Source organism: Balaenoptera acutorostrata, chromosome 12 (assembly GCF_949987535.1).
Source record: "Balaenoptera acutorostrata chromosome 12, mBalAcu1.1, whole genome shotgun sequence".
Lineage (NCBI taxonomy): Eukaryota > Metazoa > Chordata > Mammalia > Artiodactyla > Balaenopteridae > Balaenoptera > Balaenoptera acutorostrata.
The window spans coordinates 10,778,779-10,922,547 of record NC_080075.1 but is presented as its reverse complement, the minus strand read 5'-3'; the positions used below and the strand labels follow the sequence as shown (position 1 = coordinate 10,922,547).

Here is a 143,769-nt window from a genome sequence, read left to right as displayed (position 1 = left end):
GTTAATATATTTAGTGGCTGCCACTGGCAGGTGCCCAGTAAATGATGGTTTCCTCCCCGTCCTAGTAGAACCCCCTGGAGAGCTGGGTGTGGACCCAGAGACAAGACCCCCGGGGCAGATGCCTCCGGGGAGGGGGTTGCGAACCCTCCTCCCTTGCCCCAGTCCCAGCCTGGACAGGAACCTGGGGTTACAGAGCTGCTGAATTTTTGAAAGAAAGCAGAAATCTAGATTTTCATGAGGCTGTTCCTGATTTTTATTAATGTTAGTCATGAATTTTAAATAATGATAATAAATACTTGCAAGCCAAATCTTAGATGGGCTTTGGCCTGTAGGGCAAGTGGTCCTCAGCTCCTGTACCAATGAACTTCACTGACACCTCCCAGAGGACGAAGAGGCCAGGCAGGTAGGGGACTGGCCCTGGTCACCGAACAGGAGGCATGGTGTCCCTCTGGGTTCATTAGAACCCTGTGCTTTGTACCATTGCATGCCAAGGTCCAGGTCCAGTACTGTGGCAGGCAGAATTATCTCCCCTGCCCCCCGCCCATATTCCACATCCTAATCCCCGCGATTGTGAATCTGCTACTTTATTCCTCTACAGAGACTTTACAGTTGTAATTCGGGTTACTAATCAGTTGACCTTAAAAGAGTGATTATCCTGGATGATCTAAATTGACCCAGTGAAATCACATGAGCCCTTAAAAGCAGAAGAGGAAGGCAGAAGGGGTGGTGAGAGATGAAACTCCGGGAAGGACTCAGAATGCTACTGCCTTGAAGATGAGGGGAACTACAAGAAACTGAATCTGCCATCAATTTGAATGAGCCTGGAAGGGAATTCTTCCCAGAGCCTCCAGAAGAGAACACAGTGCCTTTATTTCAGTGGTTTGAGAATCAGAGCATAGAATCCAGCCATGCCTTGCTGGACTTCTGACCACAGACTGGGAGCTAAATGGATGTTTGTTTAAGCCCCTAAGTTTGTGGCACTTGGTTACACGGCAAGAGAAAATGAATACAGGACACTGGCCTTTCAATGCCAGATTCAAGTTCTTGCAGTGAGGCTGGCCTACAATGAGAAAGTCAGGTGGCCCCAGTTCCTTAGTAGGCATGCCAGGCATTGCATTTGCCACCATCCACCTCCTCTGGTTGTTCCCTCTCAATTCCAACATCACACCCTCTGGGAGGCCCTTCCTCAACTTCTCCCAGCCAGTGGATCACTTCCTCTCTGTGTTCCCATGCTCTTCATGAAAACAACCACACGGTACCTCAGTTCCTCTATTTATATATGTTGTCCTGCCCCACTAGGCCACAAGCACCTGGCAGAGGTGGGGCAGGAAACCTTCATCTTTGAATCCCCAGCTCCTAGCCCGGAGCAGGCACGTGGTAGGTAAGTGAAATACAAAAGCAGAATTCATACCAGCTTGTAGCTGATGACCCATGTCTACAGAGTGTCTGAAATAATTACTTCTTATAACTGTTTATTGTGTGGATTACTCTAAAGCTCTCTGCATGCTCTTGAGAAAAGACAATGATTCTATTTCTATCCAAAGTCGTGACTTATGGAATGGTTGTTTTACAGTGGGGTCTTTTAAAATGGCTTTTCTTTGATACAGTGTAAATGTGTGCATTGTAAGGAGTAGAAACAACTAATCAAAGATAACCGTGGTCAGTGAGTTTAGGCGAGCATCCTTCTCCACATCTCTCTACCTGCACACACTTTAACACGCATGTATGCAGCTCTGTGCAAATGAGATTACATCCCACCCTGCAGACGCTGCTGACCTTGACCTTCTATCTACATCCTTCCTACCCAGGAACCCAGAATCAGGCCAGGCCTCCACCCATCTCTCACTAGAGGATAATTCTGCCCGGTTTAGGCGAATCCAAACGGGGTGTTTTCCTGGCAACAGTTACCAAGGAGAGTATGCGACTTAAGGTAGCTCAACCTGACTAAAAAGAAGCGATGGGCTTAAGAAGAAAGGTTTCTTTTTCTCTCTCCCCTCCCCTTCTCCTATAAATGTAAATTTTTTAAAACCCAAAAAACACGGATTCCTAATGGCCACTGGCAACGATCTTGCAGCCAGCCTTGGGTAAGGATGATTCTGTGGACGTCAGAGCAGAGAGATGCAAGCATCCAGGTCTCTGAGGGCCTTGGCAAGAGGCTGCTTTTTGGTACTTCCATCCTTAGAACTGTCTAACCTTTGCACTGAGAATTATGTGAGCTATATCATAGGACTCAGGAGACAGAATGTGGTAGATCTGTATGGCTGACAGGAAAAAATCTGCAACATAGTACATGGTGGTGGTACCCTGCATGGAGTTTGATATCTTTTGTATACATTTTTTAAAGGATGCACATACCTATATTTTCTGATAAATGAATAAAATATTTTCCTGGAAGGATACATCAGGAAACTAATCAGTGTTTACCTTCGAGCACACAGCTGAAACAACAAGGGGTAGAAACATGAAGGGAGAGGGACTTTTTCCTCTTATTTTATACTTTTCTATAAGGTTTCATTTTTCACTGTATTTCTGTATTACTTTTATGTGTTCACACATGGTAAGAACAACAGGGAGGTGGGATGGAATTTAATCAGCAATTTTGTCTGTTTCATGAAAAAAATATTTTCTGTAATGGAAAAAATTACAACTCTGGTCCTTATGTCTGAAAATGCCTGTTCCTGGCAGCACCTCTGCTGGTGGGGACAGCACACCTCCGCAGGGTGAGAAGGAATCCAGTTTAGAAAGCACAACCTTTAGAGGCCAGTTAACACAAAGCACACCCTATTACAACCCTTTGAGGTACTGTATTGGTTTGCTAGGGTGGCCGTAACAAAGTGCCACAGACTGAGGGACTTAAACAACAGAAATCTGTTTTCTCACAGTCCTGGAAGCTAGAAGTTCAAGATCAAGGTGTTGGCGTGTTGGTTTCTTCGGAGGCCTCTCCCTTTGGCTTGTAGACAGATGTCTTCTCCTCCGTGTGTCTTCACATACGTTTCTCTCTGTGCATGTCCGTGTCCAAGCTTCCCTTTCTTATAAGGACACCAGTGCTTACTTGCAAGATATTGATGGAAACCTTTCCACACCACTTCCAGAAATTTCCATTCAACAAATACTTATTGAAAACCTTTTATTTTCCAGACACTGTATCAGATGCTTGGCAAATATCCACCCTAATGACCTCATTTTAACTTAATTACCTTTGTAAAAACCGTAACTCCACATAGGGCCACATTTTGAGGTGCTGGGGTGTTAGGACTTCAGCACATGAATTTGGGATGGGGTGGACACGATTAGGCCCATAACAGGTATCAGTTACCATCCCCACTTTAGAGTTAAGGAAACAGAAGCTCAGAGAGGAGAATCAACCTGTCCTAGGTCACACAGCTTGAAAGTGTGGCAGTGGGATCACAAATCCAGACCTATTGGCAGCATGGAATTTCCACTCCACTCTGCTCTGTCCAGAAATAGCTACTGGGGAGTTTCAATTGATAACATGAAGAAAGTTCATATTTCACCAAAGAAATCTGCCTAATTCTGCCTAACCAAAGAATCAGCCAGTTATCCCCTAGAATCCCATGAGCTTTTGTGGGAGTGTTTTGAACATTGCAAGGCAGCAAATCAGGACGTGTGGGTAAAGACAACAGTCATGGTTAACAGTAGGGGGCAAACCTTCTCAAATGTATTTCTCTGGCAGCCCAACTGCCATCCCTGCTCAGTCTTTGCCCCATCTCCTTCTCCTTCCCCTCACATGCTCTGCTCCAGCCTCACTGGCTTCCACACTTTTTCTCAAACATTCCTCAGGGTCTTTGCTCCAACCATTCCCTCAGCCCAGTTGGCTTATTCCCCAGCACCCACCTGCCCGGCTCCCCACCCCTTCAAGTGTTTGCTCAGATCCCACCTTCTCAGGGAGACGGACCCTGACCATCCCACTTAATTCTTCTATCCACTCCTGTCCTTCTGATGCCTCTTTCTGATCTTTTACTTTCCTGCATTGCCCTTATCACCTTCCACCATACTACGTAATTTTTAATCTCTCATGTTTATTATTTATTGTCTATCTATGCTGTATAGAATGTAATCTCCACAAGGGTAGACATCTTTATCTTGTCCACAGATATTTCCCAAGCATCTGATACAGTGTCTGGAAAATAAAAGGTTTCAATAAGTATTTGTTGAATGGAAATTTCTGGAAGTGGTGTGGAATGGTCCATCAATACCTTGTAATTAACCACAGAAAAGAGGATGTAGGAGGCTGTTCTGTGCTTTCGGTTCCCAGAGGACACAGTTTTCTCAGGGCTCCCTGGTCCCCTCCCCTGTGCCCTCATGGGGAGATGATCACTTGTCCCCACCCCACCCCACCCCACCCCCGCAGGCAGAAGGGCTATTGCCAGAATTCCAGTTTGACCTAGGTACGTATCCTTTGAAGCCATGTAAGATACCAAAAACAAAGTTTTCCACCTAAAATGCTGATCTGTTACAAGTTGAGAATTTTATAAACAAAATTGAGGCCCATTATTAAAACAATAGATAAAATTAAAAATTATCATGGATTATTCCACATAACAAGCTGTTTATAGTTCTATTTTGTTTGAGTCATTTCTTTCTTTTGTGAAGTCTGCGCTTTTGAAAAAAGCAGTTCTCTCAAAATACCTTAGTTTTTTGTTATGAGAAATTAACCAAATTGCAAAGTCTGAGTAAACAGTCCCCACGAGACTTCCCTCACTTCCAACACTGCTCACAAATTTGGGAAGTTCCCAAGACCACCGTCAGGTTCAATAATTTGTTATAAAGACTCATAGAACTCATTGAAAGCTGTTATGCTCATGGTTATAGTTTATTACAAAGAAGGATACAGATGAAAATCAGCCAAGGGCAGAAGTGCATAAGACAAGGTCCATAGAGTGCAAGAGGGGTCCAAACTCAGAGCTTCCAGTCATCTGATCGGGTGGAGTCCTGGACAGTGGTACCTCCTCCTGGCCATGATGTGTGGCAACGAGCACAGATGACCGCCAACCAAGGAAGCTTTGGCGTCCAGAGTTTTTATTGGGGCTCAGTTACCTACTGCCCACGTAGCTGGCCTTTCATCTCTAGCCTCTCCTAGATGTTTAGCTAATACCTTTGGTCTTCAATCCCTCCAGGAGTCAGAACTAACAATGTGCTCAGCATCCCCAGGCAAACAAAGACACTCCTATCAGGCAGGACATTCCAGGGACCTAGAAATCACCACCCAGGAGCTGAGGGCAAAGCCTAGACCTCTCTTTGGATAAGATAAACTCGTCATTACATACTTGTACATACATTTCTTTTCTTCTTGAAAATTCACTGCTTTTATTATTTGCACAGAAAAGAATGCAAATGACCCAAATGTCCACTAAGAGAGGACTGATGGAATAAACTGTGGTACCTTCACACCATGGAGTACTGTTGAATGGTTAAAAGGAAGAGGATATCTCTACATAACATGAAGTGATGGCCAGGATATGCTAAGTGAAAAAAGTAAGGTGGAGAAAAGTGGGTAGGAAATACTGCCATTTATCTAAGAGGGGATTATGAATATATAAACGCATTTGCTCATATTAAAAACCAAAGGAAGGGTATACTAGAACCCTTTTTAAAGACTATCTTTGGGGGAATGAGGGAATAGGGACACCTCAACACTCAGAGTGTGGTCTCTAGATAGCCTATTCCACTAAAAGTAATCAGAGCTCCTTGGAGAAGTGGCTGATTCCAGGACCAGGGAAGGGAATATACAAATGATCCTGGAACATCTTGTCACACCAGAAAGAAGGAGGCTATCTGGGTCTACTAAGAGCATGTCAAAAGGACTTTGGAAGCAACCTGCAGAGTTTCCACTGGCCAACGATGGAATGATTTCAACACCAATAAGGAATACAATGGGAATAAATGGAAACATACTATGTGTGTTAAAAAAACAAAAAACAAAAAACTGTGAGTTTCTAATGATACTTTAAAAATACAGCTAGAGAATGCTAGGAAACCAACTCGTTATTTAGAAAACTGGTAAACAGAGGGGAAGGTTCAAGAGCCTGTCCCACCTTTCTTAGTCAAATGATACTCAAGGTAACTAAGAGTGGATGATGGGAAGTTTCTCTTATTGAAGTATTCCAGCTGAGAATTGAAGAAGAACTGTAGAATTAAAATATGACCACTTGCAATCCCTGATGAGTTCATGGATATGGGCAATGATTATCCATGACTGCTAACAGAGAGAGAGAGAATGTCTTTTGCCTCCTTACAGGAGAACATACCACTGCCTACGGCATAGTCTTGCCCCAAACTAGAACCTGAATATGATCATCTCTAGATCAAACTATCAGTTTTGAGGAATACAGGCATAGCTCAGAGATATTGCACGTTTGGTTCCAGACCCCTCAATAAAGTGAATATCACAATAAAGTAGTCACATGAATTTTTTGGTTTCTCAGTTCATATAAAAGTTATGTTTATACTGTAATCTATTAAGTGTGCAGTAGCATTACTTCTTCAAAAAAACATACATACCTTAATTTTAAAATATGATATTGTTAAAAAATGCTAACCATCATCTGACAATGCAGGGTTGCCACAAACCTTCAACTTGTAAAAAAATGCAATTTCTGCAAAGCACAATAAAGTGAAGTGCAATAAAACAAGGTATGTCTGTACAAGGAACCAATGAATGTGTTAAATGATTCCAAAGGGATGCAATTAATAAAATTCTGATTGTGGAAATTTCTATAAGACAAATCACCTGATTTCTTCAACCAACAAATTGAAAAAGAAAATGATGAGACAATCAGAGAAATTTGAACTGACTGGATATTTAATAATATTAAAGCATTTTTAAATTTTTAGACGTAATAATGGTGTTGTGATTATGTTTTTGAGTCCTTATCTTTTAAAGATGAATATCAAAAATGTTGATGGGTAAAATAACAGGAGGTCTGAGATTTGCATTAAACTAATCCAGGATGAGGAGAGGTGAGTAGGCCTACAGCTAGAACAATGCTGTCCATGGGTTGATAAATGTGGAAGTCCCCATGTAATGTGGACATGGGAGTTCATTATATTATCCTTTCTACTTTTGTATACATTTGAAATTACAACTCTTTCTGATTTGACTGCTCAAACTTAGGAGCCTTAATGTTGAGAGTTATTTTACGATATCTCCTTAAAATGTCCTCTTTCTGTCACTTGGAATTTCCATGGGTGCACACCAGGTATCCAAGACAGATATGCTCCTGTTCCTAAAATATGGTGAAGAAAGTCTAACCTGCATCACTAATCACCCACCTATTTGGAGGCAAATCTGTATACAGTCGCGACCTCCTTGGTTCACCCTGAGTCATCAGGGTTTGTGGAGAAATATTCTAGGAACTGGAGACAGGGTAAAATAATAGGAAACATACAGTGAGCCAGTTACACAATGGAGCTGCCAGGTCAACACAGAAAAGAAGAGCAAAAGAAATCCACAGCATATGGATACGTAATATGTTTTCCACATCCAGCTACATCAGTGCTCCCCAAATCCTGCTGCTGAACAGAATCATTTGTGGCACTTGTTAAAAATATAGATGCCCAGGCTTCCCTGGTGGCGCAGTGGTTGAGAATCTGCCTGCTAATGCAGGGGACATGGGTTCGAGCCCTGGTCTGGAAAGATCCCACACGCCGCGGAGCAACTAAACCTGTGCGCCACAGCTGCTGAGCCTTCGTGTCTGGAGCCTGTGCTCCGCAGCAAGAGAGGCCGCGATAGTGAGAGGCCCGCGCACCGCGATGAAGAGTGGCCCCCGCTTGCCGCAACTAGAGAAAGCCCTGGCACAGAAACGAAGACCCAACACAGCCAAAAATAAAATTAATTAATTAAAAAAAAAATATATATATATATATAGATGCCCAAGGGCTGTCCCTAGCAATGCTGCCTTAGTAGGTCTGGCGTTGGGCCCTCTGCACTGTATTTTGTAACAAGTCCACAGGTGATTTCGATGCCTGATGGGGTTAGGGAACCACTGAGCTACACTGCCAATTACGAACAATTCACCAGTGTTTCTGGGAACTAATAGTTCAAGTTTTCAAACTCCTGGTATTAGAAAGAAAGAAAGGAATGAAGAAAGCAAGGAGGGAGGGAAGAAGGAAAGGAGGAAGGAAGAGGGGGAAAAAAGCCTCTTGGCATGGAATTTAGATTTTTAGAAGTGCTGAATCTCAAAAAGTTGATTCTCATTGTTCTCATCATAAAGTCACCATGAACACTGAATTAGTGAAAACTGAACCATTGCTTCTAAGGGAAACACAAGGTTAGGTTCCCGGGAGCCTGTGATCACAATGTTTCCTTAACCAGTCAACATAACCTTGTTTATGTGTGTTTCAGTCTAAATGACACCTTATTTGATACATACTGTTGATTCATTAACATTGAACCCATTGCCAATACACTGGGGCTCGTGCCTGATCAAATTGTATCTAACACACTTCTTTTCTCCATAAGGCACAGCACAGATTTCTTGAGCTCAGGATACTACACAGCACTTTGACAGTATATTTGGGAGCTATATTGAACTGCAAAATCACCAACAGAAAGCACAAAAACATATGGCACTAAACAAATGGGAAAGGACACGTTTACAGTACAAGAGCTGGAAAAAAAGGCAGAACCTTTTTCGACCTCAGCTGGGAATGTGCACATCAGACAACTCAAAACTGTCACTGCTTTGCACATGTCCATGAAAGACTGCAAACCATCACGAGTGTTGACTTGTATATTACAAATAGATTTTAAGGAGTAGGTGAATTTGTAAACATGGAATCCACAAATGAGAATGGATGGTGTTTTACAGACCCAGATTTGTTCCTATGGTAACTAGGTGGGTGGACTTGTCCCAAGCAGGCCACTTCTGAAAGAGCTGTGGTCATTTCAATGTGATGGCCAAAGACAAGGGCATCCCATTTTGGACTTTTATGCAACAGTGAGAATTTACATAAATTTCTCTGCTTACCCAGGAGTCTTTTTCACCACAGTGTGTTTTGTTTCCCACCCCAGTCAGTGCATGGGAGTTGGGGAACATCCATCCTGATTACTTTGTTGCCCTGTAGGGTTTACTGTTGTTTTATCTCTTACACACTTCATACGCAGCACCCAGCACAAGCCACACCTCTCAGTCTTACTCTTTGCCAACCATTTATTTTCAAGTCAGTCTCTTGGGTATGTCCGAGGTGCTCAGGAAAAGCATGTCAGATGAACAGACACATAGCTCTAAATTGTACAGCTGATTTGGTATGAAATACAGGAGAAAGAGCAGGCCTTTGGGGGCGGAGGTGGGAGATGTATCACTCTGAGTCCCAGCGGGAAAGAGATGAGACACTCAAATATGGAAAATTTGAGGAGGGTTTAATAAAAGGACTACTTACAAAGGTGTGGGTGGGATGTAAGGGATGTGCAGTCCCTAGGCTTAGTAAGGCAGAGCTGGCAACCAGCGCCCACCCAGGCCAAAGAGATGAGGGGAAAGGACTCTTTCTGGAGGGCAGAGGAGAGAGTACAGAGACAGGGCTGCCTTCAGAGGCGGCCAGTGCAAAATGAAAATGTGAGCACCTTTGCTCAAAAGGCGGAGAAAAATGACATTATAGGTACTGAAATATAAACTTTTTCTTTTCTTCCTCAGGTAGGTCTCCCCTCCCCTCCCACTTAAACAGGCAAATTAAATCAGGATGTTCCAGGACCCACATCCTACATCTTGTGAGTGATTGATGACAATACTAATCTTTGAATTCCTGAGAGAGAGATAGCACTGCTTTTTTTTTTTTTTTTTTTTTTTTTTAGCACTGCTTTGAGTTTACTAACTTAGCAGTGAGGAATGGAGGGGAAGTTCCAGGGGCTTCCACTTGGCCTTTGTTACCATAATAGTCAACATTAATTGTCATGGAGCCAATGTGCAGATTCTGCTAGTTTCCACCTAAATCTATTTCCAGTGTCTATTCTGGGAATGGGGTAAAAACCCCATGGGAAGGGTCTTTGATTCTTGGACTCAGACCATAACCTTCAACCATAACCTGACCTCCACAAGCTTGTACTCTGACTAGTGGACCATTGTGGCACTTGTGGCTGCAAAGGACTCCCTAAGTTCAGAGCTAGTCTCCTACAACCTTTGGGAGGTCTGGGTATTTCCCGTTCTCCAGTGCACAGTCATCTTGGCAGATGGCTGCAGGCCTCCCTGGGAAAGGCGTGGAGGAAGATTCAGTGTGCCTCTGTGGTCCCATAGCCAGGCCTTTACTCAAAGGGATGCAGCCTGTACCCCAATTAAGAGCCTCCGGACTGGGACCTCCCTGGTGGTCCAGTGGTTAAGACTCTGTGCTTCCAATGCAGGGGCATGGGTTCGATCCCTGGTCGGGGAACTAAGATCCTGCAAGATGCAGAGCAGAAAAAAAAAAAAAAAAATTTAAAAAGAGCCTCTGGATCTAAAACCTGGCTTAGTCTGGGGCTGGATCACAGGCTGTGAATCTCCACTGTGGCAAATGGAGTTAGATTTCTGCTTAACAGACTAGAATTTTTCTGCCTATATGTTAAGCAACTTAGAAGATTTCACAACTAGTTCACTTCTAGGGACTTCATGATTGATTGAACCATTGCCACAGATGCTTGCTAATCAAAACACTCTGATAACCCCCCCCCGTGTGTTATTGTGATTTCAGCTAAGCATCACCCCTTGGCCTCTATCATGCCAGGGTCCAATTATTCCCTTTGAGATCAGGAAATACAAATCCACTGAGCAGCCTAGAAACAGTGGAACTGTTACACTCCCAGGCCCAAAGGAATGGTGGGGACGGGGGAGCAATTACTAGAACCCAGAAGGAGACAGTCATGTAGAGAAGGTTGCCTTAAAAGAGTAGCAACTGTCAGTCAAAGGGCATAGCCAAGAGCAAGCACCCCTGAAGGGAATGACCTACACTGTGGGCGGGGAGGGATATCTTAAATTCACTATTCTTTCTCCTAATAGCCTTCAGGAGCTCCCCTCATATAAAACCAACCAGAAGAGGCTTCCCTGGTGGCGCAGTGGTTGAAAATCCGCCTGCCAGTGTAGGGGACATGGGTTCGAGCCCCAGTCCGGGAAGATCCCACATGCTGCAGAGCAACTAAGCCTGTGCGCCACAACTACTGAGCCTGTGCTCTAGAGCCCACGAGCCACAACTACTGAAGCCCACGCACCTAGAGCCCATGCTCCACAACAAGAGAAGCCACAGCAAGGAGAAACCCGTGCACCGCAACAAAGAGTAGCTCCGCTCACCGCAATCAAAGAAAGCCCACGTGCAGCAACAAAGATCCAACACAGCCAAAAATAAATAAGTAAATAAAATAAAAATTAAAAAAAAAAAAAACCAACCAGAAGCCAGAGGGCAAGGGAGCCCACTGATATGGTCAAGTACGTCAGCCTCCTGAGGCAGAAATGGAATGGATAGAGGTTGGAGAACATTAGGGGTAAGTTTTGGACATATTGAACTTGAAGTGCCTGTGGTATATTCACAAACAAATGTCTAGTAGTTGGTTGGAAATTTGGACATAGTACTTAAAAGAGAAGTTGGGGAAATATAGATTTGGATAAATAGAATAGAATATTCTAGATGGAATACGTAGAGTGAGAAGAAATAGGCACCTGGAAAAACACCAAAACATAGGGATGGGCAAAAGAGGAGTTGGTGAGAGGTAGAAGATTGGGTAAAGATATGTCTGGGAAACCAAATATGGAAACTGAAATGTTTGGGCCTTCTGTTCTTTAATTCAGCCCTGACAAAAAATCAAACTGCATCCAGAAATTAAAAGTTTAGCAGTTTGCAAAAAAAAAAAAAAAAAATTGGAGACAAAATAGGAGATTCTTGACACAGGAACTTTGAAAAATCAAGACCGTGAGCTGGCCATGTAGACGAAAGTAAAAGCTAGAAAATGATGGTAAAACATTCATCTTCGATGGTAAAAGGTGCTGTAAAAGGAGAAGCTTTTTTAGTTTGTGTGGTAGGCAAAAAATGGTCCCCCCCAAAAATAGCCACGTCAAAACTCTGAACGTGACCTTATTTGGGAAAAGGGTCTTCATAGATGTAATTAAATTAAGGATCTTGTGATTAGGTCATCCTGGATTATCTGGGTGGTCCCTAAATCCAATGACAAGTGTCTTATCAGAGACAGAAGAGGAGAAAACACACGCACACAGAGGAGAAGCCCATGTGAAGAAAAGGCAGCGACTAGAGTGATGTGACCACAAGCCCAGGAGCATCGGAAGAGGCAGGGAGGGTTCTCCCCTAGGACCTTCTGAGAGAGTGCGAGCCTGTAAGACCTTGACTTCAGACTTCTAGCCTCCAGAACTGGGAGAGAATAAATTTCTGTTGTTTTAGGTCACCAACTTTGTAGTAATTTATTACCACAGCCCTAGGAAACAAATACAGTTCGGTTAAAAAATAATAAACGAAGAAATGTGTTTCTCCTATAATTGTGTTTCTCTAGTATCATGGTGAAATTCAGCTCTGCAAATTTTAAGTCTATTTTTTTTCTCATAGCTCTTCATTACTAATCCAGTGCAATTAAAATTTTTCTAAAGCACTATGTACTTAATGATGACTGATCCTCGGCACTATTAAATCAAATACTATTATTTTGGTAGCTAAGCTAAAAAATATTTACCTTGAGGATACTAAAAATAGGAGCTTTAACCCAGATTGAGGTGAAATTTCCTTCCTGACAAATAAACACTTATTTTTAGTCTTGTTATCTTGTTTGTTAGCTAGAAGTTCCTCGAGACATCTTGACTTTAGCTTACTGAGCTTGCCTTTGGAAAATAATCTTTAACCTTGTTCATTATGGGGAGTTTTATTTACTCATTCTATATCTGTTTTAGAAATTATATTTGTTAGAATATGTTTCTTATAGGAAATTAAATTTATTCACCCATCATGTAGCAGAGTACTTCCTAAATGCTAATGTACCCATGAATCACTGGGGTCTTGTTAAAATGCACATGATAAGACAGTAGGTCTGGGATAGTGGGGAGAGGGAGCAAGATTCTGCATTTCCAGCAAGCTGGTGCTACTGGTCCTTGCCCAGTCTTTGAGTCAGAAGGAAGTAATGTACCTATTGATACTATGGCATCTGTCTCTCAATCCATTAATTCACCCTCTGTGTTCTGTGATGCCACAGGAATATAAGCAACTGAAATTCACTTCTTAAACAGAAAACATTAAGATTCATTGTCTGGCTTCCTCCCTTCAGTCTCCACTATAATAAATACCTGTGGCTGATTTCATTTCTTAATGTGAGAATATTTCCTTTGCTACAGAGGAGAGTTTCCAAGATGGAGGATCAAGTACCATCATGAGTTTGAGCAGAAAGAAGATCGAAAATGGTCACTCAAGTTCTTAACAAGAAAGTCACCCGTGACCTTAGCAAGAGTCGTTGCAGTGGAGTGAAGGGGACAACAGTGGGTTGAGAAAGGAACGAGAAGCAAGAACACGCAGAAAACCAATGTAAAATACTCTTTAAACATTTTTGGTAATGATGGAAAGACACTGGACAGTAGCTTGTAGAGTGGGGTTGAGCAGGATAAAATGAAGGGGTGTGTGTCTGTGTATGCACTACACCCATGCGGGTGTGTGTAACTGATGTACACTTTCCACGTGCCCAGGTGACACACATGTGGTCACTTTTCTTTCAATTTTTATTCAGTCTCTGATCCCACTGTCTTATTAGCAGGAAATCAATCAGCTTCTTCTTGAAGACTTTTTGTTTCCATAATTCTTCCAAGAGTAGCAATGCCTATGTGGTCCAAAGGGGTTCAGATGGCTTCCACAAGCCAAGCGGAGAGAGAGACAGAGCATCTCATTAGATTCTATTTTTATTGCCACCTGCTGCTGTGGGAGGGCTCTTCTCTCTCTAAAGTCTTCAGCCTGGGCTGCCAGTATCTGTACATCTGTACAGTAATGTATCTACATTAGGACTTTCATAGGGGAATCATTTGAAGAGAACTAATTTGCACTAATTCAAATAAACTTTCTCTAAAATCATTCTCATATAGAGTGACTTTACCAAAAAAAAATATTATAAGAAATGTACCTCTTCTAAATCCTACCATAATGTGCAATCTCTCCTTGTTCTAAACAAAAGAATAGCTTGGAATATTGGTATAGGTATTGAGAAAGTGAAATGAAACTTCAGTGATCGGGTAAAAAACCTTTTTGCAAGTCAAATGGTTTCCAATTCTTTGAATTCCACAAAATTAAAAGAAAACCAAAAGAGATGTCAGATGATGACTCACTAGAAATAATTTTTGATAACAGAATACCATGGAATTATTTAGGAAAATAAATCAGAAGGAGTTCGAAGAACTTAATGACATTTCTTTAACAAAACTTCTTTCATTTTATATATTTATTTATCCAAAAAACCTTGAGTGACTGCCTTATTTTATAAAAAGGAATAAAATTATTGCTGAATGCTAGCAATAAGTAATATTCATTCATGGATACACGAATAGGAAAAAAAAATCAGCCTGGTCCACGTCAATGGGTCATGCACTTCCAATAATAGTTTATTTTTTATGTTTAATATTTATCAAAGTTGTAATATTTATGTTTAGATTAATTGTATTCTAATACTTACAATAATAAATTAATCCAGAAGACAATTTGTCACAAGAAAAATTTTTAAATATAAACATACATATGTATACATATACATTCTTTCCCCCTACATATGGGGTACATAGGAACAAATTACTCACAAGCATAAAAATACATATTGAAATAGGATAAAATTTGGAAAGACACTCTTAACAAAGGTCTTGTTCATGTAGCTTTTAAATGGATGATAGAGGGTAGTATTTGAATTCCAATGAATCCCTCTTAAAGACTGGTATGACAATTTGATTTTTTTTATATTTCTTAAATTTTATTTATAAATAACAGTTGTTTCATATGTCATTATTCAAACTAATAATTACCCAGATTAAATCCAGATTAGTTGAGATTAAGTCTTTTGAAAAGGAACCTCTATAGGGAACAATAATATTAATGAATGAATTCTAACTGTTAGATTTCCAAAAAGTGTCATTGATTACTCAGGAAGGCTAGGTTTTTATTAAAATGTACAGATTTGGAGGCAATCATACTCTTTGTTTTAATGCATACTTAATAATAATAATAATAATAACAGAAAATAAAGTGGAAGATCCAATATATAACATGAATTATCCTAAATATGTTTCTGTAATGAGGAGATATCGTTAGTCCATTTTCCCTGAGGAAGACAATTTGATTTTAATATGTCAAATTTTAATGTCACTTTGCTTCTGGGTGTGGCTTGTTTCAGGCAAACTTGCCAATGAGAATAACTAGAAAATCCTGACAAAACATTTTTTAAAACAAATCTAAAGCAGCAAGGAGCTGCAGGGAGCCAACATCCTGGAAAGAGGGAACCCAGAGAGTGATCTCACGCTTGACTCGGCTTCTCTCTTCAAGGCATTTGCCAATAGGCAGGTGGGGACTGAGAGGCTGAGCCAAACGCAGCAGGTGAGATGCTCAGATGCTGGACGTAGAGCTGGTGATGTGTCAGTGCTGGGAGAACAAACACTCGAGTTCAGGACCTGCCAGAGATAGAGCCCCATTAAATACCTCGGGCTTTCAGGAGGGACCCTAAAGGGCTATAGTCTATAAGGAAGGATGAAGTAGAAATAGATCCACCTTTACAAGGACTGAAGCCTACCTTTTTCACTCAGTCCCTAACAGGACACATTTATGTTAGTCTTTAATAAGTCAAAGATGAATGTTGTAACCTCTAGGGAAAATATCAAAAGTAAAAGAATGTATAATTAATAAACTAATAGAGAGGGAAAAGAGAATAATAAGTTCCACCTCAGAAGCAAGATAAATCCTCTCTGGATTAAGATATTGTCCACAGATTCAAATTGTGAAGAATTTTTGGGGGGATTTCCCTGGCAGTCCAGTGGTTAGGACTCCATGCTTTCACTGCCGAGGGCCAGGGTTCAATCCCTGGTTGGGGAACTAAGATCCTGCAAGCCACATAGCCCAAAAAAAAAAAAAAAAAGAATTTTTCTTAGAAAGACAAAGACTGAAATAGATAATAAAAAGAGACCCATAGGAAATACAGACATTTGGAGTTATTAAACAGAAACCTTAAGATAATTATGGTTAATATGCATAATAAATTAAATGACAAGATGGAGACTCCTGACCGAGAACCAAAAATCATAGAAAAGAATCACATAGAAATTCTAGAAATTTAAAATAACTGAGTTTAAGAGGTCAGTGGATGGGGACTTCCCTGGTGGCACAGTGGTTAAGAATCCGCCTGCCAATTCAGGGGACACGGGTTCGAGCCCTGGTCCAGGAAGATCCCACATGCTGCGGAGCAACTAAGCCCATGCGCCACAACTACTGAGCCTGTGCTCTAGAGCCCGTGCTCCACGACAAGTGAAGCCACCGCAATGAGAAGCCCACCAAAATAAATAAACTATATAAAAAAAAAAGTCAATGGATGGATTTCACAACAGAGTGGACACAGCTACAGAGGGAATCAGTGAAAGAAGATAGATCAGAATAAAATATTGAGACTAAAACACAAAGAAACAAAAAGGTAGAAAAGTCTGAAATTAGCATAAAGTACATATAAAACAGAGTGAAAATGTTTAACACATAGGGATCTCAAAAGTAGAAGAAAAAAATAATGGGCAAAAGCAACATTTTAAAATGTAGTAGCCAAGAATTTTCCAAAACTGATAAAAACATATCAAGTCACAGATCCAAGAAACTCTATGAGTCCAAGATGGATCAATACAAATAAAAACTCACTTAAGAATAGCATATAAAATTACTAACAATTAAAGTAAAGGAGAAAATCCTAAAATTAGCCAGGAGAAAGGTAAAACTTTGTTACCATGAAAGACACAAAAATAGAACTGATGGCTGGCTTCTCAACAGAAGCAATAGAAGCCTGAAGAAAAGGTAATGATATCTTCAAAACACTAAAGGAAAATAACTGCCATCCTAGAATTCTATGCCCTGAAAATTATCCTTTCAAAATAAAAGTGAAATAAAGATAATGAGGCAAATCATTATCTTTATTTGAGATAATTCTTTAGTAGCCGATTTGCACCACAGAATATACTAACTGGAGTTTTTAGGCAGAAGGAAAATAATTCTAATGGAAGCACAGAGATACAAGGAGGTATGAAGAGCAATGAAAAGGTTAAATATGTGGGTGAATCCTAATGAATATTGGTTGTAAAACAATAATAATAATGGTCTGTGGTGTTAAAATATATATACAGAATTTAAATAACAACAAGGGCACAAAACAACCCAGTTTTTTAAAGTGGGGGAAAGACATTTCTCTAAAGAAGATACACAAATGGCCAATAATCACATGAAAAGATACTGAACATCACTTGTCATTAGAAAAATGCAAGTCAAAATCATAATGACATACCACTTCACATCCAGGAGAATGTTCATGATAAAATAAAAAATTGAAAAGAACAAAGTTGGAGGACTCACACTTCCTGATTACTAAACTTACTACAAAGCTACAGTAATCAAACAGTGTGGTGCTGGCATAAGGACAGACACATAGACCAATGAAATAGAATAGAGTCTGGAAATAAACCCTCACATACATGGTCAACCTATTTTCAGCAAGGATGCCAAGACCATTCAATGGGGAAAGGACAGTCTCTTCAACAGATGATGTTGGGACAATTGGATATGCACATGCAAAAGAATGAGGTTGGACCCTTACCTTATACTATATACAAAAATTAACTCAAAATAAATCAAAGACCTAAATTTAAGAGCTAAAACTATAAAATTCTTAGAGGAAAACACAGGAGAACATCTTCATGACATAGGATTTGCAATGATTTCTTGGGTATTACACCAAAAGCACAGGCAACAACAAAAAGTGGTTAACTGGACTTGATCAAAATGTAAAACTTCTGTGCTTCAAAGGACATTATCAAGATAGTAAAAAGACAACCCACAGAATGGGAGAACATATTTGCAAAGCATACATCTGAAAAGGGATTAATATACAAAATAAATAAAAAGCTACTAAAATCAACAACAAGAACAAAAACAATCTAAAACAAAAACGGGCAAAGAACTTAAACAGACATTTCTCCAAAGAAGATATACAGATAGTACATGAAAAGAACCTCAACATCACTAAACATTGGGGAAATGCAAATCAAAACCACAAAGAAATACCACCTCAACCATTAGGATGGTTGTTATTTTTTTTTAAAGGTAAGAATGTGAAGAAATCAGAACCCTGGTGCATTGCTAATGGGAATGTAAAATGGGGCAACCTCTATGGAAAACACAATGTGGGTTCGATAAAAAGTTAAACATAGAATTATCATATGATCCAGCAAATCCACTTCTAGGTATATACCTAAAAGAATGGAAAGCAGGGACTCAAACAGATACTTGGATAACAATGTTCATAGCAATATTATTCACAATAGCCAAAAGGTGGAAACAACTTGTGTCCATCAACAGATGAATGAGCAAACAAAATGTGGCCTTTTCATATAAATGGAATATTATTCAGTCATAAAAAGAAATAAAATTCTGATACATGCTACAACGAGGATGAACCTTGAAAACGTTATGTTAAATGAAATAAGGCAGACACAAAAGCACAAATATTGTATGATTTCACTTATATGAGGTACCTAAAAAAGGTAAATTCATAGAGACAGAAAGTAGAATAGAGATTACTAGGAGGCTGGAGAGAAGGAGGTAGGGTAAGTTATTATTTAGTGGGGACAGAGTTTCTGTTTGGGATGATGAAAAAGTTCTGGAAATGGATAGTTGTGATAGCTGCACTTAAAAATGGTGAAAATGGTATATATAACATTATGTATTTTTACTACAATAAAGAACTTCTCCCCAGATTGCATCCATTACAGTTTAATCTTTGTGTGGTAAAGTTATATGGGTTTTTGGCAAATACATAATGTCATGTATCCACCATTACCGTATCATACAGAGTAGTTTCATTACCCTAAAAAATGCACAGTGCATTTTTACACGGTGCAACCCTTCTCCCTCCCCCAAACCCATGGTAACCACTGATATTTTACTATGTCTATAGTCTTGCCTTTTCCAGAATGCTATGTAATTGGAATCATGCCATAAGTAGCCTTTCAGACTAGCTTCTTTCGTTTAGCAATATGCATTTAAGATTAATCCATGTCTTTTCATGGCTTGATGGCTCATTTCTTATTTGTAAATAATATTCCATTGTATGGATGTAGCACTGTTTGTTTACCCCTTTACCTATTGAAGAACACCTTGGTTGCTCCCAACTCTTGGCCATTATGAAGAAAGAGGCTATAAACATTCATGTGCAAGTTTTATGTGGACATAGTTCCAAATCAGTTGGGTTTACCTTTTATTATTTTTTAAATTAATATGTAAGGTTAACTTTTTAAAAATGTACAATTCTATAAATTTTAACACACATATATATTTGTGTAACCACCACCACAATTGGGATACAGAACAGTTCCATCACCCTAAAAAATTCCTTTGTGCTACCCCTTTGTAGTCAAATCCCTCCCCTGCCCTAACCCTTGACTACCACTGATCTGTTGTCTAACCTATAGTTTTGCCTTTTCCAGAATGTCATATAAATAGAATCATATAGTTTGAAGTCTAGTTTCTTTCATGTAGCAAAATGCTTTAGAGATTCTTCCCTGTTGCCATGTTCATCAAGAATAATCCCTTTTTAGTGCTGAGTGCTGTTGCACTGTATAGATATAACATAGTTTATTCATTCATTCACCCATGAAAGGACATGTAGGTCTTCTCCAATTTTTGGCTATTATGAATAAAGCTGCTAAAAAAATTCATGTACAAATTTGAAGGTAAACATAAAGTTTCATTTCTCTAGGACAAATACCTAGGAATGGAATTGCTGAATCAACTAGTCAGTGTGTGCTTAACTTCATAAGAGACTGATCAACTGTTTTCAGAGTGATTACACCGTTTTGCACCTGCAACTAGAGATGTATGAGAGTTCTAGTTTCTCAGAATCCTTGCCAACATACTTGGTATTGTTATTTGAAAAATGTTTTAGCTCTTCTAATAGGTGTGTAGTGGTATCATCATAGTGTTAATTTGCACGTTCTTAATAACTGATGATGTTGAACATTATTTCATGTGCCTACCTTCTGTATATTTTCTCTGGTAAAGTGTCTGATAAAATCTTTCCCCATTTTTATAAAGCCGTTTGTTTTCTCGCATTGAGTTTTTAGAGTTCTTTATGTATTCTGCACACTGTGTTTGTTGGATATGTGATTTTCAAATATTTTCCCCAGTCTTTGGCTTGTCTTTTTGTTTTCTTAACAGTGTCCTTAGCAGAGTAAACTTGTGTAATTTTGATAAAGTTCAATGTATGGATTGTACTTTTGGTATCATAATAAGAGTTCTTTGCCTAATCCAAGTTCATGAAGATTCTCTTTTCTTCTAAAAGTTTATAGCTTTTTGTTTTACGTTTAGATCTACAATCCATTTTGAATTAATTTTTATATATAGTATGAGTTGAGGGTCAAAGTTCTTATTTTACTTATGGGTGTCCAATTGTTCCAGCACCATTTGTTAAATACTATCCTATACCTACCAAACTGCCCTCATATCTTTGTCAAAAATCAATTGACCACATTTTTGTGGGTCTATTTCTGGAATTTATTCTGTTCTATGTTAATATCTTCTTAATGTTGAAGCAAAGGAAGATCTTAGACCAATTGTACCTGTGAGCAAAGGATTAACAACAATCATCCTCCACTGAAAAAAAGTGAGCTTGGATTATCTTTCCAGCCCCTTTTCCCTAGAAACCTGACAGAGCTGGAACGTCTATATTGCTTATGGTAAAAATGAGCCCTGATTGGTAAAATGCATCTAGATTACAAGGACCATGAGTGGAGTATAAACGCCCGTGAAAAGCCATAGCTCTGGGCTTCCCTTAGTGTGGTGACTTGTAACTGGGACTTGTGGCCTGGAAGCTCTGCCTATGGGATGATTACGCAGGATACTGATTCCTATTTGGGACTTGAGCTTGGCTCTCACACCCACCTCTGTGATCTCATTCTCTCACATGTAACTCTCCGCTTGGACTGCTCTGTGTGCTGCTATGAAACTATTGCTGAGAAACACACTTGACACTGCCAGGTCAGAATACTGTTTCCTAACCTCTGTCCTATCCAAGTGTGGCCGATTATAGTCATTGAGTTTGATTGTCTAGTTAGGCCTAAGACCAGCCAGTGGTGGGCATTACTGTAACTAACCAATTCTTCCTTGTACCAGTTGATGTAATACATCTGCTTTATTGTTAAAATATCTAATGGCTGAGAATACAGATTTGAGATCTGTGAGGAATGAGCAAAATAGTTATACCTCACTTCCTTGCAGTGCCTAACCTAAACACCATCTTCTCCTCACTGCAATAGTTTTATACTTGACTTTCTTTAGTGTCCCAGTTAAGAAAGATGGTCAATATTACTTGACCCAGGAATTCATTGAGACCTCGTCATAGTTCTCCCAAGTCTTAAACCAAAACTGTAAGGATATGCTATTCTCATAGGTGATCCCTTCGATCCCATATGGAAATGTCCTCTTCTTAGGTTCCTCTGATCTGGATGATTCTAAGACTTACTGTAAACATCTGCTCACTGACCTGGCCAAGACATATTGGCTGAAGGAAGGAGAGTATCTAAGGAGCGATTACAAACTAATCAAAATTATGCAAGATCAACCATGGAAAGACAGCCAGAAGGATTTCTGGGTTTAATTGGATATTGGGTACAATGGGTACCAAACTTTTCTGAAATAGCAAGGACTCTATACAATTTAACTTAGTCGAATATCTTAGAATGTCTTCCATGGAATGCAGAAAAGGAAAAAGCTTTCTGAGATCTCATAACATCTTTCTACAGTCAGCTAAACTAGATCTTCCAGATTAGCATAAACCTTTTTGTGTGTGTGTATGTACATGAAAGGATAGGTTTGGTTTCCTTTCTGTTAAATCACTAAAATCAGGTTAATTTTAATAATATGCAAACAGGATCATGCAGCTCCCCTGCTATTAAAAAAAAAAAAAAAAGCCTGCCTATTTCACTGTGAATAAAATCAGAGTGGCCTGGGGTTGGGGGAAGAGACAGATTGGGACTTTGGGAACTCTGCTCAATACTCTGTAATAACCTAAATGGGAAAAGAATTTGAAAAAGAATAGATACATGTATATGTATAACTGAATCACTTTGCTGTACACCTGAAACTAGCACATTGTTAATCAACTCTACTCCAATATAAAATTAAAAATATAAATTAAAAAAAAATCAGAGTGGCCTGAAAGTCCTGTCCACATTTCCTACCTCCCTTCCTCTCCTGCCACTCAAGTTCTCACTAAGTCAGCCTTTTGCAGCCTCACAATGTTCACAGATGTATTCCCTCAGCCAAGAGAAGGCCCTTCCCTGCTATTCCTACTCCTAAGTCTCCCTTCAGATTTTAAACATAAAGTCCATGCATAGGAGGCTTCCCTTGACCACTCCCACCCTCCCAACCTTGATTACCCCCCTTTGGGTTCCCTCAGACATGGTACATGGTACTTTTCCATCTACACACTGATTAGTGTTTGTAATGCTGTATTTATTTGTGTGAGGATTTGGTTGTTGTCATTTTTTTCTCCTAGCCCGTAGATCCTGGCTCAGCATGGATTACGTTGCACTGAATATCTGGCACAGAGTATGCGCTCAGGAAATACTGGTGATAATTAGTGAATTATAGGTGACCACTTAACTCAGAATTATGAGGAGACTGGTTTGGGGTCTTACTCAGAAGGATTTTTCTGTTCTCTCTGAAGGATTATAGGAGACCGCTCTACTGTGCATGTCTCCAGAATTATAGAACAGAGAGGCAGACGTGAAGAAGTGTTTTATGGTTTCTGCCAAAGACAAGAATCAGCTTTCCCCGTAGCACCCCTTGCATTTTTGATTCTGTACTGGGAGGAAATGATTCACACTTAGAAATCACACAACCAGGTATATTTAGTTGATATTGCTTGCCCACCTCCCCTCAGTCCCAGACTCTTAGAGTGTGTACTTACTGGTGGGGGCAGGTGAGTTTGTTCAGCACGACACCCAACCATGCAGGGATTTCTCTTCCCACATCCAACAGTTCAGGGGACAAGAATGGGAAACAAAGGCTCCGGCAGTTAAACTCGGAGACTCAGGGTGTGGGCTTGTGGCCTGGGGACAACTGGCCCAGCAAGAGTTCTTCAGGGCCAGAACTCAAGGACCTACTGAGTTGAATGTTCCATTTTAATCACGGCAAAGCTATACCTTTTAGGCTGTAAAATGCCTGCTGCGTTGCTTATGGCCCTGTAGTTGTAGAGGAAACCAATTTCATTTACATATACACTTTTTTTAATATTCTTTTTTTATGAATATTCTTTTCCATTATGGTTTATCCCAGGAGATTGGATATAGTTCCCTGTGCTACACAGTAGGACCTTGTTGTTTATCCGTTCTAAATGTAATGGTTTGCATCTACCAACCCCAAACTCCCAGTCCATCCCTCTCCCTCTCCCCCCCCACACCCCTCCCTCCCCCTTGGCAACCACGAGTCTGATCTCTATGTCTGTGAGCCTATTTCTGTTTTGTAGATAGGTTCGTTTGTGCCGTATTTTAGATTCCACATCTAAGTGATGTCATATGGTATTTGTCTTCCTCTTTCTGACTTACTTCACTTAGTATGATAACCTCTAGTTGCAATACATATATACTTTAAATGAACTTACAACGAATAAAAGTCTAACACTGTAAATGGTAGTATCTTTTCCCCTGGCAAGCACTTCAAACAGCAAACTCAATAGTGGCAGTTAATGTATTATTCAAAAGACACTCTTGTAATCAGTTAACTCATTACACTTGACTATTCAGCCTGTAAATCCACAGTAATCATCACCTCAAGGTTGGTTGACCATTATCAAGTCTACTAAAATGTCCCGTTGAAACAACGTAGCGAGGAGAAAAATACAGTCTCAAGCCAGGGACACACTGGCTTTTTAAGAGGGATTTAAATCTTACACAGCTGTCTCCTCTCCAGAAGTTCCATTCTTCCGTCTGGCCAGAGTTCCCTTCTGCTAAAACAAGGGCATTTCTACGGTCTCTGCCAGGTCTATGTGTCTAAGGTTTTCCCATATTTAAGGCTCCAATGTACATGATCTGGGTTTATTTTTGGCTGTGCCTCATGGCTTGTGGGATCTTAGTTCCCTGACCAGGAATCGAACCTGGGCCCTCGGCAGCAAAAGGGTGGAGTCCTAACCACTGGACCCCCAGGGAATTCCCATCTGGCTTATTTTTAACACAAAGGCCACTTAGGGGTGAGGCACAGATTCCAAGTGAAGTTCAAATCTGCAATAACACCAGTGGCCCAAGTACACAAGGTCAGGCTGCCAAAACTGGCTTTTAAAAATGCCTTAGAGCTATTGAACCATACCAAGCTCCTCATTTTACAACTGAGAAAACAAAGGTTCAGAGAAATTTAGTTTTTTCTTCTGATTATCCTACTTATCTTTCAAGATTCAGTTCAACCACCCACAAATAAGCCTCCTCTGACCACTCCCTGCCTGTCATCAACACCAAATATTTACTTAGGGCCTGTTATGTGCCAGCCCCTGTCGTAGGTACTTGGGATTCATCAGCATACAACTGAGACAAAAACCCCTGCCCTCAAGTAGTTTACATTATAGTGGGAGAGCTGAAGATAAACAATTAGTGTAATAAGTAAATCCTACAGCAAGTGGAAGGCAGTAAGTACTATGCAGTAGGAGAACAGAGCAGGAAAACAGAGATCCGGAGTGCCAGAGAGTGGGGATTGGTTGGGCTTATGACTTTTAAATAGTCAGGTAGGTCTCATTGAGAAGGTGACAGTTGACAAAAACCTAAAGGAGGTGAGGGAGTGGTTAAGATTCTGCACTTCCAGTGCAGGGGGCACAGGTTGATCCCTGGTCAAGGAACTAAGATCCCACATGCCAAGTAACATGGCCAAAAAAAAAAAAAAAAAAAAGGAGGTGAAGGAGTTAGTCATTCAGGTATCTGGGGGAAGAGTATGCCAGGCAGGGGAACTGCACATGCAAATGTTCTTAGGTAGCACTGAACCTTGTGAGCTCAAGAAACAATGAGCAGGGACTTCCCTGGCAGTCCAGTGGTTGAGACTTCACCTTCCAATGCAGGGGATGCCGGTTCAATCTCTGGTCGGGGAGCTAAGATCCCAAAAGCCTCGCGGCCAAAAAACCAACAACATAAAACAGAAGCAATATTGTAACAAATTCAATAAAGACTTTAAAAATGGTCCACATCGAAAAAAAAAATCTTAAAAAAAAAAAAAAACAATGAGCAGAAAAACAAATGAAACAGTGAGCAGGCCAGTGAGATGTAAGAGGCAGAGGAGAGCTGACCTTGCAGGGGCTTTGGGCACTGCAGAGTTGGAGCAGAGGCATTGCATGGTCCACCTTCTGATTTCAAAGGCTCACTCTGGCTGCTGTATTGAGAATAGAATGTCGTGGACAGATATGGAAGCACAGAAACCTGATAGGGGCTATTGCAGTATCTCAGGTAAGAGATGATGGTAGCTTGGGTGCAGTGGTAGCAGTAAGGTGAGAAGAAGTTTAATTCTGGTCATATTTTGAAAGTAGAAATGTTGATGCAAATAATCAATAAACAATCTATAATAAGAATAGAAGAGAGTTTTCTTTGAGCCAAACTGAGGACTATAGACTGGGAAACAGCCTCTCAGTAGCTCTGAGGGACTGCTCTGAAGGGGTAGGGGAGGAGTATATATACATGATTTTTTTTGGCTAGGAAATACACGTAGTCAAGCATACATCTTGATAAAAGATTACTGCCAATCACAAAGAACACATATCACAACTTAATGATTTTAGTGCCTTTCTATGTAAGAGAAGATGCAAAAATCTGGGGTCATTGAAATTCTTTCTGAGGTATGCATCTTAACTACCTAGGGACCATCTATTCAAATCACAGAATGACCCATCCATTTATTTTTCCCCTGAATTTCCCTCAGGAGGTACTCTAGGTGGGCAACTGCAGTGGGTTGCTACTTATCCCTTTGTAGTACTAGATGGTGGGCAATTTCTTTAATGGTTAATGCAGGTGTATAATGTATGTTTGACAGGCCATAAGACAGGCTGTTTTAGTTAGCATAAAGTTCAAGGAACATCACGTATAAGCCAGAATGACTTTCCTGTACCTCAGTATGTGAAGATTTCTTCCACTAGAACCTACAGGATTGACTAATAGATTGAACGGAATATGAAAGAAGGAGAAGGTTTCGGAGGGTTTTTTTCTTTTTTAAAGGCTAAGCTACATACTTAACTGTATATTCCAATTCATCAGAGTGTGTCATAATTATTTTTTTCCATCTCTTTCAGTCTGCACTAAGCTGTCTGAGGGCAGCTGTTGTGCTATATTCACCTCTACATTCCCAATACCTACTGCAACATTCAAGAGATATTTGCTAAGTAAATGATCATTAAGCATGGCAGACTTGAATTCACATTGGACCCAATACTGTCTTTATCATCACCCTAATAAGATAGGTTTCATCTCAAGTATGAAAGTCCATTTGCTGATATCTATAGAGAGGCTAGGTCAGGCCCGTGCTCTAAAAGAGTTCAGGCTCCACGTGCTGGTCTCCTTTTCGTGACTGTGTCTGTTTTCTATTGCTGTGTAACAAATTACCACAACACACTTTTATAATCTCAACTTTCCATGGGTTAGGGGTCCAGGCACATGGGTCCTCTGTTAGGGTCTCACAAGGCTACAATCAAAGCATCAGCCAAGCTGTAATCTCATCTGGAGGCTGCCCTGGGGAAGAATCTGCTTCCAAGCCTATTCATGTTACAGGCAAAGTTAATTTCCTTGTGGTTGTAGGACTGAGGGCTCTAGCTTCTTGCTGGCTGTTGGCTGGAGGCATGCTGCTGTTCCTAGAGGCTACCCCATAGTTCTTTGCTATATAAGCTTCTCCAACATGTTTGCTTACTTCATCAAGTGCACAACGGGAGTCTTCAGTCTGTTAAGAAGTTTTATATCACATAAGGTAAACACAGGAGTGACCTCCCAGCAAATCACAGATCAGCCCATACTCTAGGGGAAGGACTTAAGACATGAACTTCAGGAGTAGAAATTGTTGGAGGTTACCTTAGGGTCTGTCCACCAGAATAAATTTCATCATTAGAATTTGTTTTCCCTCTATCCCCACAACTCTGACCCAGTGTTAGTTGTGGAATAGAATGGCTCTCTAGACCTTGCTGTCCAATATGGTAGCCACTAGCCCCTTATGTGACTAGTGTGACTGAAGAACTGATTTCTGAAGTTTTAAAAACTTCATAAAATTTAGTTAAAAAACCAATACTCAGACTTCCCTGGTGACACAGTGGTTATGAATCCGCCTGCCAATGCAGAGGACACAGGTTTGATCTCTGGTCTGGGAAGATCCCACATGCTGTAGAGCAACTAAGCCCGTGCGCCACAACTACTGAACCTGCGCTCTAGAGCCCACGTGCCACAACTACTGAAGCCCGCGTGCCTAGAGCCCCTGCTCCCCAACAAGAGAAGCCACTGAAATGAGAAGCCCGCACACCGCAACAAAGAGTAGCCCCTGCTCACTTGAGAAAGCCCGCGCGCAACAACGAAGACTCAAAGCAGCCAAAAATAAATAAATAAATAAATAAATTTATTTTAAAAAAGATATTCAACTCAGATATTGGAGAAATTTTTACATGTGTTTGAAACAACGTGGGTATATGAATCTAATTTTTCAACTAACTTTTGTGAATTCTAGAAACTGATCAAGTATCTCCCCCGAAAATTTAGTGTTCAAATTGAGATGTGCTGTTAATTATAACATCTACACCAGATTTCAAAGTCTTAGTATAAAAAAAAATAAAAGATCTCATTAATAGCTTTTCTGATTACATGTTGAAAAGATAACATCCTTTATGTATATTAAGCTAAGTAAAATACGTTATTAACAATAATTTCAACTGTTTGCATTTTTAAAAATGGGTTCCCAGAAAATTTAAAGTCACATATTTGGCTTGCATTCTACTGCTGAGAGAAAATACAAAGAGGCTGAGCTGACCATGAGGTTGGAAGGACGCACCACCGTAGTTAGCTAATAATAATAAATCACGGCAACATCTGATGAATGCCAAACAATAAGTATGGCAGGGGTTCAGAGGAGGGAACTGTGGGACCATCCAAGGGCGGGGCAAGCCTTCAGCAGCAGGCGAGATCGACGAATCAGTAAATTGCAAGAGCTGCGCGGCAGGACGCACCGGGCACGCACGGCCTGCGCCCCGCCCCGAAACGCGCTGCGCATTTTGACCCGGCCGCCGCGCCGTAGGCCGCGCTGCAAGCCTGGGAGCCGCGATGGCGAACGTGTCCGAGAGGACGTTGCAGCTGTCCGTGCTGGTGGCCTTCGCCTCCGGAGTGCTCGTGGGCTGGCAGGCACACCGGCTGCGGCGGCGCTACCTGGACTGGAGAAAGAAGAGGCTGCAAGACAAGCTGGCGGCGACGCAGAAGAAGCTGGACCTGGCCTGAGATCCCCGCGCTGTCGGTCCCCGCCGGCCACCGCGCGGCCACCTTGAGGCCACCTCGCCTCTCCGGCGCGGGGCTCCAGCCGAAGCCAGGCTCGCCTCACTCTCTCCGCCCGCAGTGCCGGGCTCTTGCCGGAGTCGGTGAGCAGTACTTACAGCGGCGCTCTAAGGGGAGACTTCGGGGACGGACGGATATCTTGGGACAGGAGGGTCTTTGGAGAGCCCACAGGAGGTGACTTGTCCCCCCAGGCACCAGAAAGAGGAGGAAGTTCTGTTTTCCCTAATAACTCACATTTTGGTGTCGTAGTTCAGTTCACTGCGTGTGTTTAACGGGACTGTCTTAACCACGTGCAAAGTCGTTGCACCTTGGCAATATTCAACTTCAAAATGGAAAATACTGGAAAGAATAGAAAATGAAAAAAAGGAGCGTGGAGGTGTTCCTACCACACCCTTCCCCCCTCCCCACATCAATTTATTTTTAAAAATATCCTTGGTAGCACCATAGTACATCTTTGCATTCATGTTTTGTCATCTCCAGTCTAAATTCTTAGGTCCTTGGCAGGCTGGCAATGGCTTGAAAGTCAGGAGCCTTGAGTCTAGTCCTGGCTTTTTCATCAGAGCTCTGCAAATTTACAGGGTCTCAGTTTTCTTAGCTGTAACACCAGATCTTGTTCATGGTTTAACTAAACAATAGAATAATTTGAAGTTAACCATTATGCATTTCTAATTTTTGTTTCTCTTTTCTGTTTCCAACAGCTTGTTGAAGATGGATATAGAGAACTGGACAGAAATAGTTTTTCCTTGCACTTTATGAATCAATTTTATTTTTAAAATAAAAAAAATTAAACATATTTGAACCTTTTATTAAACGGAAAAGGAGTATCTTGCCTCCCATGCAGCTTACTGCCTTAAGAGATTTGGATCCTCAAAACTTATAATTACTGTTTTTGGTCAGATATCTTGTTTTCTTAAGAATCTATGCTAGTTCCTTTGTACAACTGCAAAGCAACGTTGGTCTAGGAACCATTATGATTCCCTTTGGTTAGCAGTTTTGCTGGACCTATTCTGGAAAGCAAAAGGCTATGTAAAAATAACTGAGGTAAGGGTAATGTACGTAAGACCTTTACACATCTGAGGCTGACAACATACTCCAAGCACAAAGTATAAGTTTTTATTGACAAAAACTTCCTTTGTGTCATTATGGAGTATACATATGAAGGAGAAACCTCACTGAATAGAGCTTAGTGATAAGTCCCAACTGCAGTTGACCCTTGAACAACATGGGTTTGAATTGCACAGGTTCACTTACATGTAGATTTTTTTCAATAAATCTATATGTAAGTGGACCACTGTCCACTTACTATCCATGGCTGGTTGAGTCTGCGCATGCGGAAACATGGATAAGAAGGGCCAACTATGGCACTTGAGCATCCTTGGATTTTGGTATCCGTGGCAGCCTCTGGGGTTTCAGGATGATATCCTCCGGTGATACCGAGGTATAACTGTGTCTGAAAATCAAGAGTGAGTGACCAAGTCCCAGGTTATTTTTGATTTTCCAGAGGTGCTTTCTAGAACACTGCCCTTGCTCATTCCTATATGGATTAATTTTGTTTCTCAGTAAATTTAGGATCAGCTCCATATTAACATAAGAAAATTCAGGAAAGTTGTTTCCACAGAAAGCTTTTTTTTTTTTTCCATTTTAGTAGGGCCATTATGCTTTATTACTTCCAACTTTATTTTCATTCTGTGAATGCAGTACTTAAGGACTGAAATGTTGGTTCTTAGAGCTGCATTCCATCTGGGCTGCAGGTGGCTGAAGTATCTGAGTCACGATTCATCACTGAGGGTCAAAGAGTTGAGGCTCTTTGAGACAAGATAGTTTTCTTACGGCACGTCCACGGTGCCTGCAGACTGTTGGTATGTGCCTGGTTAAGCGTCTAGGTGATGACCAGTTCTGCCTGTATATGCCTGTTCTTGTGCCACGTTCCTGGTGGACCTGGTCTTTCCAGTGTGACTCCTTTCCCATTACTTATGTGCAGCACCCCGACACACTCGTCTCCCTCTCCTGTCTCACCCCAGTGTTCTGTCATCCTGCCCCTCTGGGCCTGTGCTGTTCACCCCCGAGGCCTGTCTAGTCCTGATGCGGTTTTCAGCCACCCTACACCACTCAGTCTGCCTCTCATTTTCTGCCTACTGCCTCTTTACACTGTGCCCATGTGCCCCCAGCCCTGTGGTGGACAGTTCCCCCCAATGACATTGCCTTTCACTGTTTCTCCTCTAGCTGTCTACCCCTTGCCCTACTTAAATGTGTTTGGTTTTTTCCCTGAAACTGTTGCCTTACATGGAGATGTTACATTTTCCATGTTAACCACTAGTTCTACACTATGAGTCTCTCCGAAGCTGTTAAATTCTTTTTCAGTATCTCCTGTGAGACAGCGGTACAAAGTTGATATACATTGTAACACACTGATGGAAGAAAATCATAACGAGTTTTATGAAATAGCTTGTTCTCGGGAGAAACAATGGCCATGGTTTGCTTTGGTTTCGGCTACCTCACTTCAAAACGGTCTTGTAGGTTACTCTGATTTTCGTAATGGCATCAAAGGATGAGGACAGAAGCAGTGACTAGTGCTAAAGTGACTATACTGAGCATTACAAGTCAAAAGAAATGTAAGTTAACGAAAAAGAAGGCAGCTAGCTGAGTAATCTCGTTCCTTACAGCATCGTGAATACCTAAGTGGTATTTCTCAAACTTGAATGTGCACATGAAACACTGGGGTATTGTTAAAGTTTAGATTCTGATCCTGTAGGTCTATGGTGAGGCCTGAGAATGTGCATTTCTAACAGTCACCCAGGTGATATTGATGATACTGATGCGGGAATCATAAGGAATAAATGCTGCTCACACTGAATAGTGTACAGAAATGTATAAAATCAAAGCATCTTTCCACCCGAGATGAACAAGAGTAGTAAACCTTTTTTGCACCCTTCCTCATACATATATACACGTGTAGGGGGTTTATTTTGTTTATTTTTACCAACATAGAATTGTACCATCTTCATGACCCTGTAACTTTTCCATTTAAAATATGGAAATCCCTATAAAGCAGGTAGATTTTTTAAAAAAATTTTTATAGACATATGTAAAATAAATAAGGATTCCATAAATGATGGGTTGTCTTTAGTGCAGTTTTTTTCTTTTTGCTTACCTCTAACAAGATCACTTAGAAGTATCGATTTATTAATCCATCTAAAAATGCTTTATAGCACTTACTACTTACTCATTTGTTGTTAGATTTTCAATGGAAAAACTATGGCTGTTTAAGTGAACTTTTAAGTATCATGAGCCATGATGGAGAAATTAATTCAAAGTAAAGACATGAGATACAAAAAAGAGTAGAATGGATGAGTATATTAGAGTATGTCATACAATGAAGCGTCAGAGAGCAATGAGAATGAACAAACTACAACCCACACGATGATATAGATTCATTGCACCAACAGGTTGAATGAAAGAAGCCTGACAAGATGCCAGTACACGGCGTGATTCCATTATTCAGTTCAAAAAGAGGCAAGACAGATTTTTACAGTTAGAGATTGGGGTAGTGTTTACTTTTGGTGTAGGGGGTGGAGGTGGGCAGGGACTAGAGGAGGGGAAGACTACTAGGGTGCTGGTCACATTCTGTATCCAAATCTGGGTTATGTTACATGGGGGTGTGTTCAGCGTGAAAATTCAGTGCGATGGGCGCTTGTCACTTCTCTCTATTGAAGAAAAAAGTATCGCAAATAGCATGGCAGTTGGGCCTGTGGAATTACCTTGTGTGTTGTACTGAAGAACACATCAGTGTGGTTCATCTCTTGAAAAGTGAGCTCAGGTCGTCATTCTTATTCGGTGTAGTGGAAAGAGTTTGGGAATTGGATTTATAGGACTGAGTCCCACTTGGGGAAATGTTATTACAACCTCCCTGAGAGATGTAGAGTGGAGCTCATAATTAGGTGCTCACGAAATTGCTGTGGAACAGAGTCACCAACTTCCCAGAACTCAGGATGGACAATGTGCAAAAGTACAGTGAAGTGATACTTCAGCAGTATCCCAAGCGGCAAAGAATTAAGAACTGCCTTTTTGAAGTGAGAGTATGCGCCAGAACCACGTATCCCATTAAGGCCATATAGGAAAGCTATCCTTGCAGTAAATTTAAGACATTGAGATGCTTAAATTGTATCTTAAGATTAGTTTAGAAAAACTGGTGTCAGAAAACAAGTGCCAAAACACCAAGTGCCCCAGGAGGAACGTCGTGGTAGTACTGAGTATTATGGGACTTGTAGTTTCGGACGCCGCGGGGCATTCTCCCTCATCTCCACCCCAATCCTTTGGGACTGGCGAGAAAAGGGTGAGTAGCTGGGCAGTGAGCTCAGGACCTGCGGGCTGGCGGAGCGGCTTCCTTGAGGGAGAATCATCCCCACACTCTTCCCGCACCAGCCAGTCGGGCTGCGAGGCGGGCGCGCGGTGATGGCGTCACCTTCCGGTGTCGCCGTCTTGGTTTCCCTGGCGACCGGCGTGAGCTCCGCGCCGAGGCGAAGGAGATGCTGGCGAGGCGACACCGCGATCCCCTCCAGTCCCTGCAGCGTCGCAATCAGGAGCTGAAGCAGCAGGTATCATCTGGCTGTCCAGTGGGGGACCTGGGCTCTGGCGGCGGGCGAGCTCTGGGGCGCACCCTAACCCTGGGAGCCTACCCAACCCATTTCCCTTTCCAAGTTGTAACCTACCCCACCCCCAGCATCAAACTGATCCCAGCACCAAACTGATTCTAATCTTTCACACTCCCAACCCAAACCCGGGGAGGCTAGAAAATCGGGACCATCGACTAAGTGCTGCCCTCCCCCGCACCTCACCCTAACGTCTGCATCTCCAACCTAACAACTCCCTTAACCCATCTCACCTCCAAATCTAAACTTTTAACAATAATTATTCCAACCACCTCTGCGCCCAACATCACTCTCCTCCACTCTCCATGCCCCCTATCCTTTATCCCTCATCCAGTGGAGCTATTGAGTGTTTTTGCTTCACATGAATCCAAGCGAAATAGGTGTCAAGGAATAGTCCTAATATATAAGAAAAATAAGACCTGACAAATAAGCAAAGGACTTGAACTAAAGGAGAAATACTAGTAACACACAAATATGAGAAAAGTTAACTTAAAAGATAATCAAGTAATTGCAAAGGAAGTAAGAGATCACAAACACTTAAAATATCACAATACCCGGTGATGAAACAGGCACTTACACTGCTGCAGGGTATAAGGCACAGCATTTCTGGAAAGTGGTTTGACAAGATGTAGCAAGTATTCATGCTCCTAAGCTGGGAATTACATTTCCAGGAATTTACCGTACGTAATAATAAAAAATTGAGACACAGGTTGAGGTATGGAGGTATTCATCATAGTATTACTTACAATACAAAAGGCTGATGCAACTTAAATGATCAGTAGCAGGGGAATGGATAAATAACTTATGTTGGGATATAATACTGAGATTAAAATTTTAAGGACATTTTAACATGTTAGGGAAAATATTTGTGATAAAATGTCAAGTTAGAAAAAGAATATAAAATTGAATATACAGTATTTCAATTTAAAAATTTTCTATGTAATATACATAGAAAAAAAGATGGAAGGAAACATGCCAGCATGGTAACTCTATGTGGCAGAATGCTAATGACTATTATGTTTCGCTTCATACTTTTTGATATTTTCATAATTTTGGGTTGGGGCGGGGAGACTTCCCTGGCGGTCCAGTGGTTAAGACTTCGCCTTCCGGTGCAGGGGGTGTGGGTTCAACCCCTGGTCAGGGAGCTAAGATCGCACATGCTTGGGGGCCAAAAAAACAGAACATAAAACAGAAGCAATATTGTAACAAATTCAATAAAGACTTTAAAAATGGACCACATTAAAAAAAAATCTTTAAAAAAAAAAATTAAGAAAGGGAATTCCCTGGTGGTCCAGTGGTTGAGACTCCACGCTTTCACTGCTGAGGGCCCTGGTTCAATCCCTGGTCAGGGAACTAGGATCCCACAGGCCGCGTGGCATGGCCAAGAAAAAAAATTTTTTTAAGAAAAAAGTAAGTAGTAATTAATGGGTTGTTAATTTATTTTCTGAAATTCCTATTTCACTTTGCTAATTTTACTTTTTAATTTTCATTTGATCTATTACCAAATATTGTTTCCACTAAATAGAATTGTTTTATAACTTTAGCAGGTAAGAGATGTACTGAATGCTCATATTTTATCCACTTTTGGACTTTCACTTAAAAAGTACAAAAGACAGGATGGATGAATGTTTCTTAATGGACTCTATTGGAATTATAGTGGTACAACAAAACAGAATACTCTTCTGGTAGAAATAAAAATAAAACTTGGTGAGACATTGACTTAAGCTAAGCTTTGGCCAGATGCTTAATATGGTTTTGTATTTAATTTTAAATTTAGTGGGACATTGAGAGAACCAGGAAATGTTGTAGAAGTAAACTAAAAAAATTATTATTACAAAGATGTAACAAAGCAAACTATTGCCAGGATTATTCAAGTTGGAGACAAATTGGCTCCGGAGCCTTTTGATACCCTGCATGTCTGTGAAGGACTCTGTAAGTAGTGTGAGCTCATTCTTCCCTGGCCCCACGGAAGACACCTGAAGCAAAAAATGGAACAGATTTCCAACTAGGTATCCATGGGACAAGTGATCAATAGCCCATCTGGGTCATGCCTGTGATGACCGACTCTGTCACCATGTGTGTGAATTTTGTAAATAACAGACAGATGCAAAATGGCAAGAGTAGAGAATTTTTATTTCTCTTTTTTCATCCACTTTATCTTCTCCACATCTATAGAATGCAAAAGATGTATGTGCCTCTTTTGTGGGTGTGTTGGCAAAGTTACACGTAGTGTTTGGAAATTACTAAGTCACAATATAAGATATAAGAATGAGGATTAAAAAATTTGTGGTTTATTCATATAATGAATACTACTCAGCAATAAGAAGGAATAAACTAATGATACACACAACAGTATGGAAGTATCTCAAAAACATTCTTGTGAAATGACTACACAAACAAGTACATACTTTCTGGAGTAATGGTAATTTTCTGTACGTTGATAAGGGTTTGGATTACATGGGTGTATGCATTTGCCAAAACTCAGTAAATGTATACTTAAGATTTGTGCATTTCATTTGTATGTAAATTTTACACCAAATATTGAACTCTAGTTAGTGATACCCATGGTGTATTAAGGGGAAATATATTGATGATTGTAGCTTACTTTGAAATACATAAAAAATAAGATGAATTGATGAATAGATGGATCATAAAAGTATAGTAAAATGTTAATGGTAGAATCTAGGTGATGGGTATTTGGATGTTCACTATAAAGTTCTTTCAACTTTATTGTATATTTAAAAGTATTCATTATAAAATATTGGGAAAAAAGAATTAAAATTTTATTTCCTAAGGTTATATGGTATTTAACAATATGATATTTTAAACAGTCTCCATTTATTGTAGGTTGATGATTTGCTTTCTGAGAGTCGATTGAAAGGCGCTCTAGAAACCAGTAAAAGGCGAGACATTTACCAAAGGTAAAGCATACGAAATTATGTTAGCTTTGTAGGGACTGTACTTACATTTCAGTGAGCAGTATTTACAGCATAGAAATTGAGGCATTATTTCTTTTTTTAATTAATAACATTTCTAAAAAGACAAAATAATAATGGGAAATAATATTGAGGTAACAATGAATGAAGTTTTCCAAACTGTATTTTACAATATTTCTTACAATTATCTATGTCTACCTAGTCTAAATGTTGGAATGATAAGATTAAATAGAGAATTACAAATGTTAAAAAGGGGCAGCTTACATTTATTTTGTACTCTGTATGTACCAAGCAGTGTGGTCCACGCTCTAAAAACTTTTTCTTAATTAATTTCTAGGATAACATTGTGAGATACTCATTAATATGGATGAGAAAATTAAGGTTCGCAGTGGTTAGTTAATATGTCTAACATTACTTAGCTATAAGACATTAAAGTGGGAAGGCAATAAAAATGTTTTAAGATAAATGCAGAATTTATAGATATAATTAATTAATTAATTAAATTCAAGTATAGTTGACTTACAATGTTGTGTTAGTTTCTGGTGTACAGCAAAGTGGTTCAGTTATACATATATATGTGTATGTGTGCATATATATATATGTGTGTGTGTGTGTGTATATATATATATATATATATATATATATATATATATATATATATATATACTTTTTCATATTCTTTTCCACTATGGTTTATCACAGGATATTGAATATAGTTCCCTGTGCTATGCAGTAGGACCTTGTTGTTTATCCATCCTATATATAATAGTTTACATCTGCTAATCCTAAACTCCCAATCCTTCCCTCCCCCACACCCCCACCCCTCCCTTGGCAACCACCAGTCTGTTCTCTATGAGTCAGTTTCTGTTTCATTGATAAGTTCATTCGTGTCGTATTTTAGATTCCACATATAAGTGTTATCATATGGTATTTGTCTTTCTCTTTCTGACTTACTTAATATGATAATCTCTAGGTTCATCCATGTTGCTGCAAATGGCAGTATTTCATTCTTTTTTGTGGCTGAGTAGTGTTCCACTGTGTGTGTGTGTGCATGTGTGTGTGTATACATATATATATATATAACGTCTTCTGTATCCATTCATCTGTTGATGGACATTTAGGTTGCTTCCATGTCTTGGCTATTGTAAATAGTGCTGCTGTGAACAGAGGGATGCACGTATCTTTTCGAATTAGAGTTTTGTCTGGATATATGCCCAGGAGTAGGATTGCTGGATCATAGGGCAGCTTTATTTTTATTTTTTTGAGGAACGTCCATACTGTTTTCCATAGTGGCTGCACCAATTTACATTCCCACCAACAGTGTAAGAGGGTTCCCTTTTCTCCATACCCTCTCCAGCATTTGTTTTTTTGTAGACTTTTTAATAATGGCCATTCTGACCAGTGTGAGGTGGTACCTCATTGTAGTTTTGATTTGCATTTCTCTAATAATTAGTGATTTTGAACATCTGTTCATGTGCCTATTGGCCATCTGTATATCTTCTTTGGAAAAATGTCTATTTAGGTCTTCTGCCCATTTTTTGATTGGGTTGTTTTTTTTTTGTTACTGAGTTGTATGAGCTGTATGTGTATTTTGGAAATTAAGCCCTTGTTGGTTGCATCATTTGCAAATATTTTCTCCCAGTCCATAGGTTGTCTTTTCGTTTTGTTTATGGTTTCCTTTTCTGTGGAAAAGCTTGTAAGTTTGATTAGGTCCCATTTGTATATTTTTGCTTTTATTTCTATTGCCTTGGGAGACTGACCTAAGAAAACATTGCTACAATTTATGTCAGAGAATGTTTTGCCTATGTTCTCTTCCAGGAGTTTTGTGGTTCTATGTCTTATATTTAAGTCTCTAAGCCATTTTGAGTTTATTTTTGTGTACATTGTGAGTGTATGTTCTAACTTCATTGATTTACATGCAGCTGTCCAGCTTTCCCAATACCACTTGCTGAAGAGACTGTCTTTTCTCCATTGTATATTCTTGCCTCCTTCGTTGAAGATTAATTGACCGTAGGTGTGTGGGTTTATTTCTGGGCTCTCTATTCTGTTCCATTGACCCATATGTCTGTTTTTATGCCAGTACCATGCTGTTTTGATTACTGTAGCTTTGTAGTCTGAAGTCTGGGAGGGTTAAGCTTCCTGCTTTGTTCTTTTTCCTCAGGATTGCTTTGGCAATTCTGGGTCTTTTATGGTTCCATATACATTTTAGGATTACTTGTTCTAGTTCTGTGAACAACGTCATGGGTAATTTCATAGGAACTGCATTAAATCTGTAGATTGCTTTGGGTAGTATGGTCATTTTAATAATATTCTTCCAATCCAATTAATCCAATATTAATTCTTCCAGTCCAATTAATAATATTAATTCTTTCTATTTCTTTGAATCATCTTCAGTTTCCTTTATCAGTGTTTTATAGTTCTCTGCATAAGTCTTTCACCTCCTTACTCAGGTTTATTCCTAAGTATTTTATTATTTTTTTGATGTGATTTTTAAAAAAAATAAATTTATTTATTTATTTTTGGCTGCATTGGGTCTTCGTTGTTGGGTCTTCGTTGGTGCGCGTGGGCTTTCTCTAGTTGTGGCGAGTGGGGGCTACTCTTTGTTGCGATGCGCAGGCTTCTCATCACGGTGGCTTCTCTTGTTGCAGAGCTCGGGCTCTAGGCGCCTGGGCTTCAGTAGTTGTGGCACGTGGGCTCAGTAGTTGTGGCTCACGGGCTCTAGAGCTCAGGCTCAGTAGTTGTGGCGCACGGGCTTAGTTGCTCCACGGCATGTGGGATCTTCCTAGACCAGGGATCGAACCCATGTCCCCTGCATTGGCAGGCAGATTCTTAACCACTGCACCGCCAGGGAAGTTCCTTGGTAAGAGTTTTTATCATGAATGAATGTTGAATTTTATCAAATGCTTTTTCTGCATCGATTGAGATGATCATGTGGTTTTTGTCTGTTCTTTTGTTGTTGTGGTGTATCACATTGATTTGCATATGTTGAACCATCTGTGTGACCCTGACAACTTGATCGTGGTGTATGATCTTCTTTATGTGTTGTTGGATTCAGTTTGCTAATATTTTGTTAAGAACTTTTGTATCTATATTCATCAAAGATATTGGCCAGTAATTTTCTTTTTTGGTGTTGTCTTTGTCTCATTTTGGTATCAGGGTGATGGTGGTTTCATAGAATGACTTTGCGAGTGTTCCCTCCTTTTCAATCTTTTGGAAGAGTTTGAGAAGGATCAGTATAGTTCTTTTTTTGTATGCTTGGTAGAACTCCCCAGTGAAGCCATTTGGTCCTGGACTTTTGTTTGCAGGGAGTTTTTAAAATTATAGATTCTATTTCACTTCTAGTGATTGGTCTGTTCAAATTATCTAGCTCTTTTTGATTCAGTTTTGGTGGGCTGTATGTTTCTAGAAACTTAGTTGTCCAAGAAATGCAGAATTTAGTTAAGCAAGAGAAGGAACTTCACTACAATCTCAGTGGAGTTGCAGCCTTTGGTCCATTTGAGTCAAATACAAGAATTATGTCATGGTATAACTTGGATCTAAGAGCAACCAACCTAAGCCTGAAGGTTATGGACTTGCTGTTGTGACAGCAACTATAAAAACAGCTCAAGAGTGAACATCAGTGGCTTAGGCCAAATTATGGTAAGTCCTTGGCCTATGTAGCCCCAGATCCTGTGACCTGTCGGAAGTCTCTGTCTATTAGCAATTCTGCCTTGCTTGGGGTAGTGACCTTAGCTCTCTTGAGATGGGAAAACTGTTCTCATGATGGATGATTGTTTTTTGTTTTGTTTTGAATTTTCTTTTTAATCCTTGGGAGAGTTGAAAATTAACTAGAGTTTAAAATTACATAGACATGATGAACTAAATCAAATTAGACTATTATTACTTTTGTATTAAGTTTAGGACATCATTAACATAATCTGTATATTTTGGATATTTAAAGAATTTATAACATTCAAATGGCTGTGAGATTTGTGCTACTAGTTTAAATGATTCATTAGAACATTTGAAAAAATTTTACTTAAGTCAGGCATTCAGAGTGCTTAAAAGCAAAATAAAATTTTAAGATGTGGGAATTTAATTAACTACCTTCATTAGTAGGATTGATTATTTGAGGAATTTAGCTCAAGTTGAATTAATCAAACAATAATGAAAGAAAAAGGGAAGGTTATTGTACTTGCTTTACTAGATTTTAAAATAGAATAAGAGTTATATGCTGAATTGAAGTCCCAGGGAAAACTAGATTTTTAAATTTTATTTTAATAAGCTAATAATTATTTTTAAACCCAAGTAATAGTCTTCTCTGTGTATAAAAAGATCCCCTCCAATCATTTAAAAATACACATTGATACTTGCATGTCTGAAAACAACATTCAGCCCTTATGTTTGATTAATAATTGGGTAGATATGGAGTAAAAAATTTTTCTACTTAAACCTTTGAAGACATTGTCTGGTTCCTTTACACCCAGTGATGCTGACAAATTTCATGGTCATTCCTTTGTAATTGATCTCTGTTTGAGGCTTTTCTCCTCAGCCTTGGTGTTTTGAAATTTCATCACGGTGTATTTAGGTGTTGTTTTAATTCTTCTCAACACTCAAGGGGTCTTTTCAGTTTGAAAACTCTTGTCTCTCGGTCTCTCCCCACTAGTTTTTGTTTCTTTGTTTTTTTGTTTATGCCTGAGAGGTTCTCTTGACACTTTTTTTTTTTTTTTTTTTTGGCTTGTGGGATCTTAATTCCCTGACCAGGGATCGAACCCGTGCCCCCTGCAGTAGAAGCGTGGAGTCCTAACCACTGGACCGCCAGGGAAGTCCCTAAATTCAGTCTTATCTTGGCCAATCCTGACCTTGCACAAGCCTTTCTCAGTGTTCCTTTTCCTCAAACCTTCTGAAACCGTGCAACTCAGATTGGGATTTGAACCCATGGGCCGGGTCTCAGACCCAGCCAAAACCCAGATTGGGACTTGAATCCACGGTCTTTTAACTGAGATCACACACCTGGTCTCAGGACTTAATGAAGCTCAGGTTCTTGGTGTCTCATCGCGAAAGAATTCAGTGAGAGACGAAGTGATAGGTAAGAAGTGGATTTAGTTAGAGAGAAACACGCTCCACAGAGTGTGGGCCATCTCAGAAGGCGAGAGCAGCCAACTTTTTCTTTTAACTTTTCTGTGGATGTTTTATTTCAGCAGCTGTATTGTTAATTTACAAGTGTTCTTCCTTGTTCTTTAATTTTTCTTTTTTCTAGCATTGTGTTCCTGTTTTTAGGTTATCTCATTAATACTTCCATGATTGGGAGTTGTTGTTTTTTTTTTTAAGTTCTTTTCTGTTCTCTGAGTTGTCTTTGGTTCCTCTGGGCTCAGATTTTTTTAATTTGTTTACTTTTGGTTAGTCTTAAATTTTATCTTCCATGTTGCTAGTTTTCTTCATTATGCCCAATGGTCCTTGGATTATCTTTCAAGAATGAGGGACTAAGTTGATTATTTTTTTAAGAATGAGGGACTAAGTTGATTATTCTAGAGAGTTGCCATGGGTTCTTCTACTGTTGTGTATATAGGTCTCAAGGACCAGCCCTTCCTGTCATTTTGCTCTGTCATCTTCAGCTTGTCGGTGACAGCCCTGCATACCATTACAAAGTCCCCAGTCATCATTACCTAAAAGCAGAAAGGATGATGGTTCTTTACCTGCTCCATCAGGGAGAATAAAATGGGAGGAACTGCCCAACACATTTCTTTTATGTATCATTGGCCAGTGCCGGGCCATACACGCACCCTACCTGCAGTGGAGGCTGAGCACTTGCGTGTCAGTGGGAGGCCAAGCACGCCAGCGTGGAGGAGGGTGGCAGAAGGGCTTTGGGGTAGACAACTAGCAGGGTCAGCTGCAGGTTGATGTTTCTACTTCTCTTTTCTGCCTCTTTCACAAAGGATTTTTGTCCCCCTTTTCCCTGCTTATTTCATTTTATGAGTCTCTGGAAGAAAAAAAAATAACTCAGCATAAAAAATAATGACTTTTTCAGGTTATTGGTGGAGAAAACATTTGATTTTTGAAAACTCATAACTAGCTATAGCCCATTTTCAGTCATTTTTTTCTCTCTCTTTTTTTTAAATTGAAGTATAGTTGAGTTACAGTGTTGTGTTAATTTCTGCTGTACAGCAAAGTAATTCAGTTATACCTATATATACATTATTCTTTATATCCTTTTCCTTTATGGTTTATCTCAGGATACTGAATATAGTTCCCTGTGCTATGCTGTAGGACCTTGTTGTTTATCCATTCTATATATAATAGTTTGCCTGCATTAACCCCAAACTCGGTCGTTTTTATGCTTCTAATTTGGGTGTCTTAAGACTTAAGCCAAATTATATGAGCTGTCCATGAACTATCTAAAACACAGTACCCATATGGGTGGGCCATGTTCACAAGGGGAGTGTGCTGTTGGGGGAGGGGCCAGCTGTAGAATCCTAAACTCTGCCTTCACATGGTTACTCTCCCTCTGACTAGCTCTGGTCACTTTTCAGAACCTCACTTTCTTCAACTGGAGTGAGGGTTGTTATGAGACTCCAATGAGGTGATGCTTGTAAACTGTTTAGCAGTATTTGTGGCGCAAAAAATAAATTTTAGCTGTTATTATCATTATTAGTTTTGTCATCTTGGTTGCATCCTAGGTTTGTGGAATTTTAGAGCTGGAGAAGCATTTTTAAAGTCCAGTGCTTTCCTTATTTTAGAGATAGGAAACTGAAGCCCAGAGTCACTGAAATTTTCTGAGTTCTGGTTATCATACCTCGTACCTGAGATCTTGACTATGAGGATCACCCAAGCTAATGGATGGAAAGGCATTTACATGTGAATTTTTAAACATCATTCATGCAATAGAACTTGCCTTACCTGCTTAAAGACTTATGTATGATTTTATAAAATAGCTTTTCGTTCTGACAATTAAAAAATCAATATTTTGTTTCTTTCTTTTTTAAAATTTAGATGTTTCCAATTAAAACAGACAATAGATGAAAATAAAAATGCTCTTCAAAAATTAAGCAAAGTAAGTATTATGGTTAATCATGTTAAAAAAATTCCGTTTTTACCCAAATATTTTGTTAAGTGGAAGCTCATTAGAGGGGGTAAGTTCCTGGGTTCACATAAGTTATGAAGTGTAACTGTGGTCAGTGCTGACCTGCCCGATGGGCTTACTGAATGTGCTTGGGAGCAGAAAAGCCAGGGCTCCAAATCCTGGTAGAAGTTCAGCTTTAATGAACTCACCCAGCATTGAGGACTCGGAAAAACCCAGAAGGATCTATTTTTATTTTTGCATTGCGTAAGTTTTATGTTTTACAGTTTAGAATTGTTTTCATTTTAATTACCTTGTGGGGAGAGTACATAATCTGGCCCTGAGGGTAAGTGGTAGAGAAACTTCTTATATCACATGGCAGCCCTGATATTGGTGACTCTGCAGAAACAGGGCAAACTAGAATTTACTCTGGGCAGTTCCCATCAGGATTTCCTCTTTTAATATGAGCCTGAGCTTCAGCTAGGTGTCTGGGCTAGAGACTCACAGAGCATTTAGGGTGGAAGGCATTTGAAAGTCATCTACCTGCCTGCATGTGAATCTCCTCTACTGCGTCTGAGACAAGTGGTCACTGAGTGTCTCTTCTGCATTTCTCCAGTGACACAAAACTGTAATTCCGGAGGCAGACTGACCCTAAATTTGAAAACCTAACTATTCCTGTTTCACAAATGAGGAAACTGAGGCTTCCAAAGGTGAAGCAGCTTTCCCAGTGTCTCACTGCCAGTAAGTGGCAGAACTTGGACTTGGCACTTGTGTTTTTGACTCCAAAGCCAGTCCTCTGTCTGGAACCTGTCCCTTACTGACTATAGAGGGACTGCAATACCAAGCAAGAAAACAAAACAAAAAAACAGGAGGTATACTTTTATTTTGTCATTTGGTTTGCATTCCAACATAATAATCTACATTTCTTTTAAACTTACTTCTCTAAGGTAGGCATAGTCTCATATCAATATTTGCTTTGTCTTATAGCACTTACTGGAGTTTTTTACTTTTAAAATAAATGTAATCGGAAACTGAAATTTTTATTTTTATCTTTTTAGTGAAATAGACTTGTATTCTCTCATAGGCTGATGAACCTGCCCCTGTTGGGAGTTACGATCAGAAGAAAGAGGAGGAACACAATCTTTTGGATAAGCTCACCCACCAACTGCAGGAACTCGCTGTGTCCATAAGTAGAGAAAATGTCGCTGAGTATGCTCCCTTCCTTTCTTTCTTTCAGATATTATGTCACCAACAGTTTTAATGTTTGACTCAGAATAAAGTCATATATAGATAAAAACAAATGGCAGTAACAGTACAGTCAGTCAACATTTATTTATTGTGTATAGTAGAAAGTGTGAAATCCCATGAGAGATGTAAAGAAGTAGAAGCCATAATCTCTGCTCTCAGGTGATTTATAAGCTAGTTGGGGAAACAAAACAGAGATCGGAAAAGCTAAATAAACAGATGTTAGAAAATAAGGATCGGGCTTCCCTGGTGGTGCAGTGGTTAAGAATCCGCCTGCCAATGCAGGGGACACGGGTTCGAGCCCTGGTCTGGGAAGATCCCACATGCCGTGGAGCAGCTAAGCCCGTGTGCCACGACTACTGAGCCTGTGCTCTAGAGCCTGCGAGCCACAACTACTGAGCCCGCATGCCACAACTACTGAAGCCCACACGCCTAGAGCCCGTGCTCCGCAACAAGAGAAGCCACCACAATGAGAAGCCCACACACTGCAACCAAGAGTAGCCCCCGCTCGCCACAACTAGAAAAAGCCCACGGACAGCCACGAAGACACAGTGCAGCCAAAAATAAACAAATAAATAAATTTAAAAAGAAAATAAGGATCATGGGCTTCCCTGGTGGCACAGTGGTTAAGAATATGCCTGCCAACGCAGGGGACAAGAGTTTGAGCCCTGGTCCGGGAAGATCCCACATGCTGCGGAGCAACTGAGCCCGTGCGCCACAACTACTGAGCCTGTGCTCTAGAGCCCGCAAGCCACAGCTACTGAGCCCGCACACCTAGAGCCCGTGCTCTGCAACAAGAGAAGCCACTGCAATGAGAAGCCCGCGCACTGAAACGAAGAGTAGCCCCCGCTCGCCACAACTAGAGAAAGCCCATGTGCAGCAACAAAGACACAACGTAGCCAAAAATAAATAAATAAATAAATTTATTTAAAAATTAAAAAAAAAAGAAAATAAGGATCATGCCTTTAATGTCAGTGTTGATGTGTAAAAAGAAAATTATTTGGATTGTCTATTTGCATATTTATTTACTCCTTTTATGAATATTCTTTAAAAATTGGAGGCAGAAACATGCATTCTTTTCCTGCTGGAGTGGATGTTAATAATAGCCTTCGTAAAATGGAAAGAAAACTTGATAGTATAAACAAACCCAGTTCATAGGAAGAAAAAAGGAAAAAAATCAACTATTTAGACTCTTCAAATGCTGTTCCCATACTTTTACACTGTATCCTGGGAAAAAAATGCTAAAGAATATAGATGCAAGGATTCTAGAATTTCCATTGATTTCCAGTACTGAGAATGACAAAAGTGGCTGGTATTGGACTTACCCTTCCTACCATAAACACCATAAAATCTGGACAAAATATACAAAATGGCTGTTTGAACTCATTGAACATCAGCCAAGCAGGGCTGATATCGTTAATACAGGGAGGCACGAGCTGAGTCCTGCATTTACCCAGACCCTCTTCCTGAAGTTAGTTTATGGGCGGTGGTGCCGGAATCCCAAACAGGGAACAGCAGCCTCGCCAGGCTGAGGAGGCAGAGGTCACGTTCTGGACTTTTGCTAAGGCTGCTGGCGCTTGTGCGGAGAGTGGAGAGAGAGAAGAGAGTTGCAGAGAGACAGCTCCAGAAATCCGAATGGACTCCTGGGCTACACAGCATGATGCCAGAAGGCCCGGCAGAAAGCGCCTGCTGGGAGACTGAGAACTTCAAAGATTCTGGAGGCCACAGAATCCTGGAAAAATATTCGAGTTTGTACCTAGCTGGAGTAAAGAGACCTTGGTGAATGCTTCAGGCATTTAGTTGGAGATCACATAAGGCCCATGCCCTAGGAGTAAGGCAAACACCCTAATATTAAGAACTGTGATCTTGGAATACAGACAAAACTGAAGTAAATCTTTTCCAGCAAAGCCTAAAATCAGACCTTAACAGGAACAAGATCATTTAACTGTATAACAGAACAAAATTCAACACTCTTTAAAGGATGACCACATAATCCAAAGTCTCTAAATGTATTATCCACAATGTTTAGTAATTTTAAAAAAACTGACTAGAAATGCAAAAAAAAGTAGGGGAAAATAAATAATAATTAAGCAGTGAAAGTCAATAAAAGCAGAGCCAAATCTGAGCCAGATAGTAGAGTAAGCTGACAAGGATTTCTGAATAATATGATTAATATGTTGAAGAAAATAGAAGAAAAGATGGATAAAATGGAAAAAACATGGCATATTTTAAGAGAATTAAAATATAGAAAATAACCAAATGAACATTCTACAACTGCAAAATATAATATCTGATGGAATAATGGCTGAGGACTTTCTAAATCTGGTTCAATATATAGCTTCAAAAAGGTGAAAATGTCTTATAATAAAGAGAAAAAATCATCATTGGAAGTCTAGATGACCCAGATGTGAGAATTAACAAACCAGAGCTATAAAACAACTATTTTCAATATGTTAGATGGGCAGATTGCTTGACTAGAGAGGAATCTTAAGCAGAGAAATGGAAACTAATACCGACCAAAATGGAAATTCTGAAACTAAAAAACACAATATATGAAAAGAAAAAAAAAATTGGATGGTTTAACACAAGACTGGATACAATAGAGGAAAAGATCAGTGAACCCAAAGACTGAGCAATGAAAAACTTTCAAACTCATGCACAAAAAGAAAAAAAGAATGAAAAGAACAGATGTAAGAAATGTAAGAAAGATTTGGGACATGGTCATAGGTTATAGCATATGTGTAATTGAAGTCCCAGAAGGAGAGGAGAGAGAGAGAGTGGAGCACAAGAAATATTTCAATACGTTTTTAAATTGAGATCTAAAAAAGTTATCAATTCACTGGTCCAAGAACCTCAGGCAACCCCAAACAATAAATATAAGGAAAACTACACATAGGTGCATCAGAGTTAAACTGCTGAAAACTAAAAATAATAGAAAATCTTAAAAGCAGCCAGGGAAATAAAGAAACATATGTACAGGCAAACAACAATTCAAGTTAAAGTTGACATCTTGTTAGAAAAAATACAGGTCAGAAGATAATGCAGTGACATCATAAAAGAGTTGAAAGAAAAAAAAATCTGTCAACCCAGAATTCTGTGTACAGCAAAAGTGTCTTTCAGAAACTAAAGTAGAATAAAGACATTTTCAGACAAACAAAAGCTGAGAAAATTTGTCAAACAGATGCTGAGAAATTTGCTAAAGGAAGTCCTTTAGGCAAGAAGGAAATGATCCCACAGGAAACCTGGATTTGTAAGAAGGAATGAAGAGCACCAGTATGTGGGTAAATAGAAAAGCCTATTTCTTCTTTTCTAAATGTCTTTAGAGAACACTTGATTGGGTAAAGAAAAATATATATTTAAGAATTTATAATATATAGTCAATTCTCATTATCTGCAGTGGTTATGTTCCATAAAGTTGCTGCAGATACTGAATAGGTGAATAATAAACCATGGCTTCTAGGGAAAATACACAGCTAGGTTCCTGTGAGGCTCTGGTCACAATTTTTTTTGAAACCTGAGTAATACATGTCCTTGTTTCATGTGTGTTTCTGTTTAAAGATACCTTATTTAATGTATGTTACTGATTCATTAACATTGAAGTCACAGCCAACAGCCCTATAATTCACGCCTGAAGAAATCTAGCACCCTTATTTTCTCCATTAGGGCACAGCACAGCCTTCTTGTGCTTGGGAACACTACACAGCATTCCAGCAGTATGTTTGGGGGCCATTTAAAACAGCATAGGGGGCTTCCCTGGTGGCGCAGTGGTTGAGAGTCTGCCTGCCAATGCAGGGGACATGGGTTCGAGCCCTGGTCTGGGAGGATCCCACATGCCGCGGAGCAACTACGCCCGTGAGCCACGACTGCTGAGCCTGCGCGTCTGGAGCCTGTGCTCCGCAACAAGAGGGTCCGTGACGGTGAGAGGCCCGCGCACCGCGATGAAGAGTGGCCCCCGCTTGCCACAGCTGGAGAAGGCCCTCGCACAGAAGCGAAGACCCAACACAGCAAAAATAAATAAATAAAGCAGCATATATAGGTTGCAAGTAAAAGATTGGAAAAAGATATTCCATGTTAACCCTGACCAAAACAAAGGTGATGCAGCTATAGTAGTATCAGGCAGAGAAGACTTTAAGGTCAAAAGTAATTTAATAGATAAATACATCTTATGATAATAAAAGGATCAATTCAATAGAAAAAAATTATCCCTAATGTGTAGACACCTAATAACATAGCTTTACAACGTATAAAGTAAAAATTGTTAGCACTGAAGGAGAGCTATATAATCCACAAACCTTAACCACCTTTACCTAATTAAAAGTATATTTGTAGAATGCTGTATCCAACTAGATAATACACCTCTCTTCCAAGTGCACGTATAACATTAACCAAAATGAATCATAATGGACCATAAAGCAATTGTCAACAAATGTCAAAGGATTGAAATCATGTAGTGTATAGTCTGATGACTTGGAATTACATTAAAACTCAGTGACAATTTAAAACTAATACAATGGTATATGTCAATTATATATCAATTTTTTAAAAAACTGAAATGACAGAAAAATAACTAAAAACCTCCAAATGTTTGCAAATTAAGTCACATACTTCTATGTAACCTAAGGGTCAAAGAAAATATTACAATGGAAATCTTAAAATATTTTGAATGATAATAAAATACAACTGTGGGCTGCAGCTAAAGCAGTGTTTAGAGGGAAATTTATGACTTTAAATGCATAGTTTAGAAAAGTTGAAAATTAATTACTGAAGTTTCCAACCTAAGAAGCCAGAAGAAGAATAACAAATTAAACCCAAGAAAAATAGAAGTAAGGAAATAATAAAGAACAGAAGACAGTGAATATTAAACAGACATACAGTAGATAAAATCAATAAACCAAAAGTTGGTTCTTTGGAAAAGTTAATTAAATGGGTAAATTCCAAGCAAGACTGATTAAGAAAAGAGAAAGAGAAGGAAAACAACAACAATAAAACAGGGAAGAAAACTAATCACTACAGAGTCTACAGAAATTAAAAAGATACTATGAAGATACTATGAACATCTTTATGCCAATAAATTTGAAAATTTAGATAAAATAAGTTCCTTGAAAAATAAAATATACTCAATTTACACAAGATGAATAGAAAATCTTAATAAAAATGTCTACTAAAGAAGTTGAATATATAATTAAAACCTTTCCACAGAATAAACCCTCAGGTTGCTTCACTGATAAATTTCTGCATTTAAGTAAGAAACAATACCAGTATTATAAAATCTTTCTAGCGAATAGAAAAAGAAACATTTCCCAAATCATTTTTTGAGTGCTAGATAACTTCAATATCAAAATCTGATAAGAGTATTATAAGAAAAATACAAGGCCTTCATGAATGAATGCACAAACTCAACATAAAATGTTAGCAAATAGAATCCAGGGCATATAAAAATGACAGTACATCATGACTAAGTGGGTTTTATTCTAGAATGCAAGGTTAATTTAACATTGAAAAATCAGTAATTGAAATTTACTGTATTAGCATAATAAAGAAGAGCCATTTGGGTCTATTTGCCTAGTTTTATGATTAGCAATGTCCATTTGCATCAAAGTATTGTTATCCCATTTTATTTTTTTATTTTTTATTTTTTAAAATTTATTTCATTTATTTATTTTTGGCTTTGTTGGGTCTTTGTTGCTGCGTGCAGGCTTTCTCTAGTTGTGGCAAGTGGGGGTTACTCTTTGTTGCAGTGCGTGGGTTTCTCATTGCGGTGGCTTCTCTTGTTGCAGAGCATGGGCTCTAGGTGCACGGGCTTCAGTAGTTGTGGCTCACAGGCTCTAGAGTGCAGGCTCAGTAGTTGTGGCGCACGGGCTTAGTTGCTCCACAGCATGTGGGATCTTCCTGGACCAGGGCTCGAACCCGTGTCCCCTGCATTGGCAGGAAGATTCTTAACCACTGCGCCACCAGGGAAGCCCCTGTTATCCCATTTTAAAGATAAGCTTCTCTAATGTAAGCGTTAGGAGAGCAAAGACCTCTGTTTTGTTCATTGTTACACCCCTAGCACATAGTGTCTGTCACACAGTAGGTGCCCAGTAAATGCTGAATGTTGAATGAATAAATAAAGCTCAGGGAGACTTAACGACTTATCCAAGCTCGTATTTTAGCTCCCCTCTCTTCCCTCCTCAGTATCTTTCCCAAACACCTTTCTCTTCATCCCTAATTCTTAGTTTAAACTGTTTCATGTCTCACTTTTAACAGCCATCTTTGCCTTTAGCCCTTCTTCCAATCTCTTCCCCACGTGGCAGCCTAATCATCTTCCTGAGGTGCAGATCAGATCATGCCTTTCCCTTCCTTCATTTTTAGGGAGTACCTTTAGAGATAAAGCTCACATGGGCTGCATTCTGCTCACCTCTTTTCAATCTCATCTCTTGCTTATTTCTCCCAAGCCTCGTCCTACCACTCGTGAGCTACTTGAGGTTCCCTGATCTTGAGCCTCCTTTCTCCACTCCCTTCCTTACCTTTCTACTCCCCTTTTACCTGATTAATTCCAACTCATCCCTCAAGACCTAATGCTAAGCCTTTCCTCATCCCCACCCATGCAGTCGAGGTTAGGTGTCCCTCTTGTGTGCTTCCTTAGTATCCTGTGTTTACCTCTACTGCAGTATCTGTTGAACTATATAGTACTTATCCATCTGATAGATTGTTTCATTGTCCTCCTTGAGGACATGGAATTGTGTCTCGTTTATCTCTGTATCTACTGTGTCTGACATGGAACCTGACATATATCATCATCATCATCGCCAACTTTTATTGAAAGCCTGCAGACACTGTTGTAAACACTTTGCAAGTTTGTAACTCCTCTCATCTTCATGATGACCTTATGAGGCAGGTTCTATTATTATCTCCACTTTACCAGTGAGAAATGGAGAGATTAAAAGAAACCTATCCAAGGTCACTCAGTGAGAAGGAGATAAAACCAGAACTTAAACTCAGAGCCCATGCTCTAATCACTGTGCAATAATGCTCAAGCAGCATCTGCTGAATGGATGAATCCAAGATTTCAGTGCAAGTCTCTTGGCCTCAAGTCCAGCACATGCTTCACCAGGTCACATACGTTCCTCAGATATATTAACTCCTCATCACTCTCAGTTCCTCGGTCACATATTCTTTGCTAGATGGTAGAAGCTGTTAGTTGCACTTTCACTTTATTCCCTTTATTTGCCACTTCCAAATATAGGCCAGTTCTATATGTAGAAGTTATACTCGTACTCAATCTGGATCTGTTCTTATACGTTATTTCAGGCGACCCTTGTCAAAGAATTATTTTTTGCAGAACTGGGGCGCTTACTGAAGGAGAGGACGATGACAGTTCTGCTGAAGAAGATGAAGAAGATGAAGAAGAAGAAGAAGAAGATGAAGAGGCCACAAGTGGAGAATACATTGCTGTTGGAGATTTTACGGCTCAGCAAGTTGGAGACCTTACATTTAAGGTAGTAGAAACAGACTGGAAGCTAACCGAAGGATAAATTTTCGTACCTAACATAGTAAGAAAACTCTACCCGTACTCCTGGATTAGATATTCCTGATATTAACTTTATAAAGACTCAATCTGTTTAAATAAAATAAGTGATAATTAAGATTTACAAGCGGTAGTCAGGTGAAATTCTGTTATCAAAGTTACCTGGTAGTAAAATGATAAAAAGAGTAGATGCTCTTCTGTTTTTGAAAATAGTTTTCATGTTGATAATTCTGAATTTAGCAGTAAATTTTAATTAAAAAATTTTTACTTTTATTTTCTTTAAGAAAGGGGAAATTCTCCTTATAATTGAAAAAAACCCTGATGGTTGGTGGATGGCTAAGAACGCCAAAGGAAACAAAGGTCTTATTCCCAGAACCTACTTGGAGGTTAGTCTTTTTTGTTTATTCTTTCCTTTTTCTTCTTCAGGACATTTTTTCATTTATAATAAAACACTAAGATGTAGTCTTTGATCAATTGACTAGTGAATGACTTAAGATATAGAATTTGCCTCAATTTTAGAGGGACAGAGCATGGGAAAAATACTGTGTATAATAGTTCTGGGGACCTGTGAAGTGCTCTTATGTAGCTGAGCCCTAGAATATTATCCCACAATGAAGATTAATTCTGTGGATTAAGGTTGATCATAAAAATTAATAGGCATTTATTATTTGTTGTGAAACAAAACCACAGTTAACTTTGTGTTAACTTCCACAAATATATGATCCTTTACTAAGATGTGGACATACTATATATGCATGCTTATGGCCTATTTCTTTCACATTTCATAATATAGCATGGTCATTTTCTGTGCCAATATATATAGATCAGTGCTGTCCAATAGAAATATAATGCAAACCGCAAATGTGATTTAAAATTTTCTAGTAACTACACTGAGCTGTCTTGTTTTTTCTTCACACCACTTCTAACTGTGTGTCTTTTCTTCACACCACACCAACTGTGTGTTTTTTTTCTGACACCAAACACATGTTGTTTTTCCACACTGATTCTTTGAAACCAACCAGGTATCCATCAATTCAGTTCAATTCTGACACTAGCTCCTGGAGTTAGCACAGACCTCCACAAGGTAAGGGCTCAGTCCCGCAAGACTGCCCCACTTCAGATGCCAGTCACAAGTCCCAGGGGCTAGCTGTGCTTCTGAGTGACCGGCTCTGAATTTGGAAGTTCCCACACCTTTCCTCAGGTTCAGTAATTTGCTAGAGGGACCCACAGATCTCAGGAAACACCTCACTTTTGCTTCCCAGTTCATTATAAAGGATATAGTTCCGGAACAGCCAAATGGAAGAGGTGCACAGGGCAAGGTGCTGGGAGAGGGAGGGAGTGGGACCTGGTTCTTCCATGGGCGCCTGGAGCCATCCTGCCAGCACGTCAAGTGAGGGCCAACCCAGAAGCCCCGTAAACCCTGTCTTTTAGGGGGTTTTTGGAGGTTGCATTACATAGACACGATTGATTGAATCATTGGCCGTCAGTGATTAAATTCAATCTCTAGCTCCTTTTCCCTCCCTGAAAGTGAGGGGGTGGGGGGCACTAAAAGTTTCCACCTTCTAATCACTGGTTCCTCTGCCCACCAGCACCCACCCCTCCCCAAGCCATGACCTCATGAGCATAAACTCAAGTATGTTTGAAAGGGGCTTGTTATGAATAACAAAAGACACTCCTGACACTCAGGAAATTCTAAGAGTTTTAGGAACTCTTTGCCAAGAACTGGGTGTAAAGACCAAATGTGTATTTTTATTATACCACACACATTTTTAAAAAGTAAAGGGAAACAGGTGACATTATTAATTTTTTTTAAATTAATTTGTTTATTTTTGGCTGCGTTGGGTCTTCATTGCTGCGCATGGGCTTTCTCTAGTTGCGTTGAGCGGGGGCTACTCTTCATTGCGGTGCGCGGGCTTCTCATTGCGGTGGCTTCTCTTGTTGCGGAACATGGGCTCTAGGTGTGCAGGCTTCAGTAGTTGTGGCACACGGGCTCAGTAGTTGTGGCTTGCGGGCTCTAGAGCGCAGCCTCAGTAGTTGTGGTGCACGGGCTTAGTTGCTCCGCGGCACGTGGGATCTTCCCAGACCAGGGCTCGAACCCGTGTCCCCTGCATTGGCAGGCAGATTCTTAACCGCTGCGCCACCAGGGAAGCCTGGTGCCATTATTTTTAATAATTTATTTTATCCAATATATCAAATATATTATCTCATTTCAACATATAATAAATATTTTAAAATCCTTTCTTTTTTTTAATGCTAAATCTTCAAATTCTAGTGTGTACTTTACACTTAAATAGCACATCTCAGTTTAGACTGGTCACATTTGAAGTGTCAGTAGGCACAGGTGGTGAGTGCCTGCCCTGTAGCCCAGCTCACCTCTGGGTCATCTGTTTCAATGGTAGCATAGTATTCCAGTCTCATTTAGCTGGACATTTAGGTTGTTTCCAACCTATAATAACTATAAATGACATTGCAAAGAAGGTAAGATTAGCTTCTGCTATGAGTTACAGAAGAGCTCCAAAATAGTGGCCTAAATAAGGTAGAAGCATATTTCTCTTGTGTGTGGAGGAAGTGTGGAGATGGGCAATCAAGGAATGGTAAGGCCCTATTTAATATTTTACCCTGTGGGTAGGTGCGAGCAGCTCTTCCTAGGGTAGTTATCTCTTTAGCTTAGGTTGGCTGCTAGATCTTTCGTTATTAACAATTCCAGGGCTTCCCTGGTGGCGCAGTGGTTGAGAATCTGCCTGCTGATGCAGGGGACACGGGTTCGAGCCCTGGTCTGGGAGGATCCCACATGCCGCGGAGCAACTGGGCCCGTGAGCCACAACTGCTGAGCCTGCGCGTCTGGAGCCTGTGCCCCGCAGCGGGAGGGGCCGCGATAGTGAGAGGCCCGCGCACCGCGATGAAGAGCGGCCCCCGCACCGCGATGAAGAGTGGCCCCCACTTGCCGCAACTAGAGAAAGCCCTCACACGAAAACTAAGAGACCCAACACAGTCATAAATAAATAAATAAAATAAATAAGTAAAAAAAAAAAAAAAAAGGAAAATGTTTCCCCTTACATTTAAAAAAAAAAAAAAAAAACAATTCCAAGCAGTGAAAGAGGAAAGGGGAAAAAGAAGTCAAAAGGCATGAGTTGCAGTCTTTTAAAGGTTTCTTGGAAGTTACACAAAAAGCTTCCAGTTATATCTCCTTGGCCAGAATTTAGTTTCTTGACAACACCTAGCTGCAAGGAGGGCTTGGAAAATGTAGTCTTTTAGCTGATTCATTGCTATAATCAGGGATTCTGTTAGAAAAGAAGACCCTGTGTTGTGATCAGTCTGCACATATACCTTGTAAACTGTCTGGTTGTTCCCCTTAAATAAATTCCTAAATGCTCATTGCTGGTGCAAAGGGTTTACACCTTTGTATTTTGATTGAATTTGCCATTTTTCCTTTTAGGAAAGTTATGCCTATTTGGACTCCCATCTCCAGCAGCTGAGAGTGCTTGTTTGTCTACACATTTGCCAGTGATGGTTGTCATCAATCTTTTTGCCAGTGTGATAGACCAAAAAAAACAAAAGGCTCATTATTGTTTTTTATTTGCATTTATTGTACTGCTAGTGAGGTTGAGCATGATTTCATTGGCTTTATGACCATTTCTATTTCTTCTTTGTAAATTGCCTTTTCAGTTCATTTTTCTAAGGGATTTTTGAAAATTGTATTGATTTATAAGAGTTTTTGTAATATCTTGATAATAAGGTTATCAGCCCTTAGAGACTTGTGGCAGATATCTTCTTTGTTGACTTTCAGCCATGTTTTATTTTTTATGTAGTTAAATCAATGTTCCATGGTTTTGATATCATGACTGGAAAGGGTTTTCGAATCTCAAGATTATTTTCTTCGGGGACTTCCCTGGAGGTCCAGTGGTTAAGACTCCACACTTCCACTTCAGGGCGCGCAGGTTTGATCCCTGGTTTGGGAACTAAGATCCACGTGCCATGTGGTGTGGCCAAAAAAAAGAAATAAAAAAGATTATTTTCTTCTAACACTTCTATAGTTCTTTTTGCTTTTTTGTCTTTTCTTCTTTTTTTTTTCATTTGAATAATTCCCATCTGGCATTTATTTTTATTAAACTTGTTCTCTACCTCTGTCATTGTAATTTTTTCATATAGTGACATTATCAACCATGTATTGAAATTTTTCCACTGATTTTTTATATGCCCATCATATACTAAATCCCTATCTACACTTGAGCCTTTCTGAAAGTACGTTTATTGGTTGATTTTTGCATTAGGTAAAAAGTACTTCATATTTCAATAATTTTTCAGCCCTATAATAAAGAAGAAAGTGAGGAGTCTAGTGAAGAAGGCAGTGAAGAAGATGTAGAGGTAGGGGATGAAACGGCAGAAGGAGCAGAAGTTAAACAAAGGTAAAAAGGTGTGAGGGGACATCAAAGTAGGTTTAGGAAACATTTTATTTGTTTATTTTTGCTATTATAAGTAATTCAAGAATTTCTTGAAATGGAAACAGCTTATAGTTTGGGAGCAGGGCTTTTCATATTACTGTTTGCTTAAGATCATTACAACTTTAACTTGGTGATTATTTTTAGCACATGATATTATGCTTAGTTTCAGGTAGACTCTTAGGTTTTCAGAAGTTACAATTATATACTTTGTTCTTTGATTAATGAAATTCCCTAATTGAGTGAATAGGCATAACCTTTCTGTGCACTCACCTAGCTACCCTTTCCCCCTAGAACCGATTCTCATTGGAGTGCTGTCCGAAAAGCCATCTCAGAGGTTGGTATCTCCTGTCTTATTAATGATGTCTCGTTTTGTTACCTAATAGCTCTGATAAGAGTTCAGATTCAAAACAGGATGGAAACTTTAAATGAAAGCATTGGATCTTAAGCAGGATACAGAGCATGGAATGCACAGAGCATTAAAACATATTTCTGGGGGCTTCCCTGGTGGCGCAGTGGTTGAGAATCTGCCTGCCAATGCAGGGGACACGGGTTCGAGCCCTGGTCTGGGAAGATCCCACATGCCGTGGAGCAACTAGGCCCGTGAGCCACAATTACTGAGCCTGCGCGTCTGGAGCCTGTGCTCCGCAACAAGAGAGGCCGCGATAGTGAGAGGCCCGCGCACCGCGATGAAGAGTGGCCCCCGCTTGCCGCAACTGGAGAAAGCCCTCGCACAGAAACGAAGACCCAACACAGCCATGAATAAAAATAAATAAATAAATAAATAAAAAATCTCAGTTCTTTCTCAAGTACATGTCATCAGACTATAGTACCCATGACCCCCAGGCCTCAGTGCTCTCAACCACTGACTCCCAGGTCACTACCCTTCATTTAAAAAAAAAAAACAACAACATATTTCTGGTTTAGTAAGCCTATGCCTATGAGGGCTTGGAAATGTCTATCATTGATTCTGCTTGAATTTTCTATCATTTGGGTAAAGACAGTTGTTAAATTTTGTTAATATTAAAAAATTCCAAAAAGCTCAAAAAAGTAAGAAACTTGGGACTTCCCTGGTGGTCTAGTGGTTGAGACTCCGCACTTCCAATGTAGGGGGTATGGGTTTGATCCCTGGTCGGGGAACTAAGACATGCCACGGGGCGCAACCAAAAAAAAAGTAAGAAACTATCAATAATCCTATCATTTAAAAAGTTGCATAACAAAATGAAAATCCACTCCTTCCATAAGTAATCATCACTAACCATTTAGTAAATATATTCTTTTTGTCTTTTTTACCCTACTTATCACTTACATGGACATGCACGTGTGCACATGCGTGTGTGTGTGTGAGTGTGTGTATGTACATATAGTGTACAAAAAAGCCATTAATTCTTCAGTGCATATCAGTTTACGATATCAACTCATCTGTGTCATGGCAGTACTTTGTGGAGCAGGACAGGCCATTTTGATGGGGGCCACGCAGGAAGCAGCAGATCTGGAGCACAGAGCTCAGCCCCCTGGGCACTGCATGGGGATTAGGTCCTCAGGAAAGGCCAGGATTCAGCAATGGCGTCTTCTCAGGAATTGGGGGTTAAATTGCTATATTCTTCCGCTAAAGTCTGTATGTTTGTATTTTTCTTTCGGGGGTTGTAGTTGCTATAGTGATAGAGAGTATCCTAGAGGTGAGGAAACATGAATGAAACCAAGCAAATTTTTGTTTTACTCTCTTCAGCAGATAAACACCGTCGACGTATTGACCACGATGGGAGCTATTCCTGCCGGGTTCAGGCCTTCCACCCTCTTCCAGCTTCTGGAGGAAGGTAACAGGTGTCCATCAGCCACCACAGACTTTTAGTTAAGCGATCACGTTTACATCTAATTTTTCTGGCACAGCCAAAGCAAGTCATTGAAAAAGATGTAATATCTCACATCTCTCGGACACTCATCTTTTCCTTCATCTTGCCTGTGAAGGAGGAAGGAGCCCTGATCCTATCAGAGGCCAAGCCCCCTTCCTTTATTTCAAAAACACGACTCTTTGATCAACCCTTTCCTGTATCTTCAGCCTGCTCTCCCCTGCCCCACTGGCTGATTCCCTCATCAGTAGTCCCAGCAAACCTAAAACCTCCCACCTTTACGGACCAGCTCCCCGCAACCCTGTCCCATTCTGGATGAAGCCTCCCTTTCTCTGCTTTTCCTCACAGTGAGACTTTTCCAAAGAGTTTTCCCTATTCGCTGTTTCCGTTTCCTTAATTCATTCTTGGATTGCCCTGTACTTGGCAACATTTGTTCATAAGCTCATTTTAAAGAGGAATAATGTTGTGGGGAGGCTCCCCTGTATACCCTGAGCTGCTCAGTCATCTGTGGAGGGGCTGCTTTGAGGCTTCTATGTCGGGAAGCTCTTCTCAGCCCTCCCTGAACACCCAGCTCCTTCTCATGCTTTCTTTTTTTTATTATAAATCTCTTTTTATTTATTTATTTATCTATTTATTATTATTATTATTTTGGGCTGTGCTGCGCAGCTTGCGGGATCTTAGTTCCCCGACCAGGGATCAAACCCGGGCCCTCGTGGAGTCCTAACCACTGGACCGCCAGGGAATTCCCCGCTTCTTATGCTTTGGGTCTCAGGGTACATTCCCAGAGACACCTTCCATGTAGGCCCTCCTACTCCCATTCACTTGAGCACCCTTTATAAGTCTAAGTCAGCTTATAATTATTTTGTCTTTTGTCTACTTATTTTTCGTTAACTGTTTCCCCCACTGAAGTGTAAGCTAATGAGGGCAGGGGCCATATTTCTCTGATTCACGTTTATGTTTCCAGCTCCCAGCATAGCACCTGGCAGAGTAGGAACTCAAAAATGAGTTCTTGGGTGAGTAAATGATTTTGTAATAAGTATTCTTCATGACACAAGTATGGAAGAACAGTATTAAAATGCTTTTGTGTTAAGAAGTAAAATTAATGATTATATACTTTTTCTAAAATATCTAAAAAGTGTTCACAGATTTTCTGCATTTTACAAAAATATTTGAATGGATCATCTTCATCATGGGGCATGTTACTGGCCTAAAAGTCTTTAAGATCTTTCCTAAAGCCACTTTAAGATCAGCTCTCATGTGCTTCTATCCTTACATTTCCTGCTGTTGTTCTTATCTCTGTTGGTACATCTGTCTTAGGAAGCAAGTTTCTAGTAAACAGCTTGGCATTTTCGACGTCTGTTTCCTAAGTTTGTACCATAACATCATGAATTTGGGGTTTTGAATTTCATTCGTTCTTTGTAAGAAAATAAAGGAACAATTATTTTTGCAGGGAATCAATTTCGAGCAAGTTACTTCTTACAACCAGCGCTCACTACTTCACAACTGGCCTTCAGAGATCTAATGTGGGATGCTAAAATGGGCTCTGTAAGTATGGTTACTGTCAGTAAAATTATAAATTTTCCAGATTTTGTCATGGTTGCAAATATACAGGTAAATTGATTAATGCATTATAAAAAAACAAAAAAAAATTGTCTCTGTATTGTAATTTTGAAACACTTAGTGACAGTTTCATAGCTGAGACAAAACTTGGGTCTGTTACCTTGACTTTATCTAGTTTCTCTTCTCCATTGCTCTCTTCTCCCGTTGTTACCAAGGAAATAATACTAGGTATCAATCTTAATCATTCTTTGCCTCAATTTTTTCATCTGTAAAAAGGGAAAAATAGTAATAATACTTCCAACATAGGCTTATTATGAGAATTGCATTGAATGTGTGAAGGGCTTAGAACAGTGCCTGACACATGATGATAACTTAGTAAATGTTAGCCAGTATCATTATTATTAGTGGTAGTAGTAATATTATTTTAATTAAATAGGAATGAGGAACTTGGCAGTACTTTCTGATGATATTTTGTGGGGAGCTTGGAGTGAAGGATTACTGGTCTCCCCCTTATTTGGAGTAGGAAATGCTCTTGACATTTAATTCTCCCCTTCTCCTCCTTAGAAGATATAAACTGCATTTGAGCCCCTCACTCCCCTTCCTGTTTACCTTCTGCTTTTTCTCCCTTGCTCCCCCAGAGCCTCAGGGAAGAATAAGAGAACCCAGTGTGGTCAGGTGTTGTGGGGAGGGGTGGTGCAGAATTTTCGTGTTGTTTTTCTTCTCAACCAGAGCAGTACCTGGAATCTTTTTAGCATTAAATATCTCCTATTGCAAGTTTACAAATATGTTATATTTGGTGTGTGTAGTATACTAGTACTGAATAAATAGCATTTAATTTTGTGAACTTGTACCCAGAGAGCTCAATTGTCAGCTCTCATTTCTTAAATTGAAAAGGTGACAAACTGTTAAACATTGTCTGATTTTTTTCAGTGATATGTTATTTAAATGGAAAGGTCCAGGACCATAAAACAGAATGTTAAGAATTGAAGATGTTCTTAAATAAAAAAACACTAGAATGCCAGTTTTTTTTAATTGACATTCTGAATTATCTTGTGAAGTAGAACTGAATAACTACATCCAATGGTCAGTGCGTTCTCTCTGTCAAAACATCTATATAAGAAGCCAGGGAACAATGTAGATAAATGCTTGGAATTGAAACAAGGAGGAGCTAGCTGGATAATATTAACGCCAGGTGTCACTGGTCACTATGCTATGGTGACCTTCTACGTGGACCTGCCTTGTGTAAGAAGGAGCTGTAAGAACGAACCCGGAATACAGTTGATTCCATGGTCAGGTCATTCTTTTTCCCTGATTGTACTGACCTTTTCATCACAATTTTTGTGTATTTAACAAAAAAATGCCAAATTTTAGAAAAGATTTATTTATTATTTATTTATTTTTGGCTGTGTCGGGTCTTAGTTGCGGCACGCGGGAGGTTCGTTGCGGCACTCGGGCCTCTCTCTTGTTGTGGTGTGCGGGTTTTCTCTTCTCTAGTTGTGGCATGCGGGCTCCAGAGCACGTGGGCTCTGTAGTTTGTGGCCCACGGGCTCTCTTGTTGAGGCGCGCAAGCTCAGTAGTTGTGGCACACGGGCTTAGTTGCCCTGCGGCATGTGGGATCTTAGTTCCCTGACCAGGGATCAAACCCACGTCCCCTGCATTGTAAGGTGGATTCTTTACCACTGGACCACCAGGGAAGTCCCAAAAGCAAATATTTTAAATATAAATATTTATGAAAATTTTAGCTGAAGTTTTGGGTTAAATTAAACAGACTATTGAAACTTTTCTTGTGTGTGTATGTTGTGTGCAAAATTTATTCTTTTGTTCTTTTTTATTCTATATGCATTTTCTTAAGCATTTACAAAAGGTGCTTTGAAAATGAATTTGTCTTATAAGTCATAAAAGTAAACCTTCCTCATAACTAATTCTTCTCTCAGATTAGGTCAAGACCAAGTCGTGTTTCCTTGATTCTGACCCTCTGGAGCTGTAAGATGATTCCTCTTCCAGGAGCGAGCATCCAGGTTCTGAGCAGACACGTGCGCTTCTGTCTGTTTGACGGCAATAAGGTGAGCTTGCTGAGGAGTTAAACCGGTTCCCACCATACGTTAATGCCACATATTAACCGCGTACTGCACAGGGTCTGTCTGTCTCTTTCTCCCTCTCAACCTCTCTCTCTCTCCGTGCGTGTGTGTATAAGTATCTATATAAAATAAGGTGTGGTAGAGTGCAAACTACATGTGTTCTGACGACACAGACTTAACTCCTGGCTCTTTCAGTTGCTAAGTGTGTGATATTTATACATCACAGTTAACTTCTCTAAGCCTTAGATTTTTTACTTACAGAAAGGTACTGATGCCTATCTTCTAGTATTGTATACAGTTCAGGTTTGAAGTTTAGAGTATTGCATTTCTGACAGGTATACACACCTGTGTAACCAACATCCCAGTCAACATATGGAGCATTACCATCACCTGACAAAGTTGCCTTGTGTCCTTTTCCATTCTGTTCCTCCCTGATTCCTAAGAGAATGTTTTCTACCCAGTACCAAAAAATTTGAATAACTCTTAATTAATTGATTTATGAGATACAGATGAAACAGTGCATAGATGGAACTTTATGACTTTAATTGCATACACTAGACAAGAAGAAAGATTTTTAAATCAGTGATCTAAGCTCGAACTCAAGAGCCTAGAAAAGGACGAGTGAGTCAATCCCAAAGGAAGTAGAATGGAGGAAATAATAAAGAGTAGAAATTAATGAAATAGAAAACAAGAGAAAATCAGAAAAGGCAAAGTTTATTCTTTGAAAAGATTAATAAAATTGAGAGATGCCTAATAAGACTGATCAAGAAATTTTTTTTAAAATTAATTAATTAATTAATTAATTTTTGGCTGTGTTGGGTCTTCGTTTCTGTGCGAGGGCTTTCTCCAGTTGCGGCAAGTGGGGGCCACTCTTCATCGCGGTGCGCGGGCCTCTCTCGTTGCGGAGCACAGGCTCCAGACGCGCAGGCTCAGTAGTTGTGGCTCACGGGCCTAGTTGCTCCACGGCATGTGGGATCTTCCCAGACCAGAGCTCGAACCCGTGTCCCCTGCATTGGCAGGCAGATTCTCAACCACTGCGCCACCAGGGAAGCCCCAAGAAATTTTTAAAGAGAGAAAGAAAGAAAACAAATGATTGTTGCCGAAACTCTGCCTCTGTTCACCGGTGCCAAATAGATACATGGAAACAGAGTTTTGGGTGAAGTAGAAAGAGTCGCTTTTATTGCTTTGCCAGGCAAAGGGGGCCACAGTAGGCTAATGCCCTCAAAACTGTGTGTTCCACCCTGGAGCGGGTAGCGAAGAGTGTTCTAGTGCTCAAGGAGCAGAGCACGATCGGCTCGTGGACATTCTTCTGGTTGGTTGGTGGTGAGGTAATTGGGAGCCAGCATCATCAACCTTCTGGTTCCAACCAGTCTGGGGTCTGCGTGCTTGTGGGCAGCACACAGTTAAGTTCTCCCACCTGGAGAGGGGCTTCAGTATCTGCAAAACAGCTCACAGGATACGGCTCAGAATATTATCTACAGCCCTCGAGGAAGAACTAAAGGTCCTTGACTTTGTTTAATGGCTAAAGTATTATTATTTTGTCTTGCTTGACTGTTTTCCTTTCTTTCTGCATTTTTTCACTTCTCTGATTAAATTTATTCTTTGACTAAAGTTTTTCTACAGACAAAAGGCAGGCGGAGGACAGGGGTGGGCTCTTTTCTGAGAAGGCTTCATAGGGTCCTGCTTGGTTACATGATCACCATCTGACATGAAAATGGAGACCTCAGCACAGATCCTGCACACATTAAAGGGATAAGCAGGGGATATTGTGAACAACTTTATGGTAGTAAATTTGATAACATCAGTAAACAGGTAAATTCTTTGAAAACCATAACTTAATGAAACTGAAGAAATAGAAACAATTTGAATGACCCCTGTTAAAGAAATTGAAACAGTAATTAAAAATCTTCCAATAAAGAAAACTCCAGACCCAGATGGTTTCACTGGTAGATTCCTCCAAACATTTAAGGAAGAAATAATACCAATAGTACACAAACTTCCAAAGGATAGATAAAGAGGAAATGTTTCCCATCTCATTTCATGAGGCCAGGAAAAACATGATACCAAAATATGACGAGACATTACAAAAAAGAAAAATTACAAGACCAGTATTCCTCATGAATATATAAACTAAAATCCTAAACAAAATATTAGCAAATTGAATCTAGCCATGTATAAAAAAGGACAATATATCATGACTAACTGGAGTTTATTCGAGGAATTCAAATGTACACACCTGTGTAACCAATATTTAACATTTGAAAGTAGGTTATTGTAATTTTCTATATTAACAGAACTAAAGAAGAAAAATCACCTGATCATCTCAATAGATGCGGAAAAAGGAGTTGACAAATTTTAACACCCATTTATGATTTTTAAAAAGTTCTCACCAAACTAAGAACAGAAGGGAACTTCAAATTGGTAAAGGGCAACAAGAGAAAACTAAGGCAAAGCTACTAGCATCATCATACTTAATGTGAAATATTGCACGCTTTTCCCCTACAGTCAGGAACGATTCAAGGATCTCCAAGAAATAAAAAGATAACTCAGGTTTTTTTAATTGACAAAAGACTTGAACAGGCACTTAAAGAAAGAAAATATGGGGACTTCCCTGGTGGCGCAGTGGTTAAGAATCTGCCTGCCAGTGCAGGGGACACGGGTTCAATCCCTGGTCCAGGAAGATCCCACATGCCTCGGAGCAACTAAGCCCGTGTGCCACAACTACTGAGCCTGCACGCCACTACTACTGAAGCCCACATGCCTAGAGCCCGTGCTCTGCAACAAGAGAAGCCACCGCAATGAGAAGCCCGCACACCGCAACAAAGAGTAGCTCCTGCTCGGCGTAACTAGAGAAAGCCCGCGCACAGCAACAAAGACCCAGTGCAGCCAAAAATTAATTAATTAATTTTTTAAAAAAGTATAGTACAAATGTTTAAAAAAAAAAAGAAAGAAAATATGACAAACCAATGGGCCTATAAAAAGATATACAACATGTAATAAGTCATCCAGGAAACGCAAATTAAAACCAGAATGAGAGAGAGCCAACCATAGGCTATGCTTAAGAAACCACCTTAAACATAATAATATAGGCAGGTTAGAAGTAGAAGGGTGGGAAAAGATACACCATTCAAAACATATTAATATCAGACAAAGTATACTTCAGAAGAAGGAAAATTACTGGGAATAAAGTGGTACATTACATGATAAAATGGACAATTCACCAAGAAGATGTAACAATCCTAAATGTGTATACACCTAACATCAGAGCTTCAAAATACATGCAGTAAAAATGGATAGAACTGAAAGGAGAAATGGGCAAAGCCACAATCATAATTGGAGACTTTAATACTTCTCTCTACAGTACTGTAGAACAAGTAGACAGAAGATTAGTAAGAATATAAGAGAACAGAATAACACCATGAACAAACTGGATCTAATTAACATTTGTACAACAGTTCACCCCCAAAGAGGAAAGTACGCATTCTTTTTAGTGCATATGGAACATTCAGCAAAATAGATGGTCCTGAGCAGATTTAGAAGAATTGAAATCATACGATGTACGGTCTTTGATCACGTGTGATTGAATTAGAAATCAGAAAGATAACTGGAAAAATCCTTAAATACTTGGAAATTAAACAACAGATTTCTCAAGAATCAATGGGTTAAAAGAACATTTCAAGGGAAATTAGGAAATATTTTGAACTGAGCAAAAAAATGAAAATGCAGCATAGTATTTGTGGGATGTTAGCGAAAGCATTGCTTAGAGGGAGATTTGTAGCACCAGAAAAGAATTCTCAATTCCATAGTCCACCTCCTGAGGGGGTGATGCTTGCCTTGAGATCTGAGCGGTGAACAGGCCGTAAGGAGGTGAAGAGAAAAGCGGACAAGGGGAGTGTGTACCCGGCTGAAGGAGCAGCACGGGCCAGGGCCTTGGCAGGAAAGCACTTGGGAAGGGGAGCCAGGGGGCTGAGTGGGGGGAGCAAGAGGAAGTGTAGGGCGGGATGAAGCAGGAGATACAGCGTAAGATGTTGTAAGCCATGATGTAGGGAGTTTTGTCTTTACCCTAAAAGCGGGGAAAGTCATTGGAGGTAGGACATGACTTAGACGTATGTTTGGGGATGATTTCTGGCTCCTCTCTGGAGATGGATTGAAGGTGGGGCGGGGGTCAGAAGGATCTGAGTAGACCACTTGGGGGCTATGTCACAGTCTGGTGGTCAAAGGGCAGCAAGTGTCGCCTCAGGAAAACGAAATCTGGAGCCATTTTGCCTGGAATTAACCCTGGCTCTGCCAGCTGGGTGTGGGACGCTGACCAAATGACTCGACCTTGCTCTCTGTCTCATGTGCATCCCTTAGGGTCGATGTGAGGACTAAATGAGTTAATGTAAGTAAAGCACTTAGGCCAATACATGGAACATCATAAGTTGACCAGATGAGAGATGACGATGGTAACTTAGATTAGGGAAGTAGAGATGAGAGCTGTGGCCAGAGGGATATTTAGGAGGCAAAACCCAACACAGTTTGGTTGGTGGTGGGTTGGATGTGGCAGGTGAGGTAGAGTGGGACGCCAAGCATGACGCGAGGTCTTTGACTTCCACATCGGGGTGGATGGTGGTGACGTGCAGTGAGATAGAGAACACTGATAGATATCTTTCCTTCTGCTGAGTGTACTTCTAACTCGCAGCATGAGGAAGGTACCTTTCTTTCATCTGCACTGGGGGTAAATAAATGAACCTGTGTTACTGTAAGGGTCTTTCCTTCCTTCTACATGCTCTGCGCAAGATCACTGCCAAAAACGAGCCAGTAGGTGTCGCCCGTGACCAAGAAAAGATGAATTGCCTTCTTTTTCCCAGATCTGGTTCCACACTTTTTGCTGTACCTCTCGCTATTCTCATACGTGACAACATAAAACAAAGATTAGAATTTTATTTTGAATAATATATCAAAATAGTAGAAGTTATTTTATATAAAAATAATATAAGTTAGTTTATGAAACAAATTTATGCCAAATTTTCCAAATCGAGGAGTTAGAGAACATATTTAGTAGTTACACACTCATGCTATTTACTTAAGAATACTTCTTTAATAAGCCTAAGCCAAGTTACAAATAAAAAGCATTATTACTAAAACTAGTTAATGAGACACTAATTCCAATAATGACTGAGTAAGCTCCTCTCCGAATAACTTGCCCAGTGATGAGAACTGTAAATTCTGGGTAATATCTGAAAAGCAACTCCCTCAGGGCTCTGAAAAGCATCCCAAAGCAGGCAGGTCCTGGAGGGGCATCTTTAACTCTTGAGTCTGCTGTTTTATTTTTTCTCTTTGTTCCCTCTTTTTTCATTCCTCTGTTTTATTTTTTTCTGTCTTCCTATGTGTTACCTGAACATTTTTTAGAACTCTATTCTGAATTGTCTGCCGTGTTGTTGAGTGGATCTCTTTGTATAGCTTTTGGTGTGACTTTATACCTACATAACTTCCCATAGTTGGCTAGTGTCAACATTCCAGTTGAAGTGACATTAGGAACCTTACCTCCCTTTAAACCTCTTTACCCTCCCTGCTTTCTAATTGTCTTAAATATCTCCTCTACATACATTGAGAACCACATCACACAGTGTTATAATTTTCCTTCAACCGTCAAGCATAATTTAGAAAACTTAAGAGAAACCTCTCATATTTACCCTTGTTTTTACTCTTTCCATTGTTCTTCCTTCCTTCCTGATATTCAGAGATTTCTTCTTTTATCATGTTTTTTTCTATTTAGAGAACTTCCTTTAACCATTCTTTAAGGGTAGGTCTGCAGGCTACAAATTCTCTTAGTTTTTCTTTATCTGAGAATGCCTGTTTCCCCTTTATTCCTGAAGGATATTTTCACTAGCTATACAATTCTAGCTTGGCAATTCTTTTCTTTAAGCACTCAAAAAATATTGTTCCATTTCCTTCTGGCCTCTGTCTGATGAGAATTGGGTTTTCCCTATGAGTGAATCTAGGTGGTGTTTTTCTCTCATTGCTTTCAAGATAATTGTGTTTAGTTTTTAGAAGTTTATGTACTTTGTCATGGATTTCTTGGGTTTAACCTGTTTAGGATTTTCTCAGCTTTTTAAACTGTAGGTTTATGTCTTTTGCCAAATTTGGGGATTTTTCAGCCATTATTTTCTCAAATACTTTTCCAGCTCCAAACTCCCCTCTCCTCTGGGACTCCGATGACATGAATGTTAGTTAGATCTTTTGTTATAATCCCACGGGTTCCTGAGGCTCTGATCATTTTTTCCCATCTCTTCTATCTCAGTTGTTCAGACTGCATAGTTTCTGTTTTCCTATCTTCAAGTTCACTGATTCTTTTCTCTTCTATTCTGTGGTTGAGTCTATTCAGTGACTTGTGTAGGTATGTGTGTGTGTCTGTTTTTAATCTTGGTTATTGTATTTTTCAGTTCTAGAATTTCCATTAGGATCTCCTTTATCTTTCATTTTTTTGTTGAGATTTCCTTATTTCTTTCTTGAGCCTTTGTATTTCTTTCTATGTTTTAAATTTCTTTTAAGCATCTCCATAGTTGTTTATTGAAACATTTTTAGATGGCTGCTTTAAAATGCTTGTCAAATAATTCCAATATCTGTGTCATCTCATATTGGTATCTTTTGATACCAATCTCATTCAAGTTGAGATTTTCCTGGTACTTGGTATAATGAATGATTTTTTTCTTTTTTTTATTGTATCCTGGACATTTTGAGTGTTTGGAGTCTCTGGATCTTAGTAAGTTTAACTTCTATTTTAGCAGGCCTCTGACACCATCACTGCCAGGTGAGAATGGAAGTCCAGATTCCCCACTTGGCCTCTGCCCACACCCCTGGGGGTAGGTGTGCCTCCTTACTTTTGGGCCCTAATGGAAGTTCAGGCTCCTCTCTAGGCCTCCAGAGACAGCACTCACTGTGTCATTCCTCAGGACCTATGACCCCTAGCCAGCCCACTTTCCTGTCTCCATTCTGGACATTACAAGAAGATAAAAAATAAGGTTTCTGAATTTCATTGTGTTAAATTTTCCATCCAAAAAAGAACTGTAAACAAATGATGAACTCTAGCTAATGATATGCATACTAATGTATTTAGAGAAAAGTTTACTTATGTCTGCAAGTTTGCAGTGTATCAAAAAATTAGGTGAATTGATGGATGGACAGAAGGTATATGTGATAAAGCAAGTATAGTAAAATATTGATGGCAGAATCTAGGTGATAAGCTTATGGGTGTTCACTATAAGTTTCTTTTAACTTGTCTGGTGTATTTGACACATTTCATAATTAACCACCATTGTATGTTTCATCCTTAAAAATTGATTGAAAACCCTTAAGAACTCAGTAAGAAATAATACATCAACCAATTGTATTAGTTTTGCCAATAATAAAAGAAATAGAAAACAAGTGTAAATCTCACATTTAGACTCTTATCTTAGAACGTTACAATCTTCCAATTTGTTTTTTCTTTTCCTTTTACATGTATTTTATACCACAATCTGACTTTTACTGGAATTAGCAATATTTGTTAAATTAGTAACTATTTCAAATACATAGAAACATGCAGAAAAAAACATAACAGCTACCCATGGCCTTGTCACTTAGTTCTGTTGAAGCCTCTCGGTTTGCAATATGTAAATGTTTAGCCTACCTACTTGGCTGTAGATTATTCTCATAAATCTAAAATCACTGTATTTCTTTCTCCTAACACACCAAAGATACTAACGTGCTTTAGCTACCTACTGCCCCATCTTGTCATCGTTGCCTAGAAGTTTTTGGTTTTTTTTTTTAATGCAAACAAATCGTTTTTTTAAAAACAAATAAATATGTAATTACGTATAGTGACATATTTTGTTAATATCTATGCTCAGGGTTGTTTCTTGTATTGTTAGTATTTGATTTCTTTGTGTGTCCTTAGAAGCACATTTTATGCAGAAGATAGTTTACCCTTCCCCCCCACAAGCCAAGCCCCACCAATCTAATGGTGTCATGGTTGCTACCAGCAATACTACCCCCACCTCCAAACTCCAGTCCAGAACCAGATCTTACAGTGGAGTTTAGCGTTCTTGATCTAAGGTGATGTCAGGGACATCCCCGATTCATTAAAAGGTTCCCTTGTTTACTTGGCTCTGATCCTGGTGTCATGGCTCCAACTGTGTCCTCTTGCCTGCTTAGGCTCTTTACTTCCTATGAGGAGGAAGGTTGGCCACCATCTTTCTTCCACCCTACTGGCTTCAAGCAATAAGGCTGTCTCTGTTCCTCTATCACGTGTTGAGTACCATTAGCCTCTGTAACATACAAATCCGGCTCCTTGTCACCACATCCCGCTCTAGACTCAGAGCCCAGGAGACCCCCAGTTTTAGTCTCACCCTATTCTTTGTTTTGCTCTTCTGTTTATGGGCCATTGAAATATTCATCTCACTTTTGAGTCCTCCTCTGTCTTTTTAAGTGTCACTGCTTTATGTTTGGAGCAGAGCAGCTGTGTTGAAGCATAAATTCATCTTGAGCAGAAGTCCTTATGCATTCTTTTGTTTGTTTATTTTTAAAATATTTATTTATTTATTTGGCTGCGCCAGGTCTTAGTTGCGGCACATGGGATCTTCGTTGCGGCACGCGGGATGTTTTAGTTGCAGCATGCGGAATATTTCGTTGTGGCATGCGGGATCTAGTTCCCTGACAAGGGACCGAACCCGGGCCCACTGCATTGGGAGCTCGGAGTCTTAACTGCTGGACCACCTGGGAAGTCCCCCTTATGCATTCTTCTTTCTTTTTTTTTTTTTTTTTTTAATTATTTAATTAATTAATTATTTATTTTATTTTTTTATTTTTGGCTGTGCTGGGTCCTCGCCTCTGTGCGAGGGTCCTCTCTAGCTGCGGCAAGCGGGGGCCACTCCTCATCGTGGTGCGCGGGCCTCTCACTATCGCGGCCTCTCCCGTTGCGGAGCACAGGCTCCAGACGCGCAGGCTCAGCAGTTGGGGCTCACGGGCCTAGTTGCTCCGCGGCATGTGGGATCTTCCCAGACCAGGGCCCGAACCCGTGTCCCCTGCATTGGCAGGCAGACTCTCAACCACTGCACCACCAGGGAAGCCCCCCCTTATGCATTCTTGATGCAGTTTGCTAAGTGGAAAAATCTCTAAAATTTTGAATCCTTGATTACTCCATCCTTATGCTCTGAGCCAGTCATTCACCCTCTCTCGAGGCAGTTTTCTCAAATGTATAATGAGATGTTTGGACTAAGTCCTTTTTAGCTCTCAGAGTCAGTAACTCAAGAAAGATGTAAAATTATCAAGCAGAAGAAGTTATTCCTCAATCAAAATCAGCATTCTCCAGGTTGAGAAGATAAAAGCAGAGATCGTATGAGATCTCAATTTCAATGATTGCAAAGGAATTCTTAGATATTAGAAGTGGGGAACACTTCTTGAAAAACCAAGAAGGACCTTAGAATAAATAAAATGCAGTCTTAGATTAGACACCAGATAGTAATCAAAAGGAGTTTGTACTCCAAGAGCCCAGTCTGAGAATATATATCATTTTAGAAAGGGTTTAAATAAATTCATTTATATTAGTTGTGGAAGGAAATGGAGACTTTCTCTGTGGAAAACAACTTAGCTGCCCATAAGATCCTCCTAGTTGCCTACCAATAGCGACACAGAGGGCAGTGAATTGAATTTGACCTCATAGGACACGTTCAGGATGATTTCTAATTATTTTTAAAGCTTAGTTTTAGAAATGCTATACTAAAATATTTTTATCTAAAATAAAAATTGTATATTATCTATGCTTCTGGAAAATGTCAGTTTTGGTCATAACTTTATAGAATTTGAACTCTTTGTTTTCTTTTTTTTTTTTTTTTTTTTACAGTTTTTGCTCCTTTTGTATTCTATTGATTTGTGTATATTATAGGACTAACTTCTTGCAATAGCATTTTATAAGAGATTAAATTCCAGGAAAAATATACTTTATGGGCCTAGGGATCTTGAAGAAAACTGTAACCGTATATCTGAGCTGGTAGCAGTGTCTGTCTTGATGACAGGGTAATGGATTGCACATAAAATGCTCTTGTGGGTCATATTTCTTAAAAGGTCGTTCATACCTAAAATTTCTCTGAATTTTCTGGTTAATCTAGCTCATATATTAAGTATTTCACTTAATACAATTGATCACTAGTGCAAAGATCTGAGTCTGAATTCATTTATCAGTTCTTTCGTTGTGTTATAAGTGCTGTAACACTTGTTTTTTTGTTAATCGTTTTAAATGTTATGTATGTATAATACTTGATGTAAAAAGAAAAAAGAATTACAGAATTACACAAAGTAAGAAATAAAATATCCCCCTCTCCCTCTGCCCAACTGTTAACTGTTTGAGACATGGAAGTGGTAATGTTTCAAAGAGCTTTCTACAATATGATTTCAAATGGGAAAATCTCATTTCAGGTTCTGAGCAACATTCATACAGTCAGGGCCACATGGCAACCTAAGAAACCCAAAACATGGACCTTTTCTCCCCAGGTAAGTAATCTGCTTACTTGTGAATGGAAGTAAGCAGAATGGAATGAAACATGAACTTTTTTTACCTGATAAGTATTATATGATTAATTTCTAAGGCAAGATTGTCAAAGTGTATTCCTGAAATAATGTATTTGTATTTAACACAGAATATATGGGGCCAGATCTGAATCTTTAGATTAATGTTCTTTGAGGACTTTGATAACAATTACTCATGTTTCTGACTCACCAAAGTTATAATGCCTATGAATCATCTCATTCAATGGATCACAGGGTTTAATTCTAGAAAATTCCCTCTGATGAAAAATGAAAACAGAAAGAGAAAACTTAGGAAATGTTTTTCAAAAATGCAATCTCCAACTGTGCTCATGGGAGTTGTGCTTTCTTCAGATAAAATCAAGGGTGACGCCTAGGGAACTGGTCATTACACCCAGGGACTGTCAAGGCTGGGACAAACAAAGGCTGGAATGAGGTTAAGTGGCTTGAAACCACCGAGTCAGTGCCACATAGATGCCAGTGGAGACAAAGATATCTTTATGTTCTTTTAATAATGTTAATTTTCTACAGTTCTATTTACTTTACTTTTTTCCTACCTCCAGAGTTTCATTACTTCCCTCCCACAGCTAACTCCCTTATGTCACTGCCCCTGAGAACCCTTCATTAACCTTCCCCTATTGCATCAGAAGATCTTACAGCAAGATAGAGGTTCACTGAGAGGACACAGCATGTGGAGGAGGCCCGGCCACCTCACCTGTGGGCTGTGTGTCCACACTTGTCTACCACACGACTCCTACAAGTCCAGTTTGATCTCCTAAGCATCCTACTGCTTACATTTTTTAAAAATTGTAACAATATAATTGTTCTACTCTTTTTTTAAAAAATTTCCTTTTATTTTATTTTTTTTATGTTTCGGCCACCCCGCGCGGAGTGCGGGATCTTAGTTCCCCGACCAGGGATCGAACCCGTGCCCTCTGCAGGGGAAGGGCAGAGTCTTAACCACTGGACCGCCAGGGAAGTCCCCCTACTGCTTCCATTTTGACACAGTACTTCACAGTTCTGATAGTGCGTCTCTGTGCATGTGACGTGGTTAGGGTAGAATTTTCCAAGGTTTTCCTGGATATAAAGATGAACTGTTTGGAGGGATAAATAATATGTATATGCTGCTTTGTTGAATGAAATTAAGCATCCTTAGGTGTGAGGCATTCTTCCTAGGTACTGCGGGAGCTTACACGTTAGTAGAGAAGACGCATAAACACATATAACACCAATATCCTCTATTTATGGAGCTCTGACCACGTGCCAGGCACTGAAATGGGCCGTTGCGTGCATTTTCTCATTTAATCCTTAGAGTCGCTCTCAGGAGTGGGTGCTGTTGATAACCGTCACATGGGCAGAATGTCATGTCACACAGGCAGCACTTGGGGATCCAAGTGCTGTGGAAGCACAGAGGAGGGTGAAATTAATTCTAGTCCTTAGGCTCAGGGAAGGTTTTATAGACGAGAAACTAAACTTTGAAGGATGGGTAGGATTTTATAGGCAAGGAAGAGGGATCTAGTTGTCCAGGGAGGGCGAATGGCAAGGGCAGAAGGGAAGGAAAGGAAAATTTCCAAGGCATGCCTGAGGAAAGTTGAGCAAGTGTGTGTGCAGTCTACAATTTTAGTTCTGTTTCCAAAGGACAGCGGTTAATATAAATATAAATATCTTATCAGGGAATTTCCTGGTGGTCCAGTGGTTAGGACTCTGCACCTCCACTGCAAGGGGCACGGGTTCGATCCCTGGTTGGGGAACTAGGATCCCGCATGCCATGTGGCACAGCCCCCTGCCAAAAAAATCTTATCATATTTCAAACTATTTTTGTGATACCTCTGAAGACCTTGGTACAGTGCTTGTTTCACATTAGCCTCTGCTCTAAGCAGAGAGTAAGTGAACGTAAAGGTAGTTTTCTTCAACACAAAAATTACATTTTAAAATTTCAAATCATTGGTATAGATGAGTCCAATCCATCTGCTTTTTGTTTCCTTTAAAAGACCTTTATTATGATGCAGCGGTATAAACTATTTATAGATGAATAGAGCTGAACCTTCCCTCCATTTTTAAAAAATTTATTTTATTGAAGTGTAGTTGATTTACAATGTTGTATTAACATCTGCTGTACAGCAAAGTGATTCAGTTACACGTATATATACATTCTTTTTCATATCCTTTTCCATTATGGTTTATGACAGGATATTGAATATAGTTCCCTGTGCTATACAGTAGGACCTCATTGTTTATCCTCCAACCATTTTTCATGTTTATTAGTAATTTTTGTTTTTGGTATCATTTCAGGTTACTGGCATCTTGCCCTGCTTGCTTGATGGTGACTGTTTCATCAGGTCCAATTCTTCTTCTCCAGATCTTGGAATATTATTTGAACTTGGAATTTCTTATATTCGCAATGTATGTCAGTTGAAAGATAAAGCTTTCTAAGGTGTCAGTTAAAGGGGAAGTTTTCCCTTATGTCTGTCTTTAGTAAAATAATTGAGGTTTTTATGTGTAATAGAATTTTAATCTCTTGAGGAATGAGAGTGACAGTGATTCTAATTTTTTTATGATGCTGCTTTTCCAGGAGTGTTTAAAATAAGTGTACTTGTTTACATTTATAGCTTGAGCGAACTCCCGTGCTTTTAAAGAATGAAGGTTGGAAAAACATGAGACCTTGCAGAAAGTGATAAAAGATGCCCAGCGGCTTTGCAGCGCAGGGCTTTAGCTCTGTCCTGGAGGGTCAGAGCGCCCCTAACCTTGTAAATGAGGGTTCTAATGAAGGGACCTGGCAGGGTGGTAATTTTTATAAAGGAAACACCAGAAACTTGGATTAATTTACATCATATAGACTATTGAATCAGTGGGTGTGGGTCTGTGGTAATAATTATGTATTTCCATATATTCCAGTGATAGCTTGATAGGTGTAGTATGTGTGCTTGGCCTCGTGATAACCCAGAGAGCCAATTCTTATTACGTTAATGGTGTAATACCGTCCTTTCATTTCTTTAAGGCAAATTCATCCGTCTGCTGCGGGTGGGTAGGACAGGAGCAGGTCCCCCAGGTGAACCCCAGACGCCTCTGACAATTGACAGTGGGGTTAAGTTCTGAGCAGACGGACCCTTGAATGCTTTAAGCGGCTCATTCCATTTCTTACTGAGACAGAGCCTCCTACTCTCATGTAGTATTGAGGTGATCTGGAATCATCCCACAGCATATTTATGTCACTCAAGAAGCAATAGTGGGCTTCCCTGGTGGCGCAGTGGTTGAGAATCTGCCTGCTAATGCAGGGGACATGGGTTTGAGCCCTGGTCTGGGAAGATCCCACATGCCACAGAGCAGCTAGGCCAGTGAGCCACAATTACTGAGCCTGCGCGTCTGGAGCCTGTGCTCCGCAACAAGAGAGGCCGCGATAGTGAGAGGCCCGCGCACCGCGATGAAGAGTGGCCCCCGCTTGCCGCAACTAGAGAAAGCCCTCGCACAGAAACGAAGACCCAACACAGCTATAAATAAAATAAATAAATAAATAAATAAAAACAAAAAAAACCTGCTACAGTCTAAAAAAAAAAAAAAAAGCGATAGTAGCAGTTGTCGTATCATCAGCTTTAGGGGTTTTTCAGGAGCAATTTAATGAGAGAAGATTTTCACTTTACATCCTGCCTTTACCATCTGGCCTGCAAGTCAAATGGGACTCCACTGGGTTTCACTTTGTTTTCTTGCGAAGAACTTTTTAGTTCTAAAGGCAAATACTAGTTTTATTCCTTTTAGAAGAACTTGGTATGTGCTTATAGATTTGACTGATTCAGACATTAAGTTTCATACACTTTTTTATTTTCTAGTCAACTGGTGAGAGAGGAGAATTAAGTTGTGGCTGGGTGTTTCTTAAACTTTTTGATGCCAGTGGAATTCCTATTCCAGCAAAGTAAGTTGGCTTATATATTCCTTCCAAATGGGTAATCTTGTGGAAATTCATTTTTTAGAATCTAGATACCTCAGGTTTCCAGAGTGTATTAATAACGTTTCAGTAACTTGTGTGGAGAGGGCTTTTAATGTTGATTTTAATGTTCTTTTAGGTAGTATATGAAAACAGCACACATGATCTCATCCTAGCAGGGAAGAATGACACATGTAGCAAAGGTATTTTAAAAGATATTTGCACTGGTTGTCTGCTGAGAATATTCTTTCAGTGATTTCCTGTGGTATTAGTACATTTCACAGTGCTGAAATAGAGCCTGATTCTCGCCAAAGAGTGAGAAAGCTGAGTCTGGGGTCCCCAGGTCCTCCGTGACTCCGCCTTCCTTCCGTAGGTGGTACATGGAAATTGTAGCGACAGCCACTGTAAACAAATTTAAAATTTAAGACCAAAAACAAACATTTGTAATACATTTGCAATATATACATAACAGTCACAAGATTATTATCCCTAATACAAAAAGAGCTTTCAAAAATTAAGAAGAGGACAATCCAAATTTGAAAATGGGTACACACACACAAATCTAAGTCTGGAAGATCAGAAACCCCCAGAAGAGATACAGATGGGCAGTCACTAGGATGATGATTGAGATCCCAGATTTGGAATGGTAAAATTCAGGGCTGTAGCCTGGGCTCTGTCCGTGTAACTGTAAGGTTGTCTGCAAGCCTCAAGTTCCCCCATCTTTAAAATGGGATCATAATAGTTCCCAAGCCCAAAGGTTTAATTCAGATAATGCTCCCCTCTTCCATCTTTACTGATACCGCAGGGGCGGGCGTGACCTCCTTACCACAGGACAGAGGTAAAAGCCCTCCCCTGATGTTACCCCAGTGGGAGGGGGAGGGGCCTGTAGATGTAGAAGCCCAGGCTTCTTGTGGGTTTTTTTTTGTTTTTGTGCTTTTATTTTTTGTCTTTAATATTGTTCAGGGTTTTTCGCTGTGCTTAGTGGGAGGGAAAAGTGTGTTTATCCAATCCTTCTTAAAGTGAAGTCATAGCTATTTTTTTAAATGAGGTGGAGGCCTATGTATTGATACAGAAACATCTCCAATGTGTATTATTATATGAAAACGGCAAGTTGCAGAATCGTGTGTGTGCTGACTCCACTTCTGTTCACAAAGAGCTGTGTTCGTGTGCGTGTGTGTAAACCGTTCCCAGAGGTTGTCTCTGGGGAGCAGAACTGGGGAGGTTGTGCCACAGGATTAAGGAGGCCTCTTACCTTCTGCTCCACGCTTACGGAGCACGCAACTTTAAACGTGTGTCAGTTTAAGATTTACTGGTTAAATGTATGTGTTTGTTTCCATTTGTATAGAAACAGATAGGACAAGGGGCTACCAAACTAGGGGGGAAAGATGGGGGGAGGGATTTTTCATTTTTTTGTTTATCATTTCTATGCCATTTGAACTTTTTACAACAATCTACATGTTACTTTTATGTTTTAAAAATAGTATGAATTCATAATAGCTTTATTTCCAATGATGATTTGAAAAATACATTTAAATAACACGAGTCATTAAAGTCAAAAGACCTTAACGACATCAGTTAATCGTTCTCATTTTTATGTAGAAAAATGTATTTTCTATGGTTCATAGTTAAGAAAGAGACTTTATTTACTGAGATGGTAACCCCATGGAGGTATCAACAACCTTCATTCTCGTTTACCAATGAGGCATAAATAAAATGTCTGTGAATGCGTCTGTGCTAAAAAATGTTCCACTACTGCCTCTACTGTTTCACAATGTCCATAACATGGATCCATCATGGTATGTTTTTCTCTTGTAGAACTTATGAACTCTTCTTGAATGGAGGTACCCCTTATGAAAAAGGTGTTGAAGTGGACCCTTCGCTATCCAGAAGAGGTACCACTCTTCTGCGTTGCTTTCTTTCCTTTCCTTAAAGGTTAAACAAGCAGAAGATGCATCGGAGAAGATACCTATAGTCTAATAAGCATAACACTTCTCACCTGAATTCACATTTTTTAAAATATGTCGTTTGATATTAAAATCTTAGTCATTTTTATCTAAGTGCTTATTTTCTTGGTAGCATATTTGAGACTCTAACGTAGGAAATTAGGATGCGCGAGGACCCTGTATTGGTTCCTCTTCACTGAACACGGGGCCACAGAATTAATAGAATAGGCCAATTCAGTGATTGCCTATTGCTAGGTCAAAGGGTGTAGACTTTTGAAATTGTGGTGTACATGCCAGGTTGCCCTCCAAAAGTACTGAGCATCTTTTAATGTGTTCATTGACCAGGCACTGTGCTAGGTAAAGGGAAAATGGAGAGTAAGGCAGATAGGGCCCTTGCCTCTTGGAGCTCAGAGCCTGATGGGTTTGAAACTCCCCTCTTGCTCCTCAGACATCCCCCTCCTTGCTTCGTGATTTAGGACACACAGCACTGCTGCCGCCCCAGCAATGCCAGTCCCACCTTCTTGGAACAGGAAGGAGCTGGGATCTGGGATGCAGCTGGTTCTACTTGGAGTCAGACGTGCTTTTTAAACTCCCGTTTTCTTTGTCATCTGGCAGCAGTGATGCTGTCACGGTATCCGATGTAGTGGCAGCTCCAGGGGTGGGCCGGTTGGGTACGTTCTGAAGGTCCTTAGGGCACGTCATACTTCATCAGTCCATTTAGGGAGTGTGGGCGACTCCTGCCTCTCATACAATTCAGCCCCACTGGTGCTGAAAAATACTTTGTCTTATTTTTATATATAAAAAATTATATAAAATACTCTATTTTATTATATTCACTGCCTAAGCACTTAAACTTTTGAGATGTATTTTTTACTTTTTTAAAGCACATGGTAGTGTTTTCCATCAGATGATGACAGTGAGAAGGCAGCCTCAGCTTCTAGTAAAACTGAGATCTTTGAACAGAAGATCAAGGAGCATGCTAAGGTTGGTACCTGCTCTTACCTGTCTGGTGAACTTGGGCCCATTCAGCGTTTGTGGACCATCTCTGCTTCTGGCTTCTCCACATGCTTGGTCACCTTTTGTTAGTTATTTTTTTTCCTTACTAATTCTTCTGCCAAGGATCAGTAGGGAAATGGAATAATAATACATTTCAGATGAACTTATTCTTCTGTTTACCAGTTAGCACAAATGATAGATGCAGTCAGAAATAGTATAGAAACTTTTGAGTCAACGGGACTTACCATCCACAGTCCTACCCTTAGGGAACTTGGGGGAACTTTTTTTAATGTCAAGTTTGTTGAGGTATAATTTACACGCAGTTAAATTTGCCCTTTTTATTTTAAGTTCTTTGCATTTTGACAAGTATATACAGTCATACAACTACCACACAGTCAAGATACAGAATATTTCCATCACTATAAACAGTGAACTGATGCCCCTTTGTAATCAGCTCTCCAGGTCTGGTCTCGGGCAACCGCTCCTCTGTTTTCTTTCCCAACAGTTTTGCCTTTTCCAGAATGTCCTACAAAGGGACTCACACAATACATAGCCTTTTGAGTCTGGCTTCTTTCATCTAGCGTAACGCAGTTGAGATACACCCATGCTGTTGCATGTGCTAGTGGTTTTTTCCTTTTTGTTCTATCTAGTATTCCATTTGGTGGATATACCATAATGTGTTTATTTATTCACTAGTTGATAGATACTTGGGTTGTTTCTGGGTTTGGGCAATTATGAATAAAACCGCTCCATATATTTCCGTAAGAGTTATTTTGCGTATGTGGGCACGTCTTCCTTTCTCATGGGTATAAATACCTAGGAGAGGGGATACTGGATCATCTGGTGTTTGTTTAACTTTATAAGAAACTGCCAAACTGTTTTCCAATATGACTAGGCCATTTTATACTCTCTCCAGCAACATATGAGAGTTCCAATTACTCCATATTCTTGACAACATTTGATATGATCAATTTTTTTCTGTTTTGCCCATTTTCTTTATTTTTGGCTACATTGGGTCTTCGTTGCTGCGCACGGGCTTTCTCCAGTTGCGGCGAGCAGGGGCTACTCTTCGTTGCGGTGCGCGGGCTTCTCATTGCGGTGGCTTCTCTTGTTGCGGAGCACGGGCTCTAGGCGCGCGGGCTTCAGCAGTTGTAGCACTTGGGCTCAGTAGTTGTGGCACACGGGCTTCAGTAGTTGTGGCACATGGGCTCAGTAGTTGTGGCTCACGGGCTTAGTTGCTTCACGGCATGTGGGATCTTCCCGGATCAGGGATCAAACCTGTGTCCCCTACATCGGCAGGCAGATTCTTAACCACTGCGCCGCCAGGGAAGTCCTTGCCCATTTTAATAAATGATTAGTGGTAGCTGTTGGTGGCTTTAATTTGCATTTTCTTCAGGGAGGTTTTGCACTGGTAGAATCCCAGGTCGATCCATTTCTAACTCAGTAACCTCTTGGACAAGTCACTTACCATCTTTCTCAGGGTCTCAAGGTCTACGTCTTTAAAATGGACATCATAATAATATTAACCCCATCAAGCTCTGAAGAGGTTTAAGGAAAAGAAAATATATAAAACACTTAGTATTTACAGTACATGACACACAGTAACACACAATAAGTACCAGCTATAATTATTACTATCATTATTATCATATGTCTAGATAAATGTAAATATAATGGCAGGTGGCTGGCACTGTCATCAAATTTGTTCAGATGAGGATGTGCTATGTAGCTGGTAAGATCAGGGGGATTCAGAATAAGCTCTGAAGGTTTGGAAGAGGTGCCATTTGATGATGTGGCGACGTGGAGGGCACACGGTGGACAGAAGGGGCGGAGGGGAAGAGCGTGGCTCGGGAACAGAGGCTGATGCAGTTGACCGGCCCCACCGTGACCTGCTCTCTCTGCTCGCGGATTATCAGGAAGCAGGGAACCTTGGCCCACCTCTGTGAATGGTTGCTTTTCTCATTCTAGATCATGCTCCCAGTTCAAATATCCCTTGTTCTTATCTCTAGTACCGAAATGTGTATTATAATTATAGTGTTAACAGTTAAATCTTTCAGTAACCATTAATTATGCGTTCATGGGCGGTATTCATTCTCTTGGCCTTTTTTTTTTCCTGGACGTTCATAGAGCCTATAAATTCCCTTTTTTTGGCCAATCTTTCCTTGGACAGTTTTTGTTTTTCAAGATTAAAAAAAGAAGCACAGTAGCGGTCTTTGTAGAAGAAAAGCTAGAATCCTGTTTGGCCTCATCCTTCCTACTTCTTCAGCCTCCCGCTACCCCTCTTGTTGATAAGCTTTCGAGAGTCCGAAGCACTCCCAAGCGTGTCTGTCAAGTACAGCTCTTAATAGTGTTTCTTTGGCCCCAGATATCAGTTTGCAGATACGCTTTACAATCTAGAGATCAAATCTGACTTGGGTGTGCGGCGGTCAGATGGGCGGGCCCATTCTCCCAAAGCAATGAATGTTCTTCTGTATGCTGGGTTCTCAAAGAAGGGTCCCAGGTCCCCTGACCTCAGGAACTGAGCCCTTGTTGGTTACAGCATACAGTAGGCACCCGACAAATGTTTGTGAAATAATTTCCAAGTAGAGCTCTTCCCGCTGGTGTAAAAGTGGTCGGGAGCTCTGCTCTGCCTTCTGTGGTCCCTGGCCTCTCCCACATCGTCCTGGTGGACGCTTCTGTCTCCTCCCAGAGCCCCGAGAGAGACCTGAGCACCGTCTTGAAATTGCTGCTCCATTTGCCTGATTCAGAAATGCGCTCTGCTCTCCTGGTAGTGTCAAGCGTGGGCCGCAGGGCCCGCCGGCCTCAGGCAGGCTCTCCCAGAGGCGGGCCGTGGGCACGGTGAAGCCAGAGGCCTTGGGCCCTACTGCCGGGCCATGGGCTGGGGTGCGAGGGCTGTGCTGTGGGTCCAGGATGAGAGGCTGGGATCAGGCCTGTGCACCCTGGAGGTGGAGCCTGAGGCGGGGCTGACCCTTCCCAGTCTCCTGTCCCTGACCTGCCACCTGCAGTGAGTGGGGAAAGAAGGCAGCTGATGCTACCAACAGCCCTCCTCCTTCCCTCCTCCAAAGCCCGTCCCGCCTCTGTCCCCACGCTCCCTTGCTTAAGAACTTCATCTTTTGGGATTTCCCTGGCAGTCCAGTGGTTAAGACTCCATGCTTCAACTGCAGGGGGCGCGAGTTCGATCCCTGGTTGGGGAACTAGGATCCTACGTGCCGCAAAAGAAAAAACGAAACAAACAAACAAACAAAAACCTTCATCTTTGTTTAGCCAGATTTCTCTGCTCGAAGGAGAAAAGACAGGGGCTCTTTTTGTTATGCCAAGGGACCTACAAAAATGCGGGCAGGGCCAAGGGTGGGAAGCCCAGTTATAATCTGCATTAGTGCCCAGTTTGCCCAGTATCCTTGCTGGTCGGCTTCATCCTGCCCTCTCACCAGCCAGCAGTCTTCCGTGTGTGTCTCCTTTGGCTGTCAGGAGCCCTGTGAAAATCCGATGAATCAACGTGGACTCGTCTCCTTGACCAAAGAAACAGCACCAGAATCCTGTCCCTGGGTCTCCTTTTATGGAGACAACTCGGATCATGTTGACCCTCAGCTGAGATGGAAGAGGGAGCAAATAGATCCTCCTGTTTCACCAAGACTTGCCTTTCTGATTTTGGAGCTGTTTTTTGACGGGGTTTAACTTGGTGTGATTTGGCCAAATGCATGCTTTTAAGCCTCTGATGAGGGAAAGCCCTGAATTTAGACCCAGACTCCCAGAGCACGGGTTCTGAATACCGAGAAATACCGGTCTGTGGCAGTAGGCTACATGCCTGTATATAAATTTGCTATAAATTTGTTTATTTTCCTTTGTCTTTTTGATGTATGCCATCTTTTTTTCTCTTTTACTTCCATTGTATTATTGCTAAAAATAAATGAAGTAATAGTGTTGCTTGCCAGGGGCCCAGTATCATGTTTATTGCCCTTCTGTTGGTCAGTCTGTGAGGTCAGAAAGAAGTATATCTTTACTTCTTCAGCTCAGAGCTTCCTGGTCACCTTGGATTTGGGAAAATCAAAGGATTTCCCTAAAGGAAGCTCTGATAAAGAGCCGGCAGCGTTGCTTCGTGTTATGGGGAGGTGCCAGAAGGAAAGGAGTGCCTGCACTGTGGGCGCTGAAGGCCTCTGCTGCAGGCTGGCCGCAATGCCTGCCAGACAGAGCAGGCTGGTCTGGGAGAGAAAAGGAGGAGAGAATGGAAGGAAGGTTCCACCCCTTCCCCTCGTAAAATTAATGTCTGTTTTTCCGCATGAGACATGAGTTTGGGCTTGCTGCTGAAACACTGCCCACGTGAGCCATAGACCAGAGGGCGGGGCGTAGAACAACCCTTGGGAATCACAGCATCAACACCGAGAAGGCATGTGGTGGCATCAAGGCAGCTTAAACGTTCCCCCTGCAGCCAACCTGAAATCTAGGTCAGGTATATACAAGATCAGAATTTTAGCAGGGTTGGAAAAAGATGACTTCTGGCTCTGTGTATGAAATGCTCTATATGAATATAAGTGTGGTAAGAGAATCTATCTTGTGTTTTGGGGCATTTCTAGAAATGCAAGGGTTAGGGAGTGGTCAAGGATACGTATCTAAATTCCGTGAAACTAGTCATAGGGACCCATTACTCCTGCACCATCCCCCGGGGTCACGTTCATTCTGTTCTCTTTCAGCAGGCGGGAAGCCTGGATGTTACCTCTGTGATTGATTTTCCCTTCTAAAATTCTCATCCTAGAAGTTAGAATGAAGGATTGTTTTCTGAAGTTAAAGTCTCTTTTAACTTTAGGTGGTTTCCCTTAGCCCAAACACATCTTCCTCTTGATAGAGGACATTGTTTGCAAGGTTTTCAAGATTTCCTATACGGTCATTCTTCATGCTTAGTGACGGAGTTCATGTATTTCTAAAAATAACACAGAAAATGTGTGTTTAGAATGATTCAAGACATTTTCTTGAGTATCTGCTAAGGTTAACTCTGGTGCTCAATATTCCCAGTATTTAGTGTGTACCAGGTGTCAGGTTTTAAAGCACTCACTTGTTGTATTTCCAGATTATATTTTGAAATCTCAATATTGAAATTTTATTTCTGTTTTTTTATTCCCAAGTATTTTCTTTCTTTCAATGCTATTAGATATGCTATTAAAGGAAATTAACGTTTTAATTTCCTTTTCAAATTGTTCATTGTTAGTATATAGAAATATGACTGATTTGTGTATGTTGATTTTATATCCTGCAACTTTGCTGCATTTGTTTATTAGTTCTAACAGTTTTGTGTGTGTGTGTGTGTGTGTGTAATCTTTAGGGTCTTCTACATATGAAATCATGTTGTGTGTGAACAGAGATAATTTTACTTCTTTTTTTTCTAACTTAGATGCTTTTTATTCATTTTTCTTGCCTGACTGCTCTGGCTAGGGCTTCCAGTAATATGTTGAATAAAAGTGGTGAAAACGAGCATCCTTGTCTTGATCTTGATCTTGATCTTGATCTTGGAGGGAAAGCCTCCAGTCTTTCTCCATTGAGTATGAGGTTAGCTATGGGATTTTCACATGTGGCCATTATTATGTTGAGATAGTTTCCTTCTATTCCTAGTTTGTTGGGTGTTTTTATTATGAAAATATGTTGCATTTTGTCAAATGCTTTCAGCATCAGCTAAGAAAATCACCTGGTTTTTTTTTCCTTGATTCTGTTAATCTAGTGTATTACATCAATTGATTTTCTTATTTTGAACCATCCTCGCCTTCTAGGAATAAATCCTACTTGGTCATAGTGTATAAAACTTAATGTGCTGTTGAATTATGTTTGCTAGTATTTTGTTGAGGATTTTTTGCATCAGTATTCATCAGGGATATTGGTCAGTAGTTTTTTTGTTGTGTCTTTGTCTGACTTTGGTATCAGGATAATGCTGGCTTCACAGAATGAGTTTGGAAGTATTCCTTTCATTTCAGTTTTTCAGAAGAGTTTGAGACGGATTGGTATTAATTCTTCTTTAAATGTTTGGTAGAATTCACCAGTGAAGCCATCTGGTCCTGGGGTTTTCTTTGTTGGGAGGTTTTTGATTACTATTCAATCTCCTTTCTAGTTATAAGTCTGTTCAGATTTTGTATTTTTTCATTATTTAGTCTTGGTAGGTTGTGTGTTTCTAGGAGTATGTCTGTTTTATCTAGATTATCTAATTTGTTGGCATACAGTTATTCATAGTACTCTTTTATAATCCTTTGTAATTTTTGTAAAATCAGTAATAATGTCTCCTTTCATTTCTGATTTTAGTAACTTGAGTCTTCTCTCTTTTTTTCTTAGTCAATCTAGCTAAAGGTTTGTCAGTTTTATTTGTCTTTTCAAAGAACCAGCTCTGCTTTCATTTATTTTTTTCTGTTGTTTTCTATTCTCTATTTTGTTCATTTCTACTCTAATCTTTATTATTTCCTTTCTTCTGCTACCTTTGGGTTTCATTTGTTTTTCTTTTCAAGTTCCTTAAGGTGTAAAGTTAGGTTGGTGATTTGAAATCTTTCTTCTTTTTTAATGTAAGTATTTGTAGCTATAAATTTTCCCTCTTAACACTGCTGTCACTGCATCCCATAAGTTTTGCTGTGTTGTATTTTCATTTTATTTGTCTCAAGATATTTTCTGATTTCCCGTGTGACTTCTTCTTTGAGCCATTGGTTGCTTAAAAATATGTTGTTTGATATCCACATATTTGTGAATTTTCCAGTTTTCCTTCTGCTATTGATTCCTAGTTTCATTCCACTGTGATCAGAAAATATACTTCGGAAAAAAGAAAATATACTTTGTATAATTTGTCTTTTAAATTGTTAAGACTTGTTTTGTGGCCTAATATATGACCACATATGTTAGGAGAATGTCCTGGAGAATGTCCCATGTGCACTTGAGAAAAATGCATATTCTGCTGTTGGGCAGAGTGTTCCATATATGTCGGTCAGTTACAGTTGGTCTGCAGTGTTGTTCAAGTTCTCTTTCCTTATTGATCTTCTGTCTGGTTGTTCTGTCCCTTATTGAAAGTGGGGTAATGAAGTCCCCTACTATGATTGTAGATCTATTTCTCTCTTCACTTTTGTCACTGTTTACTTCATATATTTAGGAGCTCTGACGTTTGTTGTATATGTTTATAATTGTTATATCTTCAATTGACCCTTTTATATGATGAATTGACCCTTTTATCATTATATAATATCTTTCATTGTAGCAGCTTTTTGGCTTAAGGTCTATGTTGTCTGATGTTAGTATAGCTATCCCTGCTCTCTTTTGTTTACTATTTGCATGGAATATCTTTAACTATCCTTTCATTTTCAGCCTATGAATGTCCTTAGATCATTTTAAAAACACCGTAGGTTGGATCGTAGGGGATTGTTTAATGAATACTTTTTTTTCTTCTTCTTTAATAGTCTACTGCCAGAAACATTAATTGGAAGTATGTGCTCCGTTCATCTGTTGATATTTTATCGCCAGATTCTTGGAGACGTGCTGCTGAAAGACAGGATGAGCATGCACAGTGCTGGTGAGAAGTCTTCGCAGTTTCCTTACATACAGCAGTGCATCACGCTTTGAGTAAATGTAACCTCTGCCAGCCTTTATCTTCTGCTTCTGAAGGTGACATTTGGAATAAAATATTTAGAATAGCATCAGTGTCAGTCACTTACTTCAGGTGCAAAGCATTGTGCTCAGTGTGCATCCTGTGTGAGCTCCGTACGTGTTCCGTTCTTTACAATATACGCTTTTTACCATTCAGATTCTGAGGACTTGAGATCCTAAATTTCAGATGTAATCATATTTTCCCTTAATGTCTTTAATAATGTTTTTACTACATGTTTGATATGTATTATCATCTTTTTGGAAAGAGACCAAAATTACCCAAAATAACTGGTTCTTAATGCAAGAAGTTTAAAAATCAGTAAAATTAGTGAATCCAGGTAAGAGGTGTTCAGGGGTTCTGTTTTTATTCTTGCAACTTTTTTGTCAGCTAGAAACTTTTTCCAAGTAAAATGTTAAAAAGTAATTTTAAAAAATCAGTGAGCTGTCACACATGATTGAACTTGCACAGAGATATGCATGTGTTGTAAGAATTACCTCCAAAGAAAGTTTAATTTTATTGGATATTCTTTATTGAGTGCCTAGTATATGCCAGGCATTGTGCCAGGACCCAGTGATGAATGAGACAGGCACCATCATCTCTACTCTCGTAGAGCAACAGACTTCAAACACAAAATTATATCAATAATCCTTTTCAACCTCAAGTGTTCTGAAGGGAAATACACAACAAGAGCGCACCCTAGGAAGACCTGAATTCATAGGATGAGGGAAGGCTTCCCTGGGCAAGGAATATTTAAGACAAGACCTGAGAGAGGGGTTAGACATACAGGGGAGATGGGTGGGGGCGGATCCTTTCTGGATAGAGGGACCAGCATGTCTGAAGACCCAAGGCAAGAAAACCTGAGTGCACCGGAGGGATTGAAATTGCAGGCAGGCCAGTGTGGCTGGACTAGAGTGAGGGAGAGAGAGCCCCATGACGACTCGGCTCTCGTGGACAAGTGGAGTTCACGGTTAGACACGAGTCCCCTCCCAGGGACACACCACCTGGATAGGTAGATAGAAATGGAACTACCTAGAGTCAGAGAAGCACCAGCATTTCTCAAGGAATAATTGTAATTCTAAAGGAAGGACAGTTTAAGGCTTCTAGTCATCACTTGCCTCTGAATTTGTTTCAATGGCTCTAGAAAAACTTCACGAACGACCTGACTCCTTAGAGAGGATAAGGCTTATTCGTTTTCCTATAGGTAGGGAGAAGGCTACTCAGAATTGTTGGCTTCATTTGAACCTGCGCATCAGAATAAACTTAGTAAGACCTAGAGAGAGGATTTTTCTCTACTGAGGACACAAGATTATAGAAGTCATTGCCCTTGCCGTTTCTGAAGTGTCCTTCCTGGTGGGCCTCTTTGCACAGCCTTCCACGTGCCATTATTTTTTTTTTAATTTTTATTTATTATTTATTTATTATGTTTATTTTTGGCTGTGTTGGGTCTTCGTTTCTGTGCGAGGGCTTTCTCCAGCTGCGGCGAGCGGGGGCCACCCTTCATCGCGGTGCGCGGGCCTCTCGCTATTGCGGCCTCTCCTGTTGCGGAGCAGAGGCTCCAGACGCTCAGGCTCAGCAGTTGTGGCTCACGGGCCCAGCCGCTCCGCGGCATGTGGGATCCTCCCAGACCAGGGCTCGAACCCGTGTCCCCGGCATTGGCAGGCAGACTCTCAACCACTGCGCCACCAGGGAAGCCCCCACGTGCCATTATTGATTGTGAAATATCAATATTCTCCTGCTCAGTATTTAGGCACGTGGTCAGATTCCCCAACTCCTGATTCCTTCCGATGTCATCCACGACCATCTCTTGGCCCCAGGCTGGGCAGGAGCTGCCTGCCCTCCACCTCCTTTCCCTTGGTGCCTCCTGGTTCCCACTCAGCCTCCTGAGAGTGTGGGTGCCTCCTAATTGGAAGATTTCTCTTACCACACCACACTTCAGTCATGAGGAGGAAAGAGAGGTTGAAAAAAAACATAGAAAGAACAAAATGTTCTAGTCTTATTCTGTTCAGAGCCACTTTACTCCCACCTAAAAGCTTTATCTACTTGGTACCAGACTCATTTCAGACTTCCCCGGGGTGTGGATATAGGGGCAGATGGAGGCTGAGGGGGCAGCTTCCAGCCCTCCGAGAGGTTAAAGTGGGTAGAATGTGTTATCAACAAATCATGTGGCACAGTAATTTCAATCTGAACGAATGTTTTTATGTCTGTTGCTATAAAATACATTGGCTGAAGTTTACATAAAATCCTTTTTATTCTTTTGTATTTCAGATTTAATTAGTAATCCAGTGCTGGCCACCTTCCCCAAGCTCTTGGAGCAGCCTGACATAATGGATGCACTCAGGGTGGGTAGTATGCATCATGATGGAAACCTGGCGGGTTCTAAAAGCGGTTAGACATACTGCATAATGAGTTCTGACACCGACTCTAGGTCTTTGTGGGGTTTGTTTCTTCCCTATTTGGATGATGTCTCCCGATCCCTGTCTATTGTCTAGCTAACTTGATCTCATCTGTCCTTTCTTACTATAGATGTTACTTCCCCAGGGCTGCCTTCCCTGACCCAATAAGGAGATGGAGTGCCTGCCGTATACCCCAATGCAGTCTCCTCCCTATTGTTTGTTCCTTGACTTAAGATGGCCACCGATTGTGTCCTAAGAGCAAAAATCCAAAATGGTTTGTTAGATAAATTGACTGAGTTTTCAGGGGAGAATCAGGGCACTCATATCATTTTTATTTTAATTTGAAGTATGTTATCTGTGTATGAAAAAGCAGCTGGATATTAGGTTGAACCATATGAAATCTCTTAATTTTTAGCCATTTATTGGCCTTCAAAAGCGGCAGTTTCATAAAGTTCAACTTAAATATCAGAATCGACAAATAGTAGACCTGTGAGGCAAATACTCAGATAACATAAGTGCCGTAGGGGATGTGTAACCCAGGTCCTTGCAGATGTAAAGAAGGCAGCATATGAGGATCAGGAGCCCGTTTCATGGAAGAGGTCCTCCGTGAGATGCACCTCATAAAAACCTGGGGGCCACGTCGGGCTTCGACGTGCCGAGACGGGAGAAGAAGACATCACAGGTGGGAGAATCAGCATGAGCGAACATTTTGAGGCAGGAAGGAATAGGGCGTGTTCTTGAGGAGAGCAGATGACCCAGTCTGGCGTGTCGGATGTCGTCTGTAGACGGTCAGGGTCGATCTGAGTCTCCTCCTGTGGGTGAAGAGTGTGGTAGGCGGTGGGCAATCCATGAAGGGTTTTGCTTTAGGAACCCCGGACAGCACAGAGACGTGGAGAAGCACATGCGCAGGAGGGAGGGGAGCTGTGCTGGGAGGTGAGTCCTCTCGATAAGGAGGGAGGTCATACGGCCCGGTGGAGTTGGAAGGAGGAAGCATCATCTATGGAGGTTTTTATTAGACTTTGCAACTGATTTCACGTGCTGGTTTGGCTGGGGAGGGGGTGTCAACAGTAATGGTGAGGTTTTAGAAAAAGATGTAAGAAAATGTTCTTGGCATTTGCTTTTCTGTAATTTCAGACAAGCAAATTTCATCTGGCACTATAGTTAGATAATGCAGAATTTCTCTTTCTTCCCCTACAAAGCATTAGTATATTAATATTTACTCGTTATACAAAAGGTACATACGTTGATTCATTCAACAAATATTTCACGAGAGCCCACTATGGCTAAGGCACCATGCTGGGCCCTGGAAGGTCTTTGATGCATACTTCTGTGGGGTTAATTGAACTCTGGGTTTTTTATTTCTTTAAAGAAGCTTTGGTGAAACTTTGTGCACAGGTTGGAAATAGTTACTTGCAAAGCTGTACTTCATTCTATCTCTCCCTGACCATTGTCCTCATCTTGGCGAACAGAATTGTCGAGGAGTATGGTATTTGGCAGAATTTTCTATGTTCATGACTGTCTTACCTTAAAAGCTTAATGGTATTTTATCGTTTAGGTGCTGCGTTGGTGCAGTTTGCATGGATGTGTTAGCATTGCACTGATTCTGTTCTTAAATTAGTTTTGACTTGTAAGAATCATGGGCTTCTGAGGAATCGTTCACTGATACATCCCGCCTAGTCAGTCTGGTTCTGGGTCATTAGCACTTGATGCCTAATTAGAGATTCACTCCTTACATGTGCAGGATCTGTACAGCGTTTGTAATCCTGTCCGTAAGTTTAATTACAGAGTGAAGTTGCAGAGGTGTGGCAAAGACTTGTGAATACTCGGATTAACATAGTATTTCTATTTGCTTTTTAGAGTTCCTGGGCTGAGAAAGAGAGTACATTAAAAAGGTCAGACAAGGTAAGGTGATTGTGCACCCTGAGCTTCACATGTTCTGTGCTCAGTGTCTGCTGCACATCCTAATCATGCCTCTTTTTTAGCTGAAGTAACCGTGGTCCTAATCCCTCTTGACAGTTAAACGGTGTTATTACGGTTGCAAAGACACCTTCCAAGAAGGGTATGGGTGATGGATTCCAAGTGTAAAAAGAAACACTTGATCGAGACAGTCATTTCAGATCACTGAGTTTATTGAACTGAGAGGAAGTTTCTAAGCCAAAGTGTCCCAGTTGGCTATCAGATTTCTCTCATTTAAAAAAAAAAAAAAAATTCCCCTAGCTCTCAAAGTCCGTATCAAGTAAGGAGAGGGAAGAAGAAAATCGGCATAAGCTGTAGCACACATTGAAAGCACGCATGGCTATGCTTACATGGCCGGAGAGCGTGGTCATTACCAAACAGAACTTGCAGTGATCAGTGAGTAGTGGCTTGACTGCTCTAGTCTGGGATTGACAAACTTTTCTGGTAAAGGGCCAGAGAGTAAATATTTTTGGCTTTGCTGGCCACATGTGCTCTGTCTCAAATACCCGGCTCTGCCACAGTAACGCAAGGCAGCTTCAGGCAATGTGTAAACACCTGGGCAGGGCTGTTTTCTGTAAAACTATTTCTAAAAAGAGATGGCAGTGGGCTGCATTGGGCCCATGGTCCATGGTTTTCGGACTTCTAATCTGAACTTTTCATTATCCTCAAGGAATCATGGGAGAACAAACAAAGACACTAAAAACTGAAAAAAAAAAAGTGTATATATTATATCCTTATTTGAGTTTTTGTTTGACTAAAACTGGCAGGTTTAATGCCCTTCTAGCTCGGCAGTGGATAGGTGCTGGGCCTCGGGCCTGTAGAAGCTGCCTCTCCACACGGTAGCCTGCGGGGGCTACATCGCAGTGTAGACCGCCACCCCGGCTGTGATTCCCACCCCAGCTGCCGGGGCCGGGCCGCCTGCCCGCGTGGATATTGCCCAGCTCTTGTTATGGGGAGGCGGGGTTGACAACACATCCTTACTGCTCGGGGCTCCTTTCTCCGGATTTCACGCAGAGCCCTTGCTACCCTTCCCCTGTATCACCTTGACCTCATTCGGCAGTACAGCTGACTTCACGTTGTGTCTTAGTTCCATTTACCTGGGACCGCACCCTTGTCCCCGGAATTAGATTCTGCCACCCCAGTCCGCTTGATGGAATGTCCGAGACACTCCGTGGCGCTCCGGGGGCACCCTGGCCTCAAGGAGCCCCTTGCAGACCCTCAGAGAGAGCCACTTGTCTCTCTCCGCGGTGACTCCTGTTGTGTCCACGTCCTGACTGAGCAGCCGGTTCAGAGCCGACTACCTGCCCGACACTGATGGTACCTCCATCCCACCCCCTAGACAGCTTCTAGTTAACAGAGTTCATACGATGTAGCACTTGAGGAGGAATGACCTGGGTCCACTCACAGCCACTGGTGGTGCCGGTGTTTTCCCAGAGAGACCAGGAGCTCCTGAAGGCCGTGTTCCTCCTGGTTTACCACGACTGCGCGCTCCCCCTCCTCCACTCCGCGCTCCTGCCCCCGTTCAGGTGGGCGGAGGAGGAGACCGAGGCCGCCCGATGGAAGGTCATCGCCGACTTCCTCAAGCAAAACCGAGAAAACGAGGGCGCCCTCCAGGCTCTGCTGTCGCCAGCGGGGCTCCATGAACCTTTCGACATTTCAGAGCAGACCTATGACTTCTTGGGTGAAATAAGAAAGAACGCAGCCTGACAGCGGTGCCCCTTGACCTTCCACTTCCCGCTGAATCTGATGGACCCTCCATGACAACCTGCATCGCGTGAGAAAACCAGAAGTAACTGTCCCATCATAACTTAAGCTTTATTCCTTTTTGTTGAGGCCACATTCTATAAGAAATATTTATCTGATCATTTGAATATGTGTTAATAGAATGAAGTAAATTTTTATAAGGAATACTATTATATCTAAATTTAAAGAGAATTTTTTGTCAAAAACCAACTAACAAATTTTTGTTTTGTTTTTCTTTTTCTTTTTTATTGAGTATAGTTGATTTACCATATTATGAAAGTTTCAGGTGTACAATATAGTGATTAACAATTTTTAAAGATTATACTCCATTTAAAGTTATTAATACTGGCTATATTCCCTGTGCTGTACAATATATCCTTGTAGCTTATTTATTTTATACTTAATAGTTGTGCCTCTTAATCCCCTACCCCTATCTTGCCTCTCCCCACTGGTAACCACTAGTTTGTTCTCTATATCTGTGAGTCTGTTTCTTTTTTTTTATTGAAGTATAGTTGATTTACAGTGTTGTGTTAATTTCTTCTGTACAGCAAAATGACTCAGTTATACATATATATACACTCTTTTTTATATTCTTTTCCATTATGGCTTATCATAGGATATTGGATATAGTTCCCTATGCTATGCAGTAGGACCTTGTTGTCCGTCCATTCTGTATGTAATACCAAGTAACAAATTTAAGTTAACTGTATCTATAGATTTGTATGAAAGCAAGATTTTATCAAAAGCTAAATTTATGACTATTCAAGAAAGTGAAAATATAATCCACAGAATAGGAGAAGATATTTGCAAATGATATATCTGTTAAGAGTCTAGGACCCAGAATATATTAAATATATGATTTTTGCTAATAAACTTTATGTGAAATGTAGGGGAAATCAGAGTAATCTATTTGAGAGAGTTGTGTTATTAATCACTGAATTCAGTCTAATATTTGAATGTGGTTGATTCTAATTAGATATAAAAACAGAATCTAGTTTTACCTTTTCAAGTCCATATAATTGGTGCTCTTAAAAAGAAAATAAAACAAAACAAAAAAACACCTCCAGGCTTTGGGGACTAAGTTAACCCACCCCTGTGTCAAAGAACAAAGATTTTGTTGCATTTCAAATAAGCCTGTGACTGCCAGTAAATTGTCCCAAGCCCTCACCGTTAATGATAACAGTACAGCTGGCATTTGTTGAGTGCCTGCTGCGTATGTTCTCATTTACTAGGTTAGCGCTCACAGCTACTATAGGAGGCCAGCACTGGTTTTTTCCTGTATTACTACTGCTGAAGAAACAGGCCAGGCAGATTCGATAATTTTTCTGAAGTCAGAGCTGGTAAGTGGCACAGCTAATGTACCTCGTAGAGACACCATGTATAATCTACAACCTAAGACAGTCCCCTCATCAGTGCAAACATTTAAGAATTGCATGTGAAAATAAAACATGAGAAGGCTATTGGAAGGAAAAGACGATCAAATTAGAGTTTAACCTAAATTATCAGAGTACCAGCCGAGGAATTTTTTTGACAGCGTGCTGCCTTAAAGGAGGCATTTACTTTTTTTTTTTTTAAAGTTACTTTTGATTCTATTTGGTTTTGTTTTGTCTTTTAAATTTTATTTATTTATTTATTTACTTATGGCTGTGTTGGGTCTTCGTTTCTGTGCGAGGGCTTTCTCCAGTTGCGGCGAGTGGGGGCCACTCTTCATCGCGGTGCGCGGGCCTCTCACTGTCGCGGCCTCTCTTGTTGTGGAGCACAGGCTCCAGACGCGCAGGCTCAGTAGTTGTGGCTCACGGGCCTAGTTGCTCCGCGGCATGTGGGGTCTTCCCAGACCAGGGCTCGAACCCGTGTCCCCTGCATTGGCAGGCAGATTCTCAACCACTGCGCCACCGGGGAAGCCCGGCATTTACTTTTAGAGATCCATTGTATTATGAAACTCCTGGGCTACATCTTAGTCAGCTTCCGCTAAACCCTTAACCGAAACTCAACTTGGGCCTTCATCTGAGAACTTAACATGGTATGAAAGGGCTCCCAGCCACAAATGTCATGAGAGAACATGGCCTTGGAGAAGAGATTTCACTATGTCTCCACCGCCCCCCCCAGACCCCACCCCATGCCCTCAGTGACGTGTGGGAAGCCATCATGACGAGCTGCCTGTCCCCTTCCCAAGAGGGTGCCTCTCTCCCTCTGGGACCATGGCCCTCCACGGCTCCTGCTACAGGAGAGGGGTTCCCGCCTGTGTAAATGGAGGCGGTGCGCGTGTGTACAGAGATTTCCTCACTCTGTCAGAGTTGTGTCCTCTTAGGTCCCTGCTGTCTCGTTTGAGAGAACATGAGACCATGTCGCTCCCCACTGCGAAGGTCTTTAATTCCTAGCTGCCACCTTTTACTTTTTCTAATCATTTAGCTTATTCTTAGCATCAAGCCTGAGGTGGGGCACTCTGAGCGAAAGAAAATATTGCTGGTGAATTCCTTTCAATGAATGTACGGTGTGGAGCGAGGGAGCTTTCCTTAGAAGTTGTTTTCACAGACTGTCTTCTGTGTTCATTTGAAATGTGTCGTGCTTGACGAAGGCGGCCAACTTCAGGGTTTCTGACACAGAAGCCAAACACGGAGACAGGAGAGAAAACAGTTTCAGTCATGCTCGGGCCCAAAAGGAAGGCGCGGAGGCAGCTGGGCCGCGCGGAGCAGGCTGGGCCGCAGGGGTGAGTGCGGCTCCGCCGTCCAGAGGCTGAAGTTCCCTCCTCGGTCAGTGGAGGCCTTTTTTTTAAAAAAACAATGAAACCTCTCTGGCTTTTTAATGCCACCTTTTAGCTTCCAAAACAGGAAGAGGTTGTCACGGAGCCAGAAACATCCTGGAAATGAGTCCTTGGGGGTCCCCGTGTCAAGGAGCAAGACTTGACAACGCACCGACTTAACTGTGAACTGCAGCAAGAGGGCAAGTACGGGGTGCCTCCCTGTGAGGGGGGGTGGTCCCCACATCACGGGTCGGGGCAGGGGAACCTTCCCTGGCGGTCCAGTGGTTAAGACTTCACCTTCCAGTGGAGGGGGTGCGGGTTCGATCCCTGCTCGGGGAGCCAAGATCCCACATGCCTCCCGGCCAAAAAACCAAAGCATAAAACAGAAGCAATATTGTAACAAATTCAATAGAGACTTTAAAAATGGTCCACATCAAAAAAAAAAAAAAAAAGGAACCATTGTGGAGGACGGGGGGATTGGCCCGCTCCCTCCACCTCCAGCCTCATACACTGGATTGAACATCACATCCATCAGGTCTGCTGGAGGTGGAAAATGTTGCAATTCCCTGGCCTGGGGGCCCGGTCCGGATGGCAAGGGCCGGGGGGTGTGTACTACAGAGCAGGTACCGCCTCAGTCGCCAGTAGTTTTATGGTCTAAGATTGAGGCCAGAACAACTCACAAGGGAGTGGTTGAAATGCATGATACCACATACAAACGGAGCAGGTTTGACTTGCCAACCCAGTAGCATCTAGGAAACCCGCAGGGACCAGGGAGGGCGCTGGAAGTGTCATCTGCCAGCCCAGGGCTTTGTCAGTTTACAGTGTTACAGGACATCCTTTGCTGTGGACTTGCTCACTTCCTCTGGTGTGAAGCATTCCAAGTTGGGAGGTTTTCTCTGGGCGTGGAGGTGACCAGAGCTGGCTGTAACCTAGCTGCTTTGTGTTCTGCTTCCTCAAAACAGAGAATCTGAGACAGAACCCTACTGACTCAAGGCACCATACATCTGAGGTTTATAATCGCCCATTCGTTTGTTCATTCATTCATTCATTCATTACGTATTTGCTGAGCACCTACTATGCTCCAGGCACAGCATTCGGCTTGGAGGACCCGGTGGAGCAGCCCTGATGAGATCCCTGTCCTGACTTACAATGCACGATGTGGACGTAATCACACATGAGAACCATGAAGAAGGGCACAGACTGCTGGAAGGGCCTCTCGCTGTGTCTTTCCGTTGTTGCTGTGATATTTAAATTCCAGCCGTCCCATGTCTATGGGGTTAAGAGCCCTGCAGGGGGCACCGAGTAAGCGATCAGCACAGGTGGTCCTTCTTACCGCGCTCTCTCTCCCCAGACACCGCCATCCCACGTTGGGGACCAGCTGGCTTCCACTCAGTTTTTGGAAGTGGATGAATCCCTCACTCTCTGAACTCCCACCATTCACTGTCTGAAACTCAGGAATATGTGGATTTAAGAACATGTGGATCCCTCAAGAGCCAGACTTGCTAGCGGAAATTCTGATATTTGAAGGCAGTAATCGAGTAATCACATAGATTTGGACGGGGAGGGATGGGAGGAGTGATAAATGAATGGTGAGTGAAGGGCTGGGCCATGATGGGTAGGAAAACGGAGGCCTCGGAATTTATGTCTCAGTGACTGACACTGAATGAGGGCATGCAGGCGTGCGGGCAGAGTATAAAATGGAAATCAGAAATCACGGATGGAAAACAGCTTGAACTCGGGACTTTGGTAATATGGCCATTGGGTAGTCCATTTCTCATGCTCTGGAGACAGACTGGACCTTAACCTGCTCATTTGTATTTGACTTTGCCAACAAAGATTAACCTTGACGAACTTTGCCCTTTCAAAGAGGCCACTTGGGGAGATAACAAAAAAGGCTCCAGGCTTTCTGAGCCATTCTCCAGGGAGGTCTCTCTGGATAACCCAATCATTATCCCATGAGCCCGTCCTTTTTCCTGCCAGCTGTCCTTTGACCCTGAAGCATTCTGTGCCTGCCCAGACCCCAAGGACACTGGGAACCAGACTCAGTTCTTCCTGATGGCCACAAACAGCATTACCCGCAGCCTCCTCCCAAGCCTGGTCCTGTGGGTGTGTGCATTCTAACTCCCCCATTCGGGAGTCAGATTGATTTGTAGAGATAGTAGCTGCAACCCAGCTGTGTCTGAATGAGCAGGCCAGAGCCAGTGAGACATGAGTGTCCCTGCAGAGTGAAGGGGGAGGGCTGGGCTCCTCCTTCTACAGGGGGAAGCAAGTGCATGGACATCTGGTGCATTTGCTGTCCAATATCCATAGATTTCTGGTAGCTTCACCCCCCTTCTCCTTCTGGAGGAGCCCCCCCCCCCACTACACCACACCCTTTCATCCCTTTCATCACAGCTCCAGGAAGGGCTATGATTGGCTTAAGAAGATCAGGATATGCCACTCCCCTGGTCACAGTGATTGGATTAAGAATGGGCCAATAGAGAGCAAACCCCAGAAGATTTACTCCAGAGCCCTCTCCTTCCCTGCCCAGTGTAGCAGGAGATGTGAGATCTGGAGCCACTGTGTATTGCAGCGATTTTACTACTGGGAAGTGAAAGCCTAGAGCTGTGTGTACATGGGGTTAGCACTGAGTGAGGTTAAGAATAAAGCCAACGGTAGTGACAGCAACAGGCAAGCAGGGCTGACAAACAGGGGATCTTAGGTCCTTGGTAGCATTGTTTGAGTCCCTGGATCAAGCCTGACCTGAAGCCAACATTCCTCCAACTTCTCACTTACCTGAGGTAATAAATTCCCTTGGTTGTTAGAGCCAGTTGGGGTGGGTTCTTCTAACACGTGCAGTGGGAAGAATGGATACACTGTCCCTTCCCCAAGCATCTCTGGCTTTCTCCTGGCCTGCCTCTTATCTGTCAGGCAACCAATAAATCTTTTATGAAAAATGTATAAGGCGATTTATTGGTGGTGAGAGAGTTTGAGGAAGAAGAGACAAAAAAAAAAAAGAGAGAAGCAGTTGTCTCCAAAGTCTTTCTGACGGAGAGGGTAGATTCAATCATTCGAAAACATTTATTGAGTACTTACTGTGTGCCAGGCAATATTCAAAACAAACAAAGTTACTGCTCTCCTGAAGCCAACATCCTAGGGAGGGCAGGGACGGGAGACAAACAATATGCAATATGGAAATGAATCAATAAACAAAAATACGAGGTAGTGATAAGTGCTATACAGAGAATCAAAACAGGCTGGTAGAGTTTTGGTTCCGGTCAAATAGAGATGGATATTCTACCCTTTCCTCCCCACTGAATGCAACTAAAGCCCTGGACAGGATGCATGGAACAGCTTTCTGAGGTCTCTGAAAAATAAGTAGAAGTGGGACTATTTGGGAAGGAAACCAGAATTGAAAATACTACCAAAGTGGTGGTGAGTTTCCCAGTTTTTCCCTCCAGATTCTTCAGGCCTGGGCTCAGACAACATGAAACCTAGAACTGTGTCCAGGATACAGACCAAAAACGTTTCCGAAAAAGCCCTCCATTTCTGGGCTTAGGAATGGGAAAGAGAGCCCATATAGGTCAGAGAGAGTGTAGAAAACCCCTGTTTATTTGTGGGGTTTTTTCCCATTCTTTCCTGCCCCCAGGCAATCTAGTGACAGTAGGGGTGACAATGGCAGTGGCAGCCAGACAGGTGACTAAACTCTAAGGAGGGGCACCCTTCTCTCTGACCAAAGGAACTGTGGTCCTAAGAGCATGGGGGGAAATCCTTCTTTCTCTCTCTTTCTCTGTGTAAATATATCTTGTTGCTTTTTGTCACAGTAGAGCAGGGAAAGTAAAACCCTGGCTTTTTAGCCAGAGGACCAAGATGAGGGTGGAGGGGTCAGGATCACCTGGGAAGTGGAAAGTGTGGGGGGATCATGCGGAGGAGGGAGCTAAAGAAAGTGATCCCATAAAGTAGTGTGTGAATGTCTTAGCTGCCCCTAAACAGCATGCCAAAAGATTTTAGGACTGAGCAGCAAGGTCCCAGACTGATCCTAGGTCCAAGAGTAGCACACACACCAAACAGGTCTCAATAGCACTGCAAAGCCTTAAAAACTGAACTGACATTGTTCAGGTGGTTTCAGACCAGAGAAGGTAGACAGGAACTTGCAGCCTGTATCTAACCAGGCTGGTCACCTGCTAAAGCAAGCAAAAGTCAACATTTTCTATAGGATTTAAAGAAGACCCATAATCCTATAACATAATATTCAAAATGTCCAAGATAAAATCCACAATTACTTGATATTTGAAGACCCAGGAAAATCTCAACATTTCTCAAAGGGGAAAGATGAAAAGACAATAAGAGACAACAAGTCTGAGATGACACGGTTTTTGGAATTGAGACATTAAAGCAGCTGTTATAATCGTGCTCTAAGAAGTAAGGGCAAATCCCCTCGAAATGAATAGTCTCATCAGAGAAACAGATGATATAAAAAGAACCAAATTGAAGTTTTAGAAATAAAAAATACAATAACCAAAATGAAAAAGATTAATTGGATGAACTCAATAACAGAATGCAGATGATAGAAAAGTCAGTAAATTTAAAGATAGTCCAATAGGTCAACATAAATCAATATAGATAGATCAATACAAATTGTCCAGTTGAACAATAGAAAGGAAATAGATTGAAAAAAATAAACAAATCCTTAAGAACCCATGGGACAATGCCAAAAGGTCTAACATTCTTGTCACCAGAGTCTCAGTAGGAGGGACGAGATAGTGTAGTACAGAAAAAAAAGTTTTTTTGAAGAAATAATGGCTGAAAACTTTTAAAATTTGATGAAAGACTTAAAGTTACAGATTCAAGAAGCTTAGTGAACAACAAAAAGGATAAACTCGGGGAAAGCCATGCCCAGCCACATCAGAATCAAACTATAAAACTAAACACAAAGAAAAAAAGTCTTGAAAGCAACCAAAGGAAAACAATGCATTCAATATAGGGAACAAGAGTTTGAATTACTGAGAATTTCTCATCAAAACCAGAGGCCAAAACATTTCTTAAGTGCTGAAAGAAAAAACAAAACTGGCAACTCAGAATTCTATATTCTGCAACAATACCCTATAGGAACAAAGGTGGAATTAAGACATTCTCAGATGAAGGAAAACTAAGGGAATCTATTGTCAACAGACTTGCTCTGAAAGAAATGCTAAATGAAGTTCTTCAGGCAGAAGGGAAATGATACCAAAGGAAAGCTTGGAACATCAAGAATGAAGGAACAGCAACAGAAATGGTAAATATCTGGGTAAACAGATTAATTTTTTCTCTTAAGCTCTTTAAAATATGTATGATGGTTGAAAGCAAAAAACATAACATTGTCTGATGGGGTTCTCAACGTATCCATTTATAACATGAATGACAACTACAACTAAAAAGAAAAGGGTAAAGGGACCTATACGTTCTTCACTCCATCCGAAGTGGCAAAATACTCTTGAGTCGACTGGAAAGTTAAGTATGTATACTGTAAATCCTAGAGCAACTTCTAAACAAATAATACAAAGAGACATGGTAAAAAACTCAATAGATGAATTAAGATGGAATCCCAAAAATGTTTTTAAAATCCAAAAGAAGGCCCAAAAGATGAAACAAAGAAATGAAACACAGAGCAAACAAATAAAAAACAAAAACTGAAATGGTAGACCAAAATCCAAATATATCAATAATTACATTAAATGTAAATAGTCTAAAAATACAATTAAAGGCAGCAAATTGTTGGGAGTTCCCTAGAGGTCCAGTGGTCAGGACACAGCACTTTCACTGCCATGGCCGTGGGTTCAATCCCTGGTCTGGGAACTAAGATCCCACAAGCTGTGTGGCACGGCCAAAAAAAAAAAAAAGCAGCAAATTGCAGAACGGATTAAAAACAAAGGCCCAACTCTGTCATAACCACACACACAAACCATTATAAATATAGTGATATAGGTAAGTTAGAAGTAAAAGAGTAGGAACATATATATCACGCAAACACCAAGTGTATTATAATAAACATGCAAACATCAATTATAAGCAACAGTATTTGCATACATTGTTGGTGGGAGTATAAATGGTTTAACCACTGTGAAAAATAGCTTGACATTATCTAAAAATGCACACCACATGATGCACAATTCCATTCCTGAGATATTCCCAGTAGAAATGCATACCTAGATGCCCTAAAAGATATGTTCTAGAATTTTCATAGCAGTGTTACTAATTAAGACCCCAAACTGAAATAACCCAAATGTTCATAAACAATAGAGTGGATAAAGTGTAGAATATTTATACAATGGAATACTGTGCAGCAGTGAGTGAACTACAGCAGCACACAACAACGTGGATGAATTTCCCAGGCATGATGTTAGGCGAAAGAAGCCAGACGCACAGAAATTCATTCAAAAACAAGCAGAACTGAGTGATAGGGTTAGACATCATGGGAGCAGACATCTGGGGAGAAGGGAGGGCAAAATGATTGGGTGGAGTCTGACAACATTCTATTTCTTGCTCTGGGTGGTGGTTTCATGGTCTGTATGTTTTGTGCATTTTTTCTGTAAGCATATTATACATCAATAAAAACAATTTTGAAATGATTTTTTAAAATCAGAATGGAGGGACTTTCCTGGTGACACGGTGGTCAAGAATCCAACTGCGAATGCAGGGGGCACAGGTTCGATCCCTGTTCTGGGGAGATCCCACATGCCGCGGAGCAGCTAAGCCCTTGCGCCACAACTACTGAGCCTGCGCTCTGGAGCCTGCGAGCCACAACTACTGAGCCCGAGTGCTGCAACTACTGAAGCCCACACGCCTAGAGCCCGTGCTCTGCAACAAGAGAAGCCACCGCAGTGAGAAGCCCGCACACCGCAACGAAGAGTATCCCCCGCTGGCCGCAACTAGAGAAAGCCCGCGCGCAGCAATGAAGACCCAACGCAGCCAAAAATAAATAAAATTTAAAAAAAAAAATCAGAATGGAAATATTAACAGAGGAGGTGCTGGTCTTACTATGGAAAGGAGAAGCAAAGAGAAGTGATTTCAGGATGAGAATTAGATGAACAACTACTTATAAAGCGTCTGCCATTAGCCAGAACTGTCCTGGAAGTTTTCAAATAGACTATATCTCATTTAACTCGCCCCAACACACAAAGGAGAAAATGTGACCCGCGGCCTCACACCAGGCTCTGACCTTGTCTCACAGCGCATTCACACCTACAGCCCCAGCGAGGCATCAACTAGACTGGAAGGCGAAGACGTTCTCACAGCTCTAAACTTCTGTCCGTCCCGGCATCCCATTGCCTGTGGTGCATTATGAATCCCACAGCTTTCTTATGAAGAGCCTCGGTAGAGCGTGCTATACTTCATCGCATATAATAGAACATGACTTGGCTGAACGTAAAATGTGTAAAATATGCCAAATTTTTTACAGCCCTGTTTTGTCGCATCTTCCCTCCTAAACATATGAATTGTCTCAGAAGGTAGAAGTGGCTCAGGCCCTGTCCAGGTTCTGGTATTAACTCTACTTCATAGATGAGAAATAAGCCTGAGAAAGGTTATTTTCCTTCTTGTTTTCCCTGAGCTGTTCCCATAGTCTCTGTGCCATGTTGTCGGTGGCTGAGTCCAACGTATCCTACAGACCAAGAGAGTGGCCACGGCTGATTGACAACAGTCTGGAGAGGGGGCAAGAGGTGGCATTCCTGGGGCAGCGCCTGCTGTGCTGGGTTCATCCTGCAAATGAGGTGGGGCTGGAAGGCAGGTGGGATCAGGGCCTCACTTCCCCGCTAGATCCCCACAGGCCTGAAGGAGGGCACGACCGGGCTGGCTTGACGTTTACTCCATGTGCCCTTTGCCTCTCTTTGCAGTGACTTTGCTTTGGGCTCATTTGTCCAAACTCTCCTGTCCCCTGGCTCTCACCCAGCTCTCTCCCAACCACGCAAGACCTGGGCCCGGGAGGGCCGGCCCTGGTTGTTCAGGAACTGACCTCTTGTGGTGGACATCTCCTGACCCCAGCACACAGGGCAGTCCTCCCACATCCCCTCCACTCCAGGGCTGAGGCCACGGAGGGCAGGGAGCATGGACCTCCAAACCCCGAGCATCCCCAGCAGACTTTGGGGCACCAGGCCTTCCTGCAAGGTGGCAGATTCTCAGATTGACAGGCAAAGGGCCCACATCTCCAGGCCCTTTCTTTAGAGGCAAAGGAGCCACTTGGTCGCTGGGTCACAGCCCTGCAGCTCGGCCAGCAGGCAGGCGGAAGGCAGGAAGGAACCGCTTGGCCCCAAGCCTGGCTCCTGGAAGCACCGGCTGGGGCGCTGGGGCAGGGAGGGGAGGAGAGCTCGGGTGCCCACTGGGGCAGATTCTTCCCAGAGAGGGAGGCCTCCTCCGCTGGGAGAGAAAAATAGGAGAGGAGGACGGTGACACAAGGGTGCAGAGAGAGAAGGAAGTGCCACGTCCCCAGGATGGGGCAGGAGCTGGAAGCGAGGGCTGCTCCTCTCCCTCTGGCTTGAGGCCCCCAAGGATGGAGAAGGCCGGGGCAGGGCATGCTGTGACCTTGACTTGACCTGGCAGATTCTTGGTCTCCTCACTTGGAAAAGGGGCAAACCAGCCACGTGCCGGTCTGTGGGGAGCACCAGAGTTGACTGCAGATTTCTTGGCGCCTAGTAGCTCCTCAATAAACGGTCCTTGTCATTCAAGCGGCTCAGCCTGCATTCTGGGCACCCGGTTGGGGTGGTGGCTATAGCTGGCCTCCCCTGGAGTAGCACGCCTGGGATTCAAAACTTCCTTAGGAGGAAAAGTCTAGGAAGAGGCTCCGGCTCTCCTTCCTTAGCGACTCTGCCCCAGACCGGGGGGAAAACCTGTCTGTCTGATGCACAAACCGCATTTCACCGAGGATTCTCTTGGCTGGAGCCAGTGGAAGGACCTGCTGAGCTGGAACGGTTTTTTTTTTTTTTTCCTTCCAGGCAACGTCCTCTGATGGGTGTGTCGGGCAGGAGGTGATATTTGAAGGGCTGCGGGCACGGGCTGTGGAGCCAGGGCGCCAGGCAGTGGGTGAGAGCATGGCCTCCCGCGACCCACCTCCCACCATCTACGCCCAGCCCGAAGTGCCCTCGGTGGTCGCGCTGTTCCTCACCATCCCCTACGCCTTCTTCTTGCCTGAGCTGGTGAGTGCGGCCGTGGGGGCCACCTGCCTAAAGCGGGGGCTGGGAGATGCCGGCCTGGAGCTGGAAGCAGCTCCCGGGGGAAGGGGCTCCGAGGCCAGAGCTGCCGTGGCCTCCAGTCTCCCCCACGGGGCTCCAGGCTGGGTGTCCCCTAACCCTTCCCTGAGCGCCTCTGGGCTTCTGCAGTATGGGTGGGTCACCTCCTCCCAAAATGAAACCCACCGGGGTAACTGGGCAGGCGACCTGGTGATCGGAGGTGTGGGCAAACTGCTAAAGTATCCTGGGTCCCCAGGAAGATGTTGGGAACGGACTTTTATTATGTGGTTTCTTTTCTCCAACTACTTGTTGTTTGTGCTTTTCTAAAGTTCACAACGGGGGCACTCTGTCTTTCCTTCTGAGAGCAGCTCTTCCAGTATTAATTGTCACGTCAGCTAACGTTGAACTTGGAGTTGTGTGGGAAGTTGCTTATGACAACATCTGCCGTAAAACAGTCGTGTGAGATGCCCTGGGTGCTCTCAACGACCTGTCACTGCCTTCCTCTCCGGGTCCCTGCAGCTGAAACGGGGCCCCAATCCCTGCTGGGTCCAGAGTGTTCAACAGAACTCGAGTCCACTCTGAGCCAGCTGTCACCGTGTCCTTTTCACCGACGCGGATCACAAGTCTGGTGAACAATTTAGGGCAGAGAAGTTTCTTTTGGTTTTCGAACACCTTCTGAAATTTCTAATTTGTGGGTGATATTTTCTTACCAGCTCTGAGTTTGGCAGTGCTGCCCCTGGGCAGGGAGGAAAAGACAGAAAGTGGTTCCAACTGGAACTGACGATCCTCTCACCCTGTCATCTGCCTGGAAGGCTGGCCTGATTGAGTGATCTTTTGGCAAACTGGCTAAAGGGAGCCCATTGATGGCAACAAGAAAGCTAAGCCTGGGACTTCCCTGGCGGTCCAGTGGTTAGGACTCCGTGCTTCCACTGCAGGGGGCTCGGGTTCGATCCCTGGTCGGGGAACTAAGATCCTGCGTGCCGTGTGGCACTGCCTTTAAAAAAAGAAAAAGAAAGAAAGAAAGGGAAGCCAGGCAGGGTGGGCCCCGTGTTTGGGTGCCTCCAGCTGAAACCCCACCCAAGAAGCAGGTTTCTGCCAGGCCTGGCCCCTAGGGGGATACAAGTCAGGGCGTCCCGCCAGACTGATGGCATCTCAGCGCTCCTGTGAGTTCTCCGGACCAGGTGTGCCCCTCGCCTCGGAACAGCCACAAGAATGGCCAGGGTGGGGTCAACTCCTCCCCTTTTTATGGAGCACATGCTCCGCGTCAGTCACACCAGCCACTGGCGACAGGACCCATGCCCTCCCAGGTTCCCTGTCTGCTGGACGGAGGCCCGCGAGCACTTCCTCGCTACAGTCAGACGGTGCTTGAGGGGGCGAAGGTCCTGCGCTGTGACACCAGCAAGGAGAGGCCATCCGACCTTGTCACCTCGGAGAGGGGTGCGGGCCTGTCACTGAGGAGGCGACTTTGCAGTTGGACCTCAAAGGACAGGCTGGATTTCCAGGCTGGGGGGCAGGAGAGGGAAAGGCCTGGACCCCAGGAGAGGCTGGCAGGCAGGAGCCTGGAGGGATGGGGCTTCAGGAGTCAGGAAAGTACCCGGCAGTCGCCAGAAGGGCCATCTGGTGCCCGCAGCCCCAGGACACTGGGCTCCTGCAGCCCCAGGACGCTGGGCTCCTGCAGTGGAATTCCCGGCGGGGAAGAAAAGTGCTTGATTATGCTGGGCTCCGGGGCCTTGAGTATCTCAGGGGGTGGGATGATGTCACTGGTTCCATATCGTTCATTTCTTTTTCTTTTGAAATCATTTTAGATTTCTAGCAACGCTAGTAACAGTAGATCAGTGTTCCCATATACTCTCTACTCATCTTCCCTTAAGGGCCACACCTTACATAGTACAACTGCCAAAATCAGGGAATTAACATTGATACTATGCTATCCACTGTTCTAATGAACCTTGTTCAGATTGTGCTGAATTCCCCACAAACGTCCTTTTCCTGGTCCAGGATCCAGTTCAGAATTCTGCATGTCATTTGGTGGCCGTAACTCCTTCATTTGCTTTAATCTGGGCCGATTCCCTCCATCTTTGTCTTGAGACTTTTGAAAATACTTATCAGTTATTTTGTACAAAGTCCTTCCATTTGGCCTTGTCTGATGTTTCCTCATTACAACTTTCGTTTTAATTCATAAGTAATCCTTGTTCATTGCTGAACACTTAGAAAATACAGAAAGAATTATAATCCATGTATATGCATATATTCGTATTTATACACATATGAGTATATATTTCATGGGTTTATTCGGTACATGCTCTTCTGCACCTGCTTTCTCCTTAAATGAGCATTTCTAGCATGGAATATAGGACCAAGCGTGCATCATATCTGGGGTGCGGATGGGAAGGTAAACAGGAGAGGATGGGAGAATGTCCAGTTGGTGGTTAATTCTTTTTTTTTTTTTAAACCGCGTTGCGCGGCCTGCGGGATCTTAGTTCCCCAACCAGGGATCGAACCTGTGCCCCCTTAAGTGGAAGCGCGGAGTCTTAACCACTGAACCGCCAGGGAATTCTGATCCCCGTGAGCAGGAGATGTGCTGGGCTGGAGAGAAGAGTGCAGGGTCAGCCTAGCAGAAGCCCCTCTGTCCCCGGCCGCCTGGATAAGCTGCCTGCTGCCACCCACGGGGCTGACCACAGAGCCCCAGGCCTTGGGGGGTCCCAGATTCTCAGTCTGGGGGGCCTAAGGCATCAGGGACAGGCGTATGCTTTTCTAAGGCCATGAGTCCAGAGAGTGGATTCTCAAATTGGGAGCTCAGGCCAGCAAAAAGGGGCAGAGAAAGCAAAATCTATAACCTGGATTCACATGTGGTCCATGATGGGGGCGGCCAGGGTGCACATCGGGGGTGACTGCAGGCACACCTTCCTCCAGCCACTGTTTCCTAAGACAGCGAGGGCCCTCTTATAAAACGAGGGCCCAAAAGCACAGGGAGAGCAGAATTCAACAAGGGCTCCCCTGAGGCCTCACGCCAGCCCCCGCTGCCAACAGCCTCCAGCTCTTTTGTATCAATGATGATGACAGACTAGGATGGCCCAGACACCAGGGGGTCTGCGTGTTCCCTACCAGCTCTGCTCCCCACAGCCTGCTGTTAACGCTCTTTGCCTAAGTGGCTTTATTTTAGAGTTTTTAACACTAGAATGCACATTTTCAGACCTTTGTCATAGTTATGATTGATAGGCAGTTGCAAAGATAGTTCAGAGAGGCCTCCCACACCCTTCCCCCAGCCTCTCCCTGTAGCCACAGCTTTTGTAATAACTCTCTCTTACAACATGACACCAGGGAGCCGACCTTCGTAAGCTATGTCTCTACTTCCATGCCATTTTCTCACACGTGTAGACTTACGTAACCCCTACCACCAAGACACAGAACCGTTCCATCACCATGAAGATCTCCCTCTTGCTTCTGTTTTATAATCACCCCCTCTTGTCTTCTTTCACTCTCTCTCTCACCCCTGGAGACTATTAATTCCATCCCTATAATTTTTTTTCTATAAATTTATTTATTTTTTATTTTTATTTTTGGCTGCGTTGGGTCTTTGTTGCTGTGCGCGGGCTTTCTCTGGTTGTGGTGAGCGGGGGCTACTCTTCGTTGCGGTGCGCGGGCTTCTTATTGTGGTGGCTTCTCTTGTTGTGGAGCATGGGCTCTAGGCGCGCCAGCTTCAGTTGTTGTGGCACGCGGGCTCAGTAGTTGTGGCTCACAGGCTCTAGAGTGCAGGCTCAGTAGTTCTGGCACACGGGCTTAGTTGCTCCGCAGCATGTGGGATCTTCCCGGGCCAGGGCTCGAACCTGTGTCCCCTGCACTGGCAGGTGGATTCTTAACCACTGCGCCACCAGGGAAGCCCCCCATCCCTATAATTTTCTTATTTCAAGAAAGTTGTAGAAATAAATGGAATCGTACAGTACGTGGTCTTCAGAGATTAGCTTCTTCCACTTGGCAAAATGCCCTCAAGGTCCATCCCAGTCCTGTGTATATCCGTAGTGACTCCCTTTTCATTTCTGCGTAGTATTCCACAGTGTGGATTTACTATAGTTTGTTTAACCATTGACCCAGTGAGAAGCATTTTTGTTGTTTGCAGTTTTTAGCTATTCTAAATAAAGCTGCTATAAGCATTCACATACAGGCTTTTGGGTGGATGTAATTTTCTCTTTTTTTTAATATTTTAATTTTATTGGAATATAGTTGATTTACAATGTTGTGTTAGTTTCAGGTGTACAGCAAAGTGATTCAGTTATACATATAATTTATTCATTCTTTTTTAGATTCTTTTCTCATATAGGTTATTGGGTGGATGTAATTTTCACTTCTCTGGGGAAATGCCAGAGTGAGTGTGATTGCTGGGTTGTATAATAAAGTGTCTGCTTCATTTTTATTAAGAAACGGACAAACTGTTTTCCAGAGTGGCTGGGCCATTTTACATTCCCACCGGCAACGGACAAGACTTTGGAGATTTTAACATTAAAGTTTGTATTTTGTTTGGTTTACAGTTGAATTCAGATTTCTCATCTGAAAACAATATTAATTTCAAAATGTAAGCTCCAAGCGTGAGGAGCCTTTGAATCAGTGCATTTTAAGGTGAGAACAGATGTCGTTTATTTCCTTTCTCCTTCATTCAGTGAACAGGCATTGTTTATTCCCTCCTTTCCTCAGTGAGTGTGCGAGCCTGCTGGAACCAGCGCCCGGCGGGCTGCGGACCAGGTGGCTCACAGCCCCACTGCCTGGCTCTTCAGAGCAAACAGCGTGTGGGTGGCCGGCCTGGGGCAGGGATCACGTGACTATTACCTGCCTGCTGTGAGTTGGCTCATCAGCTTGTTTACAGGATGAAAGATGGACACACAGCTGGCCCTGGTGACTACAACAGAGGGACAGCTTTATAAATAAGAGTCCAAGGAAGTCTTTTAACTTTCAGCCTTTTCACTAGTTAACTTATTAATTAGATACTTGCCTAATTACAAAGAAACAGCTAAGAAGGTTTCTAGAGAGTCAGCCAGTTAAAAGGAGAGACAATTTGGACACTCTGGTGTTTGATGCCTTCAGCTTTTTAATTTGCCCACACAGTGGTCAGAAGGAAATACTCTGACCACCCTAGGAGCTCATTCCAGAACCTTCCCCCTGGGGAAGCTCACCTTTATATCTTATCCAGATCCCCAGCTTCCCCTTCATTTCAGCCTGTTTCTTTTTCTACTCTGTTTATATGTAAAAGCCTGTTTGAGAGCTTACTGAGCCCCAGAGCCGTCAATCAACTGTGTGGGGCTGAGAGAGGGAATTAGGGCTCATCTTGAGCTTGGCTTAGGGCGGGTACCTCCCCTTTGTTATAACACTTCTTTAGAAGTTGAGTTTTCCAAAAGGAAAAATCCTTTCTCTTGTTTCCCTCTGCTCTCTTTTCAATTCTCCATACTTCTGGGGAGCAGTAAAAGTAAACTCAATTTGCCCCAGCTTTACTTCATCTTTGTGGCGTCTGTCCTTCCCTTCATTCCACACCGGGTCCCCGGCCTCGCCCCTGACCTTGCCCAGCCCCTGCAGGACCAGGGGCCAACAGCCTCCATGGCCAGGGCACCACTGAGACCCAACGCAGTGATGCCCAAGGAGGCCCCAGGAAAGCTGCGACAGGGAGGGAGAACAGGGCAAAGAGAAGGAAAATTAAAGTGTGGGGCTGGGAAGAGCAAGCATCCTGAGAAGAATGGGAGGGGCCGTGTGGAAAGGAGTCGGATGTCAGCCTCCCCAGTTGCCTGGACCCATTTTGGCTTCCCGGCCCCAGGCCCAGCCCTTACCCTGGGAGCCCCCCCTCCCCCCGTGCTGTTCAGGTTCAGTAAAATAGAGTCAGTTGGGAAGGGTAAGCCTGGCTCTGCCACCTAATGGCTGTGAGACCCTGGGCAGGTTACTTAACCACTCTGAGCCTTAACAATGGGGCAGCAGCAGCAAAGATCTCCTAAGACCACTCTGGGGTTTCAGTAACAACTGTTCTAGAAATGTGAGCCCATACTATGTTATTGTTGGTGGTCGTCTGGACGTCTTACTAGAAAGCATGGGTCTCTTGTGAGCAAATCCCAGTTGTAAACCAAGAAATATTTACTGAGATTCTACTATTGCTCTAGCCCCATGCTTTGCTCTCTGGGGGATACAAGAATTAAAAAGGTAATAATAAGAGGGATATGGTAAATCCTGGACCCTGTCTTAAAGGAGTGATGCATGAACATTGAAGAGCATCCCAAGATAGGAAACAGGGTAAAAAGCAGGGGTGCACAGCCTCACTTGTCAAAGGCTCCTGCAGCTAGAGAAGTTGTCAGGACAAGCTCCCTCAGGGTGAGGGCTTGGCATTCTTACAGAATATGGATTAGGGATTAGATATTTGCTTGTTCAGACTAAGACTTCCTAGGTCTGAGAGGTTAACAAATATATAAAATCAAGCTATAAGGAAAGAAGAAGTCGGCCCCACTTAAATCCCATGTATTCCCTCAACAAATATGTATTGAGCCCCTACCCTGTGCCTACCACAGGAGTACAATGAGGAAGAAGACAGACATAGCCCCGTCTTAGGGAGTTTGATGCTTAATGGGGGCAGATGGAGACTAGCCAAGGAGACCAATAAGTGGTGCATTTCAATGCAGGACGGAACGGAAAGCACAGGGGGTTCTGCCACAGAGGGCATTCGACATAGGGAATTGATCCTGCAGTTGAAAGGCTGAAGGAGCAGCGAGGAGACGCTGAAGCACCAGAGAGTGATGAGTACACAAAGCAAGCACCACGCATCCTCCAGCCTCTAGAGGCAGCCCAGCCTTGGCGCGGGTGCGGTGGGGCTGCAGTGAGGCAGTGGTTGCCCCAGAGGAGGGGCACAGGGACCTTGGGGTTGGAGCCAACTGTTGCTGGCGTGCCGGTGACAGGACCTGGAAAAGTCTCCTTTCCCAGTTCCCTCCAAGTCCTCCCAGTGCCAGAACCTAGCAAGAATCCAGCTTCAAAGGGAACCGGGAAACGTGGCTTGCAGGGTTCCAGCCGCATGGCAGAGCAGACCACGGCAGGATGGGCTTGAGCTGAGACCCTCAGAACTAACTAACTAACTTACAGCCCACATCCCCACATCTGCACACTCCCCTCTGCCTGTGTCTGGACATCTGGTCCTGTTCTTCCCCCGACCGTTCAGCCAAACCATAAGCAACCTTCCTTGAGCTGGTGGCCTCTCTCAGGTCAGACAAGACAGGCCACCAAGGCTGCTGCTGGAAGGTCAGCCCACCAGGAGGACTTCTCTTACCCGGCAGGTGCCCTGAAGGAAATAACCGGGCCCCCGGGGCAGAAGGAACCAGGGAGGGGCCCAGCACGCCGAGTCCCGCTGGGCGCTGGGCCGAGGGAGCCCCAGATAAGAAGCCTCACTGATAAGAAGGCTCCACCCCTGCCAGTGCCCTTCCAGGGGCTCTCCACCTGCGGAACTTTCCCCGTGGGAGGCAGGAGAGGCTTCTAGAGTGTCGTCCAGGTGGGCAAGTGGCGGAGTAGAGAAGCAGGCCAGAGTAGGGTGGGCGGAGGAGCCCCACGCCGGTTCCCTGGACTTGACCCCTCCCCCCTCTCCCCAGCCCTTCCCTGCTTCCTTCCCTACCTGCCACCCAGGCTGCCCCTCAGCTGTCGCCACCTGGTCAGACCTTCCCCATCTCGGCCCAGCCCTGTTGTAGCAGAGTCCGCCGGTGCCCATGTCCCACAGTTCCCCCCAACCTCCAGCCTCAGGTTGGACCCAGAAGGTACCAGGTAGGCCCCAGAGTGGGGCCTCCGTGGACTCCCCACCCAGAGGGGGGCCAGATATCACGGGTTTGGGGCTCCAGAGTCCTCTGACCTATTTCAAGGACGTCGCCCCCCAGCCCCTTCCCTTGGAGGGATTCTCTGCGCTTTGCTTCTCTGCGCCTGCACTGCTTACTGCTTACTGCTTACGTTTCCACCCCCTGACACCTGGCCCCTCTCTCTGCCCACGTGATGCTGGGTCGGAGTGGGAGTGTGTGTGTTTATTTGAACACCGTCCTCTCCAACAGCACGTTCTTGCCCAGTCCTTCTTACGTGCCCGGGGAGGAGGAAGGGGGTTGGAAAAGCTTTCCAGGGAAGCCCAGCTGCTCTCCCAGGGGAGATGCTCCTGACCTAGAGAATTTCTAGGGCCCGGGAGGTGATGGAGTAGGAAATGCGTGAGGATGAAACAGATGGGTGTTTGTCCCCATGTGGTCCTGGCTCCTGGCAGAAATGCTAGTCCGTGGCTGGGCCAGTGGCTGGCCCAGAAGGCGTCAGGTGCTGCCACCTGTGTGGGAATCAGGCCCAGGAAGATGAGACTGCACTGCCAGGAGGGGAGAGTCCAGCAAGCTGTCACCTGCCTCTTGAGTGGATCAATAGCACGTGCTGCACACCTGCTTCATGCCAGGCTCCGTGCCCCACATCGGGGACGCAAAGATCACAGGTCAGAGTCCTGCATCCAGGAGCTCAGGGACTGGGGAGGAGTAGTCAGGGGAGGCTTCCTGGAGGAGGTGACAATTGGTCTGGTCCCTGCCCTCGATGGTCTGGTCTTAGACAAGCAGGGGAAGTGCAAGCTGAGCAAAAGTCAACTGGAACTAGAGTGAGTGGGTCCTCGGTGCCTGGTGAAGGGCAGGAACATGGCCATGGGTCACAGGATGTCTGCGGTTCCTGAGGGAAGGAGAAGGTGGAGCCCTCCCCCGAGCCCAATTCCAACGCTCATCTGGGGACATGTGAAGGGAGCCAAGTTTAATAAACACAGTGGGAGGCAAGGAGGGAGAGACCAGGGGGGAGGCCTGGGAAATGGGGATCACGGTGGGGAGTGGGATGTGTTTATCCTGCTTCTTTACATCTTTTCTGTACTTTCTAACTTTTCTAAGGCGCACAAACTTTTTTTAAAAAGGAAACAAATTTGCCCCTAAAATGCTTAGTTTTTTTGTTTGTTTTTTTAAGCCCTTTAGACTTCGGAGGAATAAGAAGGTTTATTATTATCTTAGTTTATGTTACATCGTAAATCTGGACTGTTGAGTCCATGAGAAGCGGGGCCAGTGGGGGTGGGTGTCTGAATGGGCAGGCGCGGTCCTGGGGGAGGAAGCCGATGGGGTGGGGGGGGGCGGGGAGGAAGGCAGAGGAGGCCTGGCCGCTGACTCACCAGCCCCTCCCGGCAGCATCCTGCCCCTCCCAGGCTCACGCCCCAGGGCAGGGGCTGATTTCCTGGCGGGCGGCCAGCCCAGTCTTGAGAGCCCTCGTGGGTACCAGGGGTTCGTATATGATTTCTTCTGCCGGGGGCGGAGCTCTGGCCCGCACCATTGTTCCTAGAGTGGACCGGATAAGACAGGGGTCCTCACGCGGAGGCCAAGGGGCCTGGGCCGGCAATTTCCTGCTCACCTTAAAGCCACAGAGAGAAAATTCTCACTCGGGGAGTCAGGACGGAGCGGCTGGTGCATGGAAGGGTCCTGGGTTGAATTATGGAGCGTAGCGCTTCCACGCAATGCCAGTGGCCTGGGTGGCCTCGGGGTCCGGGATGGCAGCCCGGGCCGGCCACGCCCTCCCGGGGAAGTCACTCCACCTCTCAGAACCGGTTTCCTCCCGGGTCAGAGGAGGTGACCTGCCAGCCCAGAGATCCTCACAGGCTGAGGGCCCCAGATGTGGAGATGGGAGTGGCCTCGTGGGTGCTAAAGAGGACCCACGTGGGCACTGGGGGCCCTGCGGTGCCCGCAGGGAAGCCCGCAGCCAGGGGAGGACTGCTGAGGGGTGCCTGACCCCACGGAGGGGCGGCGTGCGGCCTGGAAGAGGCTGGGCCCCAACCCCCCAGCAGTGGAGGCCGCCCCTGCCTTTATGCTAAGTCCCATCACCAAAGATAGGGGACGTTGCAGGACTCCCCCGCGTGTCTGACAACCCGCCGTCCCCTCTCCCTCCCTCTCAGTGGCTCATGCTTCCCACACAGGCCTCAGCGTGGCCCCCCAGGACCCAGGATGGGGCTCTGGCTGCAGCAGCTGCCAGGGCTTTGAGCTGACGTCGGGGGAGTGTCCGCCCGCTGGCACAGTGCAGGGAGGGACTGTGGAGAGGGGCAGAGGGCCTCGGCCAGAGGCAGGAAGGCAGGCTAGAGCTGGGGTTTCCGCAGCTGACCGTGATGCACTGAAGAAATGTATTTTCATGGCAACTTCGTGTGTGTGTGTGTGTGTGTGTGTGTATGTGTGTGTGTAACTGAAACAAAAGATTCAGGAAACAGTATTTCCCTTTCTATGGACAATGCACTGTAATTTTTCTTCTAGTCTACTTAACTTTTTTTTCAAAACAAGCTACTTTTTATTGAAGTATAGTTGATTTACAACGTTGTGTTAGTCTCGGGTATACAGCGAAGTGATTCAGTTATATGTATATATTTTATTTCAGATTCTTTTCCATTATAGGTCATTACAAGTATTGAATATAGTTTCCTGTGCTAGACAGTAGCTCCTTGTTGTTTATCTATTTTACATATAGTAGGTTGTATCTGTTAATCCCAAACTCCTAATTTATCCCTCCCCACCCCTTCCCCTTTAGTAACCATAGGTTTGCTTTCTATGTCTGTGAGTCTGCTTGTATTTTGTCGTAAGTTCATTTGTATCATTTTTTAGATTCTACATATAAGTGATATCATAAGATATTTGTCTTTCTCTGTCTGACTTACTTCACTTAGTGTGATCATCTCTAGGTCCATCCATGTTGCTGCTGGTCTACTTAACCTCTTAATGCTGGTGGTGACTAGATGGATTTCAACACCCACTAACAGATCTCAGCCCACATTTGGAAGGCCCGATGCTGGGGTCACTGCAGGGGCCTCAGGGAGACTGGCACAGGCGGGACCTGCTGGGTGGTGGCCGAGTGTGGCCTGGGGGTCACGGGGAGCCAGTGAGGGGGTGCGGGGTGTGGGTGATGTGCGCAGACTCGCATCCCACATCCTCAGCAGGGCTATGACAAGGGCTGTCGCTGGCTCAGACTGGCTCCAGCAGAAGGGAAGTAGGCAATCTCATGTCCCGGGAAGCCCGAAGTTAGGCAGGCTCTGCCTGGGCTGGTTCTTTGGCAGTGCAGTTGTGCCGTCCATCTTTCCTTCTCTCTCTCCTCTTCCTCATCATAGCTCCAGGCCTAATACCAGACACAGCCATGGCCAGAGCAAGAGTGGGACTGTCTCATCACTGAGGCAGGAAGAAGCCCTTCCCAGGAGTCCCCAGAAGGCTTGCATCTCACTGGCCAGGGCAGTGATATATGTGTCCCAGCCAAGGGATGCGTTGAACCTAACGCATGTTGGAAAGTCACCCACTACATCCCCTCTCTCCCCACGCCACCCACCAGTACGCCCAGTTGGGCAATTTACTCCATAGAAAGAATTTAGAAGAAGACAACTATCTCTGCAGTGTTATTTACTGTGGCATCATCTATAACAGGAAAAGTTAGAAACATCCAACCTCCTTGCCCTGGGGCCTCACTGAGTAAATGAAGTTTTATCAACTTGATGGAATGTAATGGTGGCATTGAAAGTATAGTCAGGCCTTATTACTCACGGATTCTGCATTTGCAAATTCACTTACTAAAATTTATGTGTAAACCCCAAATCAATACTTGCAGTGTTGTCACTGTCATTCGAGGACATGTGCAGAGTGGAAAAACATTTAAGTCACAAATTAGAGACACACACGGTAAACCTGAGGTTGATAGCTGCCTTCTTACAGCTCATACTGTAAACAGGGTCCTTTCCCAGTTCTGTTTAGTGCCATGTCATGCATATTTTTGTGCTTTTTGTTGGTGATTTTGCTATTTAAAATAGCCCCAAGTCCTCTGCTGAACTTATTTCTAGTGTTCCTAAGTTTGACAAGGCAGTGATTTGCCTTATGTAGAAAATACATGTTAGATAAGCTTGTAGTTATAGAGCTGTTGGCTGAGAGCTCAGTGTTAATGGATCAACAGTATATATTAAAATAAGGTGTCTTTAAACAGAAATACACATAAAACAAAGTTATGTGTTGATCAGTTGATGAAAATATTGTGACCACAAGCTCGCAGGAACCTAGCTCTGTATTTTCCCAGGAGCAATGCTTCACGATTCACAGCTAAATTTTCCAGTGCTGAGGGCAACTTTACAGAACTACCTTGAACGACAAGAATCGACTATTATTGAGCCATGTAGCAAAATAGAAAAATATGGAAAGTTGAATACAAAATGTATGTTCACTGTGATTTACCACTTTATAAAGAATATGTATACACCAGCGCTAGGCCTGGGAAGAAACATAATAAAAAATTCCTTTGCTGTTAACATTATTTTTACAATCAATTAAAAATATTAGGGTTGAAAAATAATAACAGATCTAATTCCTGGCATGCCGTTTAAGCCATTAAAATCGCCCCAGAGTTAAGGCATTTTGAGTGGACGGTACCAAACTCCCGAGGGACGCGTGCTCTAGCCACAGTGGCACGAACAGGGGATGCTCTGTTCAAAGGAGCTGTGTCTCTCGGGCATTTGCACCAGAACTGCCCGACGGGGTCCAAAGTGCAGCCTCTGGATGCATCTCCTCGTATTTTTCCCGTTTAAAGGAGGTGCATCCAACAGGTAGTCGTACGTTCATGTTCACAGCAGCACTGCTCACAATAGCCAAAAGGTGGAAGCAGCCCACGTGTCCATCGACGGATGAATGGATAAACAAAATAGGTACATGGTATAATGGAATATTATTCAGCCTTAAAAAGGAAGGAGGGCTTCCCTCGTGGCGCAGTGGTTGGGAATCTGCCTGCCAATGCAGGGGACAAGGGTTTGAGCCCTGCTCTGGGAGGATCCCACATGCCGCGGAGCAACTGGGCCCGTGAGCCACAACTACTGAGCTTGCGCATCTGGAGCCTGTGCTCCGCAACAGGAGAGGCCGCGATAGTGAGAGGCCCGCGCGCCGCGATGAAGAGTGGCCCCTGCTTGCCACAACTAGAGAATGCCCTCACACAGAAATGAAGACCCAACACAGCCAAAAGTAAATAAATAAATACATTAATTAATTAATTTAAAAAAAAAAAAAGGAAGGAAATTCTGACAACATGGATGAACCTTGAGGACAATATGCTGAGTGAAATAAGCCAGACACAAAAGAACAAATACTCTATGATTCCACACATATGAGGTACTTAGAGTAGTCACATTTATAGGGACAAAAGAAGGATGGTTGCCAGGGGCTGGGGGAGGGGGGAAATAGTAAGTTATTGTTGAATGGGTGCAGGGTGTCAGTTTTGCCAGATGAAAAGTATTCTGGAGATGGATGGACGGTGGAGATGGTTACACGACATGAATGCACTTAATACCACTGAACTGTACACTTAAAAATGGTTTAAATGGTAAATTTTGTTCAGTGTATTTTACCACAGTTTTTTTTTTTTTTAAGATTTACTTATTGATTGATTGATTGCTATGTTGGGTCTTCGTTTCTGTGTGAGGGCTTTCTCTAGTTGAGGCAAGCGGGGGCCACTCTTCATTGCGGTGCGCAGGCCTCTCGCTATCGTGGCCTCTCTTGTTGCGGAGCACAGGCTCCAGACGCGCAGGCTCAGTAGTTGTGGCTCACGGGCCCAGCTGCTCCGCGGCATGTGGGATCTTCCCAGACCAGGGCTCGAACCCGTGTCCCCTGCATTAGCAGGCAGATTCTCAACCACTGCGCCACCAGGGAAGCCCTACCACAGTTTTTTTTAAAGGGGAGGGGGGTAAACAATGGCCAAAAGACCCTGGACTTACACGACGTGGGCCATGGATACCTGAATGTGAGGGACAATCATTGTCTTCGTCTCGAGACATCTCAGCATCAGAGGGAGCCCTCAGGGAGTTCTGGTTCCCACCGTGGACAAGGCCAGAACTTGTCCTTCGCGGAGCCCGTTCCTCCCGGGCCATCAGAAGGGGTGGGAGCCCCCAGTTCACTTGGCACTGCTGACCTCCTGGGCCTCCCCGTCTTGAGTCAGGCTTTTTCCTCCCAGCCTGCAGTTTCTGAGGCTTCGTGGTACAGTCTGCGTTCACCCGAGTACCAGGAAAGGGAAGGAGGGGCCATGAACGCTTCATGAAGATTAAGGCAAGTGGTAAGAAAAGGAATGCAGTGTTGGTGGTGACTGGACCAGCCAGGCTGAAATGCCGCCCAGCTATGCAGAAAAACCTGCCACCTGTAGTATCACCTGTAGTATCACCTGTAGTATCGCCAGCATCTCCTCCTGGTTCTCAGCACCTGGTCCGCCCCACCTGGACCACACCTCCCAGGTGCAGCCAGGAGCCCAGGTGCAGACCTGAGCCAGGTGTCTTCTGGCTCCTCCTCCCCCCTTCACATGGGGTCATCGCTAGGGCAGCACTGCCTTCAGAAGCTCTCAGGGTGTGAAGTTCACTGCCCTGTGGCAGCCCAGCCCCTGCATGCGCCCTTCGGAGGCCCCTCAGCTCTCTGCTGCTCTGTCCAGGTGGCCAGATCAAAGGAAAGGCAATTCTCTTTTTGTCTCTCCCATTCAAAATCTTTTTTTTTTTTTAATTTTTATTGGAGTATAGTTGATTTACAATATTGTTAGTTTCAGGTGTACAGCAAAGTGAATCAGTTATACATATACCTATATCCACTCTTTTTTTTTTTTACTTTTTTAGATTCTTTTCCCATATAGGTCATTACAGAGTATTGAGTAGAGTTCCCTGTGCTATACAGTAGGTCCTTATTAGTTATCTATTTTATATATAATAGTGCGTGTATGTCACTCCCACTCTCCCAGTTTATCGCTCTCCTCCCTTTCACCCCTGGTAACCATAAGTTTGTTTTCTACATCTGTGACTCTATTTCTGTTTTGTAACTAAGTTCATTTGTGCCATTTTTTTAGATTCCGCATATAAGCGGTATCATATGATATTTGTCTTTCTCTGACTTACTTCACTCAGTATGACAATCTCGAGGTCCATCCATGTTGCTACAAAATCTTTTGACTTTTGAAACGAGCATCCATCATCCCGCACAGCGTCTTTCTTCTTTCTTTTTCAGTGTATATGTTGGTGATTTGGATTAGTTTAAACCTTCCCAACCCTGTCCCTGAGCCAAGAAATTTTCCTCCCAGGAGGCCAGGGCACTGATTGGTTTATTGAGTCTCATTCCAGAAACATTCTGTGCATCTACAAACAAATGCACATATACACAAGCGCACACACATACATTTTCTTCTTTTTCTATATAAATCATAGCACACTGGGCACGCTGGTCTCTGCCTTGTACAATTCTTAGAGTTTGTTTCATTTTGGTATACAGAGTTTTCATTCTTTTTGAAGGCTGCTGAGTGTTCCATTGTGCAGACATAATTGCTTTCACTAGCCCCCTCTGAATGAACATTTGGGATGTTTCTTTATCTTTCTGTAACCAGCAAGGCTTTTGGGGGGGGTTTGAATTTTTAAATTTTATTTTATTTATTTATTTATACAGCAGGTTCTTATTAGTTATCTATTTTACACATATTAGTGTATACATGTCAATCCCAATCTCCCAGTTCATCCCACCACCACCACCCCCGACATCACTTTCCCCCTCCTTGGTGTCCATACGTTTGTTCTCTACATCTGTGTCTCTATTTCTGCAGCAAGGCTTTAATAAACAACCTTATACATTCATCATTTTGTGCACGTGCATTATTTATAGGACAAATTCCAAAAAGTGAAATTACTGGGTCAAACAATATGTGCATTTAATGTCTTGATCAATATTGTCAAAATAGTAGATTGGCTGACGGCACCGTTATTTAACCTGGCAATGGCAATGGCAATTGACTTCAACCTGGGGGCTGCAGGTGGGCTTTGAGGGTCTGTGAGTCCCAAGATTTGTAGACAAAAATCGTGCACATACATAGGTACATTTTTCTAGGTGACCAAAGCTTTCATCAACTCCTTAAAAGGGTCTGTGCCCGCTGAATGTTCTCACTCACCCCGCTGATTAGTCTTCCAGCTCCTCCAGAAGTGAACTTCCCATCCCTCAGGAAGGCTGGCCTTGGAGTTTCCCTCTTCTGGGTCTTTCTCAGGGAAGATTCCCTCCGATCTCCTTATAGCTAACAACATGGCCAAAAATGGTTACTCAACACTCACCCTGTTCCAGAGAAACTCGTCTAATTTTCACAGAAAGCAGGAGAGAGAAGCCATCCCCACCTCCTCTGTTTGATGGACCAGGACATGGAAACATAGATGAGTTAAATAACCTGCCCAATAGGCAGAGGTAGGATTCGAATCCGGGAACATCGATGCTTCCTGTCTCATGAACTGAAGTGGATGAGCCTGGAAGCAAAGAGAGGGGCTTTGGGGGTTCTCAGTCCTGGCTGCATGACCTGGGGATCTTTTAACAACGCAGCCTCCCTCATCAGTTCCATCAGAATCTCTGGGGCAGGATCCAGACCATGGGGCTTCCTCAAAGTCCCCGGATGGTTCCAGGAGTAGCAAGACTCAGGGTGCTGCTCTGAGGGTTAAGACTCAGGAATCCATGTATTTTAGAAGCTCCTTACCCTTATGCCATATTTTTGGCTTAATTCTTTTCCTTTATTAAGCATTTTTCAAAATAATAATTATTGGCGGTATAGTGGTGAATATAGCTGCCTTCCAAAAAAATAAGCATCCTCCAAAAGTGACCAAAGTAGGGCTTTTTAAAGAGTATCATTTTCAACTCATGACTTGCGACTTGGTTGATACAGTCCAATCCCATAGTAGTTATTATATTTATTTAGAGGTCAAATTGTCCCATCTTTGGCCAGCAGGAGCCTTCTGAATCCTTCTGACCTAACCCCAGAAGCCTTTGCTATCTGCTCTGATGAGGTATCAGGCCCAACTTCCCACCCTAGACCTGGAATCAGCCATCGCTCCCATCTGGGTGCTGTTACCCCAGTTCTCATCCTCTAGTTCTTTAACCAGCTCTCTAAACGTGAGGGAGCTATTCTCCATGTTCTAGAGAAGAATGAGTAATTAATAAACTTATTGTTAAGCTCTGTCCTCCCTTAAGTGATCCTTTCCAGTTTCGGTTCAGCCTTTAGAAAATGCATAGAGGAGTAATCCGTGATTGTTCTTCAGGAACAGACTTAAGAAATTGCCAAAATTGTATTTGAAATACACTTGCTCAAAATGTCTGCCTCTAATAAAATATTCTTCCAAGTTGAAGGCCAGCCCCAAACATCTAAAAATACCTCCTGCTCTTGAGAAATACAAAATGAGGATTAAAAGGAGACAGCAGTTTAGGTTGCCAAAGAAAATTTGGAAAGCTAAATATAAGTTTAAAAAAAAAAGTCAAGACAAATACTCGAAATTGCCTTCCCTGTAATGAATCCAACCTAGGCTGCTTGAGGCAGAAACAGGATAACAAACTCCACTGGGTCTCAGTTCACCTGGAGTTTGTCCTTGGCCCTGGTCCTTTCAACTGTTCAGAAGGTAGAGGGTGTGGAAATAAAAAGTAAATAACATTCCTCTGTGTAATGTTGATTATGGATTATGCAAACTTTACGCCAAGAAGATTCCCGTGCAATTTGAGTAGATTCCCAAATGCTCAGAGGTCCTACCTTTGGGGTGTGAAATCTGGTTGTGAGGCGAGACGCACAGGTACCCTACCCTGTGCCCTGTGTGGCCTCAGACCTCAGTCCCCTCCAGGTCAGCAGCACCTCACAGACCGTGGTGAGAATGAAGTGGGGACATAGAGACTGCGTGCATGCAGCAGTGTCTGCCCAGTGTGGCCTCTGATGGCAGGAGCTGGGCGGGGACCCCTTTGCCAGCACTGACAGGCCGGGTGGGGCTGAGGCACACTCGCCCGCTCCCCTGGACCTGGCACAGGTGAGCTGGCAGTAAGTGGCGGCAGGTATCAAGTGGCAGCTCTCTGGTCTTAGAAAGCCCAAGGGAGTTAGAATTGCTGTACAGAAATGAGGCCGTCTGAGTGAATGCATTTTATAAACTGTAAAGCCCCTAGTGAATGTGAGGCGGTGGTGAGCTTATCACTGAGTCAGTTGAAAGAATGCTCTCTGACACCCTTCCCACCTACTTTGTTCCAGGCCCTGTGCTGGGAACTAGGAATACAATGGTGAATGGCACAGACCATTCTCTGCCCTCGGAGGTCTCAAGTGAGTCTAAAATTTTACAGGTTCTGGTGCAGTCATTAACTCCCGAATGCCATTCCCACTAATAGCCAGCATTGTTCGGGTACTGGCGGTGGGCCAGCATCTTTATGCACTTCCCATGGCTTGGTGGGGAAGGTGCTTGGCAGGTACCCACAAGCCAAGCCCTGGCACCTCCCTGCAGCATCAGTGCCCCCGTCACTGGGATCAACAGGCAAGAACCTGGGGACAGCAGCTGTCATCCTGCAACACTCCCTCCTCAGGACAGGGCAGCCCTGGCTCACTCACTGGCAGTCCCAGGCCCAGCCTAGGACTTCCAAAATTCACTTGGAGATTGTTTGTTGAGGTCTGGGGAGATGTGCTCCCAGAGCTGGTGCTTTCAGAGGCGTCCAGGCTTCCGGGGTTGTTGCCCAGCCATACGAGAGCCTAGGAAGCTCTGCCTTGTTGTCAACTCTCTGGTCTATTCTGGTTTCTCCTCCTGGTGCCTTTCTCTTCAGAAGAACCTGAGAATTCTCCACAAATTCAAACTTACTTTTCCTCTCCAGGACAACGGCAGTGGGAACATTATTGTTTATTTGTAAGATAAGAACTCTAGTCCCAGAAAAGGAGGACCCGAAAGCTGCATATCTTTCAGCAGAGCTGGACAGAAGTAAGTGGAGTTGTTTATCCAGGAAGTCTCCAAGAGCATCATTCAGAACTGAGCTACACCCACAGTCGTGATCACAATCAAACTTCAATAAACATAGGAGGGAAAAAGTGAACAAGAATGAAAGTTAACAGAAGCCACAAACTACAGAATCAGGCTACCAAGACAAAGACAATGGAATCATCAGATATTGAATATAAAATAAATACCAAGCAAAATTAATGAAAAGATACACAACACCTCAACACCCTGTACCACTATTGCACAAACTGCAGAACACCAGAGACAGCAGGAAGACTCTAAAAGCAGCCAGATACCTAAGACAGATTCCACAGCGGCAATGAAGCTGGAGCAAAATGGAATACTATGGAAAGATGTAGAACACAGAAAATACCTTCAAAGGAAATAATTGTCAGGGGGGAAATAAGGACAGTTTTCCGACAAACTGGCTGCTGCCAAATGACCTTTCCTAAAGAAACTACTAACAGTTGTATTTCAGGAAGAAAGAAAGTGATCCCAGAAGAATATCTGAGATGCAAGAAAATCTTCATTTCTTAAGGAGATCTTAAACTTGACCGAAAAAGCACAGTCTATGGGCTTCCCTGGTGGCGCAGTGGTTGAGAATCTGCCTGCTAATGCAGGGGACACGGGTTCGAGCCCTGGTCTGGGAAGATCCCACGTGCCGCGGAGCGGCTGGGCCCATGAGCCACAGCTGCTGAGCCTGCGCGTCTGGAGCCTGTGCCCCGCAACGGGAGGGGCCGCGATAGTGAAAGGCCCGCGCACCGCGATGAAGAGCGGTCCCCGTACCGCGATGAAGAGTGGCCCCCACTTGCCGTAACCAGAGAAAGCCCTCGCACGAACTGAAGACCCAACACAGCCAAAAATAAATAAATAAATAAATAAAGTAGCTATAAAATTAAAAAAAAAAAAAAAAAAGAACACAACACAACCGTAATTTAAAAAAAAAAAAAAAAAAGCACAGTCTATAAAAGAAAAGATTAACATATTCAATTACGTTAAAATCAAGAACTCAGTTCACCAAAAGACATCATAAAATGTGAGACATAAATTGGTGCAGCCACTATGGAAAACAATATGGAGGTTCTTCAAATGATTAAAAATAGAACTACCATATGATCCAGCAATTCCACTCCTGGGTATTTATCCAAAGAAAGCAAAAACACTAATCAAGAAGATATATGCACCTCAGTGTTCGTAGCAGTGCTATTTATAACAGCCAAGATATGGAAGCAACCTGAGTGTCCATCAACAGATGAATGGATAAAGAAGATGTGGTATATACACACAACAGAATATTACTCAGCCATAAAAAGGAATAAAATATTGTCATTTGTGGCAACATGAGTGGACCTGGAGGGTATTATCCTTAGTGAAATAAAGCAGAGAAAGACAAATACTGTATGATTTCACTTATATGTGGAATCTAAAAAATAAAACAAATGAACAAGTATAACAAAACAGAAAAAAATGTGAGAGACATATGCTGGCAGAATATATCTGCCATATTTATAACAGTTAATGAGATCCACACTATTAGGAAGAATTCCTATGAATCAATAAAAAAAAGACACACCTGTAAGAAATATGTAACCAATTAAAAAACAACAATAAAAAATTGCACAGAAGAAGAAATACATGAAACATATGAAAATAGACTCAATCTTATTAGTAATCATAAAGATTAAAATCTAGTGAGACACATAGAAAATCCCAAGGAACCTACCAAATAACATCGCCCCCCTCAAAAACCAAAACCCTCCTTAAAGTAATACGTGAGTTTAGCAAGTTGCAGGATACAATATTGACAAACAAAAAGTCAATCATATTTCTATCTGCTAGCAAGGAACAACTGGGAAATGGAAATTTTAAAAAATAATGCTATTTACAATAGCTCCCCCAAAATAAAATACTTATGCGTAACTATAAGAAAATGTGTACAGTATCTGTATGCTAAAAACTACAAAACATTGATAAAAGAAGTCAAAGAACATCTTAATCATTGGAGAGGCATACCATGTTCATGGATTGGAAGACTCATCATAGTAAAGATGTCAAGTCTCCCCAAATTGTTCTATAGATTTAACACAATCAAAACCCCAGCAGATATATATTGTAGATATTGATAACCTGATTCTAAAATTTATCTGAGGGACTTCCCTGGTGGTGCAGTGGTTAAGAATCCACCTGCCAACACAGGGGACACAGGTTCTATCCCTGGTCCAGGAAGATCCCACATGCCGTGGAGCAACTAAGCCCACAAGCCACAACTACTGAGCCTGCGTGCCACAACTACTGAAACCCACATGCCTAGAGCTCATGCTCCGCAACAAGAGAAGCCACGGCAAAGAGAAGCCCGTGCACCGCAACGAAGAGTAGCCCCCACTTGCCACAACTAGAGAAAGACCATGAGCAGCAAAGAAGACCCAACACAGCCAAAACATAAAATAAAAAATTTTTTTTAAGTAAAAACAAATTAAAATAAAATTTGTGTGAAAAGGCAATAGAACTAGGGAAGGGGATGAGCTTTCTCCTGAGATGGGCAGAAATGTGAGTCACCTGCACTGACAACTATTTTGAGTGCTGTAAGTTTAGAGAAAAATTTTTTTTAATCTAGTAGTGTGAATCCTCCAAACCACAAACCCAAGAGACATCCTTGGCTCCCCGTTTCCCATCACTCCGAATCTCCAGTGGTCTCATAGTCCAACAAATTCTTCTTTTTCAGAATTATCATATTACTTAATAAAAGATATACTCCCATGTACCTACTATGAAGTGAAAGAAATAGAACATTATCATTATCTTTGGAGGCCACTGTGCACTCGTTCCCAATCCCATAACTCTCTTCCTCAGAAGGATCATTCACAGGAGGTGCTGATGAGGGTTTTGAAGGAATTGGGGAGTGGCAATGAGTTCAGGTTTTGTATCTGTTAGACTTGAAAAGCTTGAGGGGCAGGGCCAGGAGTGGGGTGAGGCAAGTGGGGTGCCTAGGGTGCAAATTGTAATAAGGCACTTGCTCTCAGGGGTCATACAAGTGCAGAGAGATGTCCAAGTAGAGATGTCAAGCAGGCATGCAGGGCTGAAGGTGGCAGAGAGAGAAATGACCTGCACTGGGTTCCTGGGATCGCCAGCCCACGTGGTGCTTAAAAGCACAGATGTAGCAGGAGTGAAGACAGGGGGAACCCAGGAGACTCGCCAGGACATTCTAAGGAGGGCCGGGAAGGAGAGGAGACAAACCAAGAACAAAAATCCTTGGTGCTCATGTGCCTGTAAACCCTTGTCCTCCAGGCCTCTAACTGAATGTGCTGTCTGGTGGACATTTAGTTTCTCCCTGGGCTCACCAACATGGCTGCAAGCCCAGCCCCAAAGCAAACAAGTGCAGAGCCCGAGGCAACAGGAATAAGTTTTGGCTTTTCCGCCAAAGGGATAATAAGTGGCTAGACAGAGTTGAGAGGTGATTTAAATGGAACTGTATTGCCCAACTGGTAACTGACTCCAGGGCGTCAGATACTATACCCAGGAGGCTCCAAACCAAATATCCACAGGGCTAGGCAGGCACTGTCAGTGGATGAAGGGAGCCAGAAGGAGAATACTATTCCACAGTGAAAGTGAGCAACCGGGAATGTGCCACACAATGGCATAGGGATTGGGAAGGTTGGGGATGTGGTCCACTGAGAACTCCAGGTCCTTTTTAAAGAGCCAGTCACAACTGGTTTCAGGCTATTCTGGCTGGGGAAATGGGTTCACTGTGGCCAGAACTATGGATTTCTCAAAAAAATGTCTGAAATCTGAATTTTTCGTGTGAAATATCCCTTTTTAAATGTTGGCAACTCATGCAGAAATGTTTCCAAAACTCTATATACCAACACTGTTTGGGCCAAGAAGACACATCCACAGGCCGAATTTAGCCAAGTCTTTCCACTGGAAACCTCTGTGTTAACCACGTGAATTTCCTAACAAAATTTACTCTGGCTCAGGGGCCAGTCTTCCTTCCCCATTTCCCTCTTGAATCCCACCTAACTCCACCCGAAGAGCATTTAACCAGAGCCAGAGGAGGAGAGAGGTGACCCGCAAAGAGAAACGTGCCCCAGACCAGCCAATAAAGCCCTTTCTCCTGTGGTTTTCTCTTACAGATATTTGGGTGCTGGGTCTGGATCCTGGTGGCTGCCACCCAGGTAGCAAACCCACTGTTACAAGGATGGGTGATGTACGTCTCGCTCACCTCGTTCCTCATCTCCCTGATGCTCCTCTTGTCTTATGTGTTCGGATTTTACAAAAGATTCGAGTCCTGGAAAATCCTGGTAAGAACAAGTGAGAGCGACCCAGGCCCTCAGGCTCTTCCCAGGCCAACGTCCTGGGTGTGGTGAAGACAGCAGGCCTCCTGGGCGGGAAGGAGAACCAGAGACCTTCCCTGGCCTGGGCCCCTAGGGCAGCGGTCCCCAACATTTTTGGCACCAGGGACCGGTTTTGTGGAAGACAATTTTTTCATGGACCGGGGTGGGGGTGGGCGGGTGCTTCAGGCGGTGATACGAGCAATGGTTCAGGCGGTAATGGGAGAGATGGGGAGCGATGGGGAGCAATGGGGAGTGGCAGATGAATCTTTGCTCACTCCCCCCTGCCCCTCACCTCCTGCTGTGAGGCCCGGTTCCTAACAGGGGTTGGGGACCCCTGCCCTAGGGAACCCCGACTTTTTGTTTGAATGTGTTTACTATTAGGTCGGAATGAAAGCTTTCCTCTGCCAGAGTCCATCCTTCACTGTATTCCCCCCTATTGCCTCCCTCATTAGGGAATATCCATGGCCCAGCTACTCCTGCAGCAAGCGCATCTGGAAGCGTTTTCCCTCTAGATTTAATTTATGGTAAAATCATTGGAGCAGCATTGAAGGAAAGGCTAGTCGAAAAAGAATCACCCCAATCTCAAGATCCTATCACAATCACCTATCACAATTCATTCTTCCATATTCCTGGCAAATTTTATGCAAAATGTATAAATCGCACTGAACCAATAATCTTGGATGTAGAGTCTTTCGCTTAATATTATGTCGTTAAATTTTTTTCATCACATCATCTTGATGACCACTGAAAATTCTTCTATATTGAACAAGTCAAAACATATACAAAAAGTAGGGAGGATTATATTATGGACCCTCATGTAACCATAACCCAGATTCCAGAATTTTCAAGATTTTATCACACTTGCTTCACCTAGCCTTTATTTTTCCCCCTGAAGAATTTTAAAGCAAACCCCAAACATCATGTCATTCCATTCCAGACACGTCAGTATACCTCCAAAAAATACACACACTTTCTTACATTATCACACTTAACATAAAGTTAACAATAATTCCCCGGTATCATCAAAGACGCAGGTCACATTCAGGTTTCCCCCATTGTAACTGAAACATCTTTTTGCAGTTGGCCTGTTTGAATCGGGGTCCTCATCACGCCCACTTGCACTTGGTAGTGATGGTTATTGGGTGCCTTTAATCTAGAATGATTCTCCCTGACGGGGACTTGCTGAAGAAACTGGGTGGTCAGCTGTCCTGTAGAAGGTCCCACATTTTGGGTTTGTTTGCTTCTTCCTGGTGTGATTTGACTTGCTGGTCTAGTCCCTGAATTTTCTGTAAGCTGGAAGTGTGCATCTAAAGGTTAAACTGAAGATGGGTTAAACCTTTCTGGCAAGAACGCTTCATAAGTGGCTTCAAGTCACATCACACATAGTGACTGTTGGTCCCTCTTTCACTGTGACAAACTTACCCCATCAACTTTTTCTCTAATGCTTTCTTTCATCTACTGATGAATATTCTTTAGGGGCTGCAAAATGCCGATTTGCCTATTATGACATTCCTCCCAGAATTGATAACTACGACATCCTTGTGGTATTGAAGAACTCTGCTGAGAGTTTAGCATAGAGGTTCAAAAATTGAAATCTAGAGTCAGATTAGCCTGACTCTGCCATGTGTCAGCTAAGCCTCAGTTTTCTCATCTGTAAAGTGGAGATGTTAATAGTAGCAGCCTTATGAAATTAGCTGTGAAGATGAGATGACACATGTGTATACCGTTAGGACAGCACCCAGCACACAGCAGGTCTTCATAGCACTAATGGTTAGGAGCACAGGCTTGGTGTTAATGTGGCCTGGGCTCAAATCCTGGCTCAGCTTTTATTCACTGACTTTAACATTGAACTTCTCTTTCCTCAGAATGGCACTAACGATAAATAGTACCGACCTCATAGTTGACAAGGTTAAATGAGATAAACGGGGAAAAGGCTTAGCCTAGAGCTTGGCTGGGAAGAAGCACTCAATAAATGTTGGTTCATATTGGTATTATTGTTGCCATATATTAATCCACTATTGTTCACCACATAGAAATTTCATTAGAAACACTGCAAAAGAAAAAAGCAGGAGTTTTGGGAGCAGGCTTGTCTCTTTTGCCCCCTCTTCCCAGCTACGTAGTCAAAGAGGAAAGTGTTACCTGCTCACATGTCCGCGTGACTGTGGCCATGGCCTCTGCTCCATCTTTCCAGGACAGCCTGTACCACGGGACCACTGGCATCCTGTACATGAGTGCCGCTGTCTTACAAGTACATGCCACGATCGTGTCTGAGGAGAGGGACCTGAAAAACTACTACATAAACACTGCAGCCTCGGTGAGTGCTGGGCAAGAACGTGACAGCTGCCACCATGGAGGGAAATGCATGAGGCTTAATTCTGTCTCCTGCAGAACAGATGTTCCTGAGCCCTCAGGCTGAAGGAGCCTTGCAGGATAGGAGGAGGGGTGTGTGTGTGTGTGTGTGTGTGTGTGTGTGTGTGTGCACGCATGTGCACGCAATCAGGTGTGCCCAAGCTCGCAGGGTACCAAGTCCAAGTTCAGGTGTCATCTCTCGTCTCGGGTTTTCTTGTTCCCTCTTACACCCACTACGCTGCCCTCAGAATATGTTTTTCCAAAACGTAAATTTTCCAAAACACACATCTCTTATTGAAGACTCTTCAGTGGCTCCCATTGCTGCTGGAATGGAGCCGGAATTCCTCAGCACGGCTCAAGTTCCCGTGTCCTTTTATTTCAATGACAGACATGCACAGGGTAACATATTGGCTGATGGAATCCGAGGCAAGGTGGTCCAGGCGAGTCACGGGACACGCAGGACCCCTGGCCTTTAGGTCCACTGGGACCGGGGACTCTAGGCCAGCAGGGCCCGGCCTTTCCAGTCCCGCGAGGCAGCCTCCTTCCTCTCTCGGTGGGATGGCGCCCTCACGTGGCAGGTGGCTCACAGCTGGGGAATTTCACCTCTGGCGCTGCCTAACCTTCCTTACACCTTCCCAGGAAGGTCTAATACCCAGGCTGGGTCCCAGTCCTCCCCCACCTGCCGCTGTGACCGGGAAGGTCCTGTGTCAGTCGGGCACTCCCACAGGGATCAGGCAGCAGGAGGAAGGGGTGTGGCGCAGGGTGCTGACCCCATTGGAAGAAGGATGCCGGGCAAGCGAGGTGACCCACTAGGGAGGCCTCAGGGGGCTTTGGCTGCCTTTCCGGCCGGTCTGCTCCCTCCCGTTCCTGGCCCAGCACCACTCTGCACCCCCAGCCCGGCTGCTCGCCCTTGCCCTCCTGCTCCAGCCACGTCAGTCTCCTTGCTGCCTTGGCCTTGGCCCCAGGACAAGCACCGCAGCTCCGTCTCCTCCTGCTTGTTTCTCCTTCTGGGTGAGACCGTTCCCCTCCCCGTCCCCTTCCTGCTTTATTTTCTCCTGCGCGCTTAGCCCCACCTTCCATACTACTCTACTGGTTTATCTTGCTTATCTTCTGCTTCTGCCACTAAAAGGTAAGCTCTAGGAGGATAGGAATTTTTGAATTTTTGTTCAGCACTATAGCCACAGTTGCTCTTGAAGCACAGCAGGTGCTTACAAGATATTTGTTGGATGAATGAATGAATGGAACAGAGTGTGATTGGACAGAGGGTTGAAGTGAGGCTGGAGTCGTCTGCTGGGCCAGGACATCATCAGGCAGCGCAGCTGGGCGACTCTGGGGATGGCTTTGGACGTGGCGGGTTGGGGAGGGACCCCTGGGAAGGGAGGGGTCACAGGTTTGTGGCTTGGGTAGCTGGATGAGATGAGGGTCCTGGGGCCGACTGAGCTAGTGAGGAAGTCTCAGGAGTTCAGTCTGGACCATAGAGAGCTCGTGGGGCCTCTGAGGCACTGAGGAGCCGAGAGGTGGGTGCGCAGAGTTGAGTTCTGGACCAGTGAGTGAAACTTGTCATCAGAGCACAGACAGTGGCTGAAGGTGAGTGGGGGGAGAGTGCCCAGAACCAGACAGCAAGAGAGAGAGACACAGAGAGAGAGAGAAGAGGGGGAGAGGGTCCAGGGCAGGGATGGAGATGGACCCACTTTATGGCCAGGTAGAGGAGCACACGTCTGCAGGTGAGAGGGACGCTGCAAAGTCACAGTGGAACACGGGGATGGAGCGTCTCGAGGAGGATGGAGGGGCTGGCCAGTGGCTGCCGCCCTTAAGCCAGGCAGGGCTTGGGCAGAGAGGGGACGAAGCAGGGTCAGAACGAGGGCCTCCCAGCAGCGAAGGGCCTGTGTGGGTTGGGAGCGGGGAGCGATCACCAGCATCCCTGAGGAAGCAACTCCCCGGCTCTTCCAGGTCTTTGCCTTCATCACCTCCCTGCTCTACATCCTCCACGCCTTCAGCATCTATTACCACTGAAGAAGCAGGGAGCTGGGCCGACGTGGGAAACGCTCTTTTAAAGCCTGCAGTATCAGCTCCCAAAAGTGGGTTTCAACATTTGCCATCTGGCTGATAAACAGAAGCTCAGCGATGACATCACTGGATCAACAGAACATCTTTTCAGAACGAGTGATGAAATCACATGCTGGCAAGATCTGTTTGGACATTTTAATTCATTGTGATGAATATGAAAAAGCTGGGAGGAGGGCTTTGTTGTTTTTTGTTTTGTTTTGTTTTGTTTTGCCTGGGAAAGTAACGGTCTCTTAGAATTATCTGACAATGAACCTCGCTCTTCTAGAAAACTAACATCTGTAAGCCCTCACTCCTGAATATTCCAGGTCTACCATCATCAGGCCTGTTTGGGGATTCTGCCTCAGCAACGAGATTCCCCACAGCAGATCTATGGGAACCTTCATAATTTTCTTAAAATCGAAATGGTGCTGTCAACGCCTTCAGACCTGAAGACCCATAGACCTTGTTCCTGTCCCGTGGTCCTGTCTCTGCTTCTCAGCGGTGGTCCAAACCCGCTGCCCCCTCCCACGCTGCCCGACCCCCATTCACATCCCCTCCCCTTTCCTCCCCAGCTTTGGGAGCCAAGGGAAATCTGTGTAAAATCAGCTTTGAGGGTAGATAATAAGCGATTGGCTCTACAAAATTTTTACACAGCAAGACCTGGGGGAGGGGAGGAGGGGTCGGGGAGGGAAGGGTGTAACCCGCTTCTCTGTAACTGTAAGTCAGGCCGCTCTGCTCAGAGAACTGCAGGGCTGCAGGACACCTGGGTCAGACCTCCAGACCCCACCCCCTAAGGACTGGGAGTCACCCTATCCCTCAGAAAAGACCATCAAGGAAGCCGGCAGGACGTTACACGCCAGGATTCTCCTCTGGGCTCCTGTCACATGTGGGACATCGATGAGGCCGGAAAGGACCCATCCCAGGGTTCCTCCTGTTTCCCATGCATCCCCGAGTGGTCCAGCTGGGAGGGGCCTGGAACCACCCAGCCAGCCTCCTGCAGTGAAGGGCTCCCAGGGGCCAGGACATGCAAATGTATTTGCACTTCGGGGCCATTCTCAAAGAAAAGGCACAGAGAAATGTAAAATCGAGGTGCTGGATTCCCAAGTAAATGTTTTTCAAAAGTGGGCTGTGCTGCCTGGCGTTTCTGCCCCTGTGCTGTCTGGCGATTCTGCCCCGGTGCCGGGGTTCCAGCTGCTTGGCCTCAATCTCTAACGTTGAGTCAGGGCTCAGCCCCTTAACTGCATGGGCCCGATGCCGTTTTGAAACGAAATAAATTATTATGTGGAAGGGACTTGTCTTAGCCTACTCTAGGGCTTACAGTTTTGTATTGGCTCTTTTCTGCTCCTGAAGGGGAGGGGGAGGCAGGAGGGGAAGTCACCGGAGAGAAAACTCTGGCGTCATTCCCTGACAACTCGCTTTCTAATCGCTGCCATAGCTTGAAAAGCCACCGTTCTTGCCTGGTGGCTATCTGAGATGGTCATTGTTAAATATTTACTGAGTAGCCACACCCAAATAAAAGTCATTTGTACAGTCCAAAGCCTGGAGTTGGTCGGTTTCGTGGTGTCAGCACTGGAACTGGCCGCCATATGACAGGTCCCGACAGCAATTGCACAGAAAGCACCCCGTGGAGGGTTTTAAGGCCCAGCCCACCCGGCCTTGCTTCTAGGGCAGCTACACAGGGGCACTGAGACTGTCTCCAGGGCTCCGGTTTGTGGTGTCATTTCCACTTCAGTAAGAATAGTTTGGGTGCAAGCTCCAGAAACCAAACGCATGCAGCTTAAGCAAAGTCAAGGATGCCCTGGCCAGGCCTGGGAGATGCAGAGGCCTGGGTGGGCAGGAGAAGACCCCTTGCCCAGCCCTCTGCCCTCATGTCCCTGCTCTCCTTCATGGGGTGCTGTCCTGTCCTCCCATCACATTGCAAGGCCCCCCATCCACTGGGCAGACACTGTGGACCCAGCCCTGAGCCCCGGCACTCCCTAGTTCACCTGCAGCTGCTGTAGCTCCCAGCCACCTTCCTGCCTTCAGGACGGCTGTCCTCTCTTTCTAGGACTCTCCCTAGCTCTCATCTTCTGTGGGGAAGACCCGAGGCAGCCTACCAGGCTCCTCAGAGCCCCCAGCAGAGGGGTGCACCCCCTGGGCCGAGCGAGGCTGGGCTTTGCTGGGTGTCCCTCACCCAGCAGGATCCAGGGAGCCCCCGCTTTCCCACGGGGTTCCCTGGATCCTGCACCCAAGTCCTCGCCTCAGGGTGGGCTTCAGGGGAGCTCAGACTAAGACATCCTGATCTCAGGTGGCCTCAGCCTGCAGTGGCTTAAAGCAGGGTTTCGGTTCCCCAGCCAGAGATTGAAGTCAGGCCAAGGCAGTGAGAGCGCTGAATCCTAGCCTCTAAACCACCAGGGACCAGTGGCAAGGCCCCTGGCCCTTTGGCTTTGCAGAAATGAATTCCCACAAAGACAGAAAGTAGCAAAACAAGTAAAGTGTTTATTAGGAAGAAAAAGAGTACGTGCGGATAGACACAGGGGTAGACCCAGAGAGAGAGCCGCGCCCTCAGGGTAGTTTGAAACACTTACATGGGGCATTTCTTCCAGGTTTCCTTTGGCCAATTATCTTGCTTTGCCTGGTTCTGAGTCCATATTTGGTTTATCTCAGGGTCCTCCCATGTGTGCGCATGCATCTCTTAGCCAAGATGGGTTCTAGCAAAGAGGAGTATAGCTAGGTTGACATCGCTCCCTTTTTGACCTCCTGAGCACGTATAGTCGGGAAGGTCTCCTTGACCTCGAGAACAAGGAATATGCGGTCTCTATCTCTTATCTGGACAAGGCTCAGCTCCTCTCTCACTCCTGCTATTTTGGAGCTCAGCCTGGGGCCCATCTATCTCCTGCCTCAATCCCACGACCTTGTCCTGAGCCTCAAGCCCATGCTGGGCACTGGGGCCACGGGCATTGGGACGCAGGGTCCTGCCAGCTGCACTCTATGGGCCTGGCTGAACAGGTCGGTAGCAGGTTTGATTGGCAGCTTTGTCCAGACAGCCGAAGTTCTGCTTTGCCCAATAACTGGGCTGTGATCTTTAAATGAGATAAGAAAAAAAAGACCATTAAAATTTGAAAACTAAACAACATACTTAGCTCTGGGGTCTACCTCAGCAGGAATGGAAAATCCCTAGTTGACAGGGTATTACCCTCACCCTCCTGCCCCCTCCTGCCCCCAAATCTGTCACTGACCTTCCCGTTAGGGATTTGCCGGGGAACACTTCTCAGTGAAAGCTGGACGTTGACCATGGAGGACCTCAGGCAGCCCTTGATCAACGTGATTGGCAGTGGGGGAGCGGTGCCGATGTCCCCTGTCATCTGCAGAGCTCACACCCCATGTTCTGCTGCTAGATTCTCCCAGGTGGGACCCGGTGCTTCCTGGGACACCAGAAGATGACGAATCTTATTCCCAGCACTGCTGTCCCTCGGTCAACCATGTCCAAGGCCGCATGTCCCTGCCTCTGTCCTAGCCTGGTCATTACACAGCAGCTGGCCTGTCACCTCTCAGTGACTCATGGGCTGGGGGGTGGAGGCTGTGGGTGACATCTCCATGGTGACGCTGGACCTCCCCTGCACACAGGCTTTACTCCCAGCAACTTGTACCGACCTAGTGGACCTCGGCCTGACTGCGTTGGGATTGATTTCTGCATACAAATCTGGAACGGGGGTGTAAGACCCTCTATCTCCTCTGTGCGTGTGTCTTATCAGAGAAGAAATGTTAGAGGTAGTGATTAAGCACCTGGGGTGAGTCAAGACCCCACCTAGGCACCTCTTTTATTCTAACTTATCCACCAGGGCGACCAGGAAGCACACTGGTTTCTGCCCACTTTAAAGTGTCCCGTTGGCCCCAGTCCCCCACTTCCACCCTTGCTCCAGGGCCTTTGGCTGCATCTCCTGCAGGGTTCAAGCCAGGAGGGTCATCTCTGGCCCATCCTTCCCCTCCCAGCCCCGCCCCCCAGGCCTCTGCACCAGCCCCCCTCCCTGTATCAGCCCCCTCAGAGGCGGTGCATCCTTACCTTACAGAAGAGGAAGACATCTGGATCTCACATCCAGAATGCTGCACCATCAAGCCATAGCTCAAAGCCCCAGTGTTTCTCCAAGTTTTCTTCCTTGTCTTGACCCTTAGCTGTAAGGAGACGTTCTCAAAGCACAGGAAACACAAAAATACAGCCCAGTTTATCAAAACATGCAGAACGTCATCCCAGGAAGGTTGTGCATCCCTGAATCACACTTTCTTCTCACTTTCACGTTAGCGCCGAGTTGTTAGGTTAAGCGCGTGTGACAGTCAGGGTTCCCTCGCCCACGTCTGGCTCCCCCTTTGCCGGCAGGATCCAGCTATTGCTAACAGCAGCAATGTACCCGGGCTGCCTTGCAGCTGGGGCTCGATTCTGGCTACTGAGAGAGAAGCAGAGGTCTGCTCCAGGGGAGGGTGGGGTACAGGATTGGGGAAACCTTTTGCTCTCTGGATAAAAGGGTCAGACATCACTGGTTGTCTTAGATTGAGTTTCCCCGGGGACAGGCTCTGAGACCGAGGCTGCGTGTGTGCCGCTTCACCGGGGAGGGCTCTTGGGAGATGCACCTGGGACAGGTGGGGGACGCAGGGCCGGGCAGAGGGAGGCGGTGGCCTGCAGTGAGGTTGCAGCCGAGGCCTTGGTGGATGAGCTGGGCTCCCCTGCAGGGATGCTCTGCCTGAGTCCGGAGGGCAGCGCCTCCGTCTCCCACATCAGCCATCGTTGGCAGTCATTGGTATCAGGTCCTTTCCAGAGGGGAGGGGGGCGTGTCCACCCGTGTGAAGAGGTGGGCTGGGCAGGCACCGCCACGCCCACTGCTCGGCCATGTCCCCTTCCTGCCGTGAACAAGAACATCATGGCCGGGCTACTGTCAAGGAGAGGGCAAAGACATCGGCCCAGACACTGATGACTGTTGGGCAAACATAGCCACCTCTTTCCTCAGACTTTTTTCTCATTATGTGAGAAAGATGACTCCCTGTTTGTTTAATCCACCGTGGTCTGCTGGCCGATACAGCGGCTGAATGCGCAGCTGCCTGAGACTTGTATTCTTTCCTGCCTTCCCCTCCACCCCCAAAGCCTGGCCTCCCCTCAGCCCTATCTCCAGACACTCTAGGTCCTGAATGAATCTGAAATTTGTCTTCTCCGTACTACCTCCCAGGTCCTCATCACTGGGAATCCCAGGACCTAGGTCCCCAGAGCCAGGCAGCCAGTCGTGGATAAGATTCTGTCCCTCCCTGGCTCCAAATCCTTCACTGCCCGCAGAATAAAGTCCAAACCCCTTGGAAAGTGACCGCACAGGCTCTAAATGCAAGTCTGACCCCTGTCCCAAGTCCAGCTGCACCGCCACCCCGGGCTCACCCAGCTCTGATGGTCCAGTTCAGCACTGCCGCTGTGTCTGTGCATGTGGTGGACGTTCCATTCCCTCTTCCCGGGAACTCGAAGGCCCTGACCTTCCTGTGTGCGTAAAAAACTCTTGTTTATCTTGCAAGACGGATTTCTTGTCCCCTGGAGCTAATCATTGCCTTCTCAGGCTGCCTCTGTACCTGGGGCGTGTGCTGCCGTCCCACTGCGTTGCTCTAAATGCTGTGCTGTCCCCCAACCCAGCCAGGACGTTTCAAGGGCAGGGGTTTGGGTCTTGGATGTTTTTATTGTCTTTGCGCTTCCCTACCGTCCCCTGCCAGGGCCCCCCAGCCTCAGCTCTGAGCGCTTGGCCGGCGCTGATGACAGAGACGCGGCCTTGCGAAGGCCATTGCCGGCCTGCAGGGACTGATGGCAGAGCTGCCTCCGGAGCCCTCCCTCCCAGGTCTCACCTCCAGCCCACGGTCTGACATCCCGGGGGCAAACGGGTGTTCTCTGCCTTGTCCCTTTTCCTCCTGGGCTTTCACATGACAGTTCAGCTCCTTTCACCCTAGAATCCCAGCCACAATGAGGAAGAGCGCAGTGTGTCACCGCCAGGGCCCAGTCCAGCGCTGGTGGCCCTGCTGCAGTCGGCTGGAGCTACCCATCTGGCCGGCTTGCTTCCCAGTCCACACTGGTTCTGGGCCCAGCGCACAGCAGGGTGGATAAAAAGGCATTAAGTGCGCCCTAGAGCTCCGAGGGCCCGGGTATGAGGCGGCTTCTCCGAGGGAACTGTTAAGACAATGCCTCCAAAAACATCAGAGCCAGATGTGAGAAGCACAGGGATTTGGGAGCTGGGAGGGGCAACTGGGAGCTTCAGGTGCTACTGGGAACCAGGTCCTCTTCTCTGCACTAGGAGGACCCTGGCTTCGGGCTGCGGCTGCTCTTTTTAGAGCGCCTCCTTCCTCATGTCTTTGTTTCTTTACTTGGAGAGCAGCTCTTTAGGAAGAAACAAATGCAGGGGCCATCTCTCTGGGGGCCAACTCCACCAGGCCTGGAGTGGGGGGATGGTGGAGGGCAGGGAAGGCTGTGCAGAGGAGGCTGCTTCTGCCTCTTTCCAGCCTTGTGAACTCAGGCAAGGCGCGTCACTGCTTCAGGACTCCCATTTCCTGTCTGTAAAGTGGGAGGCACGGGATCCCTACACTGTAATATCTAGGTGCAGTTGCATCAAGACGAGCTGTGTCAAGGTAGGCTTATGCCGAGGTGGAGTTAGGTCCAGGAACAGATAACGTTTAGCTGTAATTATGCGGAGGTGGAGTAATATTAAGGTGTGTTTAAGTCAAGATGCAGTTGTGCAAGATTTAGATATGTCAGGGGGTATTATGTCAAGGTTCAGTGGAGCTATACCAGGATGCGCTTATGTTATGGTGTACTCATGCCAAGTTACCTCAAGGTGTAGGTCAGCTACGGGGCACCTGTCGACGCCATGGCAGCTGTAGGATGGGAGCCTGTGAAGCAGGATCATTACTGACTTGTGTAATCGGACTTGGCAAGGAACCCACGAGGGCGCCCGCGAGGTAAGGTCCCTTCCTTCAGCAACAATAGGAAATGACTCCACCTCCATTAAGATCATGAAACGATTTCTCCTTTCACAGTTGACTCCTTTTAAGCGAAAATAATTCAGGAGCCAGATTGAGGTGGGAAACTGGTTGAAAGAGCTCGGTGCAGTTACCCGAGTGCTCCGCTGGGTGGCGCGCGGGCTCCGCTCCGATGCGGGAAAGAGCGGACCTTCCCGGTGGCGGGAGGTGGTCGGGCCGGAAGTGGCGGGAAGTGGGGACCCGACGCAGGCGGGCATCTTTGGGGATTTTGCCAGGGAAGGCTGCCCGTGCCGCAGGAGACAGCAGAGGTGCTCCCTGGCCTCGGAGCTTTACCCACTGCCTCACACATGGGGAAGGAGGCCCAGGAACCTGCTCTGGCACAGTTTGCATGTTGGGTCAGGGCTGAAGGAGAGGGGGCGGGTGTCACACGGAGGTCCCCTCTGTCCATCCACCGTCGCTGTGGCGGGGGGATAGCTGTGCCCAAGCCAGGGGAGAGGTCTGCTCTGCCTGGAAGGGGGGCGGAGGGACTTCTGTCTGATGCCCTCCCAGCCATCACCGCCCACTCCACTCTTTTCGCTGGGCTATGTTCACCGAGTGCCCACAGACTCCTGGGCCCTGGGGTGATGAGCCTGGACCGGGGATGGACACGTGCTGGGTGGGAGCTGAGCTAAGGCTGCTCCCAGGGGCCACTGAGGGAGGGAGGGCAGAGCATGGGGGATCCCAGGGTTACAGCATGATGTCAAAAGCCAGCCTTTCCTTTAATCAGCTTCTATCAGGTATATGCCCAGGTTTCCAGACGCTTCCAGGGGCATCCCTGACCCCGCCCACCCAGCTCCCCAGCCCCCTCCAGCGCCCCTGAACAGATACGTTTATGCAAGTGTTTGGGGCCCCAGCCCTGTTATGTGGCCCTACCCATTGCTGAAATTCTGCAGCTGGGTCCGAGGAGGGGCCCCCAGCGTGCACTAACACCTGCAACCCTTGACATGTGCCTTTACTCTGTGCCTGGGTCTGCTTCTCTGTGGATGCAAAGATGCCCTGGAAGGCCCTCTGGGGCCACCGCTTCCTCCTAGAGAGGCGGGCAGGGAGGGTGGAGGAGAAAATCGAGGAGGCAGACCCCAGGCCACTTTTGTGCAGTGGGAGGGCAGGTCATGAGGCCCAAGTCGAACCCGGGGGGTCCCCTCCGAGCCAGGCTCCTTTGGTGCGGACTCAGGAGACACGGGTGGGAGCAGCTGAGAGCTTTGGGGCAGGGCGCATGCCTTCTAGGGGCAGCCTCGACGTTTGCTGTCAGCAAAAACTCACAGGTTTTGTTCTGTCGCCTGCATGTTTGCTGAGTCTCTGCTGTGTGCCTGGCCCTGGGCAGGGCTCTGCTCTCAAGGACTCAGGAGTCAGGTGTGGCAGGGGCCACAGGGCTCACGTCGTAGGGCGATGGGGCACTGACCCAAACTGGAAGTGATCTCGGGTGGCCTCAGCCTGCAGCGGCTTGAAGCAGGGTTTCGGTTCCCCGCCAGAGGTTGAGGTCAGGCCGCGGCAGTGAGAGCACTGAATCCTAGCCTCAGACCACCAGGGACCAGTTGCCAGTGACAAGGCCCTGGCCCGTCAGCTGTGTAGAAATGAGTTTCCACATAGAGACAGAAAGTAGTGAAACAAGCAAAGTGTTTATTAGGAGGAAACGAGTACAGTACATGTGGATAGACACACAGGCGGGCTCAAAGAGAGTCGCGCCCTCGTGGTAGTTTAAATCACTTATATGGGGCATTTCTTCCGGGTTGCCTTCGGCCAATCATTTTGACTTGCCTGGTTCTGAGTCCGTATTGGGTTTATCTCAGGGTCCTCCCTTGTGTGTGCACGCATCTCTCAGCCAAGATGGATCCCAGTGAAGAGGCCTGTGGGTAGCTCGACATCACTTCCCTTTTGACCTCCAAGAAGCTTTACAGTCAGGAAGGTCTCCTTGACTTCAAGAATGAGAAATATGTGGTCTCCTGTCTCTTACCTGGGCAGGGCTTAGCTTCTCCTCCTTCCTGCTATTTTGGAGTTTCTGTCCACAGGGGACCAACTCCAGCTGTTTGGCCTGTGGCCCATCTATCTCCTGCCTCAGAAATAGCGGGGAGGGATTTACAAAGGGCCTCCTAGAAAATGGGACCTCCTGAAAGTTACCAGCACGATCAAACACCTGGAGTCCTTCCCCCACCTGGAGTCGCAGGCTGGGATTCTAAAGGTTGGATGCAGCCTTTAGGTGGGAGAGGGCCATCGGGATGGGGAACTGTGTAAGGAAGGGCTCCGAGTCCAAAGCAGCTGTGTTTCTGGAGCCAACAGCAGCCAGGGGGGCAGGTGACTGTGACAGCGCCTGGGCTCACAGGTCTTCGCAGTTACCACGATTCTCCCACAGGGATGAGGAGCTCGGGGTAGAGGTGTGGCTTAAGCAGGGAGTTCTGATTCTTGTGCCTGCACTGGCCACCCTGCTGACCAGAGCATCTTTGGAGACTTGTGTCCTCGTTAAGAATCTGTACTCTCGGGAATTCCCTGGTGGTCCACTGGTTAGGACTCCGTGCTTTCACTGTCGAGGGCCCGGGTTCGATCCCTCGTCGGGGAGCTAAGATCCCACAAGCCGCGGGGTGCGGCCAAAAAATATCTGTATGCTTGAATTCTCCAAGAACAAAACACTACTACTTTTTTTTTTTTTAAGATTTTATTAGCATTATTTCTTTTTGTTGCTGTTAGTTTTTTCTTTTATTTATTTATTTATTTTTGGCTGTGTTGGGTCTTCGTTTCTGTGCGAGGGCTTTCTCTAGTTGCGGCAAGCGGGGGCCACTCTTCATCGTGGTGCGCGGGCCTCTCACTGTCGCGGCCTCTCTTGTTGCGGAGCACAGGCTCCAGACGCGCAGGCTCAGTAACTGTGGCTCACGGGCCTAGCTGCTCTGCGGCATGTGGGATCTTCCCGGACCAGGGCTCGAACCCGTGTCCCCTGCATTGGCAGGCAGATTCTCAACCACTGCGCCACCAGGGAAGCCCAACACTACTACTTTGGATTCCACATCATGATACATATATAAGGAGGATTACACTTTTCATATTAGTCATAAATTGGTCATTTAGATCAGTAATTTAGAATAATAGCCAGCACTCTCATAGAGCCTTGTAGACCCAAGCCCTCACATGGACTCATCCCCCTTGGCCATCGGGGTGTCTACTTGTGAGGAGACGTGACAGGTCTTAAGTGACAGCCTCGCTGTCTCCCAGCAAGTGAATGGGAAGCGCTGTCTTCTGGTGGGGCCTTCCAGGTGGAGGGGCCTCGCTGTCTCCCAGCAAGTGAGTGGGAAGCGCTGTCTTCTGGTGGGGCCTTCCAGGTGGAGGGGCCTCGCTGTCTCCCAGCAAGTGGGTGGGAAGCGCTGTCTTCTGGTGGGGCCTTCCAGGCGGAGGGGCCTCGCTGTCTCCCAGCAAGTGGGTGGGAAGCGCTGTCTTCTGGTGGGGCCTTCCAGGCGGAGGGGCCTCGCTGTCTCCCAGCAAGTGGGTGGGAAGCGCTGTCTTCTGGTGGGGCCTTCCAGGCGGAGGGGCCTCGCTGTCTCCCAGCAAGTGGGTGGGAAGCGCTGTCTTCTGGTGGGGCCTTCCAGGCGGAGGGGCCTCGCTGTCTCCCAGCAAGTGGGTGGGAAGCGCTGTCTTCTGGTGGGGCCTTCCAGGCGGAGGGGCCTCGCTGTCTCCCAGCAAGTGGGTGGGAAGCGCTGTCTTCTGGTGGGGCCTTCCAGGCGGAGGGGCCTCGCTGTCTCCCAGCAAGTGGGTGGGAAGCGCTGTCTTCTGGTGGGGCCTTCCAAGCGGAGGGGCCTCGCTGTCTCCCAGCAAGTGGGTGGGAAGCGCTGTCTTCTGGTGGGGCCTTCCAGGCGGAGGGGCCTCGCTGTCTCCCAGCAAGTGGGTGGGAAGCGCTGTCTTCTGGTGGGGCTGGCGCCAGGGCCACATCTCCAAGGGCCCCAGATGCTCCCCATGCTGGCGCTCCTAGGAGGCTCCAGCTCGGAAGCAGGGTTGGGGGGTGCTCCTAATATGGGCCTCTCCCAAGTCCACTCGGAGCCCACGTCTCCAAGGAGGCTGGGAGGCCTTGGTCCTGGCTGGAGGTCACTTGAAATGTGAAGGGGCAGAGTAAGAAGAGTTGGGATCTGAGGAGGCGACAAAGCACAGAATCAGGACCATCTGCTCCCCCCAACCCAGGACCCCGTCTCACGTACTCCTTGACAATTTCGGGGCACCTACTGCATCCCAGGCTGGGCACTGG

The 143,769-nt window shown here is 43.8% G+C and overlaps 2 protein-coding genes across 7 annotated transcripts; both read left to right on the top strand.

The window, feature by feature from the left end:
- The first annotated feature begins 28,455 nt into the window (after positions 1 to 28,455).
- On the top strand, positions 28,456 to 29,520 carry MTLN (mitoregulin). The gene is made up of 2 exons (XM_028162636.2): positions 28,456 to 28,810; positions 29,426 to 29,520. The coding sequence occupies exon 1, from the start codon at positions 28,503 to 28,505 to the stop codon at positions 28,671 to 28,673; it is 171 nt and encodes a 56-aa protein (XP_028018437.2). The 5' UTR covers positions 28,456 to 28,502; the 3' UTR covers positions 28,674 to 28,810; positions 29,426 to 29,520.
- Positions 29,521 to 32,586: 3,066 nt separating this feature from the next.
- Positions 32,587 to 134,045, top strand: NPHP1 (nephrocystin 1). Of its 6 annotated transcripts, XM_028162655.2 has the most exons (24): positions 32,587 to 33,322; positions 36,224 to 36,297; positions 43,282 to 43,342; positions 44,433 to 44,557; positions 51,915 to 52,071; positions 52,385 to 52,486; positions 56,406 to 56,506; positions 56,834 to 56,876; positions 58,269 to 58,356; positions 59,840 to 59,934; positions 61,884 to 62,012; positions 72,462 to 72,536; positions 74,862 to 74,972; positions 76,394 to 76,476; positions 78,304 to 78,380; positions 79,316 to 79,415; positions 86,840 to 86,952; positions 89,293 to 89,366; positions 90,288 to 90,353; positions 91,278 to 91,322; positions 104,805 to 105,005; positions 127,944 to 128,111; positions 130,336 to 130,458; positions 132,444 to 134,045. In XM_028162655.2, exons 1-24 carry the CDS (start codon positions 33,254 to 33,256, stop codon positions 132,504 to 132,506), a joined length of 2,343 nt encoding a protein of 780 aa, XP_028018456.2. In that variant the 5' UTR covers positions 32,587 to 33,253; the 3' UTR covers positions 132,507 to 134,045. The 6 variants fall into 6 exon arrangements, with proteins under 6 accessions (XP_028018456.2, XP_057414402.1, XP_007197430.2 ...); XM_057558419.1 differs by lacking the exons at positions 104,805 to 105,005; positions 127,944 to 128,111; positions 130,336 to 130,458; positions 132,444 to 134,045 and adding an exon at positions 92,464 to 92,952 and having other exon boundaries at positions 32,593 to 33,322; XM_028162656.2 differs by lacking the exons at positions 104,805 to 105,005; positions 127,944 to 128,111; positions 130,336 to 130,458; positions 132,444 to 134,045 and adding an exon at positions 92,811 to 94,119 and having other exon boundaries at positions 33,126 to 33,322.
- The last annotated feature ends 9,724 nt before the right edge of the window (positions 134,046 to 143,769 follow it).

Bases quoted from the DNA above. Each gene is read 5' to 3' on its own strand.
- MTLN (XM_028162636.2), top strand. From the start codon at position 28,503: ATGGCGAACGTGTCCGAGAGGACGTTGCAGCTGTCCGTGCTGGTGGCC.
- NPHP1 (XM_028162655.2), top strand. From the start codon at position 33,254: ATGCTGGCGAGGCGACACCGCGATCCCCTCCAGTCCCTGCAGCGTCGC. The intron at 36,298-43,281 runs GTAAAGCATACG...TTTAAAATTTAG, and splicing joins AGGCGAGACATTTACCAAAG to ATGTTTCCAATTAAAACAGA. The intron at 62,013-72,461 runs GTGAGCTTGCTG...ATCTCATTTCAG, and splicing joins GTCTGTTTGACGGCAATAAG to GTTCTGAGCAACATTCATAC.